The 127,281-nt window shown below is 47.8% G+C and overlaps 2 protein-coding genes across 2 annotated transcripts; both read left to right on the plus strand.

Moving 5' to 3' along the window:
- Nucleotides 1–56,708: 56,708 nt before the first annotated feature.
- Nucleotides 56,709–77,170, plus strand: LOC143817835 (olfactory receptor 6N1-like). Its single transcript, XM_077299299.1, has 2 exons — nucleotides 56,709–56,810; nucleotides 76,199–77,170. Exons 1-2 carry the CDS (start codon nucleotides 56,709–56,711, stop codon nucleotides 77,168–77,170), a joined length of 1,074 nt encoding a protein of 357 aa, XP_077155414.1.
- A 4,804-nt stretch (nucleotides 77,171–81,974) lies between these two features.
- LOC143817836 (olfactory receptor 6N1-like) lies at nucleotides 81,975–121,514 on the plus strand. Its single transcript, XM_077299300.1, has 2 exons — nucleotides 81,975–81,995; nucleotides 120,543–121,514. The coding sequence occupies exons 1-2, from the start codon at nucleotides 81,975–81,977 to the stop codon at nucleotides 121,512–121,514; spliced, it is 993 nt and encodes a 330-aa protein (XP_077155415.1).
- The last annotated feature ends 5,767 nt before the right edge of the window (nucleotides 121,515–127,281 follow it).

Genomic DNA, 127,281 nt, shown 5'->3' on the forward strand with positions numbered 1-127,281 from the left:
GCGCCAGGAGATCCGGCATTGGCTGATCTTGATGCGTTTTTTCTGGTGCTCGGTTTACTTTATGAGGAACCCAATCTTGAGATTCAGGCAGAAAAGGCCTTGCTGGCTATGTCTCAGGGGCAGGACGAGGCTGAAGTGTATTGCCAAAAATTTCGGAAATGGTCCGTGCTGACACATTGGAACGAGTGTGCACTGGCCGCTAATTTTAGAAATGGCCTTTCTGAAGCCATTAAGAATGTTATGGTGGGTTTTCCCATTCCCACAGGTCTGAATGATACTATGGCACTGGCTATTCAAATTGACCGGCGGTTGCGGGAGCGCAAAACCGCAAATTCCCTCATGGTGTTGTCTGAACAGACACCTAATTCGGTGCAATGTGATAGAAAAACCGCAAATTCCCTCATGGTGTTGTCTGAACAGACACCTGATTTAATGCAATGTGATAGAATCCTGACTAGAAATGAGCGGAAAATTCATAGACGCCGGAATGGCTTGTGCTACTACTGTGGTGATTCTACACATGTTATCTCAGCATGCTCTAAACGTATAGCTAAGGTTGTTAGTCCTGTCACCGTTGGTAATTTGCAACCTAAATTTATTCTGTCTGTAACTTTGATTTGCTCACTGTCATCTTATCCTGTCATGGCGTTTGTAGATTCAGGTGCTGCCCTGAGTCTCATGGATCTCTCATTTGCTAAGCGCTGTGGTTTTACTCTTGAACCATTAGAAAATCCTATTCCTCTTAGGGGTATTGATGCTACGCCATTGGCAGCAAATAAACCGCAGTATTGGACACAGGTTACCATGTGCATGACTCCTGAACACCGCGAGGTGATACGTTTCCTGGTTTTACATAAAATGCATGATTTGGTTGTTTTAGGGCTGCCATGGTTACAGACCCATAATCCAGTCCTGGACTGGAAGGCTATGTCAGTCTCAAGTTGGGGCTGTCGTGGTATTCATGGGGATTCCCTGCCTGTGTCTATTGCTTCTTCTACGCCTTCGGAAGTTCCTGAGTATTTGTCTGATTATCAGGATGTCTTCAGTGAGTCTGAGTCCAGTGCACTGCCTCCTCATAGGGACTGTGACTGTGCTATAGATTTGATCCCAGGCAGTAAATTTCCTAAGGGAAGACTGTTTAATCTGTCGGTACCTGAACATACCGCTATGCGTTCATATATCAAGGAGTCTCTGGAGAAAGGACATATTCGTCCGTCTTCTTCCCCTCTTGGTGCGGGATTCTTTTTTGTGGCAAAAAAGGACGGATCTTTGAGGCCTTGTATTGATTATCGGCTTTTAAATAAGATCACTGTCAAATTTCAGTATCCTTTACCGCTGTTGTCTGACTTGTTTGCCCGGATTAAAGGTGCCAAGTGGTTCACCAAGATAGACCTTCGTGGTGCGTACAACCTTGTGCGCATTAAGCAAGGTGATGAATGGAAAACCGCATTCAATACGCCCGAAGGTCATTTTGAGTACTTGGTGATGCCTTTTGGGCTCTCCAATGCGCCTTCAGTTTTTCAGTCCTTTATGCATGACATTTTCCGGAAGTATCTGGATAAATTTTTGATTGTTTATCTGGATGATATTTTGGTTTTTTCTGATAATTGGGATTCGCATGTGGAGCAGGTCAGGTTGGTCTTTAAAATTTTGCGTGAAAATTCTTTGTTTGTCAAGGGCTCAAAGTGTCTCTTTGGTGTACAGAAGGTTCCCTTTTTGGGGTTCATTTTTTCCCCTTCTGCTGTGGAGATGGACCCAGTCAAGGTCCGAGCTATTCTTGATTGGACTCAGCCCTCGTCAGTTAAGAGTCTTCAGAAGTTCTTGGGTTTTGCTAACTTCTACCGTCGTTTTATCGCTAATTTTTCTAGCATTGTGAAACCTTTGACGGATATGACCAAGAAGGGCTCCGATGTAGCTAACTGGGCTCCTGCTGCCGTGGAGGCTTTCCAGGAGTTGAAACGCCGGTTTACTTCGGCGCCTGTTTTGTGCCAGCCCGATGTCTCACTTCCCTTTCAGGTTGAGGTGGATGCTTCAGAGATTGGAGCAGGGGCCGTTTTGTCGCAGAGAGGCCCTGGTTGCTCTGTTATGAAACCTTGTGCCTTTTTCTCTAGGAAGTTTTCGCCTGCCGAGCGAAATTATGATGTGGGCAATCGGGAGTTGTTGGCCATGAAATGGGCATTTGAGGAGTGGCGTCATTGGCTCGAGGGTGCTAAGCATCGTGTGGTGGTCTTGACTGATCACAAAAATCTGATGTATCTCGAGTCTGCTAAACGCCTTAATCCGAGACAGGCCCGCTGGTCATTGTTTTTCTCCCGCTTTGATTTTGTTGTCTCGTATTTACCAGGTTCAAAGAATGTGAAGGCCGATGCTCTTTCTAGGAGCTTTGTGCCTGATGCTCCTGAAGTCGCTGATCCTGTTGGTATTCTTAAAGATGGAGTTATCTTGTCAGCTATTTCTCCGGATCTGCGACGTGTGTTGCAGAGATTTCAGGCTGATAGGCCTGAGTCTTGTCCACCTGACAGACTGTTTGTCCCGGATAAGTGGACCAGCAGAGTCATTTCCGAGGTTCATTCCTCGGTGTTGGCAGGTCACCCGGGAATTTTTGGCACCAGAGATCTGGTGGCCAGGTCCTTTTGGTGGCCTTCCTTGTCAAGGGATGTGCGGTCATTTGTGCAGTCCTGTGGGACTTGTGCTCGAGCTAAGCCTTGCTGTTCTCGTGCCAGCGGTTTGCTCTTGCCCTTGCCTGTCCCGAAGAGACCTTGGACACATATCTCCATGGATTTCATTTCTGATCTTCCGCTATCTCAGGGCATGTCCGTTATCTGGGTGATATGTGATCGCTTCTCCAAGATGGTCCATTTGGTTCCTTTGCCTAAGCTGCCTTCCTCTTCCGATCTGGTTCCTGTGTTTTTCCAGAACGTGGTTCGTTTGCACGGCATCCCTGAGAATATTGTGTCAGACAGAGGATCCCAGTTCGTTTCCAGGTTCTGGCGATCCTTTTGTAGTAGGATGGGCATTGATTTGTCGTTTTCGTCTGCTTTCCATCCTCAGACTAATGGACAGACGGAGCGAACCAATCAGACTTTGGAGGCTTATTTGAGGTGTTTTGTCTCTGCTGATCAGGACGATTGGGTGACATTCTTGCCGTTGGCTGAGTTTGCCCTTAACAATCGGGCTAGTTCCGCCACCTTGGTTTCGCCTTTTTTCTGCAACTCTGGTTTCCATCCTCGCTTTTCTTCGGGTCATGTGGAGCCTTCTGACTGTCCTGGGGTGGATTCTGTGGTGGATAGGTTGCAGCGGATCTGGAATCATGTGGTGGACAACTTGAAGTTGTCACAGGAGAGGGCTCAGCGCTTTGCCAACCGCCGCCGCGGTGTGGGTCCCCGACTACGCGTTGGGGATTTGGTATGGCTTTCTTCCCGCTTTGTTCCTATGAAGGTCTCCTCTCCCAAATGTAAACCTCGTTTTATTGGGCCTTACAAGATATTGGAAATCCTTAATCCTGTATCTTTTCGTCTGGATCTTCCTGTGTCGTTTGCTATTCACAATGTATTTCATAGGTCCTTGTTGCGGCGGTACATTGTGCCTGTAGTTCCTTCTGCTGAGCCTCCTGCTCCGGTGTTGGTTGAGGGCGAGTTGGAGTACGTGGTGGAGAAGATCTTGGATTCTCGCCTCTCCAGGCGGAGGCTTCAGTACCTGGTCAAGTGGAAGGGCTATGGTCAGGAGGATAATTCCTGGGTGGTCGCCTCTGATGTTCATGCGGCCGATTTAGTTCGTGCCTTTCATGCCGCTCATCCTGATCGCCCTGGTGGTCGTGGTGAGGGTTCGGTGACCCCTCACTAAGGGGGGGGTACTGTTGTGAATTTGCTTTTTGCTCCCTCTAGTGGTTACTAGTTTTTTGACTCTGGTTTTTCTGTCATTCCTTTTATCCGCACCTGGGTCGTTAGTTAGGGGTGTTGCTATATAAGCTCCCTGGACCTTCAGTTCAATGCCTGGCAACGTAGTTATCAGAGCTAGTCTGCTGTGCTCTTGTCTACTGATCCTGGTTCCAGTTATATCAGCTAAGTCTGTTTTTTGCTTTTTGCTATTTGTTTTGGTTTTGTATTTTTGTCCAGCTTGTTCCAAATCTATATCCTGACCTTTGCTGGAAGCTCTAGGGGGCTGGTGTTCTCCCCCCGGACCGTTAGACGGTTCGGGGGTTCTTGAATTTCCAGTGTGGATTTTGATAGGGTTTTCGTTGACCATATAAGTTACCTTTCTTTATTCTGCTATCAGTAAGCGGGCCTCTCTGTGCTAAACCTGGTTCATTTCTGTGTTTGTCATTTCCTCTTACCTCACCGTTATTATTTGTGGGGGGCTTCTATCCAGCTTTGGGGTCCCCTTCTCTGGAGGCAAGAAAGGTCTTTGTTTTCCTCTACTAGGGGTAGCTAGATTCTCCGGCTGGCGCGTGTCATCTAGAATCAACGTAGGAATGATCCCCGGCTACTTCTAGTGTTGGCGTTAGGAGTAGATATATGGTCAACCCAGTTACCACTGCCCTATGAGCTGGATTTTTGTATTCTGCAGACTTCCACGTTCCTCTGAGACCCTCGCCATTGGGGTCATAACACGCAAGTATCGGGTATCGGCCGATACTTGCGGGTATCGGAATTCCGATACCGAGATCCGATACTTTTGTGGTATCGGGAATCGGTATCGGGATTAATATCAATGTGTAAAAGAAAGAATTAAAATAAAAAATAGGGATATACTCACCTCTCCGACGCAGCCTGGACTTTACCGCCGTAACCGGGAGCCGTTGTACCTAAAAATGCGTGCTTGAAGGGCCTTAGATGACGTCACGGCGCTCTGATTGGTCCGTAGCGGTCGCGTGACCGCTACGCGACCAATCACAAAGCAGTGACGTCACCTAAGGTCTTTCAAGCGACCTGGTGGATACCTCTGTTATTTGTGAGAGTATATTTTGTGTGAGTGGAGTTTTCTTTTACCCTTGTCTTCGTTCCCCTGTTTGTCGGGTTGGTGTACTGTTGTACACGGTAGCGCCTCTCTTCCCCGGGTGGGGAGGGGGGACAGACGCAGGGCAGCAGTCAGGAGACAGGGCAACGGCGGAGGCCCCGGCATCCTCGCCATCTGAGGTATCCCGGGGAACAGGAAGAGTTAGGGCGCCCCCTAGAGCTAGGGACAGGAAAGGTGCCCCTGGTCCCACTTTACTCGCCAGTCCAATCGTGACTAGTGTTGAGCATTCCGATACCGCAAGTATCGGGTATCGGCCGATACTTGCGGGTATCGGAATTCCGATACCGAGATCCGATACTTTTGTGGTATCGGGAATCGGTATCGGGATAAAAGAAAGAATCAAAATAAAAAATAGGGATATACTCACCTCTCCGACGCAGCCTGGACTTTACCGCCGTAACCGGGAGCCGTTGTACCTAAAAATGCGCGCTTGAAGGGCCTTAGATGACGTCACGGCGCTCTGATTGGTCCGTAGCGGTCGCGTGACCGCTACGCGACCAATCACAAAGCAGTGACGTCACCTAAGGTCTTTCAAGCGCTTGAAAGACCTTAGGTGACGTCACTGCTTTGTGATTGGTCGCGTAGCGGTCACGCGACCGCTACGCGACCAATCAGAAGCTGCGGACGTCTTCTAAGGTATTTCAAGCGCTTGAAAGACCTTAGGTGACGTCACGGCTTTGTGATTGGTCGCGTAGCGGTCACGCGACCGCTACGGACCAATCAGAGCGCAGTTACATCATCTAAGGCCCTTCAAGCGCGCATTCTTAGGTACAACGGCTCCCGGTTACGGCGGTAAAGTCCAGGGGCCGCCGGAGAGGTGAGTATATCCCTATTTTTTATTTTAATTCTTTCTTTTACACATTGATATGGATCCCAGGGCCTGAAGGAGAGTTTCCTCTCCTTCAGACCCTGGGAACCATACAGGATACCGTCCGATACTTGGTGTCCCATTGACTTGTATTGGTATCGGGTATCGGTATCGGATTAGATCTGATACTTTGCCGGTATCGGCCGATACTTTTCGATACCGATACTTTCAAGTATCGGACGGTATCGCTCAACACTAATCGTGACACCAGGGCACCCGCTAAACCCCACTGTCTGCACGATGAATATACTGGATGTGTATACATCCAGGAAACTTGTCAGCACTGATAAGATGTCAGGGCTCACTTGAAAAGCAAGTGGCGGGGAGGACACATGAACTGTTAGTGATGGCGAGGCACATGAGCTGCAGGTGTAAGGGGACACATGAGCTTGCGGTGTTGCCAATATTGGGGGCACATGAGCTGCTGGAGTCAGGGGACACATGAATTGCCGGTGTTTGTACACATGAACTGCTGGTGACGGCGAGGCACATGAGCTGCCAGTGTCGGGGGGGCACATGAGCTGCCAGTGTCGGGGGGGCACATGAGCTGCCGGTGTTGAGGGGCACATGAGCTGCTGATGTCGGGGGGCATATGAGCTGCTGGTGTCGGGGGGCACATGAGCTGCTGGTGTCTGGGCACACATCAACTGGTGATGGCGAGGCACATGAGCTGCCGGTGTTGGGAGGCTCATGGGCTGCTGGTGTCGGGGGCACATGAACTGCCGGTGTCTGGGCACACATGAATTGCTGGTGACAGCGAGGCACATAAGCTGCCGGCGTCAGGGGGCACATGAGCTGCTGGTGTTGGGGGGCACATGAGCTGTTGGTGTTGGGGGGCACATGAGCTGCTGGTGTCTGGGCACACATGAACTGGTGATGGCGAGGCACATGAGCTGCCGGTGTTGGGAGGCACATGGGCTGCTGTGTCGGGGGCACATGAACTGCCGGTGTCTGGGCACACATGAATTGCTGGTGACAGCGAGGCACATAAGCTGCCGGCGTCGGGGGGCACATGAGCTGCTGGTGTTGGGGGGCACATGAGCTGTTGGTGTTGGGGGGTACAGGAGCTGCTGTGTCCAGGGACACATGAGCTGCTGGTGTTCAGGGGGCTACATTCCATTAATGGTATTATGAATTCTGAGATGTATTCCTCTAAAGTGACAGAGAAGATGCCACCATCACTCCAGGCACTTGGTTGACTAGCACTTTTTTAACATAACAATGATCCAAAACTTGTAAAACTGGATTTAAGTGGATTAAAACCCAGTGTCCCAATGATAAGCAGGAGACAAGATACATTGAAATGCGTTTTTTTGTCAGTACAATTCGAAGTGACACAATTCTTCATCAGGACAAACCATAATGATGTTGTAATATGTCAACACATTGTTCATTCCAGGCCTAGAAGACTTGGTGCCGTCCTTAGCAACCATGGAGGTCATGCAAAATACTAGATGCAGTAAGTTTTGATGTGGGGCATACTTATCTTTGCATCAATTAATTTGAATATAACCTTAAGATTTTGAGATTTTGTAGCGAAAGTTCTATTATTAACCTTTCAAGATATGGATTAAAAAATGTTCTATGAGACTCAGAATTGTCGAAATTTTAAAAATCGATATTGTGTTCAGTGAGATATTGATTAAATTCCTACTTTTCAAAGGGGGTGTACTTATTTATGCTGAGCACTTTATGTATATATATGACACATATACAAACTGTTGATTGTGATGCGCAATTGCAATAACTAAAGACATGTTTTTTATCTATTTTTAAGCGTTGCTTACATGGCTCCACCATATTCCTTGGCACTTTAAATGACATTATCAGAATCTAAATTCCCTATCAGTGGGGGTCATTACATTATTTGGAGGTCTGTATGGGGGGGCATTATACTGTGAATCTGGAGGGTAAGATTTTGCTAAATAGCATGAGCATTTAATATTCCGGAAGCAGCTTCCTATGAGAACGGTGTCACAGTTTACCTCCTGATCACTGAGAGTACAATGCAGCATTACAGTTTTCTCTAATCCAGACCTCAAGACTAGAGATGAGCGAACTTGTTCTGAAAATGTTCGCCAATCTCAAATTCGGCACGAACATGGTACATTCCGATTCGTGCTCGCTTTCATGAGCATTTTTACTTAAAGTCAGCAAAATTCGGTCACTGTCGGGTAAATCATCACGTTTCCGCTAATGCTTTTGTTATTACTTTTGCTAGGATAGTTATGCTGTATGATGAGCGGGGGGGGGCAAGGTAACGTGTTTGATGAGGGGAGAGGGTGAGGAGAGGTGAGAAGGGTTCCGGTAGCCCATCAGGGCAAACTATCCACAACGTCATGACAAAAGGTCTTCTGTGAGTGGCTGCTCGAAGTCACATAGAGCAGAGGAGGTGGAGGAGTAGGAAGATGAAGAAACTACGTTGCGGCTTTTCACACAAAGTGATACAACCACGACAAGCACTGCATCTTCAGCCCCAATTCTGGCTGTGGCCATCACTGGTTGTGAGCGTGCAGCTCTCAGGGGCAGCAAGGGTTGCCTTGCCTGGGGCTTATTTGTAACTGCAAAGGATGACCCAAATCACGTTACCTGTCAAATTTGCCCAAAAAAATTCAGAAGAAGCAAAAATTGCAATAATTTGATGACTACGTGCATGAACTGGCACATGAGCAATCAACATGTCTTAGTGTGGGAATCTCACTGCGGCGGTTCCATCAACCACATCTTCTGCGTCTTCGTCTTCTGCCACCATGCCAAGTCTTCTCACACAGGTCTCCGGCCGCAGAAACTCCACTTGTTTACCACCTGCAGTAAGGGTGAGTAAAAGCCCGTCAGCTGTTTTGGAAGTGGACATGTGTGCTGTATTTGTGTCACCTAGCAAAACACATCTTTCTCAATCCACCATAACATCTCCTCCTGCACCTCTCTCACTGTCCCGCAGTTTGTCCTGTTCTCCATACTCCACCCTCTCTAAGCACAGCAGCCAGCCCTCGGTCCCACAGTGGTGGTCACGGAAAAAAATGTTTCCTCCTACACATGCCAAAGCAAAGAGCTTCAACTCCACCTTCTTCAATCTGTTAGCAACGGAAATGCTGCCATTCCGCCTGGTGAATTTAAAAGGTTTCCGAAAGTTGATGGCAGTCGCAGTCCCCCAGTACCAGTTGCTCAGTCGCCATTACTTGTCAAAGAAAGCAGTGCCTGCACTACAACAGCATTTCGCAGACAACATCACCGGTTCCTTGAAAAAATCTTTGTCTGCCATGGTGCAACTGGATGAGAAGAAATGGGCAGTGGCGTTACATCTCGCAACCTGGACACTGGGTGACTCTGGTGGCTGTGGGGGCAGGCAGTCAAGATGCTGCTCCACAAGTCCATGAATCCTAATGCTTCAGGGACAAACCTCTGTATCTAACACTTCCTCCACTTCTTCTGGCTCCTACACCTCCTGTGGGGCCTCCACTTGTTCAATTAACCTATCCCTTAATCAGACACACTTTTCAGTAGTGTAGATAGAATCCCCCCACCTCTATATTGTGCAGCTATGTCTCACCGCAATCAGGCATTGTTCAAATTAATGTGCCTTGGAGATCGCAGTCACACAGCTCAAGAGTTGTGAACAGCAATACAGGCTGAATTAGAGCAATGGCTGTCTCCACTGAACCTGGAGCCAGGGAAGGCCATGTGTGATAATGGTGCAAACATGGTGGCAGCCTTACATGGCTGCAACCTCACACATGTGCCTTGCATGGCTCACGTTCTCAACCTGGTGGTACAGCAATTTCTCCACCATTATCCTTGTCTGGATGCGCTGCTGCACAATCTCACTTCCAATGATCACACCCTGCAGTTCATCGACTTGCATCACTACAGAGGTCTTTTGGCCTACCGGTTAACCTTTTGATTTGCAATGTTCCGACACGGTAGAATTCCACTCCGCACATGTTGCAGCGACTGAGACAGCAGCAATGAGACCTGGTGCAGTATGTCCTTTTGCAAAGCATTGGTCAATGCAGTATGGTGGGCACAGATGAAGGACATCTGCACCCTTCTGCACAGTTTTGAAATGGCTATTACGATAGTTAGCACTGACGATCCTGTCACCAGAATCATTATTCCGGTCATCTACATACTGGAGCACATTTCTTTGAAATCTGGGTGAGGAGGTGGTGGTTCCAGAAGAAGAGGTGGAAGCAGTGGAGGTTATGGAAGGGAAATTTCCAGACTCTTGTCGCACAGGCGGGTGCCTTGGGTGGGTTGTTTACAGCGATTGAGGGGCTCATGGTACCAGACAAACTGTTAGTGAAGGTATAGAAGCTGAGGTACAAATGGAGGAGGATGGGGTGATAGACTTTCAACAGTCAGGAGATGAAGAGGATAATGATCCCGTCTCTGTCGTCTGTGGTTAGTGGGAGGAGACAGAGGAAGTAACCTTGAGTTTTACCCCGCCACCAACACAACATGGACTGGGACCTCATGGATGCACCTAACACTATGTTAGGGCTAGCGGAACGCACCAAGTGGATATAGAGACTCTATTATAATATATGCGTTCGCAGCCCGGGGTCCACCGTGCAGGAGAACCTGCTGCTAGCAAATGGCAGAACTAAATTGCGGTATGAGCTACCTCTGTTACTTCACAGAGTAGCCGTGAACTCAAAGCACTGCGCCCTGTTAACCTTCACAGTGGCACAGGCTAACTACCCAAACAAGAGCAGTCAGTGGTCATGCATTATCATAATTATACACTTCTTCTCCTGTTATCACGCCAACCTTTTTAGAAAACACCAGTGATTTTCTTACCGCTGTCTCTAACATTATGTCCTCCCTCTATCTGAAAATGAACCTGTCAAAAACTGAACTCCTCGTGTTCTCTCCCTCTACTAACCTACCTTTGCCTGACATTGCCATCTCCGTGTGCGGTTCCACCATTACTCCAAAGCAACATGCCCGCTGCCTTGGGGTCATCCTTGATTCCGAGCTTTCATTCACCCCCCACATCCGATCACTGGCTCGCTCTTCTTATCTGCATCTCAAAAACATTTCTAGAATTCGCCCTTTTCTTACTTTCGACTCACTTATTGTCTCACTTATTCATTCTCGTCTGGACTATTGTAACTCTCTACTAATCGGCCTCCCTCTTACCAAACTCTCCCCGCTCCAATCTGTCCTGAATGCTGCTGCCAGGATCATATTCCTCACCAACCGTTACACCGATGCCTCTACCTTGTGCCAGTCATTACATTGGCTACCCATCCACTCCAGAATCCAGTACAAAACTACTACCCTCATCCACAAAGCACTCCATGGCTCAGCACCACCCTACATCTCCTCTCTGGTCTCAGTCTACCACCCTACCCGTGCCCTCCGCTCCGCTAATGACCTCAGGTTAGCATCCTCAATAATCCAAGACTTTACACATGCTGCGCCGATTCTTTGGAATGCATTACCTAGGTTAATACGATTAATCCCCAATCCCCACAGTTTTAAGCATGCCCTAAAAAACTCATTTGTTCAGATTGGCCTACCGCCTCAATCCATTAACCTAACCATCCCTGTGTGGCCCATTCAAAATACGTAAACCATAATCAGGTTCCTCGCATCATGTTCTCATACACTTTATGCAGTTAATAGCCCTCTGTATCTGTACTGTTACATATTTAGGCTGTTAACTAGTGTTGAGCGATACCTTCCGATATCGGAAAGTATCGGTATCGGAAAGTATCGGCCGATACCGTCAAAGTATCGGATCTAATCCGATACCGATACCCGATCCCAATGCAAGTCAATAGGACGAAAATATCGGAATTAAAATAAACCCTTTCTTTCCTTGTAGGTTAATTCTACATGAAGGAAAACAACTAAGAATAATGTAGGATGTATTGGGGGAGGTGGCGGAGACATTAAAGGCACAGAGGTTTAGCTCAATCAAATAGAATAGCAGGATTTTTATTTTTTTTTATGACGTTCGGCGTTAGAAAGATTTTGACTATGTTAATTTTTTATTTATTTTGTCAGATATTGATGTTTCACTACTTCCACGCCCTTCACCTTCTTTTTTACTTCTCCCACACTTTCTTCTTCATTATCCTCATCATCAGCTTCTTTGACATCAACTAACCTTATTCATCTTCTTCTTAATCTTCTACCTATTATTTTTTTTGTTACATTGTTCATATTCTTTTTATTTAACTATTATCTTCTTCATATTCAACTTCTTCATCATATTCTTATTTGTGACAGGCATTCCCGTAGTTGTTATCTATAAAAGTTTGAAGATTACACCTTCTGTTCTGCCTGTCACAAAAGAGTTACATTTGTCCGCGTTCAGTTTGGCCTGCAGCATCAGGCTTTATCCAGGGGCACCACGAGGAGGAACGGACTCACCCCCATACACTGCTTAGTCTTCTTCTGCTTATAATTTAGATAATATCTTTTGCTCTGATATTTAGTCTTATGCTTAATGTTCTTCTGCTCTTTGTTCTGCAGCCTCTTGTTCTTCTGCTTCTCGGTCTTCCAGGTCGTCGTCGTCTCCAGGGTCGTCGTCTCCGGGGTCGTCGTCATCGGGGTGGTCTTCAGGGTCATCGTCTCCAGGGTCGTCGTCATCACGGTGGTTGTCGTCTCTGGTGTCGTCGTCATCTTAGGGGTGGTCTTCCGGGTCATCGTCTTTAGTCTCATGAACTTGGAAATGTAGCAGAAGGTACAAGAAGGCTGAGAAAATGCCGAGAAACAGCTGATGGAACTGGAACTCGGATGGCTACCTGAAGGTCCAAGAGCCAATGGAACTACCGAGGACCAGCTGACGTTACTGGAACCCGGTTACTAAGCAGGAGGTACCCGTGCCTGAAAGCACTACCAAGGACCACCTGACGTTGGTGGAACTCGGATACCCAGAGGGAGGCACCTAAGCCAAAGGCTCTGCCCGGAACCAGCTGACGGTACTGGAACCAGGATGGGGAGCAGAAGGTACAAGAGCAAAAGACACTGCCGAGAACCAGCTGACGGTGCTGGAACCCGGATGGGTAGCCGAAGGTCCAAGAGCCAATGGAACTACCGAGGACCAGCTGACGTTACTGGAACCCGGTTACTAAGCAGGAGGTACCCGTGCCTGAAAGCACTACCAAGTACCACCTGACGTTGGTGGAACTCGGATACCCAGAGGGAGGCACCTAAGCCAAAGGCTCTGCCCGGAACCAGCTGACGGTACTGGAACCAGGATGGGGAGCAGAAGGTACAAGAGCAAAAGACACTGCCGAGAACCAGCTGACGGTGCTGGAACCCGGATGGGTAGCCGAAGGTCCAAGAGCCAATGGAACTACCGAGGACCAGCTGACGTTACTGGAACCCGGTTACTAAGCAGGAGGTACCCGTGCCTGAAAGCACTACCAAGGACCACCTGACGTTGGTGGAACTCGGATACCCAGAAGGAGGCACCTAAGCCAAAGGCTCTGCCCGGAACCAGCTGAGGGTGCTGGAACCAGGATGGGGACCTATTCAAGCTTGTCTTCCTAGAGCCCCAACTAGCAGTGTTGGAGCAAAGGGTCAGCAGGAGGAGGAGAGGGAGCAGAGTGTAGGCCGAAGCCTGCACTGGCGGCAGCTTTGGGTCTGTTGTGTCTGCGTGGCTGTCGCAGGACACGTTGCCGGCTACACAGCAGGGGAACAGCTGGCGGTGCTGAACCCCACTGACACATTGGCGAGGTGTTTGGCTCTGTGCAGCCAGCACATCTGGGCCCCAACTGGCGGTGTTAGAGCACAGGGTCAGCAGGAGGAGGAGAGGGAGCGGAGTGTAGGCTGAAGCCTAATTGAACCAATTTCAAAGGTAACCTTTAACCCCCATTCAGGTGTTCCAAACTAGAAGAGCCACAGCTTATGCAGCAGTAGTGCTGCACAAGTCAAAGGTTGCTCTTTTAATTTTTCTCCTTGCACACGCTGAATGAAACACGTATAACATTTAGTCCTTTATACAGTCAAACTGTGTTGGAGGCGAGAGTTCCCTTGGTAATGAGACGCAGCACAGATGTCAAGAATCCCACCTTGGTGCTGGGCGCAGCCTCCTGAGCGTTGTTATTTGCTGTACAGGAGTCTGCGCTGTCGTGTTATCCCCTGGCCTTGCGCTGTTAGCGCTGCCCATCTTCTGACATCATTTCATGTCGGCCGTTGCGGTTTGCGATGACCATGAATCCCAGCCCCGCAGTGTCTTTACATAGTTAAAACACTGCGGGGCTGGGATTCATGGCCTGGCGCAGTACATATGTTCGCCTCTCACACTCGGGTCCTTACACCCGCTTCAGACTGTGCGGCGTCAGCTGATCCCTTATCGCATGCCACGGCCATGAAGCCGCACAGTCTGAAGAAGGCGGAAGGAGATGAGGGACAGGCGAACTTATGCACTGCTCATGCCCATCAATCACACCCTCGCAGTCCAAATAAATAAGACACCGAGGGGCGTTGTGTGGGTCAGGGCGGCCGCAGAGGCGCAGGCAGCCAAACAATGATGCCAGAAGACGGGCAGCGCTACCAAGGGGGTTGCAGCGTGTCATTACAAAGGAAAGTCACACCTCTGGGACGGTTAAATGGTCACACAGAGGACACATTTTAGACGTGTTTTCAGTTCCACATGTGCGAGGAGAATAAGTTTATGAGCCACCTTGCACACATGTAGCATTACTGCTGTACAAGGTGGCTGGAAAACATACAAACGCCTGGGGGAGGGGGGACAGGTTCCCTTCAATTTCAGTTCTTGTGTCTGCGTGGCTGTTGCAGGACACGTTGCCGGCTACACAGCAGGGGAACAGCTGGCGGTGCTGAACCCCACTGACACATTGGCTGGTGTTTTTCTCTGTGCAGCTAGCACATCTGGGCCCCAACTGGCGGTGTTAGAGCCCAGGGTCAGCAGGAGGAGGAGAGGGAGCAGAGTGTAGGCCGAAGCCTGCACTGGAGCAAGTTGAAAGGGAACCTTTAACCCCCCCCCAGGCGTTTGTAGCTGAAAGAGCCATTGTGTACAGCACTAATGCTGGAAAAGGTAAACTTAGCTCTTTTAATTATGGTCCTTGCACATGCTGAACCTAACACTTATGAAATGTGTCCCCTCCTACCGTGATACCGTCCGGTTGGTGGAACTTTCCTTTGTGATGTGACGCAGCACAGCCGTCATTCTTACCCCCTTGGCGCCGTGCGCCGCCTCCTCAGCGTTGTTTGAATCAGTCCCGGAGCCTGCGCTGTTAGGTTAGCCCTTGGCCATGCACACATTTTGCGCTGCCCGTCTTCTGACATCATTTGGTGTCAGACTGGCTGCGCCTGTGCGGCTGCGCTGGCCGAGATCCCACCTCGCAGTGTCGTCTAATGTAATCCCACCGCGGGCCTGGGATCTGTGGCCATGCGCAGTGCATATCCTCACCTCTCACTCCCCTCCCTACGGCTTCTTCAGACTGTGCGGTGTCACGGCCGTGGCATGCTATTAGGGATCAGCTGACACCGCACAGTCTGAAGAAGCCGTAGGGAGATGAGTGAGAGGTGGAGGTTCAGATATGCACTGCGCATGTCCATGGATCTCAGGCCCCCAGTGGGATTAAATCAGAAGACACTACGAGGCGGGATCTCGTCCAGCGCGGCCGCACAGGCTCAGCCAGCCTGACACCAAATGATGTCAGAAGATGGGCAGCGCAAAATGTGTGCATGGCCAAGGGCTAACCTAACAGCGCAGGCTCCGGGACTGATTCAAACAACGCTGAGGAGGCGGCGCACGGCGCCAAGGGGGTAAGAATGACGGCTGTGCTGCTTCACATCACAAAGGAAAGTTCCACCTACCAGACGGTATCACGGTACGAGGGGACACTTTTCATAAGTGGTAGGTTCAGCATGTGCAAGGAGCACCACGAAAAGAGGCACTTTTTCCCTTTGCATCATTACTGCTGCACAAGGTGGCTCCTTCAGTAACAAACACCTGGGGGGGGGGACAGGTTCCCTTAAATTTAACTTGTTGTGCCTGCGTGGCGGTCGCAGTACACGTTGCCGTATACACAGCAGGGGAACAGCTGGCGGTGCTGAACCCCACTAACACATTGGCGAGGTGTTTGGCTCTGTGCGTACAGCACTTCTGGACAGCAACTAGCGGTGTTGGAGCCCAGGGACAGGTGGAGGAGGAGGAGGTGGAGGAGGTAGGAGGGATTGCCACACACACAGCAGGGGAACAGCTGACGTTACTGAACCCCAATAACAGAGGAGGGACTGTTGACTGTGCGTACAGCACTACCAGGCAACAACTAGCGGTGTTGGAGCCCAGGGACAGGAGGAGGAGGAGGAGGTGGAGGAGATAGGAGGGATTGCCACACACACAGCAGGGGAACAGCTGACGTTACTGAACCCCAATAACAGAGGAGGGACTGTTGGGACTGTGCGTACAGCACTACCAGGCAACAACTAGCGGTGTTGGAGCCCAGGGACAGGAGGAGGAGGTGGTGGAGGAGATAGGAGGGATTGCCACACACACAGCTGGGGAACAGCTGACGTTACTGAACCCCAATAACAGAGGAGGGACTGTTGGGACTGTGCGTACAGCACTACCAGGCAACAACTAGCGGTGTTGGAGCCCAGGGACAGGAGGAGGAGGAGGTGGAGGAGATAGGAGGGATTGCCACACACACAGCAGGGGAACAGCTGACGTTACTGAACCCCAATAACAGAGGAGGGACTGTTGGGACTGTGCGTACAGCACTACCAGGCAACAACTAGCAGTGTTGGAGCCCAGGGACAGGAGGAGGAGGAGGTGGTGGAGGAGATAGGAGGGATTGCCACACACACAGCAGGGGAACAGCTGACGTTACTGAACCCCAATAACAGAGGAGGGACTGTTGGGACTGTGCGTACAGCACTACCAGGCAACAACTAGCGGTGTTGGAGCCCAGGGACAGGAGGAGGAGGAGGTGGTGGAGGAGATAGGAGGGATTGCCACACACACAGCAGGGGAACAGCTGATGTTACTGAACCCCAATAACAGAGGAGGGACTGTTGGGACTGTGCGTACAGCACTACCAGGCAACAACTAGCGGTGTTGGAGCCCAGGGACAGGAGGAGGAGGAGGAGGTGGTGGAGGAGATAGGAGGGATTGCCACACACACAGCAGGGGAACAGCTGACGTTACTGAACCCCAATAACAGAGGAGCGACTGTTGACTGTGCATACAGCACTTCTGGACAGCAACTAGCGGTGTTGGAGCCCAGGGACAGAAGGAGGAGGAGGAGGTGGAGGAGATAGGAGGGATTGCCACACACACAGCTGGGGAACAGCTGACGTTACTGAACCCCAATAGCAGAGGAGGGACTGTTGGGACTGTGCGTACAGCACTACCAGGCAACAACTAGCGGTGTTGGAGCCCAGGGACAGGAGGAGGAGGAGGAGGTGGTGGAGGAGATAGGAGGGATTGCCACACACACAGCTGGGGAACAGCTGACATTACTGAACCCCAATAACAGAGGAGCGACTGTTGACTGTGCGTACAGCACTTCTGGACAGCAACTAGCGGTGTTGGAGCCCAGGGACAGAAGGAGGAGGAGGAGGAGGTGGTGGAGGAGATAGGAGGGATTGCCACACACACAGCTGGGGAACAGCTGACATTACTGAACCCCAATAACAGAGGAGCGACTGTTGACTGTGCGTACAGCACTTCTGGACAGCAACTAGCGGTGTTGGAGCCCAGGGACAGAAGGAGGAGGAGGAGGAGGTGGTGGAGGAGATAGGAGGGATTGCCACACACACAGCTGGGGAACAGCTGACATTACTGAACCCCAATAACAGAGGAGTGACTAATGACTGTGCGTACAGCACTTCTGGACAGCAACTAGCGGTGTTGGAGCCCAGGGTCAGGAGGAGGAGGAGGAGGAGGAGGAGGTGGAGAAGATAGGAGGGATTGCCACACACACAGCAGGGGAACAGCTGATGTTACTGAACCCCAATAACAGAGAAGGGACTGTTGGGACTGTGCGTACAGCACTACCAGGCAACAACTAGCGGTGTTGGAGCCCAGGGACAGGAGGAGGAGGAGGAGGTGGTGGAGGAGATAGGAGGGATTGCCACACACACAGCTGGGGAACAGCTGACGTTACTGAACCCCAATAACAGAGGAGGGACTGTTGACTGTGCGTACAGCACTTCTGGACAGCAACTAGCGGTGTTGGAGCCCAGGGACAGAAGGAGGAGGAGGAGGTGGAGGAGATAGGAGGGATTGCCACACACACAGCAGGGGAACAGCTGACGTTACTGAACCCCAATAACAGAGGAGCGACTGTTGACTGTGCGTACAGCACTACCAGGCAACAACTAGCGGTGTTGGAGCCCAGGGACAGCAGGAGAAGCAGAGGAACACAATGTAGGCCGAAGCCTGATTGGAGAAAGTCGAAAGGGAACCTTTAACCCCCCCCCCCCAAGGCGTTTGTAGCTGAAAGAGCCAGCTTGTGCAGCACAAAAGATGCAAAAGGAAAAGGTGGCTCTTTTCATTATGCTCCTTGCAAACACAGAACTAAACACTTATAAAATGTGTCCCCTGAAACCGTGAGACCGTCCCGGAGGTGGGACTTTCCTTCGTAATATGACGCAGCACAGCTGTCATTCCTACCCCCTTGGCGCCGTGCCCCGGCTCCTCAGCGTTGTTTGAATCTGTCCCGGAGCCTGCGCTGTTATGTTATCCCTTGGCCAGGCACACTTAGCGCTGCCCATCTTCTGACATCATTTGGTGTCAGGCTGGCTGCGCCTGTGCTGCCGCGCTGGCCGAGATCCCGCCTCGCAGTGTCGTCTAATGTAATCCCACCGCGGGCCTGGGATCCGTGGCCATGCGCAGTGCATATCCTCGCCTCTCACTCCCCTCCCTACGGCTTCTTCAGACTGTGTGGTGTCACGGCCGTGGCATGCTATTAGGGATCAGCTGACGGCGCACAGTCTGAAGAAGCCGTAGGGAGATGAGTGAGAGGCGGAGGTTCAGATATGCACTGCGCATGTCCATGGATCTCAGGCCCCCTGTGGGATGAAATCAGAAGACAATGCGAGGCGGGCTCTCGGCCAGCGCGGCCGCACAGGCGCAGCCAGCCTGACACCAATTGATGTCAGAAGATGGGCAGCGCTAAGTGTGCCTGGCCAAGGGATAACATAACAGCGCAGGCTCCGGGACAGATTCAAACAACGCTGAGGAGCTGGGGCACGGCGCCAAGGGGGTAGGAATGACAGCTGTGCTGCGTCATATTACGAAGGAAAGTCCCACCTCCGGGACGGTTTTACGGTATCAGTGGACACATTTTATAAGTGTTAAGTTCTGCGTGTGCAAGGAGCTAAACAAAAATAGCTACCTTTTCCTTGTGCAGCATTACTGCTGCACAAGGTGGCTCTTTCAGTAACAAACGCCTTGGGGGGGGGGGACAGGTTCCCTTACATTTCAGTTGTTGTGTCAGCGTGGCGGTCGCAGGACACATTGCCGGCTACACAGCTGGGGATCAGCTGACGTTACTGAAACCCAATAACACTGGGTCGTATGTTTTGACTGTGCAGACGGCACTTCTGAGCCTCAACTGGCAGTGTTGGAGCCCAGGAATTTAAGTTCATGTGGTAGAAAGATGAACACAACAGGAGACCTGGATAACGTAGACAGTCACCTAATTATTTAATCAGGAAGAGGAGTGGCAAATTCCTGCGAGATCCAGGCCTTGTTCATTTTCAGGAAAGTAAGCCGGTCAACGTTATCGGAGGATAGTCGCATGCGACGATCAGTTAGTACACCACCTGCAGCACTAAAGACGCGTTCCGATAATACACTAGCCGCAGGGCAAGCCAGCACCTCCAATGCATACTGGCTTAGCTCTGGCCATGTATCCAGCTTTGAGACCCAAAACTTGAAAGGTGAAGAGCTGTCTGGGAGTACAGCAAGAGGGCAAGACATGTAGTCTGTCACCATCTGACGGAACCGTTGCCTCCTGCTGACTGGAGCCGTCTGTGATGGTGTAGACTTTTGTGGCGGGCACAGAAAACTGTGCCACAGTTGGGCCATACTGGTCTTGCCTTGGGCAGAGGCACTGCTTCTGCTCCCTCTTTGTGCAGAGCCTCCACCACTGCCTGGACGCACTGAGCTGCTTTGTAATGCACTAGCAGCACTTCTCTCACTTGGAATGGAGAAGATGATGGAATTCACCAGTGTGTCTTGGTACTCCCGCATTTTTCGCTCCCGGTTCAACGGTGTGATGAGGCTTTCTACGTTGTCCCGGTAGCGAGGATCGAGGAGGGTGAACACCCAATATTCAGACATGTTGAGAATGTGGGCGATGCGGCGGTCGTTTCTCAGGCACTGCAGCATGTAATCCACCATGTGCTGCAGACTGCCAACTGCCCAAGAAACGCTGTCCCCTGCTGGAGGCGTGATCTCTGCCCGCTCGTCATCACCCCACCCTCGCTGTACACACTGAGTACTGGACAATTGTGTAACTCCCTCCTCTGGACAGATGTCTTCCTCCTCCATTGACTCCTCCTCATCCTCCTCACAAACTGTCCCCTGCCTACGCGTTTGTGAGGAACCACGTGGCGCTGACTGTCCAGAAGATGATGCAAATGGTGAATCCTCATCCTCCACCTCTTCCACAACATCATCCCTTAGCGCTTGCAGTGATTTTTCAAGCAGGCAGATAAGGGGGACAGTCATGCTGACTAGTGCATCATCTGCACTCGCCATCCGCGTGGAATAATCGAAGGGACGCAAAACCTGGCAGACGTCATTCATAGTGGCCCACTCTGTGGTTGTGAAGTCTGAACGGCGCGGAGTGCGACTTCTTTGCGCCTGATGCAGCTGGTACTCCATTACAGCTTGCTGCTGCTCACACAACCGCTCCAACATATGTAACGTGGAATTCCACCTGGTAGGTAGGTCACATATGATGCGATGTTCCGGCAGGTGGTGTCGGCGCTGCAGAGCCGCAATGCACGCTTTTGCCGTGCTGGAACGCCGCAAGTGAGCACACTCTAGGCGGACCTTGTGCAGCAGTGCATCAAGATCCGGATAGTCCCTCTAAAAACTCTGCACGACCAAATTGAGCACATGTGCCAGACATGGGATGTGAGTGAGGTTGCCGAGGCCCAGAGCTGCCACCAGATTTCGGCCATTATCACACACTACCATGCCTGGCTGGAGATTCGCTGGCACAAACCACACATCGCTCTCCTGCTTGATGGCATTCCAGAGCTCCTGCGCTGTGTGGCTTCGATTCCCCAAAGAAATTAATTTCAAGACGGCCTGTTGACGTTTGGCCACGGCTGTGCTCATGTCGGTCGTAACAGGTAAACGTTCATCACGGGTCCATGTGGAGGTGGACTGTGACGGCTCCTGCAGCGATGATTCTGAGGAACTGGTGTAAGAGGAGGAGTCAATGCGTACAGAATGGATTCCTGCAATCCTTGGAGTGGGCAGGACACGTCCTGCGCCACTCGCACGATCTGTACCCGGCTCAACGACATTAACCCAATGAGCAGTGAGGGAATGGTATCGCCCCTGTCCATGTTGACTGGTCCACGCATCGGTGGTGAGGTGGACCTTGCTACTGACGGCATTCAGTAGCGCGTGTTTTATGTGTCCCTCCACATGCTTGTGCAGGGCAGGGACGGCTTGCCTGCTGAAGTAAAAGCGGCTGGGCACATTGTACTGTGGGACTGCCAATGACATCAAGTCACGGAAGCTGTCAGTCTCCACCAGCCTGAATGACAGCATTTCCAGTGACAGAAGTTTGGCAATGCCTGCAGTCAGAGCCTGTGCTCGTGGGTGGTTTGACGAGAAAGGCCGCCTTTTCTCCCATGCCTGTACTACCGATGGCTGTACACTGGGCTGGGAGTGTGTGGATGACTGGGAACGTGGTGCTGCGGGTGGAATTACAGCGGGTCTCTGGACAACAGGGCCAGAGGTTCTTCCACGGCGATCCTGGGAGGAAGCCGAACCAGCTGCGTGTGAGCTGGAGGAAGAGGCAACACGAGGTGAAGAGGTGGTAGCTGCCGCTGTTGTTTGGCCTAGCTCTTCAGTGTGTTTTTCTAACTCCGCCGCATGCCTGTTGCGCACATGTTTCCACATGTTGGAGGTATTGAGGTTGCTGACATTTCGTCCTCTTTTTACTTTGTGATGACACACCTTGCATTTGACATAGCAAATGTCATCTGCAACTGTGTCAAAAAAGGACCAGGCACTGCAAGTCTTGGGAGCGCCCTTTTTGGCTTTTGGAAGAGACATGCTCCTAACGGGTGCCAAAGCGGAGGCTGCAGGATCCGCAGTCTTCCCCCTCCCTCTCCCTCTTTGGGCCGTACGGGGAATCTCTTCCTCAGAGCTGCTCCCACCACCTTCCTGTCCCTCACACCAAGATGGGTCAAGGACCTCATCATCTACACTACCCTCTGCCCCCAACTGCTCCTCCTGGGTAGTCTCAGCAGCAGAGCACGCACCAGAAAGTGGCACCTGAGTGTCATCATCAGCGGATGCGGCCTGCGATGTGGTGACCGGAAGCACTGGCCCACCCGCCTCTTCAGAGGAAGAGAGAAAAAGCTGTTGGGCATCACTGCACCCTGCCTCTTCTTCCATTTCTCCAATGCTGCTTGGCTGGCCCCCTGTTTCCAAGCCAAGAGATTCAGAGAACAGAAGTAGAGACGGCTCCTGTCCTGGGCTCTCTGTCTGCCTGGGCAATTTGGCAGGTGGTGAAGAGACAGATGGCTGCTCTCCAGTGCTCTGTGTCTGAGAGGATGTGGCACTAATTGAAGTTGATGCATTAGCTGCCATCCATCCGACAACGGCTTCAATTTGTTCTTCACGCAGCAGCGGTGTACGGCGCTCTGCAACAAAGCTGCGCATGAAGGACTGTTCCCTGGTGAAAGTGGGTGCTGATGAGTCACCGGTGCCCACAGCAGGCACAAAATCCCCACGTCCTCTCCCTGCTCTGCGCCCACGCCCATGTGCCTTACTCACTGCCTTCTTCATCTTGGTTGACTGATAAAGATAAGCAGAAAAGTACTAACGGCTTTGTGTGCTTATTCCTGAACAACTCCTAACAGGTATAAGAAACACTAATTTTCTAAAGTGTGGACTAGACTTTAATATGAGCTAATGTGGCCTACACAAATGTAAAGTGGTGTCACTGGTGTGTTTGGTGAACTTTATTATTTATTTATTTTTTGGGGGCTGAACTGACAACAGAGAGAGCTGCAGTCACACGGAGACCGTGCAGACAGCCGTAAACGGCGCTGCAAGGCCCAAAAACCCTCCTCTACGTTATCCTATGTAGTGTTTTTCCACAAATTAGCTGGAGACGGGTGGAAAGACACTAATAGGAATTTTTTGAAAAAATGTGCAGCAGCCTGCACTACTTAAAACAAAAGGAAAATTGATTTTACGGTATGACGCAGTGAAGAACCCTGAGCTGGAGAAAACCAGGCTATGGCTGCTCACAGACTACAGGGCGAGCTGCAGTCACACGGAGACCGTGCAGACAGCCGTAAACGGCGCTGCAAGGCCCAAAAACCCTCCTCTACGTTATCCTATGTAGTGTTTTTCCACAAGTTAGCTGGAGACGGGTGGAAAGACACTGATAGGATTTTTTTGAAAAAATGTGCAGCAGCCTGCACTACTTAAAACAAAAGGAAAATTGATTTTACGGTATGACGCAGGGAAGAACCCTGAGCTGGAGACAACCAGGCTATGGCTGCTCACAGACTACAGGGCGAGCTGCAGTCACACGGAGACCGTGCAGACAGCCGTAAACGGCGCTGCAAGGCCCAAAAACCCTCCTCTACGTTATCCTATGTAGTGTTTTTCCACAAGTTAGCTGGAGACGGGTGGAAAGACACTAATAGGATTTTTTTGAAAAAATTAGCAGCAGACTACACTACTTGGAAAAAAAAAAAAAAAAAGAACAGTATGAGGCAATGAACCACCCTCCCTGAACTGAATACAACCAGCTATGGATGGCCTATGTGGCTGCACTCAGACTAGAGAGTGGGCTGCACTCACACACACACACACAGACCTTGCAGATCGCTGTGAAAACAGCGCTACAAGGCAAAAGCAAGGTGATTAGTAGGTGAACACAGCGGTTGCTAAATTAGCCTTGGAAAAGCACAAAGAAGCAAATCGCTATCTCTAAACTGGCCCTCAGTCAGCAAACAGCGTCCTGTCACTAACTGAATTCACAGCAGAGTGAGCGCAAAATGGCGCCAGCGACTTTTAAACTGCATCATGACATCATTTCAGCAGCCAATCACAGCCTTGCCAGTAGTTTCAGGCCCTCCATGCTGAACAGGATGTGCCCACACTTGGAATCAGTCTCATTGGCTGATTTCGTACAAAGTTGTGCAGTTTGAATCCTGGGAACTTCCGATTCCGGTATCCGATACGCGGCAAGTATCGGATCTCGGTATCGGAATTCCGATACCGCTAAGTATCGGCCGATACCCGATACTTGCGGTATCGGAATGCTCAACACTACTGTTAACTGGTTCATGCAGCTTTACATGAACACCCGAGCCTTACACTATGGCTGGTCCAAATAACTAAAACAATTGTTACCATCCACCTCTCGTGTCTCCCCTTTTCCTCATAGTTTGTAAGCTTGCGAGCAGCAGGGCCCTCATTCCTACTGGTATCTGTTTTGAACTGTGATTTCTGTTATGCTGTAATGTCTATTGTCTGTACAAGTCCCCTCTATAATTTGTAAAGCGCTATATAAATAAAAATTATTATTATTATTATAATTATTATGCATGCACACAAAACTCCTCGCCAGAGGTGCCAGCATGCTAGGGCCTATTTCAGCTAGGTCCCTAAACACAATCATACGTGACCACACTGGCGCAAAGTACAATATAGAATAATACTAGCACATGGCCGTGTGGCCATGCGAGCCTTAAATAGTTGTAGCACGTACAGGACCTTCCTGAAGGACCAATGGCCTTAGCTGCAGTGTCTGATCATGTGACCCTCGATCTCCACTGAGAGATCTTACTCTGGGCATGCTCAGAACGAGAAAAGCAGGACTTAGTCCCAGAAGTGTCTGCTCGCCGCTGCCCAGCACTGACTCCAATGGCAGAAGCAGGAAAAGCAGCAGTAACTCTCTGTACAGAGTCAGAGTGAGCGAGACGCTGGGACCGACGTCTCCGCTGAGCAGGCTCCACTGCGGCAGGAGAAGAATGGGAGACTACAGCCCAAGATTCCCCCTGTGCAGAGGTGGGAACTCGACCCCTAACACACATGAGTGCCTTCTGCTGCACTATCTTCAACACGATGACCATATTTTTAGGGTTAGAAATAATCCTGACTACTGGGTTGCCACTCTGTTAGATCCACGGTACAAGAGTAAATTTAGCCAGATGCTTCACCCCCTGGAAAGGGAGGAAAGGGATGCGCACATGCAGGAGTATGGAAACACGTTTGTAGACAATCTTACGAGTGATTTTCCCTATGGTAGCAGTTAGGCACACAGTATGGATCCCAGTTGTAGACGTCCAACTTCAGGAATGTCAATTCGTCATCGTAAAACCATCCCGTGCACCAGCACGACAGAGTACAATTCTGACACGTTATGAATGACTGGAGAGGATGGTGCAGGAGTATCTGGAGCTCAATATTGATGCCATCAGGGGGATATGGACCATTTTTCATTTGGTCTTCAAATGCGAAAAAGTGGACTGAGCTTGTCTATCACGCATTGGAGGTTTTGTCATGTCCGGCAGCCACCGTTCTCTCGGAGCGTGTCTTCAGCGCTGCTGGTGGAGTCATGATGAATAAGCTCATCCAGCTGTCCCCTGAAAGTGTATACCACCTAATTTTCATCAAAATGAACAAGATATGAATCTCCAAAGACTTTTGCATCCCAGTCGCAGACAGGTAAGACTAGGTGATGGTGTAGTTTTTAGTGTCATTCATTAATGGTGCATTATTGCAGACTGTGACACCTTTGTTCTGTCTTCTCTGCCTGCTGTTGCTGCTGCTGATGTTACAAACAATTTTTTAAAATCTGGAGACTCCAAGTTTGGTCTCCATCTGGTGAGTTTGCAGAGTAGCCTGTAGTGGAAGGTGTGTTAGAGGCCTATTATACTATTTCTACTCGGTGGAAACTGATGCCACTTTGGTGGTGTATGACAATAAGTTTTTTTTAAATGTGGAGACTCCAACTTGGGTCTCCATCTGGTGGGTTGCCTGTAGTAGAAGGTGTGTCAGAGGCCTATTATACTGTTTCTACTGTGTGGAACTTGATTCCGCTTCAGTGATGTGTGACACAATATTTTTTTTAAATGTTCAGAGTTGGTTCTCGATCTGGTGGGATGCCTGTGTAAGTTGGGCTCTCAAACAGGCAGGCTTGCACTTACTTTCACTCAGCTACCTGTATTACTTTCCTTACCAATAGTACTGTATGAAATGTATGATGTTTGTGTAGCGCCCCCACCGCCGCAGGGCCGAGGGGTACCCGGTACCGGGCCTGTGAGTCTCTGCTCTGGGGTTGTCACGGTGGCTAGGCCCCGGTCCGTGACCCTGCCGTGGGGCGCACAGTAAATGCCAGATACGATGTGTGGATGGATGATGGTGGTGGTCGTGCCGTAGTGGTGCAGTTGTGGGACGGTGCAGTAAATAACGAGGACACAAGGTTGCAGTCTCTTTACCTCTTTACTGAAGATCTCTGGGTCCTCAGTCCGGAATACGGTTCACCAGGCTGCGCAAGTCCGGCCGGTCCAATGGCACTTCCAGAGTTCTCTTCACAGGTGGAAATCTGTGCCTTCCTGCTTGCGCTATGTGTTGTGGTCCTTCCCTGCTGTGCTTACAGAAAGTCCCCACAACTGTTGTGTCTGTTTCTTAAGTTCCCTCACAACTCAATTAGATGATGTTCTGCTAATCCTCCATCCCTCCCTGATGTTCTGGTTGGGACGGCACCCGTTTGACGGGTAGGCTCGGAGCTCTTCCGGGACCCTAGAGTCGCCCCTCTCCACAAGTTGCCCCCCAAGACTGCATAGGTGATTTAAGTTAGACAGCCCGCCTTAGACTGACTGTCCTGCCGCTGTTTAGAGTATTGCTTGAAGCTGGATATTATGATACTCTCTCGGCGTTCCGGCCACCGGTTGTGCGCCTCAGTAGGATGTTGCCTCGGTCTTACAGCACGACTCCTACTGGTGTTCTCCTATTGCTTTGATCTCGTTTCTCACTCAGCACAATCTATCTCGCTTCTGATCCTTCCTTGGGCACCGCCGCTATGCTGAGCAGGCACGGTCCCGTTACGTTCACTCAAGTTGCCAAGCCTCTGTCAGGATCCCACCCCTGACAGAGACCCTACTGTATCTTCCCCTACAACACCCTCTGCCACAAGGTGTTGCCTGGTTCCAACCCAGTCAGCTTCTCATCTAACTTCCTGCCTGACCCCCAGTTTACCCACTATGGTGGGGAGTGGCCTAGTGAATAGAACCCTTAGCTCCCCCCGGAGGCCCGGCTGTGAAATGTATTGGTGTCTGTGATACCTGGTCAGATGAACTCCTTCAGTGCCATCAGACGTGCCATAGCTCCCCTTAGCGGCGGAGCCACAGTACTGCAACGACCAGGACTCTGGGGCGCTGCACTTGTGCCATCTGAGTTTGGCTGGAAAAAAAAATTGGATGTGTTGCTTGAGGTAACAGAGCTCGCAGTTAAGAATACTTACACAGCTCCCTTAACTAGGGTTGAGCGAAACGGGTCGATCATTTTCAAAAGTCGCCGACTTTTGGCTAAGTCGGCGTCTCATGAAACCCGATCCGACCCCTGTGCTTGTCGGCCATGCGGTACGCGACTTTCGCGCCAAAGTCGCGTTTCAATGACGCGAAAAGCGCCATTTCTCAGCCAATGAAGGTGAACGCAGAGTGTGGGCAGCGTGATGACATAGATCCTGGTCCCCACCATCTTAGAGAAGGGCATTGCAGTGATTGGCTTGCTGTCTGCGGCGTCACAGGGGCTATAAAGGGGCGTTCCCGCCGACCGCCATCTTACTGCTGCTGATCTGAGCTTAGGGACAGGTTGCTGCCGCTTCGTCAGAAGCAGGGAGAGCGTTAGGCAGGGTCCACTAACCACCAAACCGCTTGTGCTGCAGCGATTTCCACTGTCCAACACCACCTTCGGTGTGCAGGGACTGTGGAAGCTATTTTTTTTTTTTTTTCCCCTCAGCGCTGTAGCTCATTGGGCTGCCCTAGAAGGCTCCGTGATAGCTGTATTGCTGTGTGTACGCCACTGTGGAAACCAACTGCTTTTTTCAAAGCACATATCCTCTTGTTCCTTCCTTTCTGCACAGCTATCTTTTTTGTTTGTCCACACTTTTTATTTAATTTGTGCATCAGTCCACTCCTATTGCTGCCTGCCATACCTGGCTTACATTACTGCAGGGAGATAGTAATTGTAGGACAGTTTTGTTTTTTTTTTTTTTTTTTTTTTGTGGGAGATTAAGATTGGCATTTCTGCTACAGTGCCATCCCTGTGTGTGCCATCTCTCACTGAGTGGGCCATAGAAAGCCTATTTATTTTTTCCGTGATTTGTGTTCTAAAATCTACCTCAACACAAAAACACTACATCAATCAGTGGGAGAAAAATATTGGCCTCAGTCAGGGCTTGTGTGCCACTGCTGTGTGTGCTATCTCTCATTCAGTGGGCTATAGCAAGCCTATTTTTTTTTTTTTTTTAATATTATTTGGTTTCTAAAGTCTCCCTGAAAAAAAAAAAAAACCTAAAAAAACAGTGGGAGAGTAATATTGCCCTTTCAGCTTGTGTGCCAGTCTTGACTCCTGGGTGTGCCACCTCTCTCCCTCTCATTCAGTGGGCCATAGAAAGCCTATTTATTTTTTTTTTTAAATATTATTGGGTTTCTAAAGTCTCCCTGAAAAAACAAAAAATACATAAAAAAACAGTGGGAGAGTAATATTGCCCTTTCAGCTTGTGTGCCAGTCTTGACTCCTGGGTGTGCCACCTCTCTCCCTTTCATTCAGTGGGCCATAGAAAGCCTATTTATTTTTTCCGTGATTTGTGTTCTAAATTCTACCTCAACACAAAAACACTACATCAATCAGTGGGAGAAAAATATTGGCCTCAGTCAGGGCTTGTGTGCCACTGCTGTGTGTGCTATCTCTCATTCAGTGGGCTATAGCAAGCCTATTTTTTTTTTTTTTTTTTTTTTTTTTAATATTATTTGGTTTCTAAAGTCTCCCTGAAAAAAAAAAAAAAACCTAAAAAAACAGTGGGAGAGTAATATTGCCCTTTCAGCTTGTGTGCCAGTCTTGACTCCTGGGTGTGCCACCTCTCTCCCTCTCATTCAGTGGGCCATAGAAAGCCTATTTATTTTTTTTTTTTAATATTATTTGGTTTCTAATTCTCCCTGAAAAAAAAAAAAAAAAACTAAAAAAACAGTGGGAGAATAATATTGCCCTTTCAGCTTGTGTGCCAGTCTTGACTCCTGGGTGTGCCACCTCTCTCCCTCTCATTCAGTGGGCCATAGAAAGCCTATTTATTTTTTTTTTTAAATATTATTGGGTTTCTAAAGTCTCCCTGAAAAAACAAAAAATACATAAAAAAACAGTGGGAGAGTAATATTGCCCTTTCAGCTTGTGTGCCAGTCTTGACTCCTGGGTGTGCCACCTCTCTCCCTTTCATTCAGTGGGCCATAGAAAGCCTATTTATTTTTTCCGTGATTTGTGTTCTAAATTCTACCTCAACACAAAAACACTACATCAATCAGTGGGAGAAAAATATTGGCCTCAGTCAGGGCTTGTGTGCCACTGCTGTGTGTGCTATCTCTCATTCAGTGGGCTATAGCAAGCCTATTTTTTTTTTTTTTTTAATATTATTTGGTTTCTAAAGTCTCCCTGAAAAAAAAAAAAAAAACCTAAAAAAACAGTGGGAGAGTAATATTGCCCTTTCAGCTTGTGTGCCAGTCTTGACTCCTGGGTGTGCCACCTCTCTCCCTCTCATTCAGTGGGCCATAGAAAGCCTATTTATTTTTTTTTTTTAATATTATTTGGTTTCTAATTCTCCCTGAAAAAAAAAAAAAAAACCTAAAAAAACAGTGGGAGAATAATATTGCCCTTTCAGCTTGTGTGCCAGTCTTGACTCCTGGGTGTGCCACCTCTCTCCCTCTCATTCAGTGGGCCATAGAAAGCCTATTTATTTTTTTTTTAAAATATTATTGGGTTTCTAAAGTCTCCCTGAAAAAACAAAAAATACATAAAAAAACAGTGGGAGAGTAATATTGCCCTTTCAGCTTGTGTGCCAGTCTTGACTCCTGGGTGTGCCACCTCTCTCCCTTTCATTCAGTGGGCCATAGAAAGCCTATTTATTTTTTCCGTGATTTGTGTTCTAAATTCTACCTCAACACAAAAACACTACATCAATCAGTGGGAGAAAAATATTGGCCTCAGTCAGGGCTTGTGTGCCACTGCTGTGTGTGCTATCTCTCATTCAGTGGGCTATAGCAAGCCTATTTTTTTTTTTTTTTTTTAATATTATTTGGTTTCTAAAGTCTCCCTGAAAAAAAAAAAAAAACCTAAAAAAACAGTGGGAGAGTAATATTGCCCTTTCAGCTTGTGTGCCAGTCTTGACTCCTGGGTGTGCCACCTCTCTCCCTCTCATTCAGTGGGCCATAGAAAGCCTATTTATTTATTTTTTTTAATATTATTTGGTTTCTAATTCTCCCTGAAAAAAAAAAAAAAAACCTAAAAAAACAGTGGGAGAATAATATTGCCCTTTCAGCTTGTGTGCCAGTCTTGACTCCTGGGTGTGCCACCTCTCTCCCTCTCATTCAGTGGGCCATAGAAAGCCTATTTATTTATTTTTTTAAATATTATTGGGTTTCTAAAGTCTCCCTGAAAAAACAAAAAATACATAAAAAAACAGTGGGAGAGTAATATTGCCCTTTCAGCTTGTGTGCCAGTCTTGACTCCTGGGTGTGCCACCTCTCTCCCTTTCATTCAGTGGGCCATAGAAAGCCTATTTATTTTTTCCGTGATTTGTGTTCTAAATTCTACCTCAACACAAAAACACTACATCAATCAGTGGGAGAAAAATATTGGCCTCAGTCAGGGCTTGTGTGCCACTGCTGTGTGTGCTATCTCTCATTCAGTGGGCTATAGCAAGCCTATTTTTTTTTTTTTTTTTTTTTTTAATATTATTTGGTTTCTAAAGTCTCCCTGAAAAAAAAAAAAAAACCTAAAAAAACAGTGGGAGAGTAATATTGCCCTTTCAGCTTGTGTGCCAGTCTTGACTCCTGGGTGTGCCACCTCTCTCCCTCTCATTCAGTGGGCCATAGAAAGCCTATTTATTTTTTTTTTTTAATATTATTTGGTTTCTAATTCTCCCTGAAAAAAAAAAAAAAAACCTAAAAAAACAGTGGGAGAATAATATTGCCCTTTCAGCTTGTGTGCCAGTCTTGACTCCTGGGTGTGCCACCTCTCTCCCTCTCATTCAGTGGGCCATAGAAAGCCTATTTATTTATTTTTTTAAATATTATTGGGTTTCTAAAGTCTCCCTGAAAAAACAAAAAATACATAAAAAAACAGTGGGAGAGTAATATTGCCCTTTCAGCTTGTGTGCCAGTCTTGACTCCTGGGTGTGCCACCTCTCTCCCTTTCATTCAGTGGGCCATAGAAAGCCTATTTATTTTTTCCGTGATTTGTGTTCTAAATTCTACCTCAACACAAAAACACTACATCAATCAGTGGGAGAAAAATATTGGCCTCAGTCAGGGCTTGTGTGCCACTGCTGTGTGTGCTATCTCTCATTCAGTGGGCTATAGCAAGCCTATTTTTTTTTTTTTTTTTTTTTTTTTAATATTATTTGGTTTCTAAAGTCTCCCTGAAAAAAAAAAAAAAACCTAAAAAAACAGTGGGAGAGTAATATTGCCCTTTCAGCTTGTGTGCCAGTCTTGACTCCTGGGTGTGCCACCTCTCTCCCTCTCATTCAGTGGGCCATAGAAAGCCTATTTATTTTTTTTTTTTAATATTATTTGGTTTCTAATTCTCCCTGAAAAAAAAAAAAAAAACCTAAAAAAACAGTGGGAGAATAATATTGCCCTTTCAGCTTGTGTGCCAGTCTTGACTCCTGGGTGTGCCACCTCTCTCCCTCTCATTCAGTGGGCCATAGAAAGCCTATTTATTTTTTTTTTTAAATATTATTGGGTTTCTAAAGTCTCCCTGAAAAAACAAAAAATACATAAAAAAACAGTGGGAGAGTAATATTGCCCTTTCAGCTTGTGTGCCAGTCTTGACTCCTGGGTGTGCCACCTCTCTCCCTTTCATTCAGTGGGCCATAGAAAGCCTATTTATTTTTTCCGTGATTTGTGTTCTAAATTCTACCTCAACACAAAAACACTACATCAATCAGTGGGAGAAAAATATTGGCCTCAGTCAGGGCTTGTGTGCCACTGCTGTGTGTGCTATCTCTCATTCAGTGGGCTATAGCAAGCCTATTTTTTTTTTTTTTTTTTTTTTTTTTTAATATTATTTGGTTTCTAAAGTCTCCCTGAAAAAAAAAAAAAACCTAAAAAAACAGTGGGAGAGTAATATTGCCCTTTCAGCTTGTGTGCCAGTCTTGACTCCTGGGTGTGCCACCTCTCTCCCTCTCATTCAGTGGGCCATAGAAAGCCTATTTATTTATTTTTTTTAATATTATTTGGTTTCTAATTCTCCCTGAAAAAAAAAAAAAAAACCTAAAAAAACAGTGGGAGAATAATATTGCTCTTTCAGCTTGTGTGCCAGTCTTGACTCCTGGGTGTGCCACCTCTCTCCCTCTCATTCAGTGGGCCATAGAAAGCCTATTTATTTATTTTTTTAAATATTATTGGGTTTCTAAAGTCTCCCTGAAAAAACAAAAAATACATAAAAAAACAGTGGGAGAGTAATATTGCCCTTTCAGCTTGTGTGCCAGTCTTGACTCCTGGGTGTGCCACCTCTCTCCCTTTCATTCAGTGGGCCATAGAAAGCCTATTTATTTTTTCCGTGATTTGTGTTCTAAATTCTACCTCAACACAAAAACACTACATCAATCAGTGGGAGAAAAATATTGGCCTCAGTCAGGGCTTGTGTGCCACTGCTGTGTGTGCTATCTCTCATTCAGTGGGCTATAGCAAGCCTATTTTTTTTTTTTTTTTTTTTTTTTTTAATATTATTTGGTTTCTAAAGTCTCCCTGAAAAAAAAAAAAAAACCTAAAAAAACAGTGGGAGAGTAATATTGCCCTTTCAGCTTGTGTGCCAGTCTTGACTCCTGGGTGTGCCACCTCTCTCCCTCTCATTCAGTGGGCCATAGAAAGCCTTTTTTTTTTTTGGTTTTTTTAATATTATTTGGTTTCTAAAGTCTCCCTGAAAAAAACAAAAAAAACATAAAAAACAGTGGGAGAGTAATATTGCCCTTTCAGCTTGTGCGCCAGTCTTGACTCCTGGTTGTGCCACCTCTCTCTCTCTAATTGTGGGCCATAGAAAGCCTTTTTTTTTTTTTTTTTTTAATATTATTTGGTTTCTAAAGTCTCCCTGAGAAAAAAAAATAAATAAATTAGGTGGGAGATTAATATTGACATTAGTGCTTGAGTGACAGTCCTGCGTGTGTGTCATCTCTGTGATTTTGTGCCACAGAAAACAGAGTGTGTAACATTGTGCCTGATTTTCCTTGTGGTCTCACCAACCTGTTAAGGGATATTGAAATCATACTGAAGTTATAGCTCACCGTGTAAGTTGTTTGACAGCAACAAATAAAGTTACTTTGGTTAAGATTTTAAAACAATGAGGAAGTCTGGTGCAAGAGGTCGTCGTGGGCGTTCATTGTCAGCTGGTAATGATGGTAGTGGTAGTGGAGCATCAGGTGGTCGTGGGGATAAAAATATTCCACCTAAGTCTGGAGCTGTGGAGCCAGTTTCGTCGTCAGGCTACACAAGGCCTCGAACGCTCTCTTTTCTGGGAGTAGGAAAACCGCTTTTAAAGGCGGAGCAGCAACAGCAAGTTTTGGCTTACATTGCAGACTCAGCCTCTAGCTCTTTTGCCTCCTCTTCCGAAACTGGTAAATGTAAAAGCAGCGCGTCGCTTGTGGATGTTCACGGTCAGGGACAAGTCGCTTCCTTGTCCTCCTCAGCAAAAACTACAACAAGAGAGAAGGATGCAGCAGGCGACACAACGGGTCACTCCATGGAGCTCTTTACACATACCGTCCCTGGCTTAGAAAGTGAAACATTTAACAGGCCATGCCCATTACAAGTATATTCTGACATGGAGTGCACTGATGCACAGCCACAGCCAGAGTACTATGCTGCTCCTTTGACTCAGACCACCACATTGCCCTCTCAGGGTACAGATCCACAATCAGACCCTGATGAGACTATGTTGCCCCGCCACGAACGCTATACCACCGACCGACACAGTGACACAGACGAAGTTGCACACGAGCTCGAAGAGGAGGTAATAGATGACCCAGTTATTGACCCCGATTGGCAGCCATTGGGGGAACAGGGTGCAGGCGGCAGTAGTTCAGAAGCGGAGGTGGAGGAGGGGCCGCAGCAGGCATCAACATCGCAACAGGTTCCATCTGCCGGGCCCGTATCTGGACCAAAACGCGTGTCAAAGCCAAAACCTGTTGGAGCACAGCGTTGCCATCCGGTTAAAGCTCAGTCTGCAATCCCTGAAAAGGGATCCGAGTCTAGGAAGAGTGCAGTCTGGCATTTTTTTAAACAACATCCAACTGATCAGCGCAAAGTCATCTGTCAAAAATGTTCAACTAGCTTAAGCAGAGGTCAGAATCTGAAAAGTCTAAATACTAGTTGCATGCATAGACACTTAACCACCATGCATTTTCAAGCCTGGACTAACTACCAAACGTCCCTCAAGGTTGTAGCACCCTCGGCCAATGAAGCTAGTCAGCAACGCAACATCCCTTCCGTCACTGTAAGGCCACCATTTTCCGCACCACCGGCAGTATCTGTGCAGGTTTCTTTGCCAGCCAAAAGCAGTCAGGGTCAGGGAATCACCAGTTTTGTAGGAGGAAATATTGCATCTAGGGCACCGGCGGAAACAATACCGTCTCCAACCGTCTCTCAGTCTGCCATGTACACCGGCACACCCGAAAGTTCCACGATCTCCAGCTCTCCAGTCCAGCTCACCCTACATGAGACTCTGGTTAGAAAAAGGAAGTACTTATCCTCGCATCCGCGTACACAGGGTTTTAACGCCCACATAGCTAGACTAATCTCGTTAGAGATGATGCCCTACCGGTTAGTTGAAAGCGAAGCTTTCAAAGCCCTGATGGAGTACGCTGAACCACGATACGAGCTACCCAGTCGACACTTTTTTTCCAGAAAAGCCATCCCAGCCCTGCACCAGCATGTTAAACAGCGCATCGTCCATGCACTCAGGCAATCTGTGAGTACAAAGGTGCACCTGACTACAGATGCATGGACCAGTAGGCATGGCCAGGGACGTTATGTGTCCATCACGGCACACTGGGTGAATGTGGTGGATGCAGGGTCCACAGGCGACATCAATTTAGGGACAGTTGTGCCTAGCCCACGGTCTAGGAAACAGTTGGCTGTAGGCGTTCGCACCCCCTCCTCCTCCTCCTCCTCGTCCTCCTGCAGAAGCTACAGCTCTTCCACAGAACGCAGTCTGCCAACCACTCCATCGGCAGATGACACTGTTGCACACCAGTTGTCCCATTATGGGCCAGCTACTGCCAAGCGTCAGCAGGCTGTATTGGCTATGAAGTGCTTGGGCGACAATAGACACACCGCGGAAGTTCTGTCCGAGTTCTTGCAACAAGAAACGCAGTCGTGGCTGGGCACAGTAGATCTTGAGGCAGGCAAGGTAGTGAGTGATAACGGAAGGAATTTCATGGCTGCCATCTCCCTTTCCCAACTGAAACACATTCCTTGCCTGGCTCACACCTTAAACCTGGTGGTGCAGTGCTTATTGAAAACTTATCCTGGGTTCTCTGACCTGCTCCTCAAAGTGCGTGCACTTTGCTCACATATCCGACGTTCGCCTGTACACGCCAGCCGTATGCAGACCTATCAGCGGTCTTTGAACCTTCCCCAGCATCGCCTAATCATAGACGTTGCAACAAGGTGGAACTCAACACTGCACATTCTTCAGAGACTGTGCGAACAGAGGCGTGCTGTTATTTATTTGTGGGAGGATACACGGGCAGGCAGTAGGATGGCAGACATGGAGTTGTCAGGTGTGCAGTGGTCCAAGATACAAGACATGTGTCAAGTCCTTCAGTGTTTTGAGGAATGCACACGGCTGGTTAGTGCAGACAACGCCGTAATAAGCATGAGCATCCCCCTAATGTGTCTGCTGATGCAAAGTTTGACGCACATAAAGGAGCAGGCGTCTGCACCAGAGGAAGAGGAAAGCCTTGATGACAGTCAGCCATTGTCTGGTCAGGGCAGTGTACAGGACGAGGTAGCGGGCGAAGAGGAGGTGGAGGACGAGGAGGATGATGGGGATGAGTATATTTTTAATGCCGAACCTTTCCCGGGGGCACAGGAAATTGGTTGCGTGTCACGGCCGGGTTCTGGTTTTTTGAGGGACACAAGTGACGTAGATTTGCCTGCAACTGCCCCTCAACCAATCACAACCGGAGATTTGACAACTGGAACTTTGGCCCACATGGCGGATTATGCCTTACGTATCCTAAAAAGGGACACACGCATTACGAAAATGATGAACGATGACGATTACTGGTTGGCCTGCCTCCTTGATCCACGCTATAAAGGCAAATTGCAAAATATTATGCCACATGAGAACTTGGAACTAATATTAGCAACCAAACAATCAACTCTTGTTGACCGTTTGCTTCAGGCATTCCCAGCACACAGCGCACGTGATCGTTCTCACACGAGCTCCAGGGGGCAGCAGACTAGGAGTGTTAGGGGTGCACACATCAGAAGTGGCGTTGGACAGAGGGGTTTTCTGACCAGGTTGTGGAGTGATTTTGCTATGACCGCAGACAGGACAGGTACTGCTGCATCAATTGAAAGTGACAGGAGACAACATTTGTCCAGTATGGTTACTAACTATTTTTCATCCCTTATCGATGTTCTCCCTCAACCGTCATTCCCATTTGATTACTGGGCCTCCAAATTAGACACCTGGCCAGAATTGGCAGAATATGCATTGCAGGAGCTTGCTTGCCCGGCAGCAAGTGTCCTATCAGAAAGAGTATTCAGTGCTGCAGGTTCAATATTAACCGAAAAAAGGACTCGTCTGGCTACCCAAAATGTTGACGATCTAACATTCATTAAAATGAACCACAACTGGATTTCGAAATCTTTTGCCCCACCTTGCCCGGCCGACACCTAGCTTTCCTATGAAAAGCTCTTGCCTGTGAATTACTTTTCTAATGTCTAATTTGCTGCAGCTGATTGTACAGCATACGACATGTTTACACCTCCCTAAATGGCAAAACTCCCCACACGGGGCCGTGGTATCGCGACTTGGCGCAAGCACCCGTGAGACTGCTGTTTGTCTGAAGAGGTGGGTGTGCTCGCTTTTGGTTGACGGCATTGCTACTGGGTCCCTCATAGTACAATGTAGTGTTTCTGGCGGTGGTGGTGCGCACCCAACGTCAGACACACCGTTGTAACATGAGGGGCCCTGGGGCGGTCCCGCCGGCCTCAAGAGAGTTCCCCCCTACCCCAGCTCAAAATGTGCTCTACCACGTGCAAAATTATGTCGCACAGCTCCACCAATCTTTAGTCTATTCGCTGACATCATTCAATGTCTGGCACTGACAATACAAATTTGTAGACATCTATGATGCAACTTAAAGTAGTCTGTGTCTGTGTCCTATATTGGCACCATTAAATAGTTACTGCCAAATTACTATGTCAGAAACTCAGTAGATGAGCCCACCCCTGTACCTAAGTATGCCACCTTTTTTTTTTGTTTTGGTTGTTTTGCGAGACATTAACATCTATTTATATTTTGGGAGTACTGGGACAGACACTCCTTGCACTACTCCTCCACTCACCACCAAGCTGCCTGTGTATCCATGTAACCGCTGTAAAGCTGCCATGAGCCTATTGTTTGTTATTTTAGGCCTTTGATAGCCTGTCTGCGGCCCCTACTTGCAATACTCCTCCACTGACCACCAAGCTGCCTGCCCGTGTATCCATGTAACCGCTGTAAAACTGCCATGAGCCTATTGTTTGTTATTTTAGGCCTTTGATAGCCTGTCTGCGGTCCCTACTTTAAATACTCCTCCACTGACCACCAAGCTGCCTGCCCGTGTATCCATGTAACCGCTGTGAAACTGCCATGAGCCTATTGTTTGTTATGTTAGGCCTTTGATAGCCTGTCTGCGGTCCCTACTTTAAATACTCCTCCACTGACCAGACCACTGCTGCCCGTGTACCCCTGGAACCAATTATAAAGTGCCTACAGCCAGCCCATTTTCTTATGTTAGGCCTTTGAAGCCTGTCTGCGGTCCCTACTTTAAATACTCCTCCACTGACCAGACCACTGCTGCCCGTGTACCCCTGGAACCAATTATAAAGTGCCTACAGCCAGCCCATTTTCTTATGTTAGGCCTTTGAAGCCTGTCTGCGGTCCCTACTTTAAATACTCCTCCACTCACCACCACCAAGCTGCCTGCCCGTGTATCCATGTAACCGCTGTGAAACTGCCATGAGCCTATTGTTTGTTATGTTAGGCCTTTGATAGCCTGTCTGCGGTCCCTACTTTAAATACTCCTCCACTGACCAGACCACTGCTGCCCGTGTACCCCTGGAACCAATTATAAAGTGCCTACAGCCAGCCCATTTTCTTATGTTAGGCCTTTGAAGCCTGTCTGTGGTCCCTACTTTAAATACTCCTCCACTGACCACCAAGCTGCCTGCCCGTGTATCCATGTAACCGCTGTAAAACTGCCATGAGCCTATTGTTTGTTATTTTAGGCCTTTGATAGCCTGTCTGCGGTCCCTACTTTAAATACTCCTCCACTGACCACCAAGCTGCCTGCCCGTGTATCCATGTAACCGCTGTAAAACTGCCATGAGCCTATTGTTTGTTATTTTAGGCCTTTGATAGCCTGTCTGCGGCCCCTACTTGCAATACTCCTCCACTGACCACCAAGCTGCCTGCCCGTGTATCCATGTAACCGCTGTAAAACTGCCATGAGCCTATTGTTTGTTATTTTAGGCCTTTGATAGCCTGTCTGCGGTCCCTACTTTAAATACTCCTCCACTGACCACCAAGCTGCCTGCCCGTGTATCCATGTAACCGCTGTAAAACTGCCATGAGCCTATTGTTTGTTATTTTAGGCCTTTGATAGCCTGTCTGCGGTCCCTACTTTAAATACTCCTCCACTGACCACCAAGCTGCCTGCCCGTGTATCCATGTAACCGCTGTAAAACTGCCATGAGCCTATTGTTTGTTATTTTAGGCCTTTGATAGCCTGTCTGCGGCCCCTACTTGCAATACTCCTCCACTGACCACCAAGCTGCCTGCCCGTGTATCCATGTAACCGCTGTAAAACTGCCATGAGCCTATTGTTTGTTATTTTAGGCCTTTGATAGCCTGTCTGCGGTCCCTACTTTAAATACTCCTCCACTGACCACCAAGCTGCCTGCCCGTGTATCCATGTAACCGCTGTGAAACTGCCATGAGCCTATTGTTTGTTATGTTAGGCCTTTGATAGCCTGTCTGCGGTCCCTACTTTAAATACTCCTCCACTGACCAGACCACTGCTGCCCGTGTACCCCTGGAACCAATTATAAAGTGCCTACAGCCAGCCCATTTTCTTATGTTAGGCCTTTGAAGCCTGTCTGCGGTCCCTACTTTAAATACTCCTCCACTGACCAGACCACTGCTGCCCGTGTACCCCTGGAACCAATTATAAAGTGCCTACAGCCAGCCCATTTTCTTATGTTAGGCCTTTGAAGCCTGTCTGCGGTCCCTACTTTAAATACTCCTCCACTCACCACCACCAAGCTGCCTGCCCGTGTATCCATGTAACCGCTGTGAAACTGCCATGAGCCTATTGTTTGTTATGTTAGGCCTTTGATAGCCTGTCTGCGGTCCCTACTTTAAATACTCCTCCACTGACCAGACCACTGCTGCCCGTGTACCCCTGGAACCAATTATAAAGTGCCTACAGCCAGCCCATTTTCTTATGTTAGGCCTTTGAAGCCTGTCTGCGGTCCCTACTTTAAATACTCCTCCACTGACCACCAAGCTGCCTGCCCGTGTATCCATGTAACCGCTGTAAAACTGCCATGAGCCTATTGTTTGTTATTTTAGGCCTTTGATAGCCTGTCTGCGGTCCCTACTTTAAATACTCCTCCACTGACCACCAAGCTGCCTGCCCGTGTATCCATGTAACCGCTGTAAAACTGCCATGAGCCTATTGTTTGTTATTTTAGGCCTTTGATAGCCTGTCTGCGGCCCCTACTTGCAATACTCCTCCACTGACCACCAAGCTGCCTGCCCGTGTATCCATGTAACCGCTGTAAAACTGCCATGAGCCTATTGTTTGTTATTTTAGGCCTTTGATAGCCTGTCTGCGGTCCCTACTTTAAATACTCCTCCACTGACCACCAAGCTGCCTGCCCGTGTATCCATGTAACCGCTGTGAAACTGCCATGAGCCTATTGTTTGTTATGTTAGGCCTTTGATAGCCTGTCTGCGGTCCCTACTTTAAATACTCCTCCACTGACCAGACCACTGCTGCCCGTGTACCCCTGGAACCAATTATAAAGTGCCTACAGCCAGCCCATTTTCTTATGTTAGGCCTTTGAAGCCTGTCTGCGGTCCCTACTTTAAATACTCCTCCACTGACCAGACCACTGCTGCCCGTGTACCCCTGGAACCAATTATAAAGTGCCTACAGCCAGCCCATTTTCTTATGTTAGGCCTTTGAAGCCTGTCTGCGGTCCCTACTTTAAATACTCCTCCACTGACCACCAAGCTGCCTGTGTATCCATGTAACCGCTGTAAAACTGCCATGAGCCTATTGTTTGTTATTTTAGGCCTTTGATAGCCTGTCTGCGGTCCCTACTTTAAATACTCCTCCACTGACCACCAAGCTGCCTGCCCGTGTATCCATGTAACCGCTGTAAAACTGCCATGAGCCTATTGTTTGTTATTTTAGGCCTTTGATAGCCTGTCTGCGGCCCCTACTTGCAATACTCCTCCACTGACCACAATGCTGCCTGGAGTGCCTGCCTGTGTATCCATGTAACCGATGTAAAACTGCCATGACTGCCTACTGTTTGTTATTTTAGGCCTTTGATAGCCTGTCTGCAGCCCCTACTTGCAATACTCCTCCACTGACCACACCAATGCTGCCCGTGTACCCCTGGAACCTATTTAAAAGTTCATAGAGCCTAGTTATATATTTTATTTACTATTAATAAGGCCATGATGGACTACGCTGTACCACGCTACAAGCTAACCAGTCGACACTTCTTTTGCGAGAAAAGCCATCCCAACCCTCCACCAGCATGTAGAAGACCGCATTGTCCATGCACTCTGGCAATCTGTGAGTACAAAGGTGCACCTGACAACAGACGCATGGACCTGTAGGCATGGCCACGGAAGATTACGTGTCCATTACGGCGCAATGGGTTAATGTGGTGGATGCATGGTCCACAGGGGACAGCCTACTAAGTCTGTCTGCAGTCCCTAATTCAAATTGTCCTCCACTGTCTAAATCGGAACTTCCACCTTCTGGCTTTCGGCCTATAGTATCAGAAATTAAACTGCATTTGGCCTTCAACTTTGGTTAGGGCCTACTAACGGCTTCTGCCCCTCCCTGGTGTTGCCCTCAACTAAATAAAGCTGAGCTTCAACCTTCTGCTCCAAATTACCATTTTGAAAAATGCAATAGGCTTTTCAGGCCTACTAAAGGTGTCTGTCTGTGTGCCCCTGCCTGGTGTTGTCCTCAACTAAATAAAGCTGAGCTTCAACCTTCCGGCTCTCATTAAGTGGTTTTAAAAAAAAAAAATGGTGGTTAGGGCCTACTAACGGCTTCTGCCCCTCCCTGGTGTTGCCCTCAACTAAATAAAGCTGAGCTTCAACCTTCTGCTCCAAATTACCATTTTGAAAAATGCAATAGGCTTTTCCGGCCTACTAAAGGTGTCTGTCTGTGTGCCCCTCCCTGGTGTTGTCCTCAACTAAATAAAGCTGAGCTTCAACCTTCCGGCTCTCATTATGTGGTTTTAAAAAAAAAAATGGTGGTTAGGGCCTACTAACGGCTTCTGCCCCTCCCTGGTGTTGTCCTCAACTAAATAAAGCTGAGCTTCAACCTTCCGGCTCTCATTATGTGGTTTTAAAAAAAAAAATGGTGGTTAGGGCCTACTAACGGCTTCTGCCCCTCCCTGGTGTTGCCCTCAACTAAATAAAGCTGAGCTTCAACCTTCTGCTCCAAATTACCATTTTGAAAAATGCAATAGGCTTTTCCGGCCTACTAAAGGTGTCTGTCTGTGTGCCCCTCCCTGGTGTTGTCCTCAACTAAATAAAGCTGAGCTTCAACCTTCCGGCTCTCATTATGTGGTTTTAAAAAAAAAAATGGTGGTTAGGGCCTACTAACGGCTTCTGCCCCTCCCTGGTGTTGTCCTCAACTAAATAAAGCTGAGCTTCAACCTTCCGGCTCTCATTAAGTGGTTTTTAAAAAAAAAATGGTGGTTAGGGCCTACTAACGGCTTCTGCCCCTCCCTGGTGTTGTCCTCAACTAAATAAAGCTGAGCTTCAACCTTCCGGCTCTCATTATGTGGTTTTAAAAAAAAAAATGGTGGTTAGGGCCTACTAACGGCTTCTGCCCCTCCCTGGTGTTGCCCTCAACTAAATAAAGCTGAGCTTCAACCTTCTGCTCCAAATTACCATTTTGAAAAATGCAATAGGCTTTTCAGGCCTACTAAAGGTGTCTGTCTGTGTGCCCCTCCCTGGTGTTGTCCTCAACTAAATAAAGCTGAGCTTCAACCTTCCGGCTCTCATTATGTGGTTTTAAAAAAAAAAATGGTGGTTAGGGCCTACTAACGGCTTCTGCCCCTCCCTGGTGTTGCCCTCAACTAAATAAAGCTGAGCTTCAACCTTCTGCTCCAAATTACCATTTTGAAAAATGCAATAGGCTTTTCAGGCCTACTAAAGGTGTCTGTCTGTGTGCCCCTCCCTGGTGTTGTCCTCAACTAAATAAAGCTGAGCTTCAACCTTCTGGCTCTCATTATGTGGTTTTAAAAAAAAAAATGGTGGTTAGGGCCTACTAACGGCTTCTGCCCCTCCCTGGTGTTGTCCTCAACTAAATAAAGCTGAGCTTCAACCTTCCGGCTCTCATTATGTGGTTTTAAAAAAAAAAATGGTGGTTAGGGCCTACTAACGGCTTCTGCCCCTCCCTGGTGTTGTCCTCAACTAAATAAAGCTGAGCTTCAACCTTCCGGCTCTCATTATGTGGTTTTAAAAAAAAAAATGGTGGTTAGGGCCTACTAACGGCTTCTGCCCCTCCCTGGTGTTGCTCTCAACTAAATAAAGCTGAGCTTCAACCTTCTGCTCCAAATTACCATTTTGAAAAATGCAATAGGCTTTTCCGGCCTACTAAAGGTGTCTGTCTGTGTGCCCCTCCCTGGTGTTGTCCTCAACTAAATAAAGCTGAGCTTCAACCTTCCGGCTCTCATTATGTGGTTTTAAAAAAAAAAATGGTGGTTAGGGCCTACTAACGGCTTCTGCCCCTCCCTGGTGTTGTCCTCAACTAAATAAAGCTGAGCTTCAACCTTCCGGCTCTCATTATGTGGTTTTAAAAAAAAAAATGGTGGTTAGGGCCTACTAACGGCTTCTGCCCCTCCCTGGTGTTGCCCTCAACTAAATAAAGCTGAGCTTCAACCTTCTGCTCCAAATTACCATTTTGAAAAATGCAATAGGCTTTTCCGGCCTACTAAAGGTGTCTGTCTGTGTGCCCCTCCCTGGTGTTGTCCTCAACTAAATAAAGCTGAGCTTCAACCTTCCGGCTCTCATTATGTGGTTTTAAAAAAAAAAATGGTGGTTAGGGCCTACTAACGGCTTCTGCCCCTCCCTGGTGTTGTCCTCAACTAAATAAAGCTGAGCTTCAACCTTCCGGCTCTCATTAAGTGGTTTTAAAAAAAAAAAATGGTGGTTAGGGCCTACTAACGGCTTCTGCCCCTCCCTGGTGTTGTCCTCAACTAAATAAAGCTGAGCTTCAACCTTCCGGCTCTCATTATGTGGTTTTAAAAAAAAAAATGGTGGTTAGGGCCTACTAACGGCTTCTGCCCCTCCCTGGTGTTGCCCTCAACTAAATAAAGCTGAGCTTCAACCTTCTGCTCCAAATTACCATTTTGAAAAATGCAATAGGCTTTTCAGGCCTACTAAAGGTGTCTGTCTGTGTGCCCCTCCCTGGTGTTGTCCTCAACTAAATAAAGCTGAGCTTCAACCTTCCGGCTCTCATTATGTGGTTTTAAAAAAAAAAATGGTGGTTAGGGCCTACTAACGGCTTCTGCCCCTCCCTGGTGTTGCCCTCAACTAAATAAAGCTGAGCTTCAACCTTCTGCTCCAAATTACCATTTTGAAAAATGCAATAGGCTTTTCAGGCCTACTAAAGGTGTCTGTCTGTGTGCCCCTCCCTGGTGTTGTCCTCAACTAAATAAAGCTGAGCTTCAACCTTCCGGCTCTCATTATGTGGTTTTAAAAAAAAAAATGGTGGTTAGGGCCTACTAACGGCTTCTGCCCCTCCCTGGTGTTGCCCTCAACTAAATAAAGCTGAGCTTCAACCTTCTGCTCCAAATTACCATTTTGAAAAATGCAATAGGCTTTTCAGGCCTACTAAAGGTGTCTGTCTGTGTGCCCCTCCCTGGTGTTGTCCTCAACTAAATAAAGCTGAGCTTCAACCTTCCGGCTCTCATTATGTGGTTTTAAAAAAAAAAATGGTGGTTAGGGCCTACTAACGGCTTCTGCCCCTCCCTGGTGTTGCCCTCAACTAAATAAAGCTGAGCTTCAACCTTCCGGCTCTCATTATGTGGTTTTAAAAAAAAAAATGGTGGTTAGGGCCTACTAACGGCTTCTGCCCCTCCCTGGTGTTGCCCTCAACTAAATAAAGCTGAGCTTCAACCTTCTGCTCCAAATTACCATTTTGAAAAATGCAATAGGCTTTTCAGGCCTACTAAAGGTGTCTGTCTGTGTGCCCCTCCCTGGTGTTGTCCTCAACTAAATAAAGCTGAGCTTCAACCTTCCGGCTCTCATTATGTGGTTTTAAAAAAAAAAATGGTGGTTAGGGCCTACTAACGGCTTCTGCCCCTCCCTGGTGTTGCCCTCAACTAAATAAAGCTGAGCTTCAACCTTCTGCTCCAAATTACCATTTTGAAAAATGCAATAGGCTTTTCAGGCCTACTAAAGGTGTCTGTCTGTGTGCCCCTCCCTGGTGTTGTCCTCAACTAAATAAAGCTGAGCTTCAACCTTCCGGCTCTCATTATGTGGTTTTAAAAAAAAAAATGGTGGTTAGGGCCTACTAACGGCTTCTGCCCCTCCCTGGTGTTGTCCTCAACTAAATAAAGCTGAGCTTCAACCTTCCGGCTCTCATTATGTGGTTTTAAAAAAAAAAATGGTGGTTAGGGCCTACTAACGGCTTCTGCCCCTCCCTGGTGTTGCCCTCAACTAAATAAAGCTGAGCTTCAACCTTCTGCTCCAAATTACCATTTTGAAAAATGCAATAGGCTTTTCAGGCCTACTAAAGGTGTCTGTCTGTGTGCCCCTCCCTGGTGTTGTCCTCAACTAAATAAAGCTGAGCTTCAACCTTCCGGCTCTCATTATGTGGTTTTAAAAAAAAAAAATGGTGGTTAGGGCCTACTAACGGCTTCTGCCCCTCCCTGGTGTTGTCCTCAACTAAATAAAGCTGAGCTTCAACCTTCCGGCTCTCATTATGTGGTTTTAAAAAAAAAAATGGTGGTTAGGGCCTACTAACGGCTTCTGCCCCTCCCTGGTGTTGCCCTCAACTAAATAAAGCTGAGCTTCAACCTTCTGCTCCAAATTACCATTTTGAAAAATGCAATAGGCTTTTCCGGCCTACTAAAGGTGTCTGTCTGTGTGCCCCTCCCTGGTGTTGTCCTCAACTAAATAAAGCTGAGCTTCAACCTTCCGGCTCTCATTATGTGGTTTTAAAAAAAAAAATGGTGGTTAGGGCCTACTAACGGCTTCTGCCCCTCCCTGGTGTTGTCCTCAACTAAATAAAGCTGAGCTTCAACCTTCCGGCTCTCATTAAGTGGTTTTAAAAAAAAAAAATGGTGGTTAGGGCCTACTAACGGCTTCTGCCCCTCCCTGGTGTTGTCCTCAACTAAATAAAGCTGAGCTTCAACCTTCCGGCTCTCATTATGTGGTTTTAAAAAAAAAAATGGTGGTTAGGGCCTACTAACGGCTTCTGCCCCTCCCTGGTGTTGCCCTCAACTAAATAAAGCTGAGCTTCAACCTTCTGCTCCAAATTACCATTTTGAAAAATGCAATAGGCTTTTCAGGCCTACTAAAGGTGTCTGTCTGTGTGCCCCTCCCTGGTGTTGTCCTCAACTAAATAAAGCTGAGCTTCAACCTTCCGGCTCTCATTATGTGGTTTTAAAAAAAAAAATGGTGGTTAGGGCCTACTAACGGCTTCTGCCCCTCCCTGGTGTTGCCCTCAACTAAATAAAGCTGAGCTTCAACCTTCTGCTCCAAATTACCATTTTGAAAAATGCAATAGGCTTTTCAGGCCTACTAAAGGTGTCTGTCTGTGTGCCCCTCCCTGGTGTTGTCCTCAACTAAATAAAGCTGAGCTTCAACCTTCCGGCTCTCATTATGTGGTTTTAAAAAAAAAAATGGTGGTTAGGGCCTACTAACGGCTTCTGCCCCTCCCTGGTGTTGTCCTCAACTAAATAAAGCTGAGCTTCAACCTTCCGGCTCTCATTATGTGGTTTTAAAAAAAAAAATGGTGGTTAGGGCCTACTAACGGCTTCTGCCCCTCCCTGGTGTTGCCCTCAACTAAATAAAGCTGAGCTTCAACCTTCTGCTCCAAATTACCATTTTGAAAAATGCAATAGGCTTTTCCGGCCTACTAAAGGTGTCTGTCTGTGTGCCCCTCCCTGGTGTTGTCCTCAACTAAATAAAGCTGAGCTTCAACCTTCCGGCTCTCATTATGTGGTTTTAAAAAAAAAAATGGTGGTTAGGGCCTACTAACGGCTTCTGCCCCTCCCTGGTGTTGTCCTCAACTAAATAAAGCTGAGCTTCAACCTTCCGGCTCTCATTATGTGGTTTTAAAAAAAAAAATGGTGGTTAGGGCCTACTAACGGCTTCTGCCCCTCCCTGGTGTTGCCCTCAACTAAATAAAGCTGAGCTTCAACCTTCTGCTCCAAATTACCATTTTGAAAAATGCAATAGGCTTTTCCGGCCTACTAAAGGTGTCTGTCTGTGTGCCCCTCCCTGGTGTTGTCCTCAACTAAATAAAGCTGAGCTTCAACCTTCCGGCTCTCATTATGTGGTTTTAAAAAAAAAAATGGTGGTTAGGGCCTACTAACGGCTTCTGCCCCTCCCTGGTGTTGTCCTCAACTAAATAAAGCTGAGCTTCAACCTTCCGGCTCTCATTAAGTGGTTTTAAAAAAAAAAAATGGTGGTTAGGGCCTACTAACGGCTTCTGCCCCTCCCTGGTGTTGTCCTCAACTAAATAAAGCTGAGCTTCAACCTTCCGGCTCTCATTATGTGGTTTTAAAAAAAAAAATGGTGGTTAGGGCCTACTAACGGCTTCTGCCCCTCCCTGGTGTTGCCCTCAACTAAATAAAGCTGAGCTTCAACCTTCTGCTCCAAATTACCATTTTGAAAAATGCAATAGGCTTTTCAGGCCTACTAAAGGTGTCTGTCTGTGTGCCCCTCCCTGGTGTTGTCCTCAACTAAATAAAGCTGAGCTTCAACCTTCCGGCTCTCATTATGTGGTTTTAAAAAAAAAAATGGTGGTTAGGGCCTACTAACGGCTTCTGCCCCTCCCTGGTGTTGCCCTCAACTAAATAAAGCTGAGCTTCAACCTTCTGCTCCAAATTACCATTTTGAAAAATGCAATAGGCTTTTCAGGCCTACTAAAGGTGTCTGTCTGTGTGCCCCTCCCTGGTGTTGTCCTCAACTAAATAAAGCTGAGCTTCAACCTTCCGGCTCTCATTATGTGGTTTTAAAAAAAAAAATGGTGGTTAGGGCCTACTAACGGCTTCTGCCCCTCCCTGGTGTTGCCCTCAACTAAATAAAGCTGAGCTTCAACCTTCTGCTCCAAATTACCATTTTGAAAAATGCAATAGGCTTTTCAGGCCTACTAAAGGTGTCTGTCTGTGTGCCCCTCCCTGGTGTTGTCCTCAACTAAATAAAGCTGAGCTTCAACCTTCCGGCTCTCATTATGTGGTTTAAAAAAAAAAAATGGTGGTTAGGGCCTACTAACGGCTTCTGCCCCTCCCTGGTGTTGCCCTCAACTAAATAAAGCTGAGCTTCAACCTTCTGCTCCAAATTACCATTTTGAAAAATGCAATAGGCTTTTCAGGCCTACTAAAGGTGTCTGTCTGTGTGCCCCTCCCTGGTGTTGTCCTCAACTAAATAAAGCTGAGCTTCAACCTTCCGGCTCTCATTATGTGGTTTTAAAAAAAAAAATGGTGGTTAGGGCCTACTAACGGCTTCTGCCCCTCCCTGGTGTTGTCCTCAACTAAATAAAGCTGAGCTTCAACCTTCCGGCTCTCATTATGTGGTTTTAAAAAAAAAAATGGTGGTTAGGGCCTACTAACGGCTTCTGCCCCTCCCTGGTGTTGCCCTCAACTAAATAAAGCTGAGCTTCAACCTTCTGCTCCAAATTACCATTTTGAAAAATGCAATAGGCTTTTCAGGCCTACAAAAGGTGTCTGTCTGTGTGCCCCTCCCTGGTGTTGTCCTCAACTAAATAAAGCTGAGCTTCAACCTTCCGGCTCTCATTATGTGGTTTTAAAAAAAAAAATGGTGGTTAGGGCCTACTAACGGCTTCTGCCCCTCCCTGGTGTTGTCCTCAACTAAATAAAGCTGAGCTTCAACCTTCCGGCTCTCATTATGTGGTTTTAAAAAAAAAAATGGTGGTTAGGGCCTACTAACGGCTTCTGCCCCTCCCTGGTGTTGTCCTCAACTAAATAAAGCTGAGCTTCAACCTTCCGGCTCTCATTATGTGGTTTTAAAAAAAAAAATGGTGGTTAGGGCCTACTAACGGCTTCTGCCCCTCCCTGGTGTTGCCCTCAACTAAATAAAGCTGAGCTTCAACCTTCTGCTCCAAATTACCATTTTGAAAAATGCAATAGGCTTTTCCGGCCTACTAAAGGTGTCTGTCTGTGTGCCCCTCCCTGGTGTTGTCCTCAACTAAATAAAGCTGAGCTTCAACCTTCCGGCTCTCATTATGTGGTTTTAAAAAAAAAAATGGTGGTTAGGGCCTACTAACGGCTTCTGCCCCTCCCTGGTGTTGTCCTCAACTAAATAAAGCTGAGCTTCAACCTTCCGGCTCTCATTAAGTGGTTTTAAAAAAAAAAAATGGTGGTTAGGGCCTACTAACGGCTTCTGCCCCTCCCTGGTGTTGTCCTCAACTAAATAAAGCTGAGCTTCAACCTTCCGGCTCTCATTATGTGGTTTTAAAAAAAAAAATGGTGGTTAGGGCCTACTAACGGCTTCTGCCCCTCCCTGGTGTTGCCCTCAACTAAATAAAGCTGAGCTTCAACCTTCTGCTCCAAATTACCATTTTGAAAAATGCAATAGGCTTTTCCGGCCTACTAAAGGTGTCTGTCTGTGTGCCCCTCCCTGGTGTTGTCCTCAACTAAATAAAGCTGAGCTTCAACCTTCCGGCTCTCATTATGTGGTTTTAAAAAAAAAAATGGTGGTTAGGGCCTACTAACGGCTTCTGCCCCTCCCTGGTGTTGTCCTCAACTAAATAAAGCTGAGCTTCAACCTTCCGGCTCTCATTATGTGGTTTTAAAAAAAAAAATGGTGGTTAGGGCCTACTAACGGCTTCTGCCCCTCCCTGGTGTTGCCCTCAACTAAATAAAGCTGAGCTTCAACCTTCTGCTCCAAATTACCATTTTGAAAAATGCAATAGGCTTTTCAGGCCTACTAAAGGTGTCTGTCTGTGTGCCCCTCCCTGGTGTTGTCCTCAACTAAATAAAGCTGAGCTTCAACCTTCCGGCTCTCATTATGTGGTTTTAAAAAAAAAAATGGTGGTTAGGGCATACTAACGGCTTCTGCCCCTCCCTGGTGTTGCCCTCAACTAAATAAAGCTGAGCTTCAACCTTCTGCTCCAAATTACCATTTTGAAAAATGCAATAGGCTTTTCAGGCCTACTAAAGGTGTCTGTCTGTGTGCCCCTCCCTGGTGTTGTCCTCAACTAAATAAAGCTGAGCTTCAACCTTCCGGCTCTCATTATGTGGTTTTAAAAAAAAAAATGGTGGTTAGGGCCTACTAACGGCTTCTGCCCCTCCCTGGTGTTGCCCTCAACTAAATAAAGCTGAGCTTCAACCTTCTGCTCCAAATTACCATTTTGAAAAATGCAATAGGCTTTTCAGGCCTACTAAAGGTGTCTGTCTGTGTGCCCCTCCCTGGTGTTGTCCTCAACTAAATAAAGCTGAGCTTCAACCTTCCGGCTCTCATTATGTGGTTTTAAAAAAAAAAATGGTGGTTAGGGCCTACTAACGGCTTCTGCCCCTCCCTGGTGTTGTCCTCAACTAAATAAAGCTGAGCTTCAACCTTCCGGCTCTCATTATGTGGTTTTAAAAAAAAAAATGGTGGTTAGGGCCTACTAACGGCTTCTGCCCCTCCCTGGTGTTGCCCTCAACTAAATAAAGCTGAGCTTCAACCTTCTGCTCCAAATTACCATTTTGAAAAATGCAATAGGCTTTTCAGGCCTACAAAAGGTGTCTGTCTGTGTGCCCCTCCCTGGTGTTGTCCTCAACTAAATAAAGCTGAGCTTCAACCTTCCGGCTCTCATTATGTGGTTTTAAAAAAAAAAATGGTGGTTAGGGCCTACTAACGGCTTCTGCCCCTCCCTGGTGTTGTCCTCAACTAAATAAAGCTGAGCTTCAACCTTCCGGCTCTCATTATGTGGTTTTAAAAAAAAAAATGGTGGTTAGGGCCTACTAACGGCTTCTGCCCCTCCCTGGTGTTGTCCTCAACTAAATAAAGCTGAGCTTCAACCTTCCGGCTCTCATTATGTGGTTTTAAAAAAAAAAATGGTGGTTAGGGCCTACTAACGGCTTCTGCCCCTCCCTGGTGTTGCCCTCAACTAAATAAAGCTGAGCTTCAACCTTCTGCTCCAAATTACCATTTTGAAAAATGCAATAGGCTTTTCAGGCCTACAAAAGGTGTCTGTCTGTGTGCCCCTCCCTGGTGTTGTCCTCAACTAAATAAAGCTGAGCTTCAACCTTCCGGCTCTCATTATGTGGTTTAAAAAAAAAAAATGGTGGTTAGGGCCTACTAACGGCTTCTGCCCCTCCCTGGTGTTGCCCTCAACTAAATAAAGCTGAGCTTCAACCTTCTGCTCCAAATTACCATTTTGAAAAATGCAATAGGCTTTTCCGGCCTACTAAAGGTGTCTGTCTGTGTGCCCCTCCCTGGTGTTGTCCTCAACTAAATAAAGCTGAGCTTCAACCTTCCGGCTCTCATTATGTGGTTTTAAAAAAAAAAATGGTGGTTAGGGCCTACTAACGGCTTCTGCCCCTCCCTGGTGTTGTCCTCAACTAAATAAAGCTGAGCTTCAACCTTCCGGCTCTCATTATGTGGTTTTAAAAAAAAAAATGGTGGTTAGGGCCTACTAACGGCTTCTGCCCCTCCCTGGTGTTGCCCTCAACTAAATAAAGCTGAGCTTCAACCTTCTGCTCCAAATTACCATTTTGAAAAATGCAATAGGCTTTTCAGGCCTACTAAAGGTGTCTGTCTGTGTGCCCCTCCCTGGTGTTGTCCTCAACTAAATAAAGCTGAGCTTCAACCTTCCGGCTCTCATTATGTGGTTTTAAAAAAAAAAATGGTGGTTAGGGCCTACTAACGGCTTCTGCCCCTCCCTGGTGTTGCCCTCAACTAAATAAAGCTGAGCTTCAACCTTCTGCTCCAAATTACCATTTTGAAAAATGCAATAGGCTTTTCCGGCCTACTAAAGGTGTCTGTCTGTGTGCCCCTGCCTGGTGTTGCCCTCAACTAAATAAAGCTGAGCTTCAACCTTCTGCTCCAAATTACCATTTTAAAAAATGCAATAGGCTTTTCCGGCCTACTAAAGGTGTCTGCCCCTCCCTGGTGTTGTCCTCAACTGAACAAAGCTGAGCTTCCACATTCTGGCTTTCGCCCTATACTATCAGATATTAAACTGCATTTGGCCTACTAGTGTGGTTAGGCCCTTGAAACAGTGTCTGCTGCTCTTGGGTTTGCTACTCCACTGAACAAAGCAATGCCGCCTGTTTAGTCCTGTTACCAATTTTGAACTGCATGTAGCCTACTTTATTCTTTGGCCCTATATCTGTTTCCTCCTCATCCTGCCCATTGCCCAGCCACTGCTAAATGAGTCTGCTGGTACATTGACCTAGACCACTACATTCCCCTTGTACTCTACACAGCCAGAATCTGTCCCTGCTGAAAGTAAGGTTCCCCTTCCCGCATGTTATACCACCTTACACAGGGACAAAGAGGAAGGTGCAGATGAAAGTGCAGGTTCCTTCATCAGGTGGGGGGGCATACTCGTTGGCGACGTCACTGGCACAGGGCCCCTCAGAGTACGCAAAAGTGTCGCTGCTGGTGGGAGGCGCCCCCGCCATGCAAACACACCGCCGTACTTTGAGGGGCCCTGTGCCAGTGGCAATGCGAACGAGTGGGCCCCCCCCCTGCTTGCTCAGGATCACAGCACTTGCAACTTTTAAATACTTACCTTTCCCTGCAACACCGCCGTGACGTAGTCCGCATTTCCTGGGCCCACGAAAAACTTGAGCCAGCCCTACTCCCCCCACAACTTTCCCCCAATTCCCTATGCCCAACTATTATTATACAGTTAATTAAGATTGGCAAGCTTCAGAAACAAGAATGGATGTTTTTGGCATTAAAATGGGCACTGTAGGTGTTTTCCTGGCCTCCACTCACTGCCGACTATGCTTCCCCATTGACTTGCATTGGGTTTCGTGTTTCGGTCGATCCCCGACTTTTAGCGATAATCGGCCGACTGCACTCGACTCGACTCTGGACAAAATCGGGTTTCCCAAAACCCTACTCGATCTTAAAAAAATGAAAGTCGCTCAACCCTACCCTTAACCACCAGGTCCTCATTGAAACTTCAATTCAAAGCTATATATGTTGGCCCAGACCTTGATATCTCATGCATGGCCCATGGTGGACTGCTTCTGTGCCATTAGAAAAGGTTCTACTGTAGGTTAATTGATTGTTACTTTCCTTACATTTTCTACTAATAGTAGAATGCTAGGCTGCAAGATTTCTTGCCCTGGAAATGTTGCCTTTTAGGCTTGTGGAGACAGAAGCTTTCTGCAACCTCATGGGGTCCCCAGATGCTACTAATTCTCCAGGGATTTCGTCCCTGCCTCACACAAGCACGTGTTTCATAACATCAGGTGTGCCCTAACCAGCACTGTTACAAGGAAGCTTCACTTAACCTCAGACAATTGCTTGTGGCCAGGGACACTGCAGTTCCCTGACAGCACACTGGGTGAACATAGTGGAAGCCAGTACCCAGTCGGATTCTGGGACCGTACACTTACTACCGACACAGAGGATTCTGGGTCCTGGTTCAATCAGGATTTCCCACACCTTCTTCAGCAATTCGTGCACCTCCTCATCCTCCTCTTTCTCAATCTCCAAAATGTCAACATCAGTCTCCAGCTGGAAGCACTGCAGCACTTCCTCGGCCAAGCGGCAACAGGCTCTGCTGAAGCTAATCTTTGGTGACAAACCGCTCATTCCTGCAAAGGTGTTTTGATAGGTCAAACAGACCAGACTGATCTGTGGCTCTCGCCCCTGAACCTACAACCAGGCATGGCTGTGTGCTACACTGGTCATAACATGGTGGTAGCTCTGAAGCTTGGCAACCTCACATGCACCATGCCTAGACCACGTGCTCAACTTGATGGTTCAACGGTTTTTCAAAACTTACCCAGATCTGCCTGAGCTGCTGGCGAAAGTACGCCGCATGTGTGCCCATTTCTGCAAGTCAGCTACAGCTGCAACCTCCCTGGCAGTGCTGCAATAGTGTCTACAACTTCCTTCTTACCAACTGGTGCGCGATGCATGTCACCACACCTTGAAGCTCAACATCACATATGTTAGCAAGGCTTTGTGAGCAGCAGAGGGCAGTAGTTGAATTTCAGCTACAACATGCCCATCAGTATTCTGGTCATTCTCCGCACATAAGAGCTGATGAGTTGGCATGGATGTCTGACATTCGTGTGGTTCTCCAAAACTTTGAGGACTGGACCAAGGTGGTGAGCGGTGATGATGCCATAATAAGCGTAACCATACCGCTTCTCTGTTTATTGAAATGCTCGCTGCTCACAATGAAAGAGGAGGCTTTGCAGGTGGAGCAAGTTGAAATGGAGCAAGAAACTGTGCAGGTTAATGCTACATAGCCCAGCCTCATTTCATCTTCTCAATACGGACTGGGTGATAATGAGGAGGAAAAGGAGGAACAGTAGATGGCTTCCTGCTCTACAAATGGTACTACCCACACCACCTTCATCCCATATGTTCAGCATAGATGTCCTGAAGACAAGGAGAAGAGGGATGATAAGGAGGAGGCAAGGATGAGGAGGAGAAGATGGACAGTCATTCTCTTGGTGGGGGCAAGGGAGACTTGGCTGTTTTCAGTCTGGCACACCTTGCTGAGTTTCTGTCTGCCAACTTTCTCATGACCCTCGCAATGTACGTATTTTGGCCAACACTAATTACTAGTTGGTCACCCTTCTAGACCCACGCTATAAGGTGAACTTTACATCAAACATTTTTCACACCACTATATATACTATTTACAGGGTTCCTGTACATAAGATCACCGGTGATCCTTTATTACCTGTACACTCTACACTATACACAGAGCTCCTGTGTAAAATGTCATCAGTGATCATTGTATTACCTGTACACTGATACTATATACTATGTATTACTGTGTATTGCCTGACACTGACACTATGTACAGAGCTCCTGTGAATAACGTCACCAATGATCAGTATGCATGGTATTACTCAGTCATTATGTGGTGGTAATACATGGTCATATCATAGTGTGCTGGTATTTATCTCTTGTATGTGGTATTACTAGGTCACTATGTGGTGGTAATATGTGGTCTGAAAAGCTGCCATTTATTACCATTGTTTCAGTTAGCCATTAAAAATTATCACCCACTGAGGACTCTGAAACGTTAATATTTTTCCATTTATTAACTCTATAAACTGTTACTTTTCCTCTTACCCATTCTTGTCTGCAATACTGCAAATCTCTACTAATCGGTCTCTCTCTGTCAGATGCAACAATCAGTCCCTCTGCATCTGGCTGCAGAAGGTCTCTGCTGCGTTTCGCAGTGCAGACACCTTCTTTATCCTTCTGACTTTTGGACCCAGTGGCAACCTCCCCCGGCTCTAATTGACACACCTAGACCTGGATGTTTATAGACTCTCAGCCTGCTTCAGGTGTATTTCACATTTTCCCTTGTGAAGGCTTGGAGCTATAGCGGTTAGCTTATTTCCTCTCCGGTGCTCTTGTAGGACGTTTTGATGCTACCTCTCTGGAGTTTGATCAAGTTAAGTTTCTCCCTCCTTGCTTGTCTTCCTTTACTGTACAGTGAAGACTGACAAGTGCTCACCCCCCTTCCCTTTCCTGTTCGGTGATTGGTGTGGAACCAATGTAGGGACTGTAGGGTAGGCAAGGTGCTATTAGATCTACCTAGGGGTCTCCATTCCCCCTTTCCCTAGCGTTTGGGATTTCTTCCCCTCATCCCTTCGTGTTACACTTAGTCTTCCCACACTGTGTGTGACACTCTCTTATTAAACTCTCGCCTCTCCAATCCATCCTGATTTCAGCAGTAAGGGTCATATTCTTCACCAACTGCTACACAGATTCCTCTACCTTGTGCCAGTCATTGAGGAACACCCGCAGGGCCGTGGGGTACTCGGTACCGGGTCCGGTACTTAAAGGAAAGTGTCACAACGGTGGTGACCCGGTCCGTGGCCCTGGGCGCCCATGTAAAAGGAAAAGTCTTTAAAGGGGTTAGTTGAATAAAAAAAGTTTGTGACACCACCTGTGGTAATCGGTCAGAGATGACCAACGCTGCTTAAAGGGGTCCTCTTGGGTGATGTTATGGCAGCTGGGATGGTATGGCTTCCCACGGGAGAAGCTGGGTCCCCAGGGCTCCCGGTGTAGTAGGGACAGGTGGTAAGTGATGTAGAAAGAAACGGAGGACACAGGGTTGCAGTCTCTTTACCTCTTTACTGAAGGGTTCAGGCAGCCACAGTCCAGGGTGCCGGATAACAGGTGCTGGTATGGTCCGGCCAGCTTGGAAGCGAATCTGGAGTCCCCCTTACCATGTGGGGTTGGAAGCCTTACCTCTAGCGCTGTGGTGTAGTCCCTTGCTGCCTTAGGCCTCACACAAGGTCCTCACATTTTCTCTCTGTCCCCTTTTAAGTAGGACACTAACCCGTAGGACAGGTAACTCGAGCCTGGGTGTGTGACTCCCCTGAATACTGTGGTAACCAGGCCGCTCCTGGTATGTATGGCATCAATAACGGCATTATAGGAGCTGGAGCTGGGGTTGCGGCTGTGGCCACCGCTGGGTCTGGCAGCATTATTGGAGCTGCGGCCACCGCTGGGTCTGGCGGCATCATGGGGACTGCGGCTGCCAACGGCGCTGCATCTCCACCCGGGCTGGACATGTTCCTTCTCCCCCCTGTTAACTACAGCCAAGCCCTGTGCTCTATTACCTTGGTCAGTGGCTGCTCCTCCGGCCGGCTGGAAGAACTCCTTCCAGTCTCCAAGTCGGTGCTTCCTGCTTTCCACCAGCTCACACAGAACACGCCAGAGCTTCACTTTGTGCTCTTTCTTCTGGGTGCCGCCCATGATGGCACGCCCCCTCTGCTTCCCGCGTGTCCTGTGGCGCTGTAATGGCGGCAGTTTTTGGTGGCAATTTTTTAAAATTCTTTCTCGCACACTGTGTGACGCAGTTATGGCGATGATTTAGAACCCCGTTAAAGTCTCTGGTACACAATTTAATTAAGTCTCTCTAGTTTCTCAATAAAGCACAGTCTCTTAGACGCACAAGACCTATTTGCTAGATCGGTCCACCCTGTTCGTGATGCCAAAATGGAACGCCCGCCAGGGCCGTGGGGTACTCGGTACCGGGTCCAGTAATTAAAGGGATGTGTCATGGTGGCGGCGACCTGGTCCGTGGCCCTGGGCGCCCATGTAAAAGGAAAGGTCTTTAAAGGGGTTAGTTGAATAATAAAAGTTTGTGACGCCACTTGTGGTATTCGGTCAGGGATGACCGTCGCTGCTTAAAGGTGTTCGCAGGGGTGATGTTATGGCAGCAGGGATGGTATGGCTTCCCACCAGTGTAGCTGGGTCCCTAGGGCTCCCGGTGTAGTAGGGACAGGTGGTAAGTAGTGTAAAAAGAAACGGAGGCCACTGGGTTGCTGTTTCTTTACCTCGTTACTGAAGGGTTCAGGCAGCCACAGTCCAGGGTGCCGGATCACAGGTGCTGGTATGGTCCGGCCGGCTTGGAAGCGAATCTGGAGTCCCCCTTACCATGTGGGGTTGGAAGCCTTCCCTCTAGCACTGTGGTGTAGTGCCTTGCTGCCTTATGCCTCACACAAGGTCCTCACAGTTCTCTCAGTCCCCCTTTAAGTAGAACACTAACCCGTACGACAGGTAACTCAAGCCTTTTCACAGGATCTCTATCACGACCCGGGCTCTATCTGCTCTGTCCTCGGGTGTTAATGATGGACAGGTAACTTGAAATCTAGCTGTCTGCCGGTTTCTGCCATGGGGCATGAAGTTACCCCCACAACTTTGGTCTTCCGGCTACCGGTATATGCCCTCAGTGTGGAGGAAGTTCAGTCACAACTTCTCTCTCCAGCTCTTCACTTCGCCTTTGCGCCTTCCTCCTTTCAGTCTCTTTACAAGTTGCTCTGCTCTCTTTTTCCTTCCCAGGAGCTGTAGAATCACTCATCTGCACGGCGCCAGCTTTCCTTCCTCACTCCTCGCTCTCCTCTCACCAACTGTCCCTCTCCAACTGTCTAGCAACTGCCTAGCAACTGACTCCTCCTCCCGACCAGAGAGAGCAGCTCCCCTGAAGTCGGGTGTAGAGCTCCCCCTTCTGGCCTGGAATCAGAACGGTGTTGTATGTGCTGAATACCTGTTAAAGGGATCCTTCCTCGCTTCCATGCATGGCGTCACTCTCCCCGTGAGGAAAGCAATGCCACTGTAACAACCGGTTACCTGTGGTGTTACAATTGCACTGGTCGCCCATCCACTACAGAGAGAAATATACAATTATAATTCTCACCCACAAAGCTATCCACAGTTCTGCATCCCCTACATCTCCTACCCATCTCTGCCTATCATCCATCCCGTGCCCTCCATTCCACTATTGATCCTCCCACTCCCATCTCCAAGACTTCTCAAGAGCTGCACCAATTCTCTGGAATGCATTACCCAGGAGAATTCTATTAATTCCTAATACCCACAGTTTTAAGTGGCCTAAAAACTCATTACCATAGAATAGGCCTATTGCCTCACCTGACTAATGTAACTTTTCCTGGTGGAGGTTGTAAGATTCTCAGCCACTTGACTAGTATAATTTTTTTTTCATATTTCTCCACTTTTCAGACAAATTTAAAGTAATTTTTTTTAAAAATAAACAGGTATTGTGTATGGTTACAAAAAAAATCATTATCTGATTATGTAATTTGTTTCCTATTAGTTCATTTGAAGAGCATTACATTTTATTTGATTAATCCCTGAGGGGGTCTCATACTTTTTATTACCACAAACAACAACAGAAACACTGTGAAAGCCATTATAGGAGACTCAGATGCTACAAAATGTCAACATATGGAGTAATAATTCCAGAGAGGTTTGTAACCACAATTAATACCCCTCCAGCTTATTAAGAGGGACGTATAAATAGAAGTGTAAGAAACCGGGAAGACTTCTGTCCAGAGGGTAAAAGAAAAAATCCAAGCAGCGGCAATCAAAATTCTCCAGACTCGGTATAGAAAGAATCTTATAATCACTCGGAATCCTCCTAATTGCTTAATACCTTTCCCTACTATGGGAATCAATGTATACAAGGTAAGTGTCACAGATCAGACACCTGATTCAAGACGTAGTCATCCAAATACCCCCGTGTGGACCCGTCCATCTAATTTACCACCATTCATGGAAAACAAGGAGCCAAACCATTTAATTCAGAGGTAGAGACATTTTTGTGGATTTCAATTGCCGCTTAGATTTTGTATTAATTGGTGAAACACATTAGTCCAGAATATTTCTTACTGTGATTTTGCTCTTATTGTTTATTATTACAATCTAAAAAACTTGACAAGCAAATTATTTAAATTCAGTAATAAAAATCTTAATTTACTAATGATGTGATATCATTTCTATTAAACACTTCATCAATAAATACGCATTGAAATCTAAGAACAAAATGTGAACGATGAGAAAGAGTAGGGAGCTAGATGTAAGACTGCGGCTATGCTCTCATGTTGCATTTTCCCTGCGTTTTTTTTCTGCAGGCAAAACCTGCTTTCTTGGCAGTAAAGAAGCTGCTTACATTAAGCAGGTTTTGCTACATTTTTTACAGCATTTTTGAGGATTCCAAAGTTCAGCTTTCCTTCCACAGCAAAAGCAAGAACAATGCAAGATGTTGGCTCAAGATATATGTGAAACCATAAAACAATTTAGGAAAAAAAGGGCAATTTGATCAAATTATTTAGTAGAAAAAGATTTTTGTGTCTTAAAAAATAGTGACTATTCTGAATAATAAACTTCACATGAGTTCATGAAAAAATGCAGAATTACAAATGTATTGCGGGGCGAGGTGAATTGGTCAGGGATAGTTTACCTAAGACATTGACAGAACATTGAGTTTGTAGGACACAGTTTACTTTCACACTTTGGTCAGCCCTTGAGTTGGTCAGGTATTGTTCAATTTCGCACCTTGGTCAGTCAATGGTTACTTTACACATTTCAGTAATTTATTTAAACTGTACTAATCCTAATTGCAATTCTCAGGAGACGAAGACATTATGGTTTAAACTTGGGAAAATCACAAAATACATGGGTTTCACATCCTCCTGTACCTGCTTTTTTTCTACAAAAAAAGCAGCAAAACATGATACCTGAATTTTTTGGTGAGTTTTTCCAATTGATCATTGCTTTCCATGGGAGAAAAAATGCTGAAAAAAGTGACATGCTGCAGGATCACAAATGTAATGTATGTGCACAGTGACTGCACCAGCAGAACAGTGAGTGCAGCTCTGGAGTATAATACAGGATGTAACTCAGGATCAGTAATGTAATGTATGTACACATTGACTGCACCAGCAGAATAGTGAGTGCAGCTCTGGAGTATAATACAGGATGTAACTCAGGATCAGTAATGTAATGTATGTACACAGTGACTGCACCAGCAGAATAGTGAGTGCAGCTCTGGGGTATAATACAGGATGTAACTCAGGATCAGTAATGTAATGTATGTACACAGTGACTGCACCAGCAGAATAGTGAGTGCAGCTCTGGAGTATAATACAGGATGCAACTCAGGATCAGTAATGTAATGTATGTACACAGTGACTGCACCAGCAGAATAGTGAGTGCAGCTCTGGGGTATAATACAGGATGTAACTCAGGATCAGTAATGTATGTACACAGTGACTGCACCAGCAGAATAGTGAGTGCAGCTCTGTAGTATAATACAGGATGTAACTCAGGATCAGTAATGTAATGTATGTACACAGTGACTGCACCAGCAGAATAGTGAGTGCAGCTCTGGGGTATAATACAGGATGTAACTCAGGATCAGTAATGTAATGTATGTACCCAGTGACTGCACCAGCAAAATAGTGAGTGCAGCTCTGGGGTATAATACAGGATGTAACTCAGGATCAGTAATGTAATGTATGTACACAGTGACTGCACCAGCAGAATAGTGAGTGCAGCTGTGGACTATAATACAGGATGTAACTCAGGATCAGTAATGTAATGTATGTATACAGTAACTGCACCAGCAGAACAGTGAGTGCAGCTCTGGAGTATAATACAGGATGTAACTCCGGATCAGTAATGTATTGTATGTACACAGTGACTGCACCAGCAGAATAGTGAGTGCAGCTCTGGGGTATAATACAGGATGTAACTCAGGATCAGTAATGTAATGTATGTACACAGTGACTGCACCAGCAGAATAGTGAGTGCAGCTCTGGAGTATAATACAGGAGGTAACTCAGGATCAGTAATGTAATGTATGTACACAGTGACTGCACCAGCAGAATAGTGAGTGCAGCTGTGGACTATAATACAGGATGTAACTCAGGATCAGTAATGTAATATATGTATACAGTAACTGCACCAGCAGAACAGTGAGTGTAGCTCTGGAGTATAATACAGGATGTAACTCCGGATCAGTAATGTATTGTATGTACACAGTGACTGCAGCAGCAGAATAGTGAGTGCAGCTCTGGGGTATAATAAAGGATGTAACTCAGGATCAGTAATGTAATGTATGTACACAGTGACTGCACCAGCAGAATAGTGAGTGCAGCTGTGGACTATAATACAGGATGTAACTCAGGATCAGTAATGTAATTTATGTACACAGTGACTGCACCAGCAGAATAGTGAGTGCAGCTCTGGGGTATTATACAGGATGTAACTCAGGATCAGTAATGTAATGTATGTACACAGTGACTGCACCAGCAGAATAGTGAGTGCAGCTCTGGAGTATAATGCAGGAGGTAACTCAGGATCAGTAATGTAATGTATGTACACAGTGACTGCACCAGCAGAATAGTGAGTGCAGCTCTGGAGTATAATACAGGATATAACTCAGGATCAGTATTGGATAAAGTTATGTAATACAGTTGTGGCCAAAAGTATTGACACCCCTGCAATTCTGTTAGATAATACTTCGTTTCTTCCTGAAAATGATTGCAATCACAAATTCTTTGATATTATTATCTTCATTTAATTTGTCTTAAATGATAAAACACAAAAGAGAATGACGCAAAAAGCAAAACATTGATCATTTCACACAAAACTCCAAAAATGGGCCAGACAAAAGTATTGGCACCCTCAGCCTAATCCTTGGTTGCCAACCTTTAGCCAAAATAACTGCGACCAACCGCTTCCGGTAACCATCAATGAGTTTCTTACGATGCTCTGCTGGAATTTTAGACCATTCTTCTTTGGCAAACTGCTCCAGGTCCCTGATATTTGAAGGGGGCCTTCTCCAATCTGCCATTTTTAGATCTCTCCACAGGTGTTCTATGGGATTCAGGTCTGGACTCATTGCTGTCCACCTTAGAAGTCTCCAGTGCTTTCTCTCAAACCATTTTCTAGTGCTTTTTGAAGTGTGTTTTGGGTCATTGTCCTGCTGGAAGACCCATGACCTCTGAGGGAGACCCAGCTTTCTCACACTGGTGTTGTGAATTCTGCTCTTGGGCTCCCTCCGGTGGTTGTAAGTGGTAGCGCTGCTGTCTTCAATCACAGCATTTTATCAGGTGGGTCCACTTAATTCATTCCACTGGGCTATTTAGTTTTGCTGAACCCTGTAGTCAGTGCCAGTTGTCCATTGTTTTGGAGGATTCACATCTCAGCCTGGTTTCTTCTGCTATGCTGTTCCAATCTACAAAGATAAGTTCTGGATTTGTTTTTGCAGTCCACATGCTGTGGGCTTTATAGTTCAGTGCATTTCTATGTTTTTTCTTGTCCAGCTTTTTCTGTGTAAGGATTTATTCAGCTAAGTTGGAATCTCTAGAGATGCAGAAATACCCTCCATATCTTTAGTTAGATTTGGAGATTTTGTATCTTCTGTGGTGGATATTTTCTAGTCTTTTAATACTGACCGCATAGTACTCTGTCCTATCCTTTCTATCTAGCTAGAATGGCCTCCTTTGCTAAATCCTGATTTCAGTCCGTGTATGTTAATTCCCTCTCCTCTCACAGTCAATATTTGTGGGGGGCTGTCTATCCTTTGGGGATTTTCTCTGAGGCAAGATAGTTTTCTGTTTCTATCTCTAGGGGTAATTAGTCCTCCGGCTGTGACGAGGTGTCTAGGGAGTGACAGGAACATCCCACGGCTACTTCTAGTTGCGGTGTTAAGCTCAGGGTCTGCGGTCAGTACAGGTACCACCTTCTCCAGAGTACGTCTCATGCTGCTCCTAGGCCACCAGTTCATAACAGTACAACTGACCCACAAAGAGTTAAATGCATCTCAAAAGAAGGGAAGAAAAGTGCTGAGCCTTTTTTTTCTGTAGCCTGTTTTGTCTTTTCTTCCCTCTTTGCCTCTGGGTGGTGCAGGAGTTTGGCGCTGGCATGGATGTTCAGGGATTGGCTTCTCGTGTGGATCAACTTGCTGCAAGAGTACAGGGTATTTCCGATTATATTGTTCAGACTCCGGTTTTAGAGCCTAGAATTCCAACTCCTGATTTGTTTTTTGGGGACAGGTCCAAATTTTTGAGCTTTAAAAATAACTGTAAACTGTTTTTTGCTCTGAAACCATGTTCCTCTGGTGATCCCATACAGCAGGCTAAAATTGTCATTTCTCTGCTGCACGGTGATTCTCAGGATTGGGCATTTTCCCTGGAATCTGTGAATCCGGCTTTGCTTAATGTAGACTGTTATGATCCGGTGGTAGGATCTCAAAACTGACCAGACACATATGACCAGAATATAAGGACAAGTTCTGGGGATGTGGAAACTATATTGACCGCAATCCTGATCCTATCCACACACACTAAAGGCAGCCGTGGAGCGTTCCTAAAAACCTAGACGCCTCTTCACAGCCTGAGAAACTGACTACCCCTAGAGAGAAAGCAAAGACCTCACTAGCCTCAGAGAAATAACCCCAAAGTTTTAGAGAGCCCCCCACAAATAATAACGGGGATTTGAGGGGAAAATACAAACGTAGAAATGAAACAGGTTTAGCAAATGAGGCCCGCTAGCACTAGATAGATAGAAGATAGATAGTTTTTGTACTGACCGCACAGACTCCTATCAAAAATAAACCACGCAGAGAATGCAAGAACCCCCACACCGACTCACGATGTGGGGGGCGCACTCTGCACCCCAGAACTAACCAGCAAGCGAAAAATCACATAAAGCAAGCTGGACTGAACTCATCATATACTGAGAAACATTTTCAAGGAAATAATGAGCAAAATGAACAAGCAAACTTAGCTTCTCCAGCAGGAGACTGGTCACAAGGAATATTCAGGAGAGCTGAGAATCAGGACTGAATACACCGACAGCAGGCGACAAGTGAAGGTCCAGGTGAATTAAATAGGCCCAGCATAGCAGGAAATGAAGCAGCTGAGCCCAGCCAAGACCAGCCATATCGCTAAAGGCCACCAGAGGGAGCCCAAGAACAAACTCACACAGTACCACTCATGACCACAGGAAGGAGCCCGAGAACGGAATTCACAACAGTAGACACCTTTTTTCAGGTGCTAGGGTTATTGTATGATGAACCTAATTCAGTGGATCATGCTGAGAAGACCTTGTTGGCCCTGTGTCAGGGTCAAGAAGCGGCAGAATCTTATTGCCAGAAATTTAGAAAATTGTCTGTGCTGACTAAATGGAATGAGGATGCCTTGGCGGCAATTTTCAGAAAGGGTCTTTCTGAGTCCGTTAAAGATGTTATGGTGGGGTTCCCCACGCCTGCTGGTCTGAGTGATTCTATGTCTCTGGACATTCAGATTGATCAGCGCTTGCGCGAGCGCAGAGTTGTGCACACTATGGCGTTGTCCTCCGAGTGGAGTACTGAGCCTATGCAGTGTGATAGGATTTTGTCTAGAGCTGAACGACAAGGATTCAGACGTCAGAATAGGTTGTGCTTTTACTGCGGCGATTCTGCTCATGTTATTTCTGATTGCCCTAAGCGTACAAAGAGAATCGCTAGTTCCGTTACCATCAGTACTGTACAACCTAAATTTCTGTTATCTGTGACCCTGATCTGCTCATTATCGTCATTTTCTGTCATGGCATTTGTTGATTCAGGCGCCGCTTTGAACTTAATGGACATAGAATTTGCCAAAGGTTGTGGTTTCCCCTTACAGCCTTTGCAGAACCCTATTCTGTTGAGGGGTATTGATGCCACACCGTTGGCTAAAAATAAACCTCAGTTTTGGACACAGCTGACCATGTGCATGGCGCCAGCCCATCAGGAAGATTGTCGCTTTCTGGTGTTGCAGAATTTGCATGATGCTATTGTGCTGGGTTTCCCATGGTTAGAGGTACATAATCCGGTGTTAGATTGGAAATCTATGTCTGTGACTAGTTGGGGATGTCAGGGGGTTCATGGTGACATTCCTTTGATGTCAAATTCCTCTTCCCCTTCTTCTGAAATTCCTGAGTTTTTGTCAGATTTCCAGGATGTATTTGATGAGCCCAAATCCAGTTCCCTTCCACCGCATAGGGACTGTGATTGTGCTATTGACTTGGTTCCAGCCTGTAAGTTCCCTAAAGGCCGACTTTTCAACCTGTCTGTGCCTGAACATGCCGCCATGCGGAGTTATGTTAAGGAGTCTTTGGAGAAGGGGCATATTCGGCCATCTTCTTCACCTTTGGGAGCAGGTTTTTTTTTTGTTGCCAAGAAGGATGGCTCCTTGAGACCCTGTATTATCGCCTCTTGAATAAGATCACGGTCAAATTCCAATACCCTTTGCCTTTGCTTTCTGATTTGTTTGCTAGGATTAAGGGGGCAAGTTGGTTTACTAAGATTGACCTTCGAGGGGCATATAATCTTGTTCGTATTAAGCAGGGTGACGAATGGAAAACTGCGTTTAATACGCCCGAATGCCATTTTGAATACCTTGTGATGCCTTTCGGGCTCTCTAATGCTCCATCTGTGTTTCAGTCCTTCATGCATGATATCTTTCGGAGTTATCTTGATAAATTCATAATTGTATATTTGGATGATATTTAGATTTTTTCCGATGATTGGGAGTCTCATGTGAAACAGGTCAGGATTGTATTTCAGATCTTTCGTGATAATGCTTTATTTGTGAAGGGGTCTAAGTGCCTCTTTGGAGTGCAGAAGGTTTCTTTTTTGGGCTTCATTTTTTCTCCATCATCTATAGAAATGGATCCAGTTAAGGTTCAGGCCATTCATGATTGGATTCAGCCCACATCCGTGAAGAGCCTTCAGAAATTTTTGGGCTTTGCTAATTTTTATCACCGTTTCATTGCCAACTTCTCCAGTGTGGTTAAACCCCTGACCGATTTGACGAAGAAAGGCGCTGATGTGACGAATTGGTCCTCTGCGGCGGTTTCTGCCTTTCAGGAGCTTAAATGCCGATTTACTTCTGCCCCTGTGTTACGTCAGCCGGATGTTTCTCTTCCATTTCAGGTTGAGGTTGACGCTTCTGAGATTGGGGCAGGGGCCGTTTTGTCTCAGAGGAATTCTGATGGTTCCTTGATGAAACCGTGTGCCTTCTTTTCTCGAAAGTTTTTGCCTGCAGAACGCAATTATGATGTCGGCAATCGTGAGTTGTTGGATATGAAGTGGGCATTTGAGGAGTGGGGACATTGGATTGAGGGGGCCAAGCACCGTATTGTGGTCTTGACCGATCATCAGAATCTGATTTACCTCGAGTCTGGCAAGCGGCTCAATCCTAGACAGTCTCGATGGTCCCTGTTTTTCTCCCGTTTTGATTTTGTGGTCTCGCATCTTCCGGGTTCTAAGAATGTTAAGGCGGATGCCCTCTCTAGGAGCTTTTTGCCTGATTCTCCTGCGGTCCTTGAGCCGGTCACTATTCTGAAGGAAGGGGTGATTCTTTCTGCCATCTCCCCTGATTTACCATGGGTTCTTCAGGAATTTCAGGCTGATAAACCGGACCGCTGTCCAGTGGGGAAACTGTTTGTTCCTGATAGATGGACTAGTAAAGTGATTTCTGAGGTTCATTGTTCTGTGTTGGCTGGTCATCCTGGGATTTTTGGTACCAGAGAATTGGTTGGTAGGTCCTTTTGGTGGCCTTCTTTGTCACGGGATGTGCGTTCTTTTGTGCAGTCCTGAGAGACTTGTGCGCGGGCTAAGCCTTGCTGTTCCCGCACTAGTGGGTTGCTTTTGCCTTTACCAGTCCCTGAGAGGTCTTGGACGCATATTTCTATGGATTTTATTTCAGATCTTCCGGTTTCCCAGAGGATGTCGGTTATCTGGGTGGTTTGTGACCGGTTTTCTAAGATGGTTCATTTGGTACCTTTGCCTAAATTGCCTTCCTCTTCTGATTTGGTTCCGTTGTTTTTTCAGCATGTGGTTCGTTTGCATGGTATTCCGGAGAATATTGTGTCCGACAGAGGTTCCCAGTTTGTCTCTAGGTTTTGGCGAGCCTTTTGTGCTAGGCTGGGCATTGATTTGTCTTTTTCTTCCGCATTTCATCCTCAGACAAATGGCCAAACCGAGCGAACTAATCAAACTTTGGAAACTTATTTGAGATGCTTTGTGTCTGCTGATCAGGTTGATTGGGTGGCTTTCTTGCCATTGGCCGAGTTTGCCCTTAATAATCGGGCTAGTTCTGCTACCTTGGTTTCGCCTTTCTTTTGTAATTCTGGTTTTCATCCTTGTTTTTCTTCAGGGCAGCTTGAGCCTTCTGATTGTCCTGGGGTGGATTCTGTGGTTGACAGGTTGCAGCAAATTTGGTCTCATGTGGTGGACAATTTGGTGTTGTCTCAGGAGGAGGCTCAGCGTTTTGCTAACCATCGTCGGTGTGTTGGTTCCCGGCTTCGGGTTGGGGATTTGGTCTGGTTGTCTTCCCGTCATGTTCCTATGAAGGTTTCTTTCCCTAAGTTCAAGCCTCGGTTTATTGGTCCTTATAAGATTTCTGAGATTATTAATCCAGTGTCTTTTCGTTTGGCCCTTCCAGGCTCTTTTTCCATCCATAATGTTTTTCATAGATCTTTGTTGCGGAAATATGCGGTGCCCGTTGTTCCCTCTGTTGATCCTCCTGCCCCGGTGTTGATTGATGGGGAGTTGGAGTATGTGGTTGAGAAGATTTTGGATTCTCGTTTTTCGAGGCGGAAGCTTCAGTATCTTGTCAAATGGAAGGGTTATGGCCAGGAGGATAATTCTTGGGTTGTTGCCTCCAATGTTCACGCTGACGATTTGGTTCGTGCCTTTCATTTGGCTCATCCTTATCGGCCTGGGGGCTCTGGTGAGGGTTCGGTGCCCGCTCCTCAAGGGGGGGGTACTGTTGTGAATTCTGCTCTTGGGCTCCCTCCTGTGGTTGTAAGTGGTAGCGCTGCTGTCTTCAATCACAGCATTTTATCAGGTGGGTCCACTTAATTCATTCCACTGGGCTATTTAGTTTTGCTGAACCCTTTAGTCAGTGCCAGTTGTCCATTGTTTTTGGAGGATTCACATCTCAGCCTGGTTTCTTCTGCTATGCTGTTCCAATCTACAAAGATAAGTTCTGTATTTGTTTTTGCAGTCCACATGCTGTGGGCTTTATAGTTCAGTGCATTTCTGTTTTTTCTTGTCCAGCTTTTTCTGTGTAAGGATTTATTCAGCTAAGTTGGAATCTCTGGAGATGCAGAAATACCCTCCATATCTTTAGTTAGATTTGGAGATTTTGTATCTTCTGTGGTGGATATTTTCTAGTCTTTTAATACTGACCGCATAGTACTCTGTCCTATCCTTTCTATCTAGCTAGAATGGCCTCCTTTGCTAAATCCTGATTTCAGTCTGTGTATGTTAATTCCCTCTCCTCTCACAGTCAATATTTGTGGGGGGCTGTCTATCCTTTGGGGATTTTCTCTGAGGCAAGATAGTTTTCCGTTTCTATCTCTAGGGGTAATTAGTCCTCCGGCTGTGACGAGGTGTCTAGGGAGTGACAGGAACATCCCACGGCTACTTCTAGTTGCGGTGTTAAGCTCAGGGTCTGCGGTCAGTACAGGTACCACCTTCTCCAGAGTACGTCTCATGCTGCTCCTAGGCCACCAGTTCATAACACACTGGGCCCTACATTATGCTGCAAAATTTGTTGGTAGTCTTCAGACTTCATAATGCCATGCACACGGTCAAGCAGTCCAGTGCCAGAGGCAGCAAAGCAACCCCAAAACATCAGGGAACCTCCACCATGTTTGACTGTAGGGACTGTGTTCTTTTTTTTGAATGCCTCTTTTTTTCTCCTGTAAACTCTATGTTGATGCCTTTGCCCAAAACGCTCTACTTGTGTCTCATCTGACCAGAGAATATTCTTCCAAAACGTTTTAGGCTTTTTCAGGTAAGTTTTGGCAAACTCCAGCCTGGCTTTTTTATGTCTCGGGGTAAGAAGTGGGGTCTTCCTGGGTCTCCTACCATGCAGTCCCTTTTCATTCAGATGCCGACGGATAGTACGGGTTGACACTGTTGTACCCTCGGACTGCAGGGCAGCTTGAACTTGTTTGGATGTTAGTCGAGGTTCTTTATCCAACATGCGCACAATCTTGTGTTGAAATCTCTTGTCAATTTTTCTTTTCTGTCCACATCTAGGGAGGTTAGCCACAGTGCCATGGGCTTTACACTTCTTGATGACACTGCGCACGGTAGACACAGGAACATTCAGGTCTTTGGAGATGGACTGGTAGCCTTGAGATTGCTCATGCTTCCTCACAAGTTGGTTTCTCAAGTCCTCAGACAGTTCTTTGGTCTTCTTTCTTTTCTCCATGCTCAATGTGGCACACACAAGGACACAGGACAGAGGTTGAGTCAACTTTAATCCACGTCAACTGGCTGCAAGTGTGATTTAGTTATTGCCAACACCTGTTAGGTGCCACAGGTAAGTTACAGGTGCTGTTAATTACACTAATTAGAGAAGCATCACAGGATTTTTCCAACAGTGCCAATACTTTTGTCCACCCCCTTTTTTTATGTTTGGTGTGGAATTATATCCAATTTGGCTTTAGGACAATTCTTTTTGTGCTTTTTCATTTAAGACAAATTAAATGAAGATAATAATAACAAAGAATTTGTGTTTGCAATCATTTTCAGGAAGAAACTGAGTATTATCCGACAGAATTGCAGGTGTGTCAATACTTTTGGCCACAACTGTTTATGTATGCAAGGACTCCACCTGCATAAATCATGATTAGCTCAGTTTTGTACATTACATACACAATTTCTCCACTAGTAGAATAACTTGTATTGAGAGTTACAGTTGAGAAATTAATCAAATCCAGTTGCCTGAATTATTTGGACAAAGCAGAATCTTCCTACTCTAATGACAGTTGGTTAGTTTACTGTCTCTCACCGATCAGAATTAACCCCTTCCCGACCTTTGCTGCCACGTAGGCGTCATGAAAGTCGGTGCCAATCTGACCTGTGACGCCTATGTGGCGTCATGGAGGGATCGCGTCCCTGCAGATCGGGTAAAAGGGTTAACTCCAATTTCACCCGATCTGCAGGGACAGGGGGATTGGTGCTTCAGCCCAGGGGGGGGTGGCTTCACACACCCCCTTTCTCCCCCCCCGTGGCTATGATCGCTCTGATTGGCTGTTGAAAGTGAAACAGCCAATCAGAGCAATCTGTAATATTTCACCTATGAAAATTGGTGAAATATTACAATCCAGCCATGGCCGATGCTGCAATAGCATCTGACATGGCTGGATACCCCGATCTGCCCCTACCCACCGCCACCGATCTCCTCCTCTCCTTCCTGTCATGTCCCCTGCTCCCCTCCGTCCTCCTATCCGCTCCCCCGTCCTCCTGTCTGCTCCCCCGTGCTCCGATCCACCCCCGTGCTCTGATCCCACCCCCCCCCCCATACTTACCGAGCTCCGATGTCCCTCCCGGTGCCTGTCCGTCTTCTCCATGGGCGCCGCCATCTTCCAAAATGGCGGACGGCAGATTCTTTCCAGGTACATTTTGATCGCTGTGATAGAACCTATCACAGCGATCAAAATAAAAAAAATAGTAAATAAACCCCCCCCCTTTATCACCCCCATAGGTAGGGAACATAAAAAATAAAGAAAATATATTTGTTTTTATTTTTCCACTAGGGTTAGGGTTAGGGCTAGGGTTGCACTAAGGGTTAGGGTTGCACTTAGGGTTAGGGTTGCACTTAGGGTTAGGGTTGCACTTAGGGTTGCACTTAGGGTTAGGGTTGCACTTAGGGTTAGGGTTGCACTTAGGGTTGCACTTAGGGTTGGGGTTGCATTTAGGGTTGCACTTAGGGTTAGGGTTGCACTTAGGGTTGCACTTAGGGTTAAGGTTGCACTTAGGGTTATGGTTGCACTTAGGGTTAGGGTTGCACTTAAGGTTGCACTTAGGGTTAGGGTTGCACTTGGGGTTAGGGTTGCACTTAGGGTTAGGGTTGCACTTAGGGTTAGGGTTGCACTTAGGGTTAGGGTTGCACTTAGGGTTAGGTTTGCACTTAGGGTTGCACTTAGGGTTAGGGTTGCACTTAGGGTTGCACTTAGGGTTAGGGTTGCACTTAGGGCTAGGGTTGCACTTAGGGCTAGGGTTGCACTTAGGGATAGGGTTGCACTTAGGGTTAGGGTTGCACTTAGGGTTGCACTTAGGGTTAGGGTTGCACATAGGGTTGCACTTAGGGTTAGGGTTGCACTTAGGATTATGGTTGCACTTAGGGTTAGGGTTGCACTTAGGGTTGCACTTAGGGTTAGGGTTGCACTAAGGGTTAGGGTTGTACTTAGGGTTAGGGTTAGAATTAGGGTTAGGGTTGCAGTGAGGGTTAGGGTTGCAATTAGGGTTGGGGTTGCAATTAGGATTGGGGTTGCAATTAGGGTTAGAATTAGGGCTAGGGTTGCACTTAGGGTTAGAATTAGGGTTAGGGTTGCAATTAGGGTTAGGGTTAGAATTAGGGTTGGGGTTACAATTAGGGTTAGGGTCACAATTAGGGTTAGGGTTAGAATAAGGCTATGTGCACACGGTGCGGATTTGGCTGGGGATCCGCAGCGGATTGGTCGCTGCGGATTCCTAGCAGTTTTCCATCACATTTACAGTACCATGTAAACCTATGGAAAACCAAAAGTGCGGTGCCCATGGTGTGGAAAATACCATGCAGAAACGCTGCGTGGTATTTTCCGCAGCATGTCAATTCTTTGTGCAGATTCCACAGCATTTTAGACCTGCTCCATAATAGGAATCCGCAGGTGAAATCCGCACAAAAAAACACTGGAAATCTGCAGTAAATCCGCAGGTTAAGTGCAGTGCGTTTTACCTGCGGATTTTTCAAAACCGGTGCTGAAAAATCCACACACAAATCCGCAACGTGGGCACATAGCCTTAGGGTTAGGGTTGGAATTAGTGTTAGGGTTGGAATTAGGGTTAAGATTAGGGTTAGGGGTGTGTTGGGTTAGTGTTAGGCTTGTGGTTAGGGTTATGGTTAGGGTTGGGATTAGGGTTAAGGGTGTGTTGTGGTTAGGGTTGGGATTAGGTTTAGGGGTGTGTTGGGGTTAGGGTTGGAATTAGGGTGAAGATTAGGGTTAGGCTTGTGGTTAGGGTTATGGTTAGGGTTGGGATTAGGGTTAGGGATGTGTTGGGGTTAAGGTTGTGATTAGGGTCATGGTTAGAGTTTGGATTAGGGTTAGGGGTGTGTTGGCGTTAGTGTTGGAGTTAGAATTGATGGGTTTCCACTGTTTAGGCACATCAGGGGGTCTCCAAACGCGACATGGTGCCACCATTGATTCCAGCCAATCTTGCGTTGAAAAAGTCAAATGGTGCTCTCTCCCTTCCGAGCCCCGACGTGTGCCCAAACAGTGGTTTACCCCCACATATGGGGTACCAGCATACTCAGGACAAACTGGACAACAAATTTTGCAGTCCAATTTCTCCTGTAACCCTTGGGAAAATAAAAAATTCTGGGCTAAAAAATTATTTTTGAGAAAGAAAAATTATTTTTTATTTTCACGGCTCTGCGTTATAAACTTCTGTGACGCACTTGAGGGTTCAAAGCGCTCGCCACACAGCTAGATAAGTACCTTTGGGGGTCTAGTTTCCAAAATGGGGTCACTTGTGGGGGGTTTCTACTCTTTAGGCACATCAGGGGCTCTGCAAACGCAACGTGACGCCCACAGAGCATTCCATCAAAGTCTGCATTTCAAAACGTCCCTACTTCCCTTCTGAGCCCAGACGTGTGCCCAAACAGTAGTTTACCCCCACATGTGGGGTATCAGCATACTCAGGAGAAACTGGACAACAACGATTGGGGTCAAATTTCTCCTGTTACCCTTGGGAAAATAAAAAATTCCGGGCTAAAAAATCATTTTTGAGTAAAGAAAAATTATTTTTTATTTTCACGGCTATGCGTTATAAACTTCTGTGAAGTACTTGGGGGTTCAAAGTGGTCACCACACATCTAGATTAGTTCCTTGGGGGGTCTAGTTTCCAAAATGGGATCACTTTAGGGGGAGCTCCAATGTTTAGGCACACAGGGGCTCTCCAAATGCGACATGGTGTCCACTAACTATTGGAGCTAATTTTTCATTCAAAAAGTCAAATGGCGCTTCTTCCCTTCCGAGCCTTACCGTGTGCCCAAACAGTGGTTTACCCCCACATGTGAGGTATCCGGTGTACTCTGGAGAAATTGCCCAACAAATTCTAGGATCCATTTTGTCCTGTTGCCCATGTGAAAATGAAAAAATTGAGACTGAAAGAAATTTTTTGTGAAAAAAAAATACTTTTTAATTTTTACAGATCAATTTGTGAAGCACCTGAGGGTTTAAAGTGCTCACTATGCATCTAGATAGTTCCTTGGTGGGTCTAGTTTCCAAAATGGGGTCACTTGTGGGGGAGCTCCAATGTTTAGGCACACAGGGGCTCTCCAAATGCGACAAGGTGTCCGCTAAAGATTGGAGCCAATTTTTTATTTAAAAAGTCAAATGGCTCTCCTTCCCTTCCAAGCCCTGTCATGTGCCCAGATAGTGATTACCCCCCACATATGGGGTATCGGCATACTCAGGACAAATTGGACAACTACTTTCGGCATCCAGTTTCTCCTTTTACCCTTGGGAAAATAAAAAAAATTGTTGCTAAAAGATCATTTTTGTGACTAAAAAGTTAAATGTTCATTTTTTACTTCCATGTTGCTTCTGCTGCTGTGAAGCACCTGAAGGGTTAATAAACTTCTTGAATGTGATTTTGAGCACCTTGAGGGGTGCAGTTTTTAGAATGGTGTCACGTTTGGGTATTTTCAGCCATATAGACCCTTCAAACTGACTTCATATGTGAGGTGGTCCCTAAAAAAAATGGTTTTGTAAATTTTGTTGTAAAAATGAGAAATCGCTGGTCAAATTTTAACCCTTATAACTTCCTAGCAAAAAAAAATTTTCTTTCCAAAATTGTGCTGATGTAAAGTAGACATGTGCGAAATGTTATTTGTTAACTATTTTGTGTCACATAACTCTCTGGTTTAACAGAATAAAAATTAAAAAGTTGAAAATTGCGAAATTTTCAAAATTTTAGCCAAATTTCCATTTTTTTCCCCAAATAAACGCAAAAATTATCGACCTAAATTTACCACCTGAAGCCCAATATGTCATGAAAAAACATTCTCAGAATCGCTAGGATCCGTTGAAGCGTTCCTGAGTTATTACCTCATAAAGGGACACTGGTCAGAATTGCAAAAAATGGCCAGGTCATTAAGGTCAAAATAGGCTGGGTCACGAAGGGGTTAATAAACGATACCAGATCTGTCCGGTGCCGAATTAAGACCTGAGCAGTTCCTCATTCTGTCCAAACATTTAAATATATCTCAGACTCAAAAAACTCTTGTTTAGTTAAATGTGTCATCATTAGTGTTGAGCGATACCGTCCGATACTTGAAAGTATCGGTATCGGAAAGTATCGGCCGATACCGGCAAAGTATCGGATCCAATCCGATACCGATACCCGATACCAATACAAGTCAATGGGACTCAAGTATCGGACGGTATTCCTGATGGTTCCCAGGGTCTGAAGGAGAGGAAACTCTCCTTCAGGCCCTGGGAACCATATTAATGTGTAAAATAAAGAATTAAAATAAAAAATATTGCTATACTCACCTCACCGAGGGAACCGGCAGCGTTGTTTGCTTAAAATGCGCGCTTTTCCTTCCTTCCGTGACGTCACGGCTTCTGATTGGTCGCTTGCCGCCCATGTGGCCGCGACGCGACCAATCACAGCAAGCCGTGACGTAATTTCAGGTCCTTCTAGGCATTCAGTATTTTAAAATTACGTTCCGGCTTTGTGATTGGTCGCGTCGCGGTCACATGGGCAACGCGACCAATCACAAGCCGTGACGTCACGGGAGGCAGGAGACGCGCGCATTTTAAAATGCGTGCGTGTCCAGCCTCCCGTGACGTCACGGCTTGTGATTGGTGGCGTCGCCCATGTGGCCGCGACGCAACCAATCACAGCAAGCCGTGACGTAATTTCAGGTCCTTCAGGATTTTAAAATTACGTTCTGGCTTGTGATTGGTCGCGTCGCGGTCACATGGGCGACGCGACCAATCACAAGCCGTGACGTCACGGGAGGCTGGACACGCGAGCATTTTAAAATGCGCGCGTCTCCTGCCTCCCGTGACGTCACGGCTTGTGATTGGTCGCGTCGCCCATGTGACCGCGACGCGACCAATCACAAAGCCGGAACGTAATTTTAAAATACTGAATGCCTAGAAGGACCTGAAAATTACGTCACGGCTTGCTGTGATTGGTCGCGTCGCGGCCACATGGGCGGCAAGCGACCAATCAGAAGCCGTGACGTCACGGAATGAAGGAAAACCGCGCATTTTAAGCAAACAACGCTGCCGGTTCCTTCGGTGAGGTCCAGGCTGCGTCGGAGAGGTGAGTATAGCAATATTTTTTATTTTAATTCTTTCTTTTACACATTAATGTTGTTTCGATACCGATACCCGATACCACAAAAGTATCGGATCTCGGTATCGGAATTCCGATACCCGCAAGTATCGGCCGATACCCGATACTTGCGGTATCGGAATGCTCAACACTAGTCATCATGATACATCTGCATTCTAAGAAACCGCAGCTCTGCGGTCAGGACAATACACGATACGACTGTGAGAAGATCTGAACTGTACGAAGCCCAACCTCCCCTTACACACCGCTGTTATCTATTAAACATTTATTATCAACATCTTTCCATTTAAATATTCTGAACCAGGTGGATGAGGAGAACCTTCAGTCAGTATTTTATCAAAATCTGACCAATAATCGGGTGACTGAATTCATCATCTTTGGCTTCCCGAGTCTTCAGAAGTATCCAATTTTTCTTTTCTGCATTTGTCTCTTTATATACCTGTTCACCATCACTGGAAATGGAAGCATCTTCCTCTTGGTCATACTCGACCGTCGGCTGCATACTCCAATGTATTTCTTTGTCAGTAACTTGTCTTTCCTTGATTTGAGCTACGCATCGACAACCATCCCGAAGATGTTGGCCAAGTTCGCCATGCATCTTGACACCATCTCTTATACGGCCTGCTATACTCAAATGTATGTTTTCTTATCTTTAGCAGCAACTGAATGTTTCCTTCTAGCCGTAATGGCGTTTGATCGATACGTCGCCATTTGTTCTCCTCTACATTACCTGACTATTATGACGAGACGATTGTGTCTACTAATGACAGCCATGGCATGGTTGGGAGGTTTCATTGCTCCAGTCGTACTTTTAATTTTAGCCTTGGACTTGCCTTTTTGTGGTCATAATGTCATCCATTATTACTACTGTGACCATTCACCACTGTTGCAGTTGGCCTGTACCGACACTTCCTTCAATGTAGCAATCGGTTCTTCCATTGGGGCTTTCATCCTTCTAATAACCTTTACTCTAGTGTTCATTTCATACATTAAAATCATATTAACCATTCTCAAGATTAATTCCAAAGATGGACGCAAAAAGACATTTTCTACGTGCGCCTCACACTTTGCGGTGGTCAGTATTTTCTATTTGCCGATTATCTTCATGTATGTTCGACCAAAACCTTCTTATTCCTCGTCTTCGGATGTGGACTCCTTGGTGGCCTTGTTGTACACAGTATTAACGCCTATGTTGAATCCGGCTATATACAGCTTCAGGAGCAAAGACATCAAGGAGGCTTTCAGGAGGAAAATAAGTTGTAAAGTCCAACAGTAGCAGAAAAATTATGATTGTGATTTTTTTACTTTTCGGACAAATTTTTAGTAATTTCAGTAATTTCTCACCACAGCTTTTTTTTTGTTTTTCTTCCCCTTATTCCAAAAGCCAGAACTTTTTTTTTCATGAACATAGCCATGTAATGATTTGATTTTTGAGTGATGACTGAGTGATAGTTTTGAATGACACCATTCACTTCACCACACAATGTATCAGAAAATGAAATAAAATTCGAAGTGGGGTGAAATTGTAAAAAAAGATGCAATTTAGGTTTTATTTTTATCTTCAGTAAAAGTGCCTTGGCAATATGATTTACAGTATAATTGAGATATGTATGTACTGTATATATAGTACTTAGTCATCCACCTAATGTGCAAGTTCTTCTGAGAGTGGCCTGTAATTAACATCATTAGGTAGACCACAACTATGAGAGTCAAAATGAGAAAATAAATCCAGAAAATCACCTTGTCTGATTAGGTAAGATTTATTTTGCAAATTATGGTAGAAAATAAGTATTGGGTCACCTAAAAAAATGCAAGATTTCTGTCTCTCACAGACCCGTAGCTTCTTCTTTAAGAGGCTCCTCTGTCCTCGACTCATTACCTGTAGTAATGGCACAGTGTGAACTTGTTATCAGTATAAAACATATCTGTCCACAACCTCAAACAGTCACACTCCAAACTCCACTATGGTGAAGACCAAAGAGCTGTCGAAAGATGCCAGAAACAACATTGTAGCCCAGGCGGGGAAGACTGAATCTGGAATAGGCAAGCAGCTCAGTGTGATGAAATCAACTGTGGGAGCAATGATAAGAAAATGGAAGACATACAAGACCACTGATAATCTTTTCGATCTGGGGCTCCACGCAAGATGTCACCCCCTGAGGTCAAAATGATCAGAAGAACGTTGAGAAAAAAATCCCAGAACAACATGGGGGGACCTAGTGAATGACCTGCATAGAGCTGGGACCTCCATAACAAAAATTACCATCAGTAACACATTACGCCGCCAGGGACTTAGATCCTGCAGTGCCAGAAGTGTCCCCCTGCTTAAGCCAGTACATGTCCGGGCCCATCTGAAGTTTGATAGAGAGCATTTAGATTATCCAGAAGAGTATTGGAAGAATGCCATATGGTCTGATGAAACCAAAGTAGAACTGTTTGGTAGAAACAAAACTCATTGTGTTTGGAGGAAACAGAATGCTTAGTTGTATCCAAAGAACACCATACCTACTGTGAAGCATGGGGGTGGCAACATCATGCTTTGGGGCTCTTTTCTGCAAAGAGACCAGAACGACTGATCCATGTACATGAAAGAATGATTGCCAGAGCTTCACTTTGTGCTCTTTCTTCTGGGTGCCACCCATGATGGCATGCCTCCTCTGCTTCCCGCACGCCGTGTGGCACTGTAATGAGGGCAGTTTTTTGGCAGCAATTTTGTAAAATTCTTTTGCGCGCACTGTGTGACGCAGTTATGTCGATGATTTAGAAACCCTTTAAAGTCTCTGGTACACAATTTAATTAAGTCTCTCTAGTTTCTCAATAAAGCACAGTCTAATAGGCGCACAGGACCCATTTGCTAGATCAGAAAAAAAGAGATTGGCTGACAGCACTCACTTGTTGGGGCGCCCGTGTACAGCCCAGGGAACCTTCCAGGACAAGCAGATACTCCAAAGAAAGATCACAGCGCTCCATCCAGGTGTAATGGTAAAACGAAAGGTAGCTTTATTATGCCATAAAAGAAGCAACGTTTCGACCTAAAATAGGTCTTTATCAAGCAAATGCTTGATAAAGACCTATTTTAGGTCGAAACGTTGCTTCTTTTATGGCATAATAAGGCTACCTTTCGTTTTACCATTACACCTGGATGGAGCGCTGTGATCTTTCTTTGGACCATTTGCTAGATCAGTCCATCCTGTTTGTGATGCCAAAATGGAACCCAGTGTTAGGGGTCGAGTTCCCGCCTCTGCACAGGGGGTATCTCGGGCCATCTCTGCTGCGGTTTCCCATTCTTCTCCTGCCGCAGTGGAGCCTGCTCAGCGGAGACGTCGGTCCCAGCGTCTCGCTCAGTCTGACTCTGTACAAAGAGTTACTAGTGTTTTTCCAGCTTCTGCCATAGAAGCCAGTGCTGGGCAGCGTCGAGCAGACGCTTCTGGGACTAAGTCCTGCTTTTCTCGTTCTGAGCATGCCCAGAGTAAGATCTCTCAGTGGAGATTGAGGGGCACATGTTCAGATACTGCAGCTAAATCCATTGGCTCCTTCAGGAAGGTCCTGAAGGTGCTCAGGCTCTGTAGCAGCCTCTCATTGGTCCTTCTAGGAAGGTCCTGTACTTGCTGCAGCTATTTAAGGCTCTCATGACCGCAGGGTCATGCGCTAGTAATCAGTTATGTGCATGCGCCAGTGTGGTCACATTTATGTGTGTTCAGGGACTCGGCTGAAATAAGCCCCTAGAATGCCAGCACCTCTGGCGAGGAGATTGTGTGCGTGGATTTAGGGCCCCGGCTGAAATAAGCCCCTAGAATACCGGCTCCTCCGGTGAGGAGATTGTATGTTTGTGTTGCCACACACTGCCATCAGCTCGGCAGTTGCTGGATACTCCAGTGAAGTCCACAGGGTTCCGTGTTTCTTAGTTGCCAAGGTCTCAGCTGCTGACTTGGGGCGTCCTCAGGCGCGGGCTCAAAAGCCACCGAGGGTCAGAGTGAGATCTGGCACAGCGTCTCTGTGAAGTAACAGAGTTCGCTTCTACCGCCATAAAGGGCCGCCATTTGCCAGCAGCAGGTCCTCTCCTGCACGGTGGACCCCGGGCTGCGAACGCACCAAATAAAATCTCTCAATTAGCTCGGTGCATTCCGCCAGCCCTAACACCCAGGACCGTGGGGTACTCGGTACCGGGTCCGGTACTTAAAGGGATGTCTTGGCAGCGGCGACCTGGTTTGTGGCCCTGGGCGCCCATGTAAAAGGAAAGGTCATTAAAGGGGTTAGTTGAATAATAAAAGTTTGTGACGCCACTTATGGTATTCGGTCAGGGATGACCAACGCTGCTTAAAGGGGTCCGCAGGGGTGATGTTATGGCAGCAGGGATGGTATGGCTTCCAAAGGTGTAGCTGAGTCCCAAGGGCTCCCGGTGTATTAGGGACAGGTGGTAAGTGGTGTAGAAAGAAATGGAGGACACAGGGTTGCTGTGTCTTTACCTCTTTACTGAAGGGTTCAGGCAGCCACAGTCCAGGGTACTGGATCACAGGTGCTGGTATGGTCTGGCTGGCTTGGAAGCGAATCTGGTGTCCCTCTTTCTATGTGGGGTTGGAAACCTTCCCTCTAGCACTGTGGTGTAGTCCCTTGCTGCCTTAGGCCTCACACAAGGTCCTCACATTCTCCCTCTGTCCCCCTTTTGAGTAGAACACTAACCGGTATGACAGGTAACTCAAGCCTTTTTACAGGATCTCTATCACTACCTGGGCTCTATCCGCTGTGTCCTCGTGTGTTAATGGTGGACAGGTAACTTGAAATCTAGTGTCTGCTGGTTTCTGCCATGGGGCATGAAGTTACCCCCACAACTTTGGTCTTCTGGCTACCGATATATGCACTCAGCGTGGAGGAAGTTCAGTCACGACTTCTCTCTCCAGCTCTTCACTTCGCCTTTGCGCCTTCCTCCTTTCAGTCTCTTTACAAGTTGCTCTGCTCTCTTTTTCCTTCCCAGGAGCTGCAGAATCACTCATCTGCACGGCCTTAGCTTTCGTTTCTTACTCCTCGCTCTCCTCTCTCCAACTGTCCCTCTCCAACTGCCTAGCAACTGACTCCTCCTCCCAACCAGAGAGAGCAGCTCCCCTGCAGTCGGGTGTAGAGCTCCCCCTTCTGGCCTGGAGTCAGAACGGTGTTGTATGTGCTGAATACCTGTTAAAGGGATCCTTCCTCGCTTCCATGCATGACGTCACTCTCCCCGTGAGAAAAGCAATGCCACTGTAACAACCGGTTACCTGGGGTGTTACAATTGCACAGGTCGCCCATCCACTACAGAGAGCAATATACAATTATAATTCTCACCCACAAAGCTATCCACAGTTCTGCATCCCCTACATCTCCTACCCATCTCTGCCTATCATCCATCCCGTGCCCTCCATTCCTCTATTGATCCTCCCACTCCCATCTCCAAGACTTCTCAAGAGCTGCACCAATTCTCTGGAATGCATTAGCCAGGAGAATTCTATTAATTCCTAATACCCACAGTTTTAAGTGGCCTAAAACTCATTACTATAGAATAGGCCTATTGCCTCACCTGACTAATGTAACTTTTCCTGGTGGAGGTTGTAAGATTCTCAGCCACTTGACTAGTATAATTTTTTTTCTCATATTTCTCCACTTTTCAGACAAATTTAAAGTATTTTTTTTTAATAAACAGGTATTGTGTATAGTTACTAAAAAAATCATTATCTGATTATGTAATTTGTTTCCTATTAGTTCATTTGAAGAGCATTACATTTTATTTGATTAATCCCTGAGGGGGTCTCATACTTTTTATTACCACAAACAACAACAGAAACACTGTGAAAGCCATTATAGGAGACTCAGATGCTACAAAATGTCAACATATGGAGTAATAATTCCAGAGAGGTTTGTAACCACAATTAATAACCCTCCGGCTTATTAAGAGGGACGTATAAATAGATGTGTAAGAAAACGGGAAGACTTCTGTCCAGAGGGTAAAAGAAAAAATCCAAACAGCGGCAATCAAAATTCTCCAGACTCGGTATAGAAAGAATCTTATAATCACTCGGAATCCTCCTAATTGCTTAATACCTTTCCCAACTATGGGAATCAATGTATACAAGGTAAGTGTCACAGATCAGACACCTGAGCCAAGGTGTAGTCATCCAAATACCCCGGTGTGGACCCGTCCATCTAATTTACCACCATTCATGCAAAACAAGGAGCCAAACCATTCAATTCAGAGGTAGAGACATTTTTGTGGATTTCAATTGCCGCTTAGATTTTTTATTCATTGGTGAAACACATTCATCCAGAATAGATACATTTTTTACAGCATTTTTGAGGATTCCAAAGTTCAGCCTTCCTTCCACAGCAAAAGCAAGAACAATGCAAGATGTTGGCTCAAGATATATGTGAAACCATAAAACCATTTTGGAAAAAAAGAGCAATTTGATCAAATTATTTAGTAGAAAAAGATTTTTGTGTCTGAAAAAATAGTGACTATTCTGAATAATAAACTTCACATGAGTTGAGTTCATGAAAAAATGCAGAATTACAAATGTAATAGCGGGGCGAGGTGAATTGGTCAGGGATAGTTTACCTAAGACATTGACAGAACATTGAGTTTGTAGGACACAGTTTACTTTCACACTTTGGTCAGCCCTTGAGTTGGTCAGGTATTGTTCAATTTCGCACCTTGGTCAGCCAATGGTTACTTTACACATTTCAGTAATTTATTTAAACTGTACTAATCCTAATTGACATTCTCAGGAGACCAAGACATTATGGTTTAAACTTGGAAAAATCACAAAATACATGGGTTTCACATCCTGCTGTACCTGATTTTTTCTACTAAAAACGCAGCAAAACATGATACCTGCATTTTTTTGTGAGTTTTTGCAATTGCTCATTGCTTTCCATGAGATAAAAAGTGCTGAAAAAAGTGACATGCTGCAGGATCAGAAATGTAATGTATGTACACACTGACTGCACCAGCAGAATAGTGAGTGCAGCTCTGGGGTATAATACAGGAGGTAACTCAGGATCAGTAATGTAATGTATGTACACAGTGACTGCACCAGCAGAAGAGTGAGTGCAGCTCTGGGGTATAATACAGGATATAACTCAGGATCAGAAATGTAATGTATGTACACTATGACTGCACCAGCAGAATAGTGAGTGCAGCTCTGGAGTATAATACAGGAGGTAACTCAGGATCAGTAATGTAATGTATGTACACAGTGACTGCACCAGCAGAATAGTGAGTGCAGCTCTGGGGTATAATACAGGATGTAACTCAGGATCAGTAATGTAATGTATGTACACAGTGACTGCACCAGCAGAATAGTGAGTGCAGCTCTGGGGTATAATACAGGACGTAACTCAGGATCAGTAATGTAATGTATGTACACAGTGACTGTACCAGCAGAATAGTGAGTGCAGCTCTGGGGTATAATACAGGATGTAACTCAGGGTCAGTAATGTAATGTATGTACACAGTGACTGCACCAGCAGAATAGTGAGTGCAGCTCTGGGGTATAATACAGGACGTAACTCAGGATCAGTAATGTAATGTATGTACACAGTGACTGTACCAGCAGAATAGTGAGTGCAGCTCTGGGGTATAATACAGGATGTAACTCAGGGTCAGTAATGTAATGTATGTACACAGTGACTGCACCAGCAGAATAGTGAGTGCAGCTCTGGGGTATAATACAGGATGTAACTCAGGGTCAGTAATGTAATGTATGTACACAGTGACTGCACCAGCAGAATAGTGAGTGCAGCTCTGGGGTTTAATACAGGATGTAACTCCGGATCAGTAATGTAAGGTATGTACACAGTGACTGCACCAGCAGAATAGTGAGTGCAGCTCTGGAGTATAATACAGGAGGTAACTCAGGATCAGTAATGTAATGTACGTACACAGTGACTGCACCAGCAGAATAGTGAGTGCAGCTCTGGGGTTTGATACAGGGTGTAATTCAGGATCAGTAATGTAATGTATGTACACAGTGACTGCACCAGCAGAATAGTGAGTGCGGCTCTGGAGAATAATATAGGAGGTAACTCAGGATCTGTAATGTAATGTGTTGTGAAATTGGATTTTGGGCTCCCCCGGTGGCCACTGGTGGAATTGAACTGGTGTGCATCATCCCCTCTGTTCACCTGTTTCCATCAGGATTTGGGAGTCGCTATTTAACCTTGCTCCTCTGTCACTTCCATGCCGGTCAACATTGTAATCAGAAGCCTTTCTGTGCATGTTCCTGCTGCTAGACAACTCCCAGCTAAGTTGGACTTTAGTCCTCATTTGTTTTTGCATTTTGTTCCAGTTCACAGCTGTAGTTTTGTTTCTGTGTCTGGAAAGCTCTTGTGATCTGAAATTGCCACTCTGATGTTATGAGTTAATACTAGAGTCTTAAAGTAATTTCAGGATGGTATTTTGATAGGGTTTTCAGCTGACCATGAAAGTGCCCTTTCTGTCTTCCTGCTATCTAGTAAGCGGACCTCAATTTTGCTAAACCTATTTTCATACTACGTTTGTCATTTCATCTAAAATCACCGCCAATATATGTGGGGGCCTCTGTCTGCCTATCGGGGAAATTTCTCTAGAGGTGAGCCAGGACTATATTTTCCTCTGCCAGGATTAGTTAGTCCTCCGGCCGGCGCTGGGCGTCCAGGGATAAAAAACGTAGGCAACGCTACCCGGCTACTGTTAGTTGTGCGGCAGGTTTAGTTCATGGTCAGTTTAGTTTCCATCCTTCCAAGAGCTAGTACTTATGTTTGCTGGGCTATGTTCTCTTGCCATTGAGAACCATAACAGTTTGACCGGCCAAAAAGGGTTAAATTAATTGACAGAGAAAGGAGAGAAAAGAGAAGTCTGCTGAAGATTTTTTTTTTTTTTTTTTTCTCCCCTTCCCTTCAGTTCTGAGTGTGCTTGTAATTGAATCTCTTGCAAGTCTGCCTATATTGCAGCCTTTCTCTCTCTCTCTCTCCTTCTAATCCTGGAATGGCTCTGTGTTCACCTGTTTAAAATGGATATTCAGAGTTTAGCTGCAGGTTTGAATAATCTCACCACGAAAGTTCAAAATTTACAAGATTTTGTTGTTCATGTTCCTATATCTGAACCTAGAATTCCTTTGCCTGAATTTTTCTCGGGGAATAGATCTTGCTTTCAAAATTTTAAAAATAATTGCAAGTTGTTTTTGTCCCTGAAATCTCGCTCTGCTGGAGATCCTGCTCAGCAGGTCAGGATTGTGATTTCCTTGCTCCGGGGCGACCCTCAGGATTGGGCTTTTGCATTGGCTCCAGGGGATCCTGCGTTGCTCAATGTGGATGCGTTTTTTCTGGCCTTGGGGTTGCTTTATGAGGAACCTCAGTTAGAGCTTCAGGCGGAAAAGGCCTTGATGTCCCTATCTCAGGGGCAAGACGAAGCTGAAATATACTGCCAGAAATTCCGTAAATGGGCTGTGCTTACTCAGTGGAATGAGTGCGCCCTGGCGGCGAATTTCAGAGAGGGTCTCTCTGATGCCATTAAGGATGTTATGGTGGGGTTCCCTGTGCCTGCGGGTCTGAATGAGTCCATGACAATGGCTATCCAGATCGATAGGCGTCTGCGGGAGCGCAAACCTGTGCACCATTTGGCGGTGTCTACTGAGAAGACGCCAGAGAATATGCAATGTGATAGAATTCTGTCCAGAAGTGAACGGCAGAATTTAAGACGAAAAAATGGGTTGTGCTTCTATTGCGGTGATTCAACTCATGTTATATCAGCATGCTCTAAGCGTACTAAGAAGCTTGATAAGTCTGTTTCAATTGGCACTTTACAGTCTAAGTTTATTCTATCTGTGACCCTGATTTGTTCTTTATCATCTATTACCGCGGATGCCTATGTCGACTCTGGCGCCGCTTTGAGTCTTATGGATTGGTCCGTTTGCATGGTATTCCGGAGAATATCGTTTCTGACAGAGGAACCCAGTTCGTGTCTAGATTTTGGCGAGCATTCTGTGCTAGGATGGGCATAGATTTGTCTTTCTCGTCTGCTTTCCATCCTCAGACTAATGGCCAGACCGAGCGGACGAATCAGACCTTGGAGACATATTTGAGGTGTTTTGTGTCCGCAGATCAGGATGATTGGGTTGCTTTTTTGCCTTTAGCGGAGTTTGCCCTCAATAATCGGGCCAGCTCTGCCACCTTGGTGTCTCCTTTTTTCTGTAATTCGGGGTTTCATCCTCGATTTTCTTCTGGTCAGGTGGAATCTTCGGATTGTCCTGGAGTGGATGCTGTGGTGGAGAGGTTGCATCAGATTTGGGGGCAGGTAGTGGACAATTTGAAGTTGTCCCAGGAGAAGACTCAGCTTTTTGCCAACCGCCGGCGTCGGGTTGGTCCTCGGCTTTGTGTTGGGGACTTGGTGTGGTTGTCTTCTCGTTTTGTCCCTATGAGGGTTTCTTCTCCTAAGTTTAAGCCTCGGTTCATCGGCCCGTACAAGATATTGGAGATTCTTAACCCTGTGTCCTTCCGTTTGGACCTCCCTGCATCTTTTTCTATTCATAATGTTTTTCATCGGTCATTGTTGCGCAGGTATGAGGTACCGGTTGTGCCTTCCGTTGAGCCTCTTGCTCCGGTGTTGGTTGAGGGCGAGTTGGAGTACGTTGTGGAAAAAATCTTGGACTCCCGTGTTTCCAGACGGAAACTCCAGTATCTGGTCAAATGGAAGGGATACGGTCAGGAGGATAATTCTTGGGTGACTGCCTCTGATGTTCATGCCTCCGATCTGGTCCGTGCCTTTCATAGGGCTCATCCTGATCGCCCTGGTGGTTCTGGTGAGGGTTCGGTGCCCCCTCCTTGAGGGGGGGGTACTGTTGTGAAATTGGATTTTGGGCTCCCCCGGTGGCCACTGGTGGAATTGAACTGGTGTGCATCATCCCCTCTGTTCACCTGTTTCCATCAGGATTTGGGAGTCGCTATTTAACCTTGCTCCTCTGTCACTTCCATGCCGGTCAACATTGTAATCAGAAGCCTTTCTGTGCATGTTCCTGCTGCTAGACAACTCCCAGCTAAGTTGGACTTTAGTCCTCGTTTGTTTTTGCATTTTGTTCCAGTTCACAGCTGTAGTTTCGTTTCTGTGTCTGGAAAGCTCTTGTGATCTGAAATTGCCACTCTGATGTTATGAGTTAATACTAGAGTCTTAAAGTAATTTCAGGATGGTATTTTGATAGGGTTTTCAGCTGACCATGAAAGTGCCCTTTCTGTCTTCCTGCTATCTAGTAAGCGGACCTCAATTTTGCTAAACCTATTTTCATACTACGTTTGTCATTTCATCTAAAATCACCGCCAATATATGTGGGGGCCTCTGTCTGCCTATCGGGGAAATTTCTCTAGAGGTGAGCCAGGACTATATTTTCCTCTGCCAGGATTAGTTAGTCCTCCGGCCGGCGCTGGGCGTCTAGGGATAAAAAACGTAGGCAACGCTACCCGGCTACTGTTAGTTGTGCGGCAGGTTTAGTTCATGGTCAGTTTAGTTTCCATCCTTCCAAGAGCTAGTACTTATGTTTGCTGGGCTATGTTCTCTTGCCATTGAGAACCATAACAGTAATGAATGTGCACAGTGACTGCACCAGCAGAATAGTGAGTGCAGCTCTGGGGTTTAATACAGGATGGAACTCAGGATCAGTAATGTAAGGTATGTACACAGTGACTGCACCAGCAGAATTGTGAGTGCAGCTCTGGAGTATAATACAGGAGGTAACTCAGGATCAGTAATGTAATGTACGTACACAGTGACTGCACCAGCAGAATAGTGAGTGCAGCTCTGGGGTTTGATACAGGGTGTAATTCAGGATCAGTAATGTAATGTATGTACACAGTGACTGCACCAGCAGAATAGTGAGTGCGGCTCTGGAGAATAATATAGGAGGTAACTCAGGATCTGTAATGTAATGAATGTGCACAGTGACTGCACCAGCAGAATACAGAGTACAGCTCTGGAATATAATACAGGATGTAACTCAGGATCAGTAATGTAATGTATGTGCCCAGTGACTGCACCAGCAGAATAGTGAGTGCAGCTCTGGGGTATAATAACGGATGTAACTCAGGATCAGTAATGTAATGTATGTACACAGTGATTACACCAGCAGAATAGTGAGTGCAGCTCTGGGGTATAATACAGGATGTAACTCAGGATCAGTAATGTAATGTTATGACCCCAATGGCGAGGGTCTCAGAGGAACGTGGAAGTCTGCAGAATACAAAAATCCAGCTCATAGGGCAGTGGTAACTGGGTTGACCATATATCTACTCCTAACGCCAACACTAGAAGTAGCCGGGGATCATTCCTACGTTGATTCTAGATGACACGCGCCAGCCGGAGAATCTAGCTACCCCTAGTAGAGGAAAACAAAGACCTTTCTTGCCTCCAGAGAAGGGGACCCCAAAGCTGGATAGAAGCCCCCCACAAATAATGACGGTGAGGTAAGAGGAAATGACAAACACAGAAATGAACCAGGTTTAGCACAGAGAGGCCCGCTTACTGATAGCAGAATAAAGAAAGGTAACTTATATGGTCAACAAAAACCCTATCAAAATCCACACTGGAAATTCAAGAACCCCCGAACCGTCTAACGGTCCGGGGGGAGAACACCAGCCCCCTAGAGCTTCCAGCAAAGGTCAGGATACAGATTTGGAACAAGCTGGACAAAAATACAAAACCAAAACAAATAGCAAAAAGCAAAAGGCAGACTTAGCTGATATAACTGGAACCAGGATCAGTAAACAAGAGCACAGCAGACTAGCTCTGATAACTACGTTGCCAGGCATTGAACTGAAGGTCCAGGGAGCTTATATAGCAACACCCCTAACTAACGACCCAGGTGCGGATAAAAGGAATGACAGAAAAACCAGAGTCAAAAAACTAGTAACCACTAGAGGGAGCAAAAAGCAAATTCACAACAGTACCCCCCCTTAGTGAGGGGTCACCGAACCCTCACCACGACCACCAGGGCGATCAGGATGAGCGGCATGAAAGGCACGAACTAAATCGGCCGCATGAACATCAGAGGCGACCACCCAGGAATTATCCTCCTGACCATAGCCCTTCCACTTGACCAGGTACTGAAGCCTCCGCCTGGAGAGGCGAGAATCCAAGATCTTCTCCACCACGTACTCCAACTCGCCCTCAACCAACACCGGAGCAGGAGGCTCAGCAGAAGGAACTACAGGCACAATGTACCGCCGCAACAAGGACCTATGAAATACATTGTGAATAGCAAACGACACAGGAAGATCCAGACGAAAAGATACAGGATTAAGGATTTCCAATATCTTGTAAGGCCCAATAAAACGAGGTTTAAATTTGGGAGAGGAGACCTTCATAGGAACAAAGCGGGAAGAAAGCCATACCAAATCCCCAATGCGTAGTCGGGGACCCACACCGCGGCGGCGGTTGGCAAAGCGCTGAGCCTTCTCCTGTGACAACTTCAAGTTGTCCACCACATGATTCCAGATCTGCTGCAACCTATCCACCACAGAATCCACCCCAGGACAGTCAGAAGGCTCCACATGACCCGAAGAAAAGCGAGGATGGAAGCCAGAGTTGCAGAAAAAAGGCGAAACCAAGGTGGCGGAACTAGCCCGATTATTAAGGGCAAACTCAGCCAATGGCAAGAATGTCACCCAATCGTCCTGATCAGCAGAGACAAAACACCTCAAATAAGCCTCCAAAGTCTGATTGGTTCGCTCCGTCTGTCCATTAGTCTGAGGATGGAAAGCAGACGAAAACGACAAATCAATGCCCATCCTACTACAAAAGGATCGCCAGAACCTGGAAACGAACTGGGATCCTCTGTCTGACACAATATTCTCAGGGATGCCGTGCAAACGAACCACGTTCTGGAAAAACACAGGAACCAGATCGGAAGAGGAAGGCAGCTTAGGCAAAGGAACCAAATGGACCATCTTGGAGAAGCGATCACATATCACCCAGATAACGGACATGCCCTGAGATAGCGGAAGATCAGAAATGAAATCCATGGAGATATGTGTCCAAGGTCTCTTCGGGACAGGCAAGGGCAAGAGCAAACCGCTGGCACGAGAACAGCAAGGCTTAGCTCGAGCACAAGTCCCACAGGACTGCACAAATGACCGCACATCCCTTGACAAGGAAGGCCACCAAAAGGACCTGGCCACCAGATCTCTGGTGCCAAAAATTCCCGGGTGACCTGCCAACACCGAGGAATGAACCTCGGAAATGACTCTGCTGGTCCACTTATCCGGGACAAACAGTCTGTCAGGTGGACAAGACTCAGGCCTATCAGCCTGAAATCTCTGCAACACACGTCGCAGATCCGGAGAAATAGCTGACAAGATAACTCCATCTTTAAGAATACCAACAGGATCAGCGACTCCAGGAGCATCAGGCACAAAGCTCCTAGAAAGAGCATCGGCCTTCACATTCTTTGAACCTGGTAAATACGAGACAACAAAATCAAAGCGGGAGAAAAACAATGACCAGCGGGCCTGTCTCGGATTAAGGCGTTTAGCAGACTCGAGATACATCAGATTTTTGTGATCAGTCAAGACCACCACACGATGCTTAGCACCCTCGAGCCAATGACGCCACTCCTCAAATGCCCATTTCATGGCCAACAACTCCCGATTGCCCACATCATAATTTCGCTCGGCAGGCGAAAACTTCCTAGAGAAAAAGGCACAAGGTTTCATAACAGAGCAACCAGGGCCTCTCTGCGACAAAACGGCCCCTGCCCCAATCTCCGAAGCATCCACCTCAACCTGAAAGGGAAGTGAGACGTCAGGCTGGCACAAAACAGGCGCCGAAGTAAACCGGCGTTTCAACTCCTGGAAAGCCTCCACGGCAGCAGGAGCCCAGTTAGCTACATCGGAGCCCTTCTTGGTCATATCCGTCAAAGGTTTCACAATGCTAGAAAAATTAGCGATAAAACGATGGTAGAAGTTAGCGAAGCCCAAGAACTTCTGAAGACTCTTAACTGACGAGGGCTGAGTCCAATCAAGAATAGCTCGGACCTTGACTGGGTCCATCTCCACAGCAGAAGGGGAAAAAATGAACCCCAAAAAGGGAACCTTCTGTACACCAAAGAGACACTTTGAGCCCTTGACAAACAAAGAATTTTCACGCAAAATTTTAAAGACCAACCTGACCTGCTCCACATGCGAATCCCAATTATCAGAAAAAACCAAAATATCATCCAGATAAACAATCAAAAATTTATCCAGATACTTCCGGAAAATGTCATGCATAAAGGACTGAAAAACTGAAGGCGCATTGGAGAGCCCAAAAGGCATCACCAAGTACTCAAAATGACCTTCGGGCGTATTGAATGCGGTTTTCCATTCATCACCTTGCTTAATGCGCACAAGGTTGTACGCACCACGAAGGTCTATCTTGGTGAACCACTTGGCACCCTTAATCCGGGCAAACAAGTCAGACAACAGCGGTAAAGGATACTGAAATTTGACAGTGATCTTATTTAAAAGCCGATAATCAATACAAGGTCTCAAAGATCCGTCCTTTTTTGCCACAAAAAAGAATCCCGCACCAAGAGGGGAAGAAGACGGACGAATATGTCCTTTCTCCAGAGACTCCTTGATATATGAACGCATAGCGGTATGTTCAGGTACCGACAGATTAAACAGTCTTCCCTTAGGAAATTTACTGCCTGGGATCAAATCTATAGCACAGTCACAGTCCCTATGAGGAGGCAGTGCACTGGACTCAGACTCACTGAAAACATCCTGATAATCAGACAAATACTCCGGAACTTCCGAAGGCGTAGAAGAAGCAATAGACACAGGCAGGGAATCCCCATGAATACCACGACAGCCCCAACTTGAGACTGACATAGCCTTCCAGTCCAGGACTGGATTATGGGTCTGTAACCATGGCAGCCCTAAAACAACCAAATCATGCATTTTATGTAAAACCAGGAAACGTATCACCTCGCGGTGTTCAGGAGTCATGCACATGGTAACCTGTGTCCAATACTGCGGTTTATTTGCTGCCAATGGTGTAGCATCAATACCCCTAAGAGGAATAGGATTTTCTAATGGTTCAAGAGTAAAACCACAGCGCTTAGCAAATGAGAGATCCATGAGACTCAGGGCAGCACCTGAATCTACAAACGCCATGACAGGATAAGATGACAGTGAGCAAATCAAAGTTACAGACAGAATAAATTTAGGTTGCAAATTACCAACGGTGACAGGACTAACAACCTTAGCTATACGTTTAGAGCATGCTGAGATAACATGTGTAGAATCACCACAGTAGTAGCACAAGCCATTCCGGCGTCTATGAATTTTCCGCTCATTTCTAGTCAGGATTCTATCACATTGCATTAAATCAGGTGTCTGTTCAGACAACACCATGAGGGAATTTGCGGTTTTTCTATCACATTGCACCGAATTAGGTGTCTGTTCAGACAACACCATGAGGGAATTTGCGGTTTTGCGCTCCCGCAACCGCCGGTCAATTTGAATAGCCAGTGCCATAGTATCATTCAGACCTGTGGGAATGGGAAAACCCACCATAACATTCTTAATGGCTTCAGAAAGGCCATTTCTAAAATTAGCGGCCAGTGCACACTCGTTCCAATGTGTCAGCACGGACCATTTCCGAAATTTTTGGCAATACACTTCAGCCTCGTCCTGCCCCTGAGACATAGCCAGCAAGGCCTTTTCTGCCTGAATCTCAAGATTGGGTTCCTCATAAAGTAAACCGAGCGCCAGAAAAAACGCATCAAGATCAGCCAATGCCGGATCTCCTGGCGCCAGCGAAAAAGCCCAATCCTGAGGGTCGCCCCGTAAGAACGAAATAACAATTTTTACTTGCTGAGCAGAATCTCCAGATGAACAGGGTCTCAGTGACAAAAACAATTTACAATTATTCACGAAATTCCTAAACTTAAACCTGTCTCCGGAAAACAGTTCAGGAATCGGTATTTTAGGTTCTGACCTAGGATTTCTGATAACATAGTCTTGTATGCCCTGCACACGAGTAGCCAGCTGGTCCACACTTGTAATCAAGGTCTGGACATTCATGTCTGCAGCAAGCATAGCCACTCTGAGGTAAAGGGGAAGAAGAAAAAAAAAAAAACTCAGAATCTTCTTTCTTATAATCCCTCTTCTGCAATGCATTAAACATTTAATATTGGCCTGGCAAACTGTTATGACCCCAATGGCGAGGGTCTCAGAGGAACGTGGAAGTCTGCAGAATACAAAAATCCAGCTCATAGGGCAGTGGTAACTGGGTTGACCATATATCTACTCCTAACGCCAACACTAGAAGTAGCCGGGGATCATTCCTACGTTGATTCTAGATGACACGCGCCAGCCGGAGAATCTAGCTACCCCTAGTAGAGGAAAACAAAGACCTTTCTTGCCTCCAGAGAAGGGGACCCCAAAGCTGGATAGAAGCCCCCCACAAATAATGACGGTGAGGTAAGAGGAAATGACAAACACAGAAATGAACCAGGTTTAGCACAGAGAGGCCCGCTTACTGATAGCAGAATAAAGAAAGGTAACTTATATGGTCAACAAAAACCCTATCAAAATCCACACTGGAAATTCAAGAACCCCCGAACCGTCTAACGGTCCGGGGGGAGAACACCAGCCCCCTAGAGCTTCCAGCAAAGGTCAGGATACAGATTTGGAACAAGCTGGACAAAAATACAAAACCAAAACAAATAGCAAAAAGCAAAAGGCAGACTTAGCTGATATAACTGGAACCAGGATCAGTAGACAAGAGCACAGCAGACTAGCTCTGATAACTACGTTGCCAGGCATTGAACTGAAGGTCCAGGGAGCTTATATAGCAACACCCCTAACTAACGACCCAGGTGCGGATAAAAGGAATGACAGAAAAACCAGAGTCAAAAAACTAGTAACCACTAGAGGGAGCAAAAAGCAAATTCACAACATGTAATGTATGTACACAGTGACTGCACCAGCAGAATAGTGAGTGCAGCTCTGGAGTATAATACAGGAGGTGACTCAGGATCAGTAATGTAATGTGTGTACACAGTGTCTCCACCAGCAGAATAGTGAGTGCAGCTCTGGCGTATAATACAGGAGGTAACTCAGGATCAGTAATGTAATGTATGTACACAGTGACTGCACCAGCAGAATAGTGAGTGCAGCTCTGGGGTTTGATACAGGGTGTAACTCAGGATCAGTAATGTAATGCTTGTACACAGTGACTGCATCTTCAGAGTAGTGAGTGCAGCTCAGCTGCTGCTCACTGTGTTGATTGTGGGTGTGGTCGCCACTGAACCTGCTGTGTGCTCCTGAGCTCCTGAGAACCACCACCTCTCCACCCGGGGACCTGCTCTCTCTCTTACCCAGGGAGGGAGTGGGTTTCCTGGGATGAGTGAAGGAGCCAAGTCCCAGGCCTCTGCTTCCCGGACCAGGCTGGCGGGGGGCAGAAGGAACCAGCAACCAGCCTGCACATCAGAGGATTCAGGGGTGAGACGTTCCACCTGGAGTTGCAGCAATGTGGCTCCTACTCCCCCCAGGTCTGCAGAGACCCAGAGAAGCCGCAAGGCTTCCATGGAGGAGAAGCCTGCTAGTGTGCAAGATGGCGGTCCTTCCAGAGGAAAGCTGAGTGCCACGGAGGTGAGGCCGACCTCACTGAGGAGGGTTGGGCGCTGCAGAGCCCCCAGGAGTCTGTGTCCACCTATGCCTCCCGGGTCATGAGTAGTGTTGAGCATTCCGATACCGCAAGTATCGGTTATCGGCCGATACTTGCGGGTATCAGAATTCCGATACCGAGATCCGATACTTTTGTGATATCGGGAATCGGTATCGGGATTAATATCAATGTGTAAAAGAAAGAATTAAAATAAAAAATATTGATATACTCACCTCTCCGACGCAGCCTGCACCTTACCGAGGGATCCGGCAGCCTTCTTTGCTTAAAATGCGCGCGTTTACTGCCTTCCGTGATGTCACGGCTTCTGATTGGTCGCGTGAAGCCCATGTGACCGCGACGCGACCAATCACAACAAGCCGTAACGTAATTTTCAGGTCCTGAATGCCTAATTCTAGGCATTCAGGATTTGAAAATTATGTCACGGCTTGTGATTGGTCGCGTGCCGCCCATGTGACCACGACGCGACCAATCACAACAAGTCGTGACGTAATTTTCAGGTCCTGAATGCCTAATTCTAGGCATTCAGGATTTGAAAATTACGTCACGGCTTGTGATTGGTCGCGTGCCGCCCATGTGACCACGACGCGACCAATCACAAGCCGTGACGTAATTTTAGGCATTCAGGACCTGAAAATTACGTCACGGCTTGTTGTGATTGGTCGCGTCGCGGTCACATGGGCGGCACGCGACCAATCACAAGCCGTGACGTCACGGAAGGCAGTAAACGCGCGCATTTTAAGCAAAGAAGGCTGCCGGTTCCCTCGGTAAGGTGCAGGCTGTGTCGGAGAGGTGAGTATATCAATATTTTTTATTTTAATTCTTTATTTTACACATTAATATGGATCCCAGGGCCTGAAGGAGAGTTTCCTCTCCTTCAGACCCTGGAAACCCTCAGGGATACCGTCCGATACTTGAGTCCCATTGACTTGTATTGGTATCGGGTATCGGTATCGGATTAGATCCGATACTTTGCCGGTATCGGCCGATACTTTCCGATACCGATACTTTCAAGTATCGGACGGTATCGCTCAACACTAGTCATGAGCCACCTCCGTGAGTATGAAGACGCAAGCAAGACCATCAGGAGGCTCCGAGAGGAGCTGCGCTGCACAAGCAACAAAGCTGCAGGTTCCTCCAAATTGAGGAAGAATCAGCTCCAGGCGGAGGTAAGGAGACTGAAAGTTGACATCAATGAGCTTGAAGTCAGAAAAGCTATCATTAGAGAAAAAAGTGGACCGTTTAAGGAAAAGCTTATTAATGAAGATCGATTCAGAGAAATGGCTGATAACAGAGAGCAAAGGCAGATGGGGCTGCAGCCTGAGAGCCAGGTGGATGATGATGATGATGATGAGGAGAAGGATGATGACCAACAGAAAGCCCCACCTGGCAGCCTGCTTAGTCACTCACAGGCCACGTGCAGCGTGGTCCCTGCTGGACAGGCGACAATGACATCTCGTCGCAGTTCTGCTGGCTCTGGGGAGGACAGTGACATCGGCCAGGGAGGGGCGCTAATGGCAGATATCAAGCTCCTGGAGACCCAATTTGCCTTCAGAACTTCCATCTTGGTGATGATTTACCAGAAGAGGCACCTGGGGGCCAGAAGAAAAAGGCAAAGAAAACCACCAAGCCAAAGCTGCAGGAAGCGGTAAGCTATGTATATGCCCCCCTCCCTGTACCCCCTGAGTCGGCTGCAGGGTCAGCTTGCTGTATAAGCTGTATAAGCGCCAGTGCCCAGCCCAGCCCGGGTTTTGCTGTGGATCCGGTGCAAAGGCACGGGGAGATTACAAAGCACAGTAGTGAGGCGCAGAGCTCCATCTCTGCTTGTAGTAGCGGGGACGTAGCAGCAGGTGCATCAGCCGAGAGGCTGGACAGTGAGGGCGGCCCGGGCGAAAAATCTGGCCATGATACTGTGGTGTGCTCCCCAGTGGGAGGGGGGAGCAGCCCGGTGTCAGGGGCAGCTCCGGTAGCCTCGGTGCCCCTGAATGCTGTTGCCGCTGATCACTTAGTTGAGAAGCGGCGGCAGTGTGAGGGGGTTACCGGGGCTGGGCGTTCCGGTCCTCCCACCAAAGTCCTGTTCTGTGTTGGCGCTGCTGGTCAACAAGATGCTGATATAAAGGATCAGCGGCGCCCCACAGTGGCGAAAGATCAGCGGCGCCTGGTATCAGCAGTAAAGCAAAGGAAAATATCATCTGATGATGCGGAGGGCACACGTAAGTCCAGGGGTGAGGTCGCCTCCAGTTCTGTGGAGGAGACTCAGCCCCTTGTGCCTGATGATGTGGAGGTCAAAGTGTCACCCCCTGTTGTCACTGGTCCAGCAGGAGTGAATGTGGTGGTGGGTATGGATGAGGAAAAGTCTTTGTCTAGTGGTGTGGTTGCTGGTTTGGTAGAGGGTGAGGGGGTTATGGAGGTGGGTAATGGTGATGCTGTGGGTGTGGATGTGGTCACTGGTCCGGTTGCCCCCCTGGTGGTGGCAGCACCTGTCAGGAGTTTTGCCACTGTCACCTCCGGGGGAAATAGGGCATCCTCCTCGTCTCCGGGCTCTGGGGACGGCATGTTGCAACGGCGTCTCCTGGAGGCTCTAAAGAAGGGAGAGAGATCACTAATGGTAGAGGGTCGAGAGGTTGATCTATCCTTCTGGATAGAGAGGCATGGCCTCGGGGCCTTCCGAGAGCAAAGAGGGGGGGATACAGTGTGGTCCCTCCCAACAGCTGGGCCAGGTAGTGTGCGTAGGAATGTGGTCCATCTTCGGTGGAGGGGCAGTGATGCGTGTCCTCCAAGGTCTAAAGTTGTGGAGCTCCTGCTGAGGATGGGCTTCAAGGCGATTGACATCTATGCCTTGATACATCCCTATTCCACACCTGAGTTTGATGTCAGCTTTGTTCGGCTGGAGGGGCTTAAGCTCTTCTGGTCGAACTATGAGTTGGCAAAAAATGAGCCTGGCTGGCGAGACTTTACCGTTCAGGTGGTGTCTCGCCAAAACCAAGTCAAAAAAGTGACCGTGATGACTTGTAACGAGTCGCTTTCTTGTTACGACATCATGATGTGGCTTGGCCGGTATGAAGAGGTGGTAGAAATGCCAAAGAAAAACCGTGACGAGTTTGGTATCAGGTCAGGGGCCTGGACGTTTATGGTAAAACTTAAGCGTTCAGGTGGTACGGTTGCCCACATACTATCATCTGCCTTCCTGGGTAGGGATCGTATCCTGGTCTTCTACCAGGGGCAACTGAAGCTCTGTCACAGGTGCGGCGACCCCACACACTTCAGCGCAAACTGCACTGTGCAGAAGTGTGCATTGTGTGGGGATATTGGCCATCTTGCTGCATCTTGTGTGGAGATTAGGTGCCACCTGTGTGGTGAGTTAGGTCACCCATTCAGCCGTTGTCCTCGCTCCTTCGCTAACGCAGTCGTGACCCCGGTGGGAGAAAGCCGTGAGGCTGATTCTGCTGGGGAAGGGACTAGCAGGGGTGAGGGAGCTGAGGGGCCAAGGAAGAAAAGCAATAAAAAGACGCCTGCCCAGCTAAGGCGTCTAGACAAGCGCAGACAGGATAGGGAGCTGGGCGAGCCTCGGGCTACTGGGGCGGCTCCTGTCCTGGACGCCAGTCTTGCTGCTGAGGCCCTAAGGGATGATGAGTTGGATGAGGAGGTCAGGAGGATCCACAGGGAGGAAAGTGCCACTGCCTCAGAGTCCTCCCATTATGAAAGTATGGATGAGGATAATAGGCAGTGGCTAGAGGACAAGCGTAAGCTCGGCACCAAAAAGAAGAGAAAGAAGGGAGATAAAAAATCTTCTCCCGCTCTGACCAAGGTACCTAAGGAAGGAAAAACCGACTCCCCTCTGGTTGGTCTTTCTAACCGGTTCCAAGCCCTTGAAAACATCTCTTCCTCTGAGGAGGAAGCTGAGGGTGAGGTTCTGGCTTCGGCGGGGCTCACAGGGGACGCTGAGTCTCCTTCTTCGGGGAATGTAAGATCCTTGGAGGGAGGGACTGGCCCAGAGTCCGGAGACGAGGACGATAAAAATAAAAAACACATGGGAATGGATACCTCATTGTCATTAAAGAGGGGGAAGGATTCCTCCTCTGAGGCAGAGGATAAGGGTAGTGGGAAAAAGAAAGCCATCTAACTCAATCACCAATGATGGCGGAACCCACTCCGTTGACGCTGGCGTCCATTAATGTCGCCAGCATGAAGTCAAATACAGCTAGATTTGCGGCCTTTGATTTTCTCAGCCGGATTGAAGCTGACATTTTCTTTTTGCAAGAGACCAGGCTGCCAAACATGGCAGATGTGTTTAAAGCTAAGAGGGAGTGGAGACTCGGGCCCTCCTATTGGTCTCTTGCGGCCGAGCCATATAGCGGAGTGGCGGTCCTTTTTACCGCACCGGTGGAATGCCAATGGGTTATTGAGTTAGAAATGGGGAGGTGCCTGATCTTAGATGTCCTCATGAAGGGACAAGAGCTCCGGCTCATCAACATCTATGGTCCCCAATCTAAGTGGGACCGGAAGTGTCTCTTTATGAGGATCAGGCCCTACCTTTTTACAAGTCGGCAGGTTGTCTTTGGAGGGGACTTCAATGCTGTCACGAGGCCCCGAGATAGAGGAGGTTCCAGAGACAAGCTGACTTATGATAGCGTCGCCCTTAATAGTATAGCTAGTGAGGCTCGCCTGGTGGATGTCCACATTCGGCACACCCCAGGCCACGAGGGGTTCACCTATCATAGAGGTAAATGTAGGTCCAGAATAGATAGGTTTTATTTAAAGGAGGAAGCTGTCTCTTCAGCAGTGTCTGTTGTTGAGGTGGAGTTCTCCGACCACTGTTTAATTTTGTTTTCTCTGAATGTTACAGAGACCCTCCGGATGGGAAGAGGCTTTTGGAGGCTCAATTCGTCTCTCTTGGAAGAAGCGGAGATAAGACAGTCCTTTGAGGATTTTCTTCAGAGCCAGGTACCCTTACTGGATCTTTGTAGTAGTAAGTCAGAGTGGTGGGAGATGTTCAAGGAAAGGGTGGCGAGATTCTTCCGCCAGCTCTCGAGCCTCAGGAATCTGAGCAGGTACCACCTGTATCAGGGTCTGAGGAGGAAACTCGAACATCTTGTCTCAACTGGAGGTAGCCGCGAGGAGATCTCCAGAGTGAAATCTTTGCTTATGAGGTGTCAGTACGATAGACACGCATCTTTGGTTTTTGAGAGGGATTATGGGAAGTACCGCTCGCCCAACCCTTACAGAAACTGCAAGATGTCAGTGAATAGTAAAGTAGTTACAGGACTGGTCGACACTACGGGGTCCCTGAGGCGATCCAGATCAGGGATCCTGGAGGTTGTCAGATCCTTCTACTTGCACCTCTTGGGGAAGAGGGATCTTGATTGGGATGAGATGTCGGCTTTCCTGGCTGAAGCCATCCCCGAACCAGGGGTAGACCCCTCTCTTGACAGTTTGACAGAAATGATCAGGGAAGAGGAAGTTCTGTTGGCGATTGAAGGGCTTGCCCAAAAAAAATCGCCTGGTCCAGATGGCTTAACATCTGAATTCTATAAGACCTTTAAGGACGTTTTGGTTCCCCTCTTGACTGAGGTATTCAATGAGTGTCTTTCCTCGGGCACTCTGCCGAAGTCAATGAGGAGGTCTGCTCTGATCATCTTGTCAAAGGGTAAGGACCCATCTTGCATTGAGAATTGGCGTCCCATAGCGCTTCTCAATGCAGACAGGAAGGTTCTGGGCAGCCTCTGTGTCTGTACTGTTACATACTTAGGCAGTTAACTGGTTCATGCAGCTTTACATGAACACCCGAGCCTTACACTATGGCTGGTCCAAATAACTAAAGCAATTGTTACCATCCACCTCTTGTGTCTCCCCTTTTCCTCATAGATTGTAAGCTTGCGAGCAGGGCCCTCATTCCTCCTGGTATCTGTTTTGAACTGTGATTTCTGTTATGCTGTAATGTCTGTTGTCTGTATAAGTCCCCTCTATAAGTTGTAAAGCGCTGCGGAATATGTTGGCGCTATATAAATAAAATTATTATTATTATTATTATTATTATTCTGGCAAAGGTGCTGTTTAATCGGCTGGTGAAATTTGCACCCCGACTCCTTTCGGAGGCCCAGCATTGCTCTGTTCCAGGCCGCAGCACATTTAGTGCTGTGCTCTGTGTCCGGGAGGCAGTGGAGCATGGTAGGGCTGGTCACTGGAAGGGGTACATGCTGTCACTGGACCAGGCAAAAGCGTTTGATCGGGTTAATCACGAGTACCTCTGGTCCGTCCTTCTGAGATATGGCCTGCCGGGGGGGTTTGTTGATTGGCTTAAGACCTTGTACAGTGGGGCAGAGAGTTTCCTGCTTGTGAATGGTTGGATTGGCAGCTCTTTTGAGGTTGGGTCCGGTGTTCGCCAGGGTTGTCCCTTGAGCCCGCTGCTGTACGTGTTTGCGATTGACCCTCTTGTTAGGAGGGTGGAGCGTGGACCATTGGCCGGGATCGGGATGGACCGGGCAGCACCGGAGGCCACTCTGAGGGTGGTGGCGTATGCCGATGATGTCACTGTGTTTGTTTCCTCTCACGAGGAGGCAGGGTGGCTGATGTCAGAGGTAGATCGCTACTCGGAGGCATCCGGGTCCAAGATCAACCGGGATAAGTGTGAGAGTCTCTGGCTGGGAGGAGGAGATCCTGGTTTTGATCTCCCGGACACCCTTCCAGGACCCAAAATCTCTGCAAAAATCCTTGGCATCGAATTTGGCCAGGGGGATTACCCCAAACAAAATTGGGACAGCAGGCTAGAGATCGCCACTCAGAAGGTGAACCAATGGAAGGGTTGGTCTTTGACCCTAAGGGAAAGGGTAAACCTGATCAAAACTTACCTGCTCCCTTTACTGATTTATCTGGGCAGTGTGTGCATCTTGCCGGAATCTCTCTGGACTCAGGTCTACAGTTTGTTCTTCCAACTGTTATGGGGGAATAGACTGAACCTGGTCAAGAGGGAGGTTACTTACCGTACGAGGAGACTAGGAGGGTTGGGTATGGTCAACCCTGTGGTATTCCTTGTGGATACCTTCATTAAGATCAATATTGCAAACCTCTGGAAAGAGAGGGCTCCTCCGTGGGTATTCTCCTGTAGGGGATGGTTTCAGCCTTTCTTCCAGGAATGGGAGACAGGAGGGCAAGTGAAGGATCTTCGCACACCGCGTGGACATCTTCCGGCTTACGCTACCTTGGTTCTGAAGGTAATTCGTCGGTGGGGTCTGGGAATGTGGGAGATCAGGAGTCTGCCAAGGAAACTCCTTGACAATAGGGTTCTGTTGACCCATTTCCAGAGGCCTCTGGCGCTCAGGGACTGCCCAAGTCGGGATCTTGGGGTGGGTTTGCATCTTTTGAATTCTATCCGGATCCCCTCGAAGTTTTGGGACTTGGCTTGGCGCTGCTTCCATGGGAAACTGTGTGTGAGGGACAATCTGAAGTGTAGGAGCTCTGAGGACAGGAATTGTCCTAGGGAGCATTGTAGTACCTTGCTGGAAAGCATGGACCACTTCCTGCTTCATTGTCCCTTCAACACAGAGGTGTACAACAGGGTGGGCGCCTTCATTGGCTGGTCTCGGCTTGCCGGTCTCTCCTATGCGGAATGGGCCTATGGAGCATTCGGAGACCTTGGTGGTCGGGACCATTGCACCTTATTTCTAGTTAGCGCAGTGGTTAGGTATCACACGTGGAACGCACGGTGCTTAGTATCAATGCAACGAAAAATCCTCCCAGTGGACGATGTGTTTAGGACCATACTCGGTGACCTGGTGAAGGTGCGCTCTCTGGAGTATGGGAGACTGGGCGCACGGAGGGCCGTGCTCCTCTGTAGGGGCTTTTCTTTTAGTGTGCCCTAGTCTGGTCATCTCCTTTCCTGGTGGTGGGCTGCTGCTGACACTGTAGATTTTTGTTTTGTTTGATCATTATACAGTGATGTAGGGCTGCAGGCGCCGAACTTGGGCTTCGTGAGTTGTGATTATTGTGGTGTGTGCTGCTGTATATATTGTATATATTGTATATGGGGATATAGATTTGGGTGTAGGTGTTAGGTTGGCTGGTGGGAAAGGGGGGGAGGTAGGTTTATCTTGTGGGACTATGGGACACTGGGTTGTTTGGGGGAAAACCTGGCACTGCCTGATCTGGCCTATGGACGTTGGACATGGACTGAGGCATGAGACGCAGGACCAGCTCTCAGGTCAGTGCGGGGGGTTGGGAATGGAGGATAGCTTAGTATTGTATATATTTGTTTAATTTGTAGTTATTTTATTTAAAACTAAAAAAAAAAAAAAAAAAAAAAAAAAAAGTTCATGTATATAGTCTTTGTTTGCCATTGTTTAATTTATTTGTTATTATTATTTTGTTTGGTGACTGGACCAGAAGGTCAAAGTAGTTATTATTCTGTATATACTGTGTGAGAGGAGAGAATGAGCGGCTGGACCAGTGTTCAGTATACTGATTATTTTCTGGCTAATATTTTTGTTATGTTTTCTGCTATTATTGTTGTTATGTTTTTCATTTTTATGATAAAAGATCTACAGGATGTAACTGAGGATCAGTAATATATGTACACAGTGACTGCACCAGCAGAATAGTGAGCGCAGCTCTGGGGTATAATACAGGATGTAACTCTGGATCAGTAATGTAATGTATGTACACAGTGACTGCACCAGCAGAATAGTGAGTGCAGCTCTAAGGTATAATACAGGATGTAACTCAGGATCAGTAATGTAATGTATGTACACAGTGACTGCACCAGAAGAATAGTGAGTGCAGCTCTGGGGTATAATACAGGATGTAACTCAGGATCAGTACAGGATCAGTAATTTATGTACACAGTGACTGCACCAGCAGAACAGTGAGCGCAGCTCTGGATTATAATACAGGATGTAACTCAGGATCAGTAATGTAATGTATGTACACAGTGACTGCACCAGCAGAATAGTGAGTGCAGCTCTGGAGTATAATACAGGATGTAACTCAGGATCAGTAATGTAATGTATGTGCACAGTGACTGCAGCAGCAGAATAGTGAGTGCAGCTCTGGGGTATAATACAGGATGTTACTCAGGATCAGTATTGGATAAAGTTATGTAATAAATGTATTCAGGGACTCCACCTGCATAAATCATGATTATCACAGTTTTGTACATTACATACACAATTTCTCCACTAGTAGAATAACTTGTATTGAGAGTCGCAGTTGAGAAGTTAATCACATACAGTTGCCTGAATTATTTGGAGAAAGCAGAATCTTCCTACTCTAATGACGGTTGGTAAGTTTACCGTCTCTCACCGATCAGAATTAATAAATAGTGTTGAGCGATACTTTCCGATATCGGAAAGTATCGGTATCGGAAAGTATCGGCCGATACCGTCACAGTATCGGAATCCAATCCGATACCGATACCCGATCCCAATGCAAGTCAATGGGACGAAAATATCGGAATTAAAATAAACCCTTTATACACTTGTAGGTTCATTCTACATGAAGGAAAACAACTAAGAATATTGTAGGATGTATTGGGGGACGTGGCGGAGATATTAAAGGGACAGAGGTTTAGCCCAATGTAATAGAATAGCAGGATTTTTTATTTTTTTTTATGAAGTTCGGCGTTAGAAAGAATTTGACTATGTTTTTTTTTTTTTTTTTTATGTCAGATATTGATGTTTCACTACTTCCACGCCCTTCACCTTCTTTTTTACTTCTCCCACGCTTTCTTCTTAATTATCCTCATCATCAGCTTCTTTGACATCAACTTCTTCACCTTATTCATCTTCTTCTTCATCTTCTACCTATTATTTTTTGGGTTACATTGTTCATATTCTTTTTATTTTACTATTATCTTCATCATATTCAACTTCTTCATCATATTCTTATTTGTGACAGGCATTCCCGTAGTTGTTATCTATAAAAGTTTGAAGATTACACCTTCCGTTCTGCCTGTCACAAAACAGTTACATTTGTCCGCGTTCAGTTTGGCCTGCAGCATCAGGCTTTATCCAGGGGCACCACGAGGAGGAACGGACTCACCCCCATACACTGCTTAGTCTTCTTCTGCTTATAATTTACATAATATTTTTTGCTCTGATATTTTGTGTTATGCTTAATGTCCTTCTGCTCTTTGTTCTGCAGCCTCTTGTTCTTCTGCTTCTCGGTCTTCCAGGTCGTCGTCGTCTCCAGGGTCGTCGTCTCCGGGGTCGTCGTCATCGGGGTGGTCTTCAGGGTCGTCGTCTCCGGGGTCGTCGTCATCGGGGTGGTCTTCGGGGTCATCGTCTCCAGGGTCGTCGTCATCACGGTGGTTGTCGTCTCTGGTGTCGTCGTCATCTTAGGGGTGGTCTTCCGGGTCATCGTGTTTAGTCTCTTGAACTTGGAAATGTAGCAGAAGGTACAAGAAGGCTGAGAAAATGCCGAGAACCAGCTGATGGAACTGGAACTCGGATGGCTACCCGAAGGTCCAAGAGCCAATGGAACTACCGAGGACCAGCTGACGTTACTGGAACCCGGTTACTAAGCAGGAGGTACCTGTGCTGAAAGCACTACCAAGGACCACCTGACGTTGGTGGAACTCGGATACCCAGAGGGAGGCACCTAAGCCAAAGGCTCTGCCCGGAACCAGCTGACGGTACTGGAACCAGGATGGGGAGCAGAAGGTACGAGAGCAAGTGTCTGCGTGGCTTTTGCAGGACACGATGCCGGCTGCACAGCAGGGGAACAGCTGGCGGTGCTGGACCCCACTGACACATTGGCGAGGTGTTTTTCTCTGTGCAGCTAGCACATCTGGGCCCCAACTGGCGGTTTGTTAGAGCCCAGGGTCAGCAGGAGGAGGAGCAGGAGGAGGAGGAGCAGGGGGAGGGGAGTGTAGGCCGAAGCCTGCACTGGCGGCAGCTTTGGGTCTGTTGTGTCTGCGTGGCTTTTGCAGGACACGTTGCCGGCTACACAGCAGGGGAACAGCTGGCGGTGCTGGACCCCACTGACACATTGGCGAGGTGTTTGGCTCTGTGCAGCCAGCACTTCCGGACAGCAACTAGCGTTGTTGGAGCCCGGGCTCTGCAGGTGGAGCAGAGTGTAGGCCGAAGCCTACTTGAACCGATTTCAAAGGTCACCTTTAACCCCCCCTCAGGGGTTAGAAAGTAGAAGAGCCACAGCTTATGCAGCAGTAGTGCTGCACAAGTCAAAGGTTGCTCTTTTAATTTTTCTCCTTGCACACGCTGAATGAAACACGTATAACATTTAGCCCTTTATACAGTCAAACTGTGTTGGAGGCGCGAGTTCCCTTTGTAATGAGACGCAGCACAGGTGTCAAGAATCCCACCTTGGTGCTGGGTGCAGCCTCCCGAGCGTTGTTATTTGCTGTACAGGAGTCTGCGCTGTCGTGTTATCCCCTGGCCTAGCGCCGTTAGCGCTGCCCATCTTCTGGCATCATGTAATGTCGGCCGGTGCGGTTCGCGATGACCATGAATCCCAGCCCCGCAGTGTCTTAACATTGTTAAAACACTGCGGGGCTGGGATTCAGGGCCTGGCGCAGCACATATGTTGGCCTCTCACACTCGGGTCCTTACACCCGCTTCAGACTGTGCGGCGTCATCTGATCCCTTATCGCATGCCACGGCCATGAAGCCGCACAGTCCGAAGAAGGCGGAAGGAGAGGAGGGACAGGCGAACTGATGCACTGATCCTGCCCATGAATCACACCCTCGCAGTCCCAATAAATAAGACACCGAGGGGCGTTGTGTGGGTCAGGGCGGCCGCAGAGGCGCAGCCAGCCAAACAATGATGCCAGAAGACGGGCAGCGCTACCAAGGGGGTTGCAGCGTGTCATTACAAAGGAAAGTCACACCACCGGGACGGTTAAATGGTCAGTCACACAGAGGACACATTTCAGACGTGTTTTCAGTTCCACATGTGCGAGGAGAATACGTTTCTGAGCCACCTTGCACACATGCAGCATTACCGCTGTACAAGGTGGCTGGATAACGTAAAAACGCCTGGGGGAGGGGGGACAGGTTCCCTTCAATTTCAGTTCTTGTGTCTGCGTGGCTTTTGCAGGACACGTTGCCGGCTGCACAGCAGGGGAACAGCTGGCGGTGCTGGACCCCACTGACACATTGGCTGGTGTTTTTCTCTGTGCAGCTAGCACATCTGGGCCCCAACTGGCGGTGTGTTAGAGCCCAGGGACAGCAGGAGGAGGAGCAGGAGGAGGAGGAGCAGGGGGAGGGGAGTGTAGGCCGAAGCCTGCACTGGCGGCAGCTTTGGGTCTGTTGTGTCTGCGTGGCTTTTGCAGGACACGTTGCCGGCTACACAGCAGGGGAACAGCTGGCGGTGCTGGACCCCACTGACACATTGGCGAGGTGTTTGGCTCTGTGCAGCCAGCACTTCCGGACAGCAACTAGCGTTGTTGGAGCCCGGGCTCTGCAGGTGGAGCAGAGTGTAGGCCGAAGCCTACTTGAACCGATTTCAAAGGTCACCTTTAACCCCCCCTCAGGGGTTAGAAAGTAGAAGAGCCACAGCTTATGCAGCAGTAGTGCTGCACAAGTCAAAGGTTGCTCTTTTAATTTTTCTCCTTGCACACGCTGAATGAAACACGTATAACATTTAGCCCTTTATACAGTCAAACTGTGTTGGAGGCGCGAGTTCCCTTTGTAATGAGACGCAGCACAGGTGTCAAGAATCCCACCTTGGTGCTGGGTGCAGCCTCCCGAGCGTTGTTATTTGCTGTACAGGAGTCTGCGCTGTCGTGTTATCCCCTGGCCTAGCGCCGTTAGCGCTGCCCATCTTCTGGCATCATGTAATGTCGGCCGGTGCGGTTCGCGATGACCATGAATCCCAGCCCCGCAGTGTCTTAACATTGTTAAAACACTGCGGGGCTGGGATTCAGGGCCTGGCGCAGCACATATGTTGGCCTCTCACACTCGGGTCCTTACACCCGCTTCAGACTGTGCGGCGTCATCTGATCCCTTATCGCATGCCACGGCCATGAAGCCGCACAGTCCGAAGAAGGCGGAAGGAGAGGAGGGACAGGCGAACTGATGCACTGATCCTGCCCATGAATCACACCCTCGCAGTCCCAATAAATAAGACACCGAGGGGCGTTGTGTGGGTCAGGGCGGCCGCAGAGGCGCAGCCAGCCAAACAATGATGCCAGAAGACGGGCAGCGCTACCAAGGGGGTTGCAGCGTGTCATTACAAAGGAAAGTCACACCACCGGGACGGTTAAATGGTCAGTCACACAGAGGACACATTTCAGACGTGTTTTCAGTTCCACATGTGCGAGGAGAATACGTTTCTGAGCCACCTTGCACACATGCAGCATTACCGCTGTACAAGGTGGCTGGATAACGTAAAAACGCCTGGGGGAGGGGGGACAGGTTCCCTTCAATTTCAGTTCTTGTGTCTGCGTGGCTTTTGCAGGACACGTTGCCGGCTGCACAGCAGGGGAACAGCTGGCGGTGCTGGACCCCACTGACACATTGGCTGGTGTTTTTCTCTGTGCAGCTAGCACATCTGGGCCCCAACTGGCGGTGTGTTAGAGCCCAGGGACAGCAGGAGGAGGAGCAGGAGGAGGAGGAGCAGGGGGAGGGGAGTGTAGGCCGAAGCCTGCACTGGCGGCAGCTTTGGGTCTGTTGTGTCTGCGTGGCTTTTGCAGGACACGTTGCCGGCTACACAGCAGGGGAACAGCTGGCGGTGCTGGACCCCACTGACACATTGGCGAGGTGTTTGGCTCTGTGCAGCCAGCACTTCCGGACAGCAACTAGCGTTGTTGGAGCCCGGGCTCTGCAGGTGGAGCAGAGTGTAGGCCGAAGCCTACTTGAACCGATTTCAAAGGTCACCTTTAACCCCCCCTCAGGGGTTAGAAAGTAGAAGAGCCACAGCTTATGCAGCAGTAGTGCTGCACAAGTCAAAGGTTGCTCTTTTAATTTTTCTCCTTGCACACGCTGAATGAAACACGTATAACATTTAGCCCTTTATACAGTCAAACTGTGTTGGAGGCGCGAGTTCCCTTTGTAATGAGACGCAGCACAGGTGTCAAGAATCCCACCTTGGTGCTGGGTGCAGCCTCCCGAGCGTTGTTATTTGCTGTACAGGAGTCTGCGCTGTCGTGTTATCCCCTGGCCTAGCGCCGTTAGCGCTGCCCATCTTCTGGCATCATGTAATGTCGGCCGGTGCGGTTCGCGATGACCATGAATCCCAGCCCCGCAGTGTCTTAACATTGTTAAAACACTGCGGGGCTGGGATTCAGGGCCTGGCGCAGCACATATGTTGGCCTCTCACACTCGGGTCCTTACACCCGCTTCAGACTGTGCGGCGTCATCTGATCCCTTATCGCATGCCACGGCCATGAAGCCGCACAGACCGAAGAAGGCGGAAGGAGAGGAGGGACAGGCGAACTGATGCACTGATCCTGCCCATGAATCACACCCTCGCAGTCCCAATAAATAAGACACCGAGGGGCGTTGTGTGGGTCAGGGCGGCCGCAGAGGCGCAGCCAGCCAAACAATGATGCCAGAAGACGGGCAGCGCTACCAAGGGGGTTGCAGCGTGTCATTACAAAGGAAAGTCACACCACCGGGACGGTTAAATGGTCAGTCACACAGAGGACACATTTCAGACGTGTTTTCAGTTCCACATGTGCGAGGAGAATACGTTTCTGAGCCACCTTGCACACATGCAGCATTACCGCTGTACAAGGTGGCTGGATAACGTAAAAACGCCTGGGGGAGGGGGGACAGGTTCCCTTCAATTTCAGTTCTTGTGTCTGCGTGGCTTTTGCAGGACACGTTGCCGGCTGCACAGCAGGGGAACAGCTGGCGGTGCTGGACCCCACTGACACATTGGCTGGTGTTTTTCTCTGTGCAGCTAGCACATCTGGGCCCCAACTGGCGGTGTGTTAGAGCCCAGGGACAGCAGGAGGAGGAGCAGGAGGAGGAGGAGCAGGGGGAGGGGAGTGTAGGCCGAAGCCTGCACTGGCGGCAGCTTTGGGTCTGTTGTGTCTGCGTGGCTTTTGCAGGACACGTTGCCGGCTACACAGCAGGGGAACAGCTGGCGGTGCTGGACCCCACTGACACATTGGCGAGGTGTTTTTCTCTGTGCAGCTAGCACATCTGGGCCCCAACTGGCGGTGTTAGAGCCCAGGGTCAGCAGGAGGAGCAGGGGGAGCGGAGTGTAGGCCGAAGCCTGCACTGGAGCAAGTTGAAAGGAAACCTTTAACCCCCCCCCCAGGCGTTTGTAGCTGGAAGAGCCATCGTGTACAGCACTAATGCTGGAAAAGGTAAACTTAGCTCTTTTAATTATGGTCCTTGCAGATGCTGAACCTAACACTTATGAAATGTGTCCCCTCACAGCGTTCAACCGTCCGGTCGGTGGAACTTTCCTTTGTCATGTGACGCAGCACAGCCGTCATTTTTACCCCCTTGTCGCCGTGCGCCGCCTCCTCAGCGTTGTTTGAATCTGTCCCGGAGCCTGCGCTGTTAGGTTACCCCTTGGCCATGCACACATTTTGCGCTGCCCGTCTTCTGACATCATTTGCTGTCAGGCTGGCTGCGCCTGTGCGGGTGCGCTGTCCGAGATTCAGCCTCGCGGTGTCGTCTAATGTAATCCCACCGCGGGCCTGGGATCCGTGTCCATGCGCAGTGCATATCCTCGCCTCTCACTCCCCTCCCTACGGCTTCTTAAGACTGTGCGGTGTCACGGCCGTGGCATGCTATTAGGGACCAGCTGACACCGAACAGTCTTTAGAAGCCGTAGGGAGGGGAGTGAGAGGCGAGGATATGCACTGCGCATGGACACGGATCCCAGGCCCGCGGTGGGATTACATTAGACGACACCGCGAGGCTGAATCTCGGACAGCGCACCCGCACAGGCGCAGCCAGCCTGACAGCAAATGATGTCAGAAGACGGGCAGCGCAAAATGTGTGCATGGCCAAGGGGTAACCTAACAGCGCAGGCTCCGGGACAGATTCAAACAACGCTGAGGAGGCGGCGCACGGCGACAAGGGGGTAAAAATGACGGCTGTGCTGCGTCACATGACAAAGGAAAGTTCCACCTACCGGACGGTTGAACGCTGTGAGGGGACACATTTCATAAGTGTTAGGTTCAGCATATGCAAGGAGCACCACGAAAAGAGGCACTTTTTCCCTTTGCATCATTACTGCTGCACAAGGTGGCTCCTTCAGTAACAAACGCATGGGGGGGGGGGACAGGTTCCCTTAAATTTAACTTGTTGTGCCTGCGTGGTGGTCGCAGTACACGTTGCCGTATACACAGCAGGGGAACAGCTGGCGGTGCTGAACCCCACTAACACATAGGCGAGGTGTTTGGCTCTGTGCGTACAGCACTTCTGGACGGCAACTGGCGGTGTTGGAGCCCAGGGACAGGTGGAGGTTGGAGGAGGTAGGAGGAGGTAGGAGGGATTGCCACACACACAGCAGGGGAACAGCTGACGTTACTGAACCCCAATAACAGAGGAGGGACTGTTGACTGTGCGTACAGCACTTCTGGACGGCAACTGGCGGTGTTGGAGCCCAGGGACAGGTGGAGGAGGAGGAGGTTGGAGGAGGTAGGAGGGATTGCCACACACACAGCAGGGGAACAGCTGACGTTACTGAACCCCAATAACAGAGGAGGGACTGTTGACTGTGCGTACAGCACTTCTGGACGGCAACTGGCGGTGTTGGAGCCCAGGGACAGGTGGAGGAGGAGGAGGTTGGAGGAGGTTGGAGGAGGTAGGAGGGATTGCCACACACACAGCAGGGGAACAGCTGACGTTACTGAACCCCAATAACAGAGGAGGGACTGTTGACTGTGCGTACAGCACTTCTGGACGGCAACTGGCGGTGTTGGAGCCCAGGGACAGGTGGAGGAGGAGGAGGTTGGAGGAGGTAGGAGGGATTGCCACACACACAGCAGGGGAACAGCTGACGTTACTGAACCCCAATAACAGAGGAGGGACTGTTGACTGTGCGTACAGCACTTCTGGACGGCAACTGGCGGTGTTGGAGCCCAGGGACAGGTGGAGGAGGAGGAGGTTGGAGGAGGTTGGAGGAGGTAGGAGGGATTGCCACACACACAGCAGGGGAACAGCTGACGTTACTGAACCCCAATAACAGAGGAGGGACTGTTGACTGTGCGTACAGCACTTCTGGACGGCAACTGGCGGTGTTGGAGCCCAGGGACAGGTGGAGGAGGAGGAGGTTGGAGGAGGTTGGAGGAGGTAGGAGGGATTGCCACACACACAGCAGGGGAACAGCTGACGTTACTGAACCCCAATAACAGAGGAGGGACTGTTGACTGTGCGTACAGCACTTCTGGACGGCAACTGGCGGTGTTGGAGCCCAGGGACAGGTGGAGGAGGAGGAGGTTGGAGGAGGTTGGAGGAGGTAGGAGGGATTGCCACACACACAGCAGGGGAACAGCTGACGTTACTGAACCCCAATAACAGAGGAGGGACTGTTGACTGTGCGTACAGCACTTCTGGACGGCAACTGGCGGTGTTGGAGCCCAGGGACAGGTGGAGGAGGAGGAGGTTGGAGGAGGTAGGAGGAGGTAGGAGGGATTGCCACACACACAGCAGGGGAACAGCTGACGTTACTGAACCCCAATAACAGAGGAGGGACTGTTGACTGTGCGTACAGCACTTCTGGACGGCAACTGGCGGTGTTGGAGCCCAGGGACAGGTGGAGGAGGAGGAGGTTGGAGGAGGTTGGAGGAGGTAGGAGGGATTGCCACACACACAGCAGGGGAACAGCTGACGTTACTGAACCCCAATAACAGAGGAGGGACTGTTGACTGTGCGTACAGCACTTCTGGACGGCAACTGGCGGTGTTGGAGCCCAGGGACAGGTGGAGGAGGAGGAGGTTGGAGGAGGTAGGAGGGATTGCCACACACACAGCAGGGGAACAGCTGACGTTACTGAACCCCAATAACAGAGGAGGGACTGTTGACTGTGCGTACAGCACTTCTGGACGGCAACTGGCGGTGTTGGAGCCCAGGGACAGGTGGAGGAGGAGGAGGTTGGAGGAGGTTGGAGGAGGTAGGAGGGATTGCCACACACACAGCAGGGGAACAGCTGACGTTACTGAACCCCAATAACAGAGGAGGGACTGTTGACTGTGCGTACAGCACTTCTGGACGGCAACTGGCGGTGTTGGAGCCCAGGGACAGGTGGAGGAGGAGGAGGTTGGAGGAGGTAGGAGGAGGTAGGAGGGATTGCCACACACACAGCAGGGGAACAGCTGACGTTACTGAACCCCAATAACAGAGGAGGGACTGTTGACTGTGCGTACAGCACTTCTGGACGGCAACTGGCGGTGTTGGAGCCCAGGGACAGGTGGAGGAGGAGGAGGTTGGAGGAGGTTGGAGGAGGTAGGAGGGATTGCCACACACACAGCAGGGGAACAGCTGACGTTACTGAACCCCAATAACAGAGGAGGGACTGTTGACTGTGCGTACAGCACTTCTGGACGGCAACTGGCGGTGTTGGAGCCCAGGGACAGGTGGAGGAGGAGGAGGTTGGAGGAGGTAGGAGGGATTGCCACACACACAGCAGGGGAACAGCTGACGTTACTGAACCCCAATAACAGAGGAGGGACTGTTGACTGTGCGTACAGCACTTCTGGACGGCAACTGGCGGTGTTGGAGCCCAGGGACAGGTGGAGGAGGAGGAGGTTGGAGGAGGTTGGAGGAGGTAGGAGGGATTGCCACACACACAGCAGGGGAACAGCTGACGTTACTGAACCCCAATAACAGAGGAGGGACTGTTGACTGTGCGTACAGCACTTCTGGACGGCAACTGGCGGTGTTGGAGCCCAGGGACAGGTGGAGGAGGAGGAGGTTGGAGGAGGTTGGAGGAGGTAGGAGGGATTGCCACACACACAGCAGGGGAACAGCTGACGTTACTGAACCCCAATAACAGAGGAGGGACTGTTGACTGTGCGTACAGCACTTCTGGACGGCAACTGGCGGTGTTGGAGCCCAGGGACAGGTGGAGGAGGAGGAGGTTGGAGGAGGTAGGAGGGATTGCCACACACACAGCAGGGGAACAGCTGACGTTACTGAACCCCAATAACAGAGGAGGGACTGTTGACTGTGCGTACAGCACTTCTGGACGGCAACTGGCGGTGTTGGAGCCCAGGGACAGGTGGAGGAGGAGGAGGTTGGAGGAGGTAGGAGGGATTGCCACACACACAGCAGGGGAACAGCTGACGTTACTGAACCCCAATAACAGAGGAGCGACTGTTGACTGTGCGTACAGCACTTCTGGACGGCAACTAGCGGTGTTGGAGCCCAGGGGCAGGTGGAAAAGCAGAGGAACACAATGTAGGCCGAAGCCTGAGAAAGTCGAAAGGGAACCTTTAACCCCCCCCCCAAGGCGTTTGTAGCTGAAAGAGCCAGCTTGTGCAGCACAAAAGATGCAAAAGGAAAAGGTGGCTCTTTTCATCATGCTCCTTGCAAACACAGAACTAAACACTTATAAAATGTGTCCCCTGAAGCCGTGAAACCGTCCCGGAGGTGGGACTTTCCTTCGTAATATGACGCAGCACAGCCATCATTACTACCCCCCCGCCGCCGTGCCCCGGCTCCTCAGCGTTGTTTGATTCCGTCCCGGAGCCTGCGCTGTTATGTTATCCCGTGGCCAGGCACACTTAGCGCTGCCCATCTTCTGACATCATTTGGTGTCAGGCTGGCTGCGCCTGTGCGGCCGCGCTGGCCGAGAGCCCGCCTCGCAGTGTCTTCTGATGTAATCCCACTGGGGGCCTGGGATCCATGGCCATGCGCAGTGCATATCCTCGCCTCTCACTCCCCTCCCTACGGCTTCTTTTTCAGACTGTGCGGTGTCACGGCCGTGGCATGCTATTAGGGACCAGCTGACACCGAACAGTCTGAAGAAGCCATAGGGAGATGAGTGAGAGGTGGAGGTTCAGATATGCACTGCGCATGTCCATAGATCCCAGGCCCCCAGTGGGATTAAATCAGAAGACACTGCGAGGCGGGCTCTCGGCCAGCGTGGCCGCACAGGCGCAGCCAGCCTGACACCAAATGATGCCAGAAGACGGGCAGCGCTAAGTGTGCCTGGCCACGGGATAACATAACAGCGCAGGCTCCGGGACGGAATCAAACAACGCTGAGGAGCCGGGGCGCGGCGCCGGGGGGGTAGGAATGACGGCTGTGCTGCGTCATATTACGAAGGAAAGTCCCACCTCCGGGACGGTTTTACGGTATCAGTGGACACATTTTATAAGTGTTAAGTTTTGCGTGTGCAAGGAGCAAAACCAAAATAGCTACCTTTTTCCTTGTGCAGCATTACTGCTGCACAAGGTGGCTCTTTCAGTAACAAACGCCTTGGGGGGGGGGGGGGGACAGATTCCCTTACATTTCAGTTGTTGTGTCAGCGTGGCGGTCGCATGACACATTGCCGGCTACACAGCTGGGGATCAGCTGACGTTACTGAAACCCAATAACACTGGGTCGTATGTTTTGACTGTGCAGACGGCACGTCTGAGCCTCAACTGGCGGTGTTGGAGCCCAGGAATTTAAGTTCAGGTGGTAGAAAGATGAACACAACAGGAGACCTGGATAACGTATACAGTGACCTAATTATTTAATCAGGAGGAGGAGTGGCAAATTCCTGCGAGATCCAGGCCTTGTTCATTTTCAGGAAAGTAAGCCGGTCAACGTTATCGGAGGATAGTCGCATGCGACGGTCAGTTAGTACACCACCTGCAGCACTAAAGACACGTTCCGATAATACACTGGCCGCAGGGCAAGACAGCACCTCCAATGCATACTGGCTTAGCTCTGGCCATGTATCCAGCTTTGAGACCCAAAACTTGAAAGGGGAAGAGCCGTCTGGGAGTACAGCAAGAGGGCAAGACATGTAGTCTGTCACCATCTGACGGAACCGTTGCCTCCTGCTGACTGGAGCCGTCTGTGATGGTGTAGACTTTTGTGGGGGGCACACAAAACTGTGCCACAGTTGGGCCATACTGGTCTTGCCTTGGGCAGAGGCACTGCTTCTGCTCCCTCTTTGTGCAGAGCCTCCACCACTGCCTGGACGCACTGAGCTGCTTTGGAATGCAGTAGCAGCACTTCTCTCAGTTGGAATGGAGAAGATGATGGAACTGACCAGTGTGTCTTGGTACTCCCGCATTTTTCGCTCCCGGTTCAACGGTGTGATGAGGCTTTCTACGTTGTCCCGGTAGCGAGGATCGAGGAGGGTGAACACCCAATAATCAGACATGTTGAGAATGTGGTCGATGCGGCGGTCGTTTCTCAGGCACTGCAGCATGTAATCCACCATGTGCTGCAGACTGCCAACTGCCCAAGAAACGCTGTCCCCAGCTGGAGGCGTGATCTCTGCCCGCTCGTCATCACCCCACCCTCGCTGTACACACTGAGTACTGGACAATTGTGTAACTCCCTCCTCTGGACGGATGTCTTCCTCCTCCATTGACTCCTCCTCATCCTCCTCACAAACTGTCCCCTGCCTACGCGTTTGTGAGGAACCACGTGGCGCTGACTGTCCAGAAGATGATGGAAGTGGTGAATCCTCATCCTCCACCTCTTCCACAACATCATCCCTTAGCGCTTGCAGTGATTTTTCAAGCAGGCAGATAAGGGGGACAGTCATGCTGACTAGTGCATCATCTGCACTCGCCATCCGCGTGGAATAATCAAAGGGACGCAAAACCTGGCAGACATCCTTCATAGTGGCCCACTCTGTGGTTGTGAAGTCTGTACGGCGCTGACTGCGACTTTTTTGCGCCTGATACAGCTGGTACTCCATTACAGCTTGCTGCTGCTCACACAACCGCTCCAACATATGTAACGTGGAATTCCACCTGGTAGGTAGGTCACATATGATGCGATGTTCCGGCAGGCGGTGTCGGCGCTGCAGAGCCGTAATGCGCGCTTTTGCCGTGCTGGAACGCCGCAAGTGAGCACACTCTAGGCGGACCTTGTGCAGCAGTGCATCAAGATCCGGATAGTCCCTCAAAAAACTCTGCACGACCAAATTGAGCACATGTGCCAGACATGGGATGTGAGTGAGGTTGCCGAGGCCCAGGGCTGCCACCAGATTTCGGCCATTATCACACACTACCATGCCTGGCTGGAGATTCGCTGGCTCAAACCACACATCGCTCTCCTGCTTGATGGCATTCCAGAGCTCCTGCGCTGTGTGGCTACGATTCCCCAAAAAAATTAATTTCAAGACGGCCTGTTGACGTTTGGCCACGGCTGTGCTCATGTCGGTCGTAACAGGTACACGTTCATCACGGGTCCATGTGGAGGTGGACTGTGACGGCTCCTGCAGCGATGATTCTGAGGAACTGGTGTAAGAGGAGGAGTCAATGCGTACAGAATGGATTCCTGCAATCCTTGGAGTGGGCAGGACACGTCCTGCGCCACTCGCACGGTCTGTACCCGGCTCAACTACATTAACCCAATGGGCAGTGAGGGAAAGGTATCGCCCCTGTCCATGTTGACTGGTCCACGCATCGGTGGTGAGGTGGACCTTGCTACTGACGGCGTTCAGTAGCGCGTGTTTTATGTGTCCCTCAACATGCTTGTGCAGGGCAGGGACGGCTTGCCTGCTGAAGTAAAAGCGGCTGGGCACACTGTACTGTGGGACTGCCAATGACATCAAGTCACGGAAGCTGTCAGTCTCCACCAGCCTGAATGACAGCATTTCCAGTGACAGAAGTTTGGCAATGCCTGCAGTCAGAGCCTGTGCTCGTGGGTGGTTTGACGAGAAAGGCCGCCTTTTCTCCCATGCCTGTACTACCGATGGCTGTAGACTGGGCTGGGAGTGTGTGGTTGACTGGGAAAGTGGTGCTGCGGGTGGAATGACAGCGGGTCTCTGGACAACAGGGCCAGAGGTTCTTCCACGGCGATCCTGGGAGGAAGCCGAACCAGCTGCGTGTGAGCTAGAGGAAGAGGCAACACGAGCTGAAGAGGTGGTAGCTGCCGCTGTTGGTTGGCCTAGCTCTTCAGTGTGTTTGTCTAACTCCGCCGGGTGCCTGTTGCGCACATGTTTCCACATGTTGGAGGTATTGAGGTTGGCGACTTTTTGACCTCTTTTGATTTTTTGATGACACACCTTGCATCTGACATAGCAAATGTCATCTGCAACTGTGTCAAAAAAGGACCAGGCACTGCAAGTCTTGGGAGCCCCCCTTTTGACTTTTGGAAGAGACATGCTCCTTACGGGTGCCAAAGCGGAGGCTGCAGGATCCGCAGTCTTCCCCCTCCCTCTCCCTCTTTGGGCCGTACGGGGAATCTCTTCCTCAGAGCTGCTCCCACCACCTTCCTGTCCCTGACGCCAAGATGGGTCAAGGACCTCATCATCTACACTACCCTCTGCCCCCAACTGCTCCTCCTGGGTAGTCTCAGCAGCAGAGCACGCACCAGTAAGTGGCACCTGAGTGTCATCATCAGCTGATGCGGCCTGCGAGGTGGTGACCGGAGCCACTGGCCCACCCGCCTCTTCAGAGGAAGACAGAAAAAGCGGTTGGGCATCACTGCACCCTGCCTCTTCTTCCATTTCTCCAATGCTGCTTGGCTGGCCCCCTGTTTCCAAGCCAAGAGATGATTCAGAGAACAGAAGTAGAGACTGCTCCTGTCCTGGGATCTCTGTCTGCCTGGGCAATTTTGCAGGTGGTGAAGAGACAGATGGCTGCTCTCCAGTGCTCTGTGTCTGAGAGGATGTGGCACTAATGGAAGTTGATGCATTAGCTGCCATCCATCCCACAACGGCTTCAATTTGGTCTTCACGCAGCAGCGGTGTACGGCGCTCGGCGACAAAGCTGCGCATGAACGACTGTTCCCTTGTGAAAGTGGGTGCTGATGACTCACCGGTGCCCGCAGCAGGCACAGAATCCCCACGTCCCCTCCCTGCTCCGCGCCCACGCCCACGCCCACGTGCCTTACTCACTGCCTTCTTCATCTTGGTTGACTGATAAAGATAAGCAGAAAAGTACTAACGGCTTTGTGTGCTTATTCCTGAGCAACTCCTCCTAACAGGTATAAGACACACTAATTTTCTAAAGTGTGGACTAGACTTGAATATGAGCTAATGTGGCCTACACAAATGTAAAGTGGTGTAACTGGTGTGTTTGGTGAACTTTATTATTTATTTATTTTTTTGGGGCTGAACTGACAACGGATAGAGCTGCAGTCACACGGAGACCGTGCAGACAGACGTAAACGGCGCTGCAAGGCCCAAAAACCCTCCTCTACTTTATCCTATGTAGTGTTTTTCCACAAATTAGCTGGAGACGGGTGGAAAGACACTAATAGGATTTTTTTAAATTAATTAGCAGCAGACTACACTACTTGAAAACAAAATGAAAATTGATTTGGCGGTATGACGCAGTGAACAACCCTGAGCTGGAGACAACCAAGCTACGGCTGCTCACAGACTACAGGGCGAGCTGCAGTCACACGGAGACCGTGCAGACAGCCGTAAACGGCGCTGCAAGGCCCAAAAACCCTCCTCTACTTTATCCTATGTAGTGTTTTTCCACAAATTAGCTGGAGACGGGTGGAAAGACACTAATAGGATTTTTTTAAATTAATTAGCAGCAGACTACACTACTTGAAAACAAAATGAAAATTGATTTGGCGGTATGACGCAGTGAACAACCCTGAGCTGGAGACAACCAAGCTACGGCTGCTCACAGACTACAGGGCGAGCTGCAGTCACACGGAGACCGTGCAGACAGCCGTAAACGGCGCTGCAAGGCCCAAAAACCCTCCTCTACTTTATCCTATGTAGTGTTTTTCCACAAATTAGCTGGAAACGGGTGGAAAGACACTAATAGGATTTTTTAAAATTAATTAGCAGCAGACTACACTACTTGAAAACAAAATGAAAATTGATTTGGCGGTATGACGCAGTGAACAACCCTGAGCTGGAGACAACCAAGCTACGGCTGCTCACAGACTACAGGGCGAGCTGCAGTCACACGGAGACCGTGCAGACAGCCGTAAACGGCGCTGCAAGGCCCAAAAACCCTCCTCTACTTTATCCTATGTAGTGTTTTTCCACAAATTAGCTGGAGACGGGTGGAAAGACACTAATAGGAATTTTTGGAAAAAATGTGCAGCAGCCTGCACTACTTCAAAAAAAAAAAAAAAAAGGACAGTATGAGGCAATGAACCACCCTCCCTGAACTGAATACAACCAGCTATGGATGGCCTATGTGGCTGCACTCAAACTAGAGAGTGGGCTGCACTCACACACACACACAGAGAGACCTTGCAGATCGCTGTGAAAACAGCGCTACAAGGCAAAAGGAAGGTGATTAGTAGGTGAACACAGCGGTTGCTAAATTAGCCTTTGGAAAGCACAAAGAAGCAAATCGCTATCTCTAAACTGTCCCTCAGTCAGCAAACAGCGTCCTGTCACTAACTGAATTCACAGCAGAGTGATCGCAAAATGGCGCCAGCGACTTTTAAACTGCATCATGACATCATTTAAGCAGCCAATCACAGCCTTGCCAGTAGTTTCATGCCCTCCATGCTAAACAGGATGTGCCCACACTTGGAATCTTTCTCATTGGCTGAATTTCTGAATTTTGAATCATGGAACTTCCAATTCCGGTATCCGATACGCGCCAAGTATCGGAATCCCGGTATCGGAATTCCGATACCGCAAGTATCGGCCGATACCCGATACTTGCGGTATCGGAATGCTCAACACTATTAATAAACGATCCCAGATCTGTCCGGTGCTGAATTAAGACCTGAGCATTTCCTCATTCTGTCCAAACATTTAAATATATCTCAGACTCAAAAACCTCTTGTTTAGCTAAAAGTGTCATCATGATACATCTGCTTTCTAAGAAACCGCAGCTCTGCGGTCAGGACAATACACGATACGACTGTGAGAAGATCTGAACTGTACGAAGCCCAACCTCCCCTTACACACCGCTGTTATCTATTAAACATTTATATCAACATCTTTCCATTTAAATATTCTGAACCAGGTGGATGAGGAGAACCTTCAGTCAGTATTTTACCGAAATCTGACCAATAATCGGGTGACTGAATTCATCATCTTTGGCTTCCCAAGTCTTCAGAAGTATCCAATTCTTCTTTTCTGCATTTTTCTCTTTATATACCTGTTCACCATCACTGGAAATGGAAGCATCTTCCTCTTGGTCATACTCGACCGTCGGCTGCATACTCCAATGTATTTCTTTGTCAGTAACTTGTCTTTCCTTGATTTGAGCTACGCATCGACAACCATCCCGAAGATGTTGGCCAAGTTCGCCATGCATCTTGACACCATCTCTTATACGGCCTGCTATACTCAAATGTATGTTTTCTTATCTTTAGCAGCAACTGAATGTTTCCTTCTAGCCGTAATGGCGTTTGATCGATACGTCGCCATTTGTTCTCCTCTACATTACCTGACTATTATGACGAGACGATTGTGTCTATTAATGACAGCCATGGCATGGTTGGGAGGTTTCATTGCTCCAGTCGTAGTTTTAATTTTAGCCTTGGACTTGCCTTTTTGTGGTCATAATGTCATCCATTATTACTACTGTGACCATTCACCACTGTTGCAGTTGGCCTGTACCGACACTTCCTTCAATGTAGCAATCGGTTCTTCCATTAGTGCAGTCATCCTTCTATTAACCTTTACTCTAGTGTTCATTTCTTACATTAAAATCATATTAACCATTCTCAAGATTAATTCCAAAGATGGACGCAAAAAGACATTTTCTACGTGCGCCTCACACTTTGCGGTGGTCAGTATTTTCTATTTGCCGATTATCTTCATGTATATTCGACCAAAACCTTCTTATTCCTCGTCTTCGGATGTGGACTCCTTGGTGGCCTTGTTGTACACAGTATTAACGCCTATGTTGAATCCAGTTATATACAGCTTCAGGAGCAAAGACATCAAGGAGGCTTTCAGGAGGAAAATAAGTTGTAAAGTCCAACAGTAGCAGGAAAATTATGATTGCGATTTTTTTACTTTTCGGTCTAATTTTTAGTAATTTCAGTAATTTCTCACCACAGCTTTTTTTTTGTTTTTCTTCCCCTTATTCCAAAAGCCAGAACTTTTTTTTTCATCAACATAGCCATGTAATGATTTGATTTTTGAGTGATGACTTTTGTGATAGTTTTGAATGACACCATTCACTTCACCACACAATGTATCAGAAAATGAAATAAAATTCGAAGTGTGGTAAAATAGTGAAAAAAGATGTAACTTAGGTTTTATTTTTATCTTCAGTAAAAGTGGCTTGGCAGTATGATTTACAGTATAATTGATATATATATATATATATATATATATATATATATATATATTATTATTATTATTATTTATTGCTATAGCGCCATTTATTCCATGGCGCTTTACATTTGAGGAGGGGTTATATATAATAAAAACAAGTACAATAATCTTAAACAATACAAGTCATAACTGGTACAGGAGGAGAGAGGACCCTGCCCGCGAGGGCTCACAATCTACAAGGGATGGGTGAGGATACAGTAGGTGAGGATAGAGCTGGTCATGCAGTGGTTTGGTCGATCGGTGGTTACTGCAGGTTGTAGGCTTGTCGGAAGAGGTAGGTCTTCAGGTTCTTTTTGAAGGTTTCGATGGTAGGAGAGAGTCTGATGTGTTGTGGTAGAGGGTTCCAGATTAGGGGTGATAAGCGAGAAAAATCTTGTATACGATTGTGGGAAGAGGAGATAAGAGGGAAGTAGAGAAGGAGATCTTGTGAGCATGGGAGGTTGCGTGCAGGAAAGTACTGGGAGACGAGGTCACAGATGTATGGAGGTGACAGGTTGTGGATGGCTTTGTACGTCATGGTTAGGGTTTTGTACTGGAGTCTCTGGGTAATGGGGAGCCAGTGAAGGGATTGACAGAGGGGAGAGGCCGGGGAATAGCGGGGGGACAGGTGGATCAGTCGGGCAGCTGAGTTTAGAATAGATTGGAGGGGTGCGAGAGTGTTACAGGGGAGGCCACAGAGCAGGAAGTTGCAGTAGTGAAGGCGAGACATGATGAGGGCATGGACTAGGGTTTTTGCAGATTCTTGGTTGAGGAATCTATGGATTCGTGAAATATTTTTGAGTTAAAGTCGGCAGGAAGTGGAAAGGGCTTGGATATGTGGTTTGAAGGAGAGATCAGCGTCAAGGATTACCCCGAGGCAGCGAGCTTGTGGGACTGGGGAGAGTGGGCAGCCATTTACTGTAATGGATAGGTTCGTTGGGGGGGTCACGTGAGATGGGGGAAAGATGATGAATTCTCTTTTGTCCATGTTAAGTTTCAGAAATCTAGCGGAGAAGAAGGATGAAATAGTGGACAGACATTGAGGGATTCTGGTTAGTAGGGAGGTGATATCTGGTCCAGAGATGTAGATCTGTGTGTCATCAGCATAGAGGTGATACTGGAAGCCATGAGATTCTATGAGCTGTCCCAGGCCAAAGGTGTAAATGGAGAAGAGCAGGGGCCCTAGGACTGAACCTTGTGGGACTCCAACAGATAGGGGGCGAGGAGAGGAGGTGGTGTGTGAGTGGGAGACGCTGAATGTTCGGTCAGTTAGGTATGATGAGATCCAGGATAGGGCCAAGTCTGTGATGCCAAGGGATGAGAGGGTCTGTAATAATAGAGAAAGGTCCACTGTGTCAAAGGCAGCCCACAGGTCGAGGAGGAGGAGGACAGAGTAGTGTTGCTTGCTATTGGCGGTTAAGAGGTCATTGGTGACCTTAGTTAGGGCAGTTTCAGTGGAATGGTGTGACCCGAAGCCAGATTGTAAGCGGTCAAAGAGGGAGCAAGAAGAGAGATGGGAGGACAGTTCAAGGTAGACATGTTGTTCCAGTAGTTTGGAGGCATAGGGGAGAAGTGATATAGGGCGATAGCTGTTGTGGATTCTGTTTGTGGGCTCCCTCTGGTGGTTGCTGCTGGTACTGGGTGACTTTGGTGGGTTGCGGCCTTTGGTTTCCACCTGTCCATCAGAGGCTGGGTGTTTCCTATTTTACCTGGCCTTTCTGTCATTCCCTTGCCGGCTATCAATGTATTCAGATGTGCTCTGTTTGGTTCCTGCCTACCTGCTCCCAGATCTTTCAGGATAAGCTAAGTGCTGATTTTCAGTTGTTTGGTTTTTTTGTCCAGCTTGCTTATTATGTCTCTATGCTAGCTGGTAGCTCTAGTGGACTGAGGTTCTCCCCATGTGCCATGAGTTGGCACATGGGTTCTTGTAATCTCAGGATGGTATTTTTGATTAGGGTTTTTTGCTGACCGCTCAGTCCCCTTTTGTATCTTTCTGCTTTCTAGTTTACAGCGGGCCTCAATTTGCTAAAGCTATATATATCATCTCTATGTGTGTGCCTTCCTCTCATTTCACCGTCAATACATGTGAGGGGGCAACTATATCTTTTGGGGTTCATTCCTCTGGAGGCAAGTGAGGTCTTATTTTCTCTGCAGTACTAGTTAGCTCTTAGACTGTTGCGTGGCGTCTAGAACCAACGTAGGCACGCTCCCTGGCTATCTCTAGTTGCGTTTGTCAGGCGTAGGGCAGCGGTCAGCCCAGGTTCCATCACCCTAGAGCTCGTCCGTTATTTATTTGTACTTTGTTTGTCCTGTGCTATCCCTAGCCATTGGGGATTCATGACAGTATAGCCGGCCCACAAAGTGTTAATATTTTGGGCTGAAGCAGGAGAAATAGAAGTGTTTAAGGGAAATTTTTTTTTTTTTTTTTTCCCTTCAGAGTTTTGCTGCCTAGCCCTTAATTGCTGTCTAGCTGCTTCTTACCTCCTCTTAACCCTTGAATGGCTCTGATCTTAGCTGTTTAACATGGATGTCCAGAGTTTGGCTTCCAGCCTGAGTAATCTCGCGGCAAAAGTTCAAAACATACAGGATTTTGTTGTTCACACTCCCATGTCTGAACCTAGAATTCCTATTCCAGAGTTCTTTTCTGGAGATAGATCTACCTTCCTGAATTTCAGGAACAATTGTAAATTGTTTCTTTCTTTAAAATCTCGCTCCTCTGGAGACCCTGCTCAACAGGTCAAGATTGTAATATCTTTCCTGCGGGGCGACCCTCAGAATTGGGCATTTGCATTGGCACCAGGGGATCCTGCATTGCTCAGTGTGGATGCATTTTTTCTGGCATTGGGATTGCTCTATGAGGAACCTAACCTGGAGATTCAGGCTGAAAAGGCTTTATTAGCCCTCTCTCAGGGGCATGATGAAGCGGAAATATATTGTCAAAAATTTCGGAAATGGTCGGTGCTTACTCAGTGGAATGAGTGCGCCCTGGCTGCAAACTTCAGAAATGGTCTTTCTGAGGCCATTAAGGATATTATGGTGGGGTTCCCTACGCCTACAGGTCTGAATGAGTCTATGGCTATGGCCATTCAGATTGATCGGCGTTTACGGGAGCGCAAACCCGTGCACCAGTTGGCGGTGTCTTCTGAACAGGCACCTGAGACTATGCAATGTGATAGAATTCAGTCCAGAAGTGAACGGCAAAATTATAGGCGGAAAAATGGATTGTGTTTTTATTGTGGTGATTCAGCTCATGTTATATCAGCATGCTCTAAACGCACAAAAAGGGTTGATAAATCTTTTGCCATTGGTACTCTGCAGCCTAAGTTCATTTTGTCTGTGACTCTGATTTTTTCACTGTCTTCCATTTCCGTCGATGCCTATGTGGATTCGGGCGCTGCCCTGAGTCTTATGGATTGGTCATTTGCTAAACGCTGCGGTTTTAGTCTGGAGCCTCTGGAAGTCCCTATTCCTCTGAAGGGAATTGACTCTACACCATTGGCTATGAATAAACCGCAGTACTGGACACAAGTGACCATGCGCATGACTCCCGTTCATCAGGAGGTGATTCGCTTCCTTGTACTGTATAATTTACATGATGTACTAGTGCTTGGTCTGCCATGGTTACAAACTCATAATCCTGTCCTGGACTGGAAAACAATGTCTGTGTTAAGCTGGGGATGTCAGGGAGTTCATGGTGATGCACCTCCGATTTCAATTGCTTCATCTACTCCTTCTGAGATCCCTGCGTTTTTGTCTGACTATAGGGATGTTTTTGAGGAGCCTAAGCTCAATTCGCTCCCTCCTCATAGAGAGTGTGACTGTGCTATAGAATTGATTCCTGGCAGTAAGTTCCCTAAGGGTCGTTTATTTAATCTGTCACTGCCAGAGCATACTGCCATGCGGAATTATATTAAGGAGTCCTTGGAAAAGGGACATATTCGTCCATCTTCGTCCCCTCTGGGAGCAGGTTTTTTTTTTCGTGGCAAAAAAAGATGGTTCCCTGAGGCCTTGTATAGATTATCGCCTTTTGAATAAGATTACAGTCAAATATCAGTATCCATTGCCATTATTAACTGATTTGTTTGCTCGCATTAAGGGGGCTAGGTGGTTCACTAAGATAGATCTTCGCGGTGCGTATAATCTGGTGCGGATAAAACAGGGTGATGAGTGGAAAACCGCATTTAATACGCCTGAGGGCCATTTTGAGTATTTGGTAATGCCTTTTGGACTCTCCAATGCTCCGTCAGTCTTTCAGTCCTTTATGCACAATATTTTCCGTGAATATCTGGATAAGTTTATGATTGTGTATTTGGATGATATTTTGGTGTTTTCTGATGACTGGGAGTCTCATGTTCTACAGGTCAGGAAGGTGTTTCAGGTTCTGCGGGCCAATTCTCTGTTTGTGAAGGGCTCAAAGTGTCTCTTCGGAGTCCAGAAGATTTCTTTTTTGGGGTACATTTTTTCTCCTTCTACTATTGAGATGGATCCCGTCAAGGTTCAGGCTATTTGTGACTGGACACAACCTACATCTGTTAAGAGCCTTCAGAAGTTCTTGGGGTTTGCTAATTTTTATCGTCGGTTCATTGCTAATTTTTCCAGTATTGTTAAACCTTTGACTGATTTGACTAAAAAGGGTGCTGATGTTGCTGATTGGTCTCCTGCGGCTGTGGAGGCCTTTCAGGAACTTAAGCGCTGGTTTTCTTCTGCTCCTGTGTTGTGTCAACCAGATGTTTCACTTCCTTTTCAGGTTGAGGTTGATGCTTCCGAGATTGGAGCGGGGGCGGTTTTGTCGCAGAGAAGTTCTAATGGCTCGGTGATGAAGCCATGTGCATTCTTCTCTAGAAAATTCTCGCCCGCCGAGCGCAATTATGATGTGGGTAATCGGGAGCTTTTGGCCATGAAGTGGGCATTTGAGGAGTGGCGTCATTGGCTTGAGGGTGCTAAACATCGTGTGGTGGTCTTGACTGATCACAAGAATCTCATTTACCTTGAGTCTGCCAGGCGTTTGAATCCTAGACAGGCTCGTTGGTCGTTGTTTTTTTCTCGTTTCAATTTCGTGGTTTCATACCTGCCAGGTTCAAAGAATGTAAAGGCAGATGCTCTTTCCAGGAGTTTTGTGCCTGACTCTCCTGGAGACTCTGGGCCTACTGGTATCCTTAGGGATGGGGTAATATTGTCCGCCGTATCCCCAGACTTGCGACGTGCATTGCAGGAGTTTCAGGTGGATAAACCGGATCGTTGTCCACCAGAAAGACTGTTTGTCCCGGATGATTGGACCAGTAGAGTCATCTCCGAGGTCCATTCTTCTGTGTTGGCTGGTCATCCTGGAATATTTGGTACTAGAGACTTGGTGGCCAGGTCTTTTTTGTGGCCTTCCTTGTCTAGGGATGTGCGTACCTTTGTGCAGTCTTGTGAAGTGTGTGCTCGAGCTAAGC

This window comes from Ranitomeya variabilis, chromosome 3, assembly GCF_051348905.1.
Source record: "Ranitomeya variabilis isolate aRanVar5 chromosome 3, aRanVar5.hap1, whole genome shotgun sequence".
Lineage (NCBI taxonomy): Eukaryota > Metazoa > Chordata > Amphibia > Anura > Dendrobatidae > Ranitomeya > Ranitomeya variabilis.

Excerpts from the sequence above, each read along its gene's own strand:
- LOC143817835 (XM_077299299.1), top strand. The coding sequence starts at position 56,709 with ATGGGGACTGCGGCTGCCAACGGCGCTGCATCTCCACCCGGGCTGGAC. Across the intron at positions 56,811-76,198 it reads CCCTGTGCTCTATTACCTTG|GTGGATGAGGAGAACCTTCA; the intron begins GTCAGTGGCTGC and ends ATTCTGAACCAG.
- LOC143817836 (XM_077299300.1), top strand. The coding sequence starts at position 81,975 with ATGGGAATCAATGTATACAAG. Across the intron at positions 81,996-120,542 it reads TGGGAATCAATGTATACAAG|GTGGATGAGGAGAACCTTCA; the intron begins GTAAGTGTCACA and ends ATTCTGAACCAG.